We start from the raw sequence: 144,179 nt of genomic DNA on the forward strand, positions 1-144,179 counted from the left end.
CCATCAGGCACAGACGTGCTTGTTGTACCCAGCAGGAAATCTTCTCAACTTGCCTTTATAGTGGGAAGTGTCAGTAAAGCACAGGGACATCTAACGAGAGCGGCTTCCAGAGACCTGAAGTCAGAAACTTCATCTTGCCTCCTGTGTGGTCTCCCTGATGCCCCTCCCGGTCACGCAAACAATTTCCCATCTGCCATAAGGGTGGTGTCATCTGCATATCTGAGGTTATTGATATTTCTCCCAGCAATCCTGATTCCAGCTTGTACTTCATCCAGTCCAGGATTTGCCATGATGTACCCTGCATATAAGTTAAATAAGCAGGGTGACAATATACTCCTTTCCCTATTTGAAACCAGTCTGTTGTTCCATGTCTGGTTCTAACTATTGCTTCCTGACCTGTATACAGATTTCTCAAGAGGCAGATCAGGTGGTCTGGTATTCCCATCTCTTTCAGAATTTTCCACAGTTTGTTGTGATCCACACAATCAAAGGCTTTGGCATAGTCAATAAAACAGAAGTAAATGTTTTTCTGGAACTCGTTTGCTTTTTCAATGATCCAATGGATGTTGGCAATTTGATCTTTGGTTCCTCTTCCTTTTCTAAATCCAGCTGGAACATCTGAAAGTTCATGGTTCACATACTGTTGAAGCCTGGCTTGGAGAATTTTGAGCATTACTTTACTAGCATGTGAGATGAGTGCAATTGTGCGGTAGTTTGAGCATTCTTTGGCATTGCCTTTCTTTGGGATTGGAATGAAAACTGACCTTTTCCAGTCCTGTCTTCATGAATCCTTTAGCTAATTCTGAGTGCCTCTCTGTTGCCTCCATGCCAGTGCTCTCTCCCATTATTCTGAGATTTTCTTCATGGTATTTAAAGGACATTTGCTCCTTGGAAGAAAAGTTATGACCAACCTAGACAGTGTATTAAAAAGCAGACATCACTTTGCCAACAAAAGTCCATAGAGATGTGAGAACTTGACCATAAAGAAGGCTGAGCACCAAAGAATTGATGCTTTTGAACTGTGGTGTTGGAGGACTCTTGAGAGTCCCTTGGACTGCAAGGAGATCCAACCAGTCCATCCTAAAGGAAATCAGTCCTGAATATTCATTGGAAGGACTGATGCTGAAGCTGAAACTCCAATCCTTTGGCCACCTGATGAGAAGAACTGACTCATCTGGAAAGACCCTGATGCTGGGAAAGATTGAAGGTGGGAGGAGAAGGGGATGACAGAGGATGAGCTGGTTGGGTGGCATCACTGACTCAATGGACATGAGTTTGAGCAAGCTCTGGGAGTTGGTGATGGACAGGGAGGCCTGGCGTGCTGCAATTCATGGGGTCGCAAAGAGTCGGACACGACTGCATAACTGAATAACAAAATGTTTTTAGAGAGACGTCCCAGGTGATGCTAGTGGTAAAGAACCCGCCTACAATGCAGGAGATGTAAGAGATGTGGATTCTATCCCTGGGTTGGGAAGATCCCCTAGAGGAGGGCATGGCAACCCACTCCAGTATTCTTGCCTGGAGAATCCCATGGACAGAGGAACATGGTGGTCTACAGTCTATGGGGTCCGAAAAGAGTCAAACACAACTTAGCAACTAAACAGCAACAACAACAACAGCACTTGTTTATAGAACACCTTTCCCCACTAGAATACAAGCTTCAAGAGGAGATGGACTTGCTAACTTTGAGGTAAACCCAAGTGCCAGAATGATGCCTGACACACGGTGGGCAGTCAAGAAAACTGTTCACTAAGCACTGAACAGCTGAGCTTAATGCTAGTCCCTCCAGAGCTTGTTATGTTACATCCAAAGTGACCAATATAGTTACTTGCATTTATAATGAATTAGGTAAATAAAAACAGTTACCCCTTGAATAACACTGGGGTTAGGGACACTGATCCCCCGCACATTCGAAAAATCTGTGTATAACTTTTGACTCCCCCTCAGCTTAACTACTAGCAGCCTTGTTGACCAGAAGCATTGCTGATAAAATAATTGTCAGTTAATACATATATTGCATGTTGTATGTATACCTACATATATTTTATGCATTCATGGCATATCTAACTTTTTCTTAATTTTTAACATCTTTCTTGGCTGGCTACACAGTTTGTGAGTTTTTTCAAACTGTTGCAAATCTCCCTCAAATGTGTAATATATTTAATGAAAAAAACAATCTGTGTACACGTGGACTCCCACAGTTCAACTTTGTGCTGTTCAAGAGTCACCATACATTAAATCTGATATTAATTCAACAAGAATGAAGTATGTTATCTGTATCTAGTTCATTTACCAAATGCTGACTACGTATCACACATTGTTGGGTGTGGGTGAAAAAAATGACCGTTACTTAAGGAGCTTATAAGTGTGTGTGTGTGTTTGTGTAGGGTGTGGGTGGGAAAGAAAATACAGGCAAGCAAACGATGTTACCACACTGTATAGTAAGTGCAATTGTAGAGGTAAACACAGATGCTGGTGGCATAGAGGGAGGGCAGGTGAATACGAACAGGATTATAGTGGGTGTGAGGGAAAGCTTTCAAGAGGAGCTGAGAATGCAGCTGAGTTAGGAAGACCATGATAATCATCCAGATAAGTGGGGAAGCCTGTAAAGGGCACCACTTTACTAAAAGCAAGGAAGTGGTACTTTGGGGGAACTGTCTGGTTTAAGGCAGGGATGCACTGGGAGATTAAACTGGATACTTGGAAGAGCCGTTCACAGATGACTTTGGATTTCGTTGAATTTTGTCACTGTGTCTTCTCTGTTTCCCAGTGTATACCCACTGCTGGTACAGTGCCTGTCAGATGGTAGGACCTCGGTAAGTATTTTCTGAATGAGTGAATGGATTTGGAATGCTACTCCAGAGTATCCAGGAGCCAGTGAGAGTGTCAATAGGGAGGGGGACCTGATCGGAATGCCATTTGAGATAGACCACTCTGGAAGCGGAACAAGAAGACTCAAGTCAGTGAGGGGTGATCAGGAGTGAATTTAGGACCCTGGAGTGAGGTAGATCAGAAGGATGAGATGGATTTGAGAGTTATTTGCAACTGATTGGATGATGGGAAGTAAGAAGTAGGGTCAAGGCTAGAAGGGTTGCAAATTGCTGGCTTAAAAACTAGGTGTTTGTTTAGTGCCACACACAAGACACAGGACCCAAAGTGGAGTTACTGGATTCAGCTAGACTCTTGAATCTGAGTTGCTTTTGGAACATCCTAGTAGAGGTGTCAATAGTTAGCCAAAGTATGGGCCTGGAGCCCAAGAGAGAGATCTGGGCTAGAAGATCCCTCTGGACGCCAGCAGTGTGGAGGTAGTGCATAGAGCCTGAGAGTGAGGAGACAGCTCAGGGAGGGGGCCCTCCAGGTTGGGGACTGCAGAGGTCCTGGAGGCAGGTAAAAGGACGAAGCAGAGAGGTGCCCACGATGGGCTCAGAGATGTTGGTAGACGGAGAATTACAGTTTGAGGGAACCAGGAAAGAAAGAAAGTGAAGTTGCTCAGTCGTGTCTGACTCTTTGAGGCCCCATGGGCTGTAGCCCACCAGACTCCTCTATCCATGGAATTTTCCAGGCAAGAGTCCTGGGGTGGGTTGCCATTTCCTTCTCCAGGGGATCTGCCTGATCCAGGGATCAAACCCAGGTCTCCCGCAATGCAGGCAGACACTTTACCATCTGAGCCACCAGGGAAGCCAAAGTCCAAAGCAAAAGGATTTTGCCTGTGAACACAGTTGAAGCATACATGAATGACCAATAAGAATGAAAGCTGAAAGGATAAAATCCAGGCTGGAGTGTGGCCTGAAGGAATGGCCCAAGGCAAGCAGCCTGGCACAAGCAGGGACTGCTTTTTATATGATGCCTTGGGTGAGGTTAGGGCTTCCCTGGTGGCTCAGATGGTTAAGAATCTGCCTGCAATGCAGGAAATCCAGGTTTGATCCCTGGGTCAGGAAGATCCCCCAGAGAAGGCAATGGCAACCCACTCCAGTATTCTTGCCTGGGAAATCTCATGGACAGAGGAGTCTGTTAGGGCTACAGTCCATGGGGTTGCAAAGTGCTGGACACAACTGAGTGACTAACACTTTCATGCTGGGTGAGGTGCTAGGTGGGGTGGCTTCCAGGAACCACTGGGTTGGGGCAGTTTCTGTCTTCTTGTAACTTTGGATGCCATATCCCAGGAGAGTAGAGCTTCTCTAAGTGTGGTGTCCCTGGGATCATGGCCTTTACCCGTCCTTCTCCCCCGCCCAGCCTCTGCAGCAGAGCGCTTGAGCAATTCTGGGTGGTGCAGAAGGTCCAAGTGCACCGTCTGCACACAGGGGCAATTACACGTCTAGACTCATTACTCACATTCTCTGGCACAGAGTTCCACGTAAATCAGGTGTTTTTAGCCATTCCCAGTTCCTCTTCCTGGGTCCTCTGACCTCTTACCCTAGTTCTGGGGAAGTTTGGTTGTAGTTTCTTGGAGACTGAGAACTTAGGATGCTTGCTATTTGGGCCTCATTTTCCCCCCAGTTCTGGCTCTCCTCTGAGGGCTGCTCCACACTGCTGTGTCCGCTTTGGGAAAACGGTGTGACCATAATACCATAAAGGGTTCAGGAAATTCTTCCTTGGGATGCTGAGTGAAGGAGGCGTTCCTAAATTCAGAAAAAAACTGATGCCCAAAGATGTTCATCTTGGGATTGGTTTTAAGAAAGAAGCATGAAAATAGCACTGAAACATGTATATTACCATATGTGAAATAGATCGCCAGTCCAGGTTCGATGCATGACACAGGGCACTCAGGGCTGGTGCACTGGGATGACCCAGAGGGATGGGATGGGGAGGGAGATGGGAGGGGGGCTCAGGATGGGGAACACATGTACACCTGTGGCTGAGTCATGTCAATGTATGGCAAAATCCACTACAATATTGTAAAGTAACTAGCATTCAATTAAAATAAATTAATTAAATAAAAGAATGAAGCATGAAAAATGGTGAAGCAAAATGGCCAAAAGCAGGGGAATGATTAAGAGGACAACAGCATTTCTTTGGATGGAATATAACATGACCATGTAAAAAAATATGTATTTATTTGGCTCTGGAGGGTCTTAGTTGCAGCATGTGGGATCGAGTTCCCCGACCAGGGATCACACCCAGCCCCCCTGCATTGGGAGCGTGGAGTCTTAGCCACTGGCCATCGAGGAAGTCCTTAACACAACAGTTTTCACAAAGATAATTAAAGAACCTGAAAATGTTGCTGGTAAGATATTAAGGAAGGAAAGAGAATACAAAATGATGTGTGTAGTGTGATCAGAACTATGTAAATAAAAACGCACAAGTCTAGAAAGGAAACTCTAAAATGTCAACAGTGGTTGGGTTTGGATTGTGGGATTATGAGCATTTTTTACTATTTCCCAGTTTTTCTGCTGTTGCTGCTGCTAAGTCGCTTCAGTTGTGTCCAACTCTGTGCGACCCCATAGCCGGCAGCCCACCAGGCTCCTCTGACCCTGGGATTCTCCAGGCAAGAATACTGGAGTGGGTTGCCACTTCCTTCTCCAATGCATACATGCAGGCTTAGTCGCTTCAGTAGGGTCTGACTTTGTGCGACCCTATGGAGAGTAGCCCACCAGGTTCCTCTGTCCACGGGATTCTCTCAGCAAGAATACTGGAGTGGGTTGCCATTTTCTTCTCCAAGTTTATCTGCAATGACGTTATATTGATCTTGCAATGGAAAATACACATAATAAAAATAACTTGTAAAAACCCTGAAGTCTAATTGGAAAGCTATCTTCTCTTCTCAGGCTTTTCAAGAATGGAGCTGTCCCGGGCTTCCGTTGACCCCCTCTATCCTCTGTGGCCTGGGGTTTATCTATTGATCTGGGGAAGTTCACGGAAGTAGGCTAGAACCTTCTAGGCAGGACATCCCCTGGAAACTAGACCCCTCTCCTCGAGGTGGGGCAAGTAGGGCTCTGTCCTGGGGTGTTGGCATTCAAAATGTGCAAAAGCTATTAAACACAGGTTTTGAAGAGCATGCTGAACAGGGAAAACTACTGGAAAGGTCCTGAGGGCCATCCCCACATCCTGTCCCTGACGCTTGTCATGAAGTCCCCTGTACAGTCCTGGGGGTGGAGCGCTCAGCCTCCTGGGGCCAGTCTGGAGCCACTTAGCACCCCACCCTGGCTCGCCCATAGTGGACTCTCAGGCCATCCGTACAGAGCGAAGTCAGAAAGAGAAAGACAAACATCGTATATGAACACATATATGTGGAATCTAGAAAAATGATACAGAGATACCTATTTACGGGGCCGGAATAGACAAGCAGACATAGAGAATGAACTTGAGGACACAGTTGGGGGTGGGGACGGAAGGGTGGGATGAACTGGGAGATTAAGATTACACTAGCATGTGTGAGGCTGCTGTAGTGGGAAGCTACTGCATGAGACAGGGAGCTCAGCTTGGTGCTCTGTGATGTCCTAGAGGGGTGGGATGGCCTGGGGTGGGATGGGGGAGGGAGAGAGGGAGGGGATATAGATACACCTATAGCTGATCCACTTCATTGTACAGCAGAAACTAACGCAACGTTGTAAAGCAATTACCCTCCAATTAAAAAGGCAGGGGGATAGTATCACAGGAGACTCCGGAGTGGCAAGCCAGCAGACAGCTGGCCCAGGAAGGCACACCAGTGGCAGCAGGGTCCAAGGCCAGTTTCTGGTACCCAGAAGGGGTGCGGATGGCAGCAGAGGCAGGAAGGGGAGAGGGATCTGGCTGGAGCAGTAAAGCAGGGCTGGACTACAGGAACAGGACAGCCAGCCAGTGTTAGAGCTGACTCTCTGCGGGATGAATTACGGGGGACATGAAACACCAATGGAAATGGCAACCCACTCCAGGATTCTTGTCTGGAGAATCCCATGGACAGAGCAGATTGGCGGGCTACAGTCCATGTGGTCGCAAAGAATCTGACACGACTTCAGCGACTGAGCACACACTTACACACTCTGTGGGCTGAATTATTAGGGATGGGAAACATCCATGGTGTCGCTGTGTTGTTGTTTTGCACAGCTGTGGACCCAAGAAAGGAGAATGCCCCCCTTCTGTGCATGACACTAGGATGGAGAGGCTGCCATTTGTTCTAAGACTGAGCTGCCTTGGAATTCCCCCTAGAATATTCTTAATTTAGGCCCCCTGAAGGGACTCCTTAGCTTCCCTTGTGGCTCAGCTGGTAAAGAATCCGCCTGCAATCTGGGAAACCTGGGTTCGATCCCTGGGTTGGGAAGACCCCCTGGAGAAGGGAAAGGCAACCCACTCCAGTATTCTGGCCTGGGGAATTTCATGGACTGTATAGTCCACAGGGTCGCAAAGAGTTAGACATGACTAAGCATGTTATGGGACTCCTTAGGGGGAGGGGGCCTGGGGGCAGAAACGGCAGTAATCTGTGTCCCAAAGGGAACCCACAGCCTCAAGTTGGATACTCTTCTGCTTCCTCTAGTCTCCATTCCTGGGAGCTTCACTGAGCTAAAGGCTTGGGTACCTCCCATCCCGGGACTCACAGGTTGACACCACAGCCTTTTCCCTAGACAAAATTCGGAAATGTTACCTTGTCCTGCCAACAAGTAGTTCCTGAATGCCCTCTGTGTGTTGGATGTTCTACAGGAACCAGGACCAACAGCAGTTAGACTAAGCCCCTGCTCTGGGGAGCCTGCACCCTTCTGTCGTCCCAAAGGCACCGCAAACCTGTTATGTCCTGTAGGCTGATGCTTACGGAGCCAGGCACTGTCTCAGATGCTTTACACATATACACAGATTTCATCTTCACAACAGTACCTTCCTCATTTTCAGAGAAGGAACCCGAGAAAGGGGCTAAGGGGCTTGCCTGGGTGTACAGTTAGTGGCCACAGAACTGGATTGGAACCTGGGCAGCCTGATTCTGTACACTACCAAACTTTCTTTTTTTTTTTGCCTTAAATAGAAATTGTGATTTCCGTCTCACGTCATCTCCCTAAATAGCACCAGTATCCATCCAATGAGAGAATCAGAGCCCAGAAGTCCCTGTCGACACCTTCTTCTGCCTCACCCTCCAGGTCCACTCAATCAAGAAGCCTCGCTGATTTTACCTTTTAGGTTTTTCTTCAGGGGGCAGAAAGGTGTGTGGTTTTGGTCGCCATTGGGTCCAGCCCCCCAGCATGTATACGGACCACTCCGCGGTGAGTCCATCAATGAACTCCACACTAGTGCTTGGCCTGGGGTTTTGATACCTTGGATGCAGCCATTTGCTCTAGATGGAGAATGAACATCCCAGGGGACAAATCATGATGGAGATAGAGTCCTTCGTCAGGCTTGGTAGGTGGAAGCCAAACCAGAGAATCTGGTTTAGATTGATATGTAGGTAGATAGGTTAAGTAATGAATGCAATAATTCTAGTGCCTGTGATGGGGAGTAAATGCATGCAACATCCAACTGTCTTCTTTTTAACCAGAAATACATAGAAATACACGTCTGTCTTTTTAATCATAATACACAGCAAACAGCTATGAAACACTTCCTACATGGCAGGCAGGTTTCCCCACGCTTTCAACATGCTACCATTATAATCCTCACCATCATCCTTTGCCCTGGGTCTGATTGTGTCATAGATGGGGAAACTGAGACCCAGAAAATCCACCCACTTGACCAAGGCCACACAGTCATGAAGAGATGGGACCATGAGTTTGGATCCAGAAAGTCTAACTTTGGCTCCGTACCCTTTACCGGCAAGTTCTACTATCCCCAAACCGGCAAGTTCTACTATCCCCAAACCGCCGAGGACAACTCTTTCCTGAGGACCAAGTATTTGAACTTCATGGCTGCCCTCTCTTGGATTCAAGGTGGAGGTACCTCCCCAGGTGGATCTCAAGTGAGTTTCCTTCTTCAGACCAAAGATGATGGTCAGTGTCAGCAGTCACTTGAACTCAGCACGTGTGCCCTCAGGGAAGTCGGGTTATGGGACAGCCACCTTCCACAGTGGGAGTTGGGGCTGGGTGGGGAAGCAGAGAGACAAGATGGGGTGGGGGAGGGGAGACAGCATCAGATACTTCTAGAGCAGAGCAGATATATGTAGTCCCAGAGACACCAAGACTGTCACATCTAGTTCCTTAGGAGCCTCAGCTTCACGTTCTGTTTCTAGATTCTAGGATATACTCTGGAATCCTTTAGTAAATTCCTGGGTTTTGCTTCTTCGTTGTAATAATTATAAAATGATGGTCAATGAGACAGGCCAAAACATAAAAAGAATGTCAGCATTCAATTAACTCTCATCTTACAGATAAGAGATGAGCTGCAATCTGCTGTCTGTGTGTGGGTGTGAGTCTGCATATATTTATAGGGTATGTCTACTCATATCAGGGGACAAAAAGTTGAAGGAGGCTTCAATTAAAATAGTATAAAGGAGAAACTTGAAAGCCACCTGGAGAACACATGATATAGTGTTAATGAAAACAAAATTGTAGGTGAAAGGTGTAGGCAAGGAAATTCCTTTTGACCCAGCAGATAGATTCCAACTCTAATATCTCAACCCTAGTTTGCACAGAAGAATCATTCTAGAATTACCATGCTCCCACATCCACTACCAGTCTTCATGTCTCTACCAAGAACTTGAATCTGTAACTACTTCAAAGTCCTGAATTTTTCACAACTAGACTCAGTTGGCCTGAGATAGCAAATATCCTCTTCTTGGTTGTTGGGTAAAACGTGGAGATCAGAATAGAAAATGAACTAATCAAGACCAGAGTATTGCTGTATTTTATCCATTTTAGTATCTTGGAAATTGGAGTATATTCTACAGTCAATGACATCATATAATTACAAATGGTGTTATTTCTTCTTTCTTAATGATATTAAGAGATCCGGGATATTAAACTCCGGGAGTTGATGCTGGACAGGGAAGCCTGGCGTGCTGCAGTCCATGGGGTCACAAAGAGTTGGACATGACTGAGCGACTGAATTGAACTGAATGATATTAAAATAATGTTGCATCTTATAATTGAAGATATCTTGGATCCCATGAAATATTGTTGACCTTTGAACAACATGGATTCAAACTGTGCAGGTTCATTTATATGCAGATTTTTTTCAATAAATACATTGGAAGATTTCTTCTTGATATTTGCAACAATTTGAAAATTTTACATAATTTTTTTATAAATGGCATAGCCAAAACACACAAAAAGACAGACAGAAAGGAAGAGGTAAGTCATGAATGTACAAAATACACATAGATACTAGTCCATGTGATCATTTATTACCATAAAACATGCAGAAATCTATTATAAAGAGTTAAATTTTATCAAAGCATGTACACCAACACTTACAGACCACACATGGTACCATTTATTGCTAAGAGAAATGTAAACAAATGTAAAGATATAGTAACAAATCACAACTGCATAAAATGAACTGGAGTACGTACTGTGCTACTGTAACGGTTTCATAGCCACCTTCTGTTGTATGGCAGTGAGCTCAAGAGCTGTGATGTCTGGTTATACACCATGTGATGCTTACCATTTCCGAGTGAGCAGTTCCTCTCTCCAATATATTGTGTTTCCAAGTAAAAAGTGACCACGGTTCTGGCTCACTTTTCATTGGGTTTAGTGCAATACTGTAAACCTTGGATAACACACTGGGACCCATACAAAGTGCCACTGGTGATATTGAAAGTGCTCCCAAGAAGCAGAGGAAAGCCATGACATTATAAGAAAAAGTTGACTTGCTTGACATGTGCCATGGAGATGGCAGTGGCCCACCATTTCAAGATAAATGAATGCAATGTAAGGACTCTGGTTAAAAAAAAAAAAGAAAGCTACATCAGTACGTGTGAAAACCTTGAGGTTTATGAAGTATCTTTTTATCTGGTGTTGAAAATGCAGCTATTGTGGGGATGCAGGATTAGCATTCCTATGGACTCTAACATAGTTTGAGAAAAGGCATAGTCACTATATGACAACTTAAAGCAAAAGAAAAGGGAAAGATATAAAACAGGAGAATTTAATGCCAGCAAAGGATGGTTTGATAATTTTAGGAAGAGACTTTGCTCATAAAAGGTCAAGATAACAGGAGAAGCAACTTCTGCTGACCAAGGGGCAGATGACTTTCCAGACATCATTGAGGAGAAAGAAACCTGCCTGAAAAGATCTTAAATGCTGGTGAAAGTGCCCTATTTTGGGGGGGGGAAATGCCACAAAGAAACTTTATTAGTAAAGAAGAGAATTGAGCACCATGATTTAAGGTAGGAAGTGATAGATTAACCAACTCTAGTGTTTTGTGCAAATGCAGTTTGGTTTCTGATCAGGACTGCTGGTTATACAAAAAGACTTGAACAACAACCCTTTTTTCTGGAATTGGTTCCACCAATGTGTTATCCCTAAAGTTAGGAAGTTACCTTGCCAGTAAGGGACTGCCTTTTAAAATTCTTTTCTTATTGGACAATGCTCCTGGCCACCCAGAACCCCAAGGATTCACACTGAAGGTGCTGAATTGGTCTATTTGCCACCAAACAGTATTTCTAATTCAGCCTCTAGATCATAAGAACCTTGAAGGATCATTATATCCAGTACTCTATGGAAAGGATTGTCAATGGTATAGAAGAGATCCCCAATAGAAAGATCATCATAAACATCTGGAAGGATTACATCATTGAAGATGGCATCACTTTTGTAGCGAAAGCTGCGACAGCTGTCAAACCTGAAACAATGAATTCCTGCTGGAGAAAACTGTGTCCAGATGTTGTGCATGACTTCACAAGACTTATGGCAGAGCCAATCAAGGAAATCACGAAAGAGATTGTGGATATGGGAAAAAAAAGTTGGGATGAAGGGTTTCAAGATATGGGTCTTGGAGAAATTCAAATGCTGACAGGCACCACACCAGAGGAATGAACAGAAGATGACCTGATGGAGATGAGTGCCAGGCAATGAAGAGGAAGACAGAAGAGACAGTGCCAGAAAACCAGCTGACATCAGACAATCTGGTAGAAGAGTAGAAGAGCTCTGATTATTCATGACTGTTTTTGACTTCTTTTAAGATGTGTATCCTCTTATGATATGGACAAAACAAAAGCCAACAGTGGGAGAATGATCGGGACCAGGTAGAAGTACTTTTAGAGAAATGAAAAAGCAAAGAAGTCGGACAGAACTTAGGATGTGTTTCCAGAAAGTTACACTAAGTGTGTCTCCACTTCCTTGCTCCCTTCCCCACTTCTCCACTTCTTCTGCCTCTGCGACCTCTTCCTCCGCCTCTCCTTAGCCTCTTGAACATGAAGATGAGGAGGAAGACCTTTATGACCACCCACTTTCACTTAATGTACAGTAAACAATTGTCACTCCATACAGTTCATAAACATATCTTTTGTGTGTATGAAGCAGGGCAAAAGCTAATAGAGTTTTGCCAAGAGAATGCACTGGTCATAGCAAACATCCTCTTCCAACAACACAAGAGAAGACTCTACATGTGGACATCACCAGATGGTCAACACCAAAATCAGATTGATTATATTCTTGGAAAAGCTCTATACAGTTGGCAAAAACAAGACTGGGAGCTGACTGTGGCTCAGATCATGAACTCTTGATTGCTAAATTCAGACTTAAATTGAAGAAAGTAGGGAAAACCACTAGACCGTTCAGGTATGACCTAAATCAAATCCCTTATGACTATACAATGGAAGTGAGAAATAGATTTAAGGGACTAGATCTGATAGACAGAGCTCCTGATGAACTATGGATGGAGGTTCATGACATCGTACAGGAGACAGGTATCAAGACCATTTCCAAGAAAAAGAAATGCAAAAACGCAAAATGGCTATCTGAGGAGGCCTTACAAATAGCTGTGAAAAGAAGAGAAGTGAAAAGCAAAGGAGAAAAGGAAAGATATACTCATTTGAATGCAGAGTTCCAAAGAATAGCCAGGAGAGATAAGAAAGCCTTCCTCAGCGATCAATGCAAAGAAATGGAGGAAAACAACAGAATGGGAAAGACTAGAGATCTCTTCAAGAAAATTAGAGATACCAAGGGAACATTTCATGCAAAGATGGGCTCAATAAAGGACAGAAATGGTATGGACCTAACAGAAGCAGAAGATATTAAGAAGAGGTGGCAAAAAAACACAAAAGAACTATACAAAAAAGATCTTCACGACCCAGATAATCACAGTCGTGTGATCACTTACCTAGAGCCAGACATCCTGGCATGTGAAGTCAAGTGGGCCTTAGGAAGCATCACTACGAACAAAGCTAGTGGAGGTGATGGAATTCCAGTTGAGCTATTTCAAATCCTCAAAGGTGACGCTGTGAAAGTGCTGCACTCAATATGCCAGCAAATTTGGAAAACTCAGCAGTGGCCACAGGACTGGAAAAGGTCAGTTTTCATTCCAATCCCAAAGAAAGACAATGCCAAAGAATGCTCAAACTACCACACAATTGCACTCATCTCACACGCTAGTAGAGTAATGCTTAAAATTCTCCAAGCCAGGCTTCAACAGTACATGAACCAAGAACTTCCAGATGTTCAAGCTGAATTTAGAAAAGGAGGAACTAGAGAAACCAGAGATCAAATTGCCAACATCCACTGGATCATTGAAAAAGCAAGAGAGTTCCAGAAAAACATCTATTTCTGCTTTATTGACTATGCCAAAGCCTTTGACTGTGTGGATCACAATAAACTGTGGAAAATTCTGAAAGAGATGGGAATACCAGACCATCTGACCTGTCTCTTGAGAAATCTGTATGCATGTCAGGAATCAACAGTTAGAACTGGGCATGGAACAACAGACTGGTTCGAAATAGGAAAAGGAGTACATCGAGGCTGTATATTGTCACTCTGCTTATTTAACTTATATGCACAGTACATCATGAGAAACGCTGGGCTGGAAGAAGCACAAGCTGGAATCAAGATTGCCGGGAGAAATATCAATAACCTCAGATATGCAGATGACAGCACCCTTATGGCAGAAAGTGAAGATGAGCGAAAGAGCCTCTTGATGAAATTGAAAGAAGAGAGTGAAAAAGTTGGCTTAAAGCTCAATGTTCAGAAAACTAAGATCATGGCATCTAGTCCCATCACTTCATGGGAAATAGATGGGGAAACAGTGGAAACAGTGTCTGACTTTATTTTGGGGGGCTCCAAAATCACTGCTGATGGTGATTGCAGCCATGAAATTAAAAGACACTTACTCCTTGGAAGGAAAGCTATGACCAACCTAGACAGCATGTTAAAAAGCAGAGACATTGCTTTGTCAACAAAGGTCCATCTAGTCAAGGCTATGGTTTTTCCAGTGGTCATGTATGGATGTGAGAGTTGGACTGTGAAGAAAGCTGAGCGCTGAAGAATTGATGCTTTTGAACTGTGGTGTTGGAGAAGACTCTTGAGGTCCCTTGGACTGCAAGGAGGTCCAACCAGTCCATCCTAAAGGAGATCAGTCCTGGGTGTTCATTGGAAGGACTGCTATTGAAGCTGAACCTCCAATACTCCGGCCACCTGATGCGAAGAGCTGACTCATTTGAAAAGACTCTGATGCTGGGAAAGATTGAGGGCAGGAGGAGAAGGGGACAACAGAGGATGAGATGGTTGGATGGCATCCCTGACTCAATGGACATGAGTTTGGGTAAACTCTGGGCATTGGTGGTGGACAGGGAGGCCTGGCGTGCTGCAGTCCATGGGGTCACAAATGTTGGACACAACTGAGTGACTGAACTGAACTGAACTGAGTGTCTTTGTATGAAAATCTAATAACTGTGCATCAATAACTGTGTGAAACACTTTCATGCCATCATCATGGCCTAAGTATTCATCATGTACATGATGGACAAGACTAATATTGAAGTGGATAGCCTCTCCTTACATGGACATAGGGTGAGTGATAGTGAACATCAAATTAGTAATATGTTAGTTTTCTTGCTGTTTTACAACTTTACTTTCAAAGAATTACATTATCTTACAGTACACCCCTCTCCTTTGTAATTGGAGAAACTGTGTATCAACCTATCTTCACAGGTTAGCGTTTTCTAAAGAATGTAACGATGTTTCCAATACTGGATTATGACTGTGACTGTAATGCTGTATGACAGAAATATTTTAGAGCAATTCATTCATTTGTGTACGTGAAGGTCGTTCAGTCGTGTTCAACTTTTTGCGACTTCATGGACTATACAGTCCAAGGAATTCTCCAGGCCAGAATACTGGAGTGGGTAGTCTATCCCTTCCTCAGCGGATCTTCCCGACCCAGGAATCGAACCAGGGTCTCCTGCACTGCAAACGGATTGTTTACCAAGTGAGGTATCAGGGAAGCTGTTCATTTATGAATAGGCTAGGCTATCAGGGAAGGGGCTTCCTAAAGTACAATAGCTAAAAGATGATAGAAGTTTACTTCATGCTCCTGTAACAGTCAGGGGGTGTGTGGTTCAGAGCTGTGGACCAAGTAACTTTGCTATGTAAGGTCTCTAGGAAATTGGGTCCTTCTCTACTTTGGCACTGCCATGGCCTGAGGGGTTATCTTCGTCAACCTGGATAATGTTGGCACACCACCACATCTAAGGGAAGTGGGAAAGAAGTGAGTCCAGGGCAAGGATGTTAAAGGGGCACACATCACATCTGCCCATGTCTCATTGGTCATATGGTCATACTAGGTGCAAAACGCACCCTACTGTTGGGTGGACATGTGCCCAGCTGAAACCCAGGAGTTTTAGCTAAAGCAAGAAATGGGAGAATTAACAATAGAAAATGTTTGGCAGTCATCCACTGTGAGTCTTAAGAAACTTCACTCAGTAGGCTAAATTATTGAATTTCAGTAACTGCTTAAAGACTTAGGAAGATTTCACTTATCAGTTTTATACGTTTGCTGTGGCAGATGTTCGAAGTGTTTCAGAGAGACAGATATATTTTAATTTTAAATGCACTTAAAATGTTTCAGGAAATTAAATTATACGTTTATAAATAGGGTTGATTATTTAGGAGAACTTACTTAGTTAAATTTAAGAGTCAATTCAACATTAATCAGAGAAAAGTGGAAGCAATTAATGTTATTTTAATTAAGAAAAAATTCTGTGTTAAACATTTGTTGTCCAGTCACTCTGTCATGTCCGACTCTTTGCAACCCCATGAACGGCAGCATGCCAGGCTTCCCTGTCCATCACCACCTCCCAGAGTTTGCTCAAACTCATGTACATTGAGTTGGTGATGCCAACCAACTATTTCATTCTCTGTTGTCCCCTTCTCCTCCTGCCTTCCATCTTTCCCAGCATCAGGATCTTTTCCAATGAGTCGGCTCTTTGCATCAGGTGGCCAAGGTATTGGAGCTTCAGCCTCAGCCTCAGTCCTTTCAATGACTATTCAAGACTGATTTCTTTAGGATGGATTAAGCCTCTAATAAATGTTTGATCTCCTTACAGTCCAAGGGACTGTCGAGAGTCTTCTCCAAAACCACAGTTCAAAGGCATCAGTTTTTTGGTGCCAAGTGTTTTTTATTGTCCAGCTCTCACATCCGTACATGACTACTGGAAAAACCATAACTTTGACTATACAGACCTTTGTCAGCAGTGATGTATCTGCTTTTTAATACATGGTCTAGACTTGTCATAGCTTTTCTTCAAAGGAGCGCCTTTTAATTTCATGGCTACATTTACTGTCCACAGTGATTTTGGAGCCCAAGAAAATAAAATCTGTCACTGTTTCCACTGTTTCCCCATCTATTTGCCATGAAGTGATGGGACCGTATGGTATGATCTTCGTTGTTTGAATGTTGAGTTTTAAGCCAGCTTTTCACTCTCCTCTTTCACTTCAACAAGAGGCTCTTTAATTCCTCTTTGCTTTCTGCCCTAAGGGTGGTGTCATCTGCATATCTGATATTATTGATATTTTTCCCTTCAGTCATAAATGGTTACAAAACCCCTTAAACATAAATGGTTACAAAAATCCTACCTTTTGAAAATGTTACAACTTTTCAGATGGACATCTTAGACTTACTAATAGCATTTACATTTCCTCAATGTCTTTTCATGGCTTCACAATCCATTTATTTTTTATTGCTGAATAATATCCAATTGTTTGGATGTACCATAGTTTTGTCAACCTAAATAAACTTACGAGGCAATAATCAAACAAAAAGTGTTTATTTGGGATTGAAGAACTGCAATTCAAGACACAGAAGTTCAGGTAGCAATCCAAACAGAGTCCCACTGGGGAGTAAAAGTCAGGGGCTTTTAGGTAAAGAAGAGAAGTTTGCATTACAAAGAATTTTAATTGGAGTTGGAGGCAGAAGTAAGTCTTGGCTAGTCATGATTGATTGCTAGAGGGAAGAAAAAGTTCATTAATGTGATAAGTTGCAGGTGTTTTTGCAGAGTCCTTGGAATAATTGTGTTTTGGCCCAGTTCAAAAGTTCATGGCTCCACCTGGGGAGGATGAGTATGTATGATCTTAATGTTCTCTCAACTTCATTTAAAAACCCTTTTATAAAAGTGGCTCCATTTTACTTCACATTTCACAGTTTCTTCATTCATTCACTTGCTGTGGGATATCTTGGTTGCTCCAAGTTTTGGCAGTTATGAATAAAGCTGCTATAAACATTCATGTGCAGGTTTTTGTGTGGACGTAAGCTTTTAACTCCTTTGGGTGAACACCAAGAAGTAAGATTGCTGGATTGTATGTTAAAAATATGTTTAGTTTTATAAGAAATCACCATCCTGTCTTCCGTACTAGCTGTATGATCTGTATGATTTTGAATTCCTACATTTCCTATTGCTTCATATCCTCACCAACACCTGATGCTCTCAGTGTTCTGGATTTTGACCATTCTAGTCTGTGTGTTGTGATATTTTACTATCATTTTAATTTGCATCTAATTTGCATTTTCCTGTAACCGATGATGTTCATGCTTATTTGCCATGTGTGTATCTTCTTTGATAGGGTGTCTGTTAAGGTCTTTGGCCTATTTTACAAGTGAGTTGTTCTTTCTTTCATAGATTGCGTCTTTGGTATTGTGTTTAAAGAGGCTACACACTGTATTATTTCAATTAACGTGACATTCTGGAAAAGGTAAAATTATGAAGACAGTAAAAAAAAAATCAATGATTGCCAGGGGTTAGAAAGGAAGAATAGGCAGAGCACAGAGGGTTTTTAGAGAAGTGAAAATACTCTGTATGATACTGTAGCAGTGAGAACATGGCATTACACATTTGTCCAATCCCGTTGAATGTATAATACAGGAGTGAACTCTAATACAACTCTGGACTTTGGGTGATGATGTGTTAATGCAGGCTTATCCGTTGAAACAAATGTACTACTCTGGTGGGGGATGTTGACTGTGCTGGAGGCTATGTATGTGTGAGGGCAGGGAGTCTATGAGAAATCTCTGTACCTTCTGTTCAATTTTCCTATGAAATGAAAACAGCTCTAAAGAAGTAATCTTAATAAATATTACCTGTGAGGTCTTCTGGCCCTGAACTTACATTGTTGGGAATTTTTAAAATTACTGATTCAGTTTCATTACTGGTAATTAGTCTCCCTTCAAATTTTCTGTTTCTTCTTGGTTCAGTCCCAGGAGATTGTACGTTTCTAGGAATTCATCCATCTCTCCTAGGATGTCCATTTTATTGGCATATAATTGTAGTAATCTCTTATAATCCTCTGTATTTCTGAGGTTTCAGTTGTAACTTCTCTTTTTCCATTTCTGACTTTATTGATTTGACTCTTTTTTTCTTGAAGAGTCTAGCTAAAGGTTTACCAATTTTGTTTAACTTTTCAAAGAACTGGCTCTTTGATCTTTTCTATTGTTTTTTAACCTCTGTTTCATTTATTGCTGCTCTGATCTTTATGATTTCTTTCCTTCTAACTTTGTTTTTGGTTTGTAATTCCTTTTCTAGTTTCTTTAGGTGTAAGGTTGAATTATTATGAGATTTTTATTGTTTCTGAGGAGGCTTAAAGAGATGGGAATACCAGACCACCTGGCCTGCCTCCTGAGAAATCTGTATGCAGGTCAAGAAGCAACAGTTAGAACTGGACATGTAACAATAGACTGGTTCCAAATCGGGAAAGGAGTAAGTCAAGGCTGTATATTGTCACCCTGCTTATTTAACTTATATGCAGAGTACATCATGAGAAACGCTGGGCTGGAAGAAGCACAAGCTGGAATCAAGATTGCCGGGAGAAATATCAATAACCTCAGATATGCAGATGACAGCACCCTTATGGCAGAAAGCGAAGAAGAACTAAAGAGCCTCTTGATGAAAGTGAAAGAGGAGAGTGAAAAAGTTGGCTTAAAGCTCAACATTCAAAAAACTAAGATCATGGCATCTGGTCCCATCACTTCATGGCAAATATATGGGGAAACAGTGGAAACAGTGACCGATTATTCTGGGGGGCTCCACAATCTGCTGATGGTGACTGCAGCCATGAAATTAAGAGATGCTTGCTCCTTGAAAGGAAAGTTTTGACGAACCTAGACAGCATATTAAAAAACAGAGACATTATTTTGCAGACAAAGGTCCATCTAGTCAAAGCTATGGCTTTTCCAGCAATCATGTATGGATGTGAGAGTTGGACTACAAAGAAAGCTGAGTGCCATGAATAGATGAATGGATAAAGAAGATATGGGGTGTGTGTGTGTGTGTGTGTGTGTGTGTGTGTGTGTGTGTGTGTGTTTGTGTGTGGTGTGTGTGAAATATTCCTCAGCCATGAAAAATAATGAAATCTTGTCCTTTGTGACAACGTGGCTGGACCTACAGAGTATTATACTCAGTGAGATAAATCAGGCAGAGAAAGACAAATACTACACAATTTCACTTATAAGGAGAATCTGGAAAAAAAGCAAATGAACAGACAGAACAAAATGGAAACAGTGTTATAGAGAATAAACAGATGGTTGCCAGAGGGAAGAGAGTGAGGGAGGAAAGAAATAAGTGAGGGAAATTAAGAGGTACAAACTTCCATTTGTGAAATAAATGAGTCACAGATATAAAATGTACAATGTGGAGAATAATTATAATATCTTTGTAATTATGTAATATTTTATATGCTGACAGATCATAACTAGGCTTATGGTAATCTCTTTGAGATAGATAGAAATATCAACTCATTATGCTGTATAACAGGAAATAACACAGTTTTGTAGGTCAATTACACCTCAAAAACAAACAAACAAGCTCATAGATAAAAATATTAGATATGTGGCTACCAGGGGTGGTTGCTGGGGGGAGTTGAATTGTATGAAGGTAGCCAAAAGGCAGAAACTTCCAGTTATAAGATAAATAACTACTAAGCATGCTCATTTGCTAAGTCATGTCCAACTCTTTGAGATTCCGTGGACTGCAGTAAGCCAGGGTCCTCTGCCCATGGGACTTTCCAGGCAAGAATACTGGAGTGGGTTGCCATTTTCTTCTCCAATGTACAAGGAAACTAAGATAAATAAGTGCCAGGGATCTAAAAAAATCCAACTTTAACAACTTGAATATTAATTAAAACAAGTAGCTATAGGTGATTCTCTGCATATATTTATTTTTGGCTGTACTGGGGTCTTAGTTGCCATATGTGGGCTTTCCCCAGTTGCAGCGAGAGGGGAGGCTACTCTCTAGCTGTGATCTGTGGGCTTCTCATTGAGGTGGTTCCTCTTGTTGCAGAGCGCAGGCTGTGGGGTACTCAGGCTTCAGTAGCTGAGGCACATGGGCACAGTAATTGTGGCTCACGGGCCCTAGAACATAGGCTCAATAGTTGTGATGCACAGGGTTAGTTGTTCTGTGGCAGGTGGGAGCTTCCCAGATCAGGGCTTGAACCCATGTCTCCTGCGCTGGCAGGTAGATTCTTGACCACTGAGCCACCAGGGAAGCTTGATCCTGGACACGTAAAAGCCTTCATCAGATATTTAAACAATCTCAAGTGCCATGTTTATGGACCTTTTGATAGGTTCTGTTATGTACAACCAAGAATGTCTTGAGGGAGATTCCATTTCTTCCCTAACCCCATTACATCATGTTTTCGGTTTGTCTCAGTGTCATAGATCTCACAGTTATATTTCTAAATTACATTCTGCTTAGGATAACCCTCCATGCACACATGGGTGGACAAGATGCCTATCTGGATGCTTGTCTAACCTTCTCTTGGCTGTATACTGTTTCTCCCCACTCCAAATTCCCAGATCTACAGAGTTCAGAGGTATCTTAGCTGTCACAATGATACGATTTGGTCCACCTTGGTCCAAGGTGACCACTAACCTAAGCAAGGTTAATAAGAGTGCCAGTTGAAAGAGAGCCTCAGACTCTCTCTAGGTGGCTAGAAGGATCATATGTAGATGAAGGAACTGGAAAGAGCTCTCATCTACTCTTAGAGACTGGAGAGCAGAGGAAAAGGGTCCTTTTAGAGACAGAAGTATCACGCTAATGGCAGAGAAACTGAAAAAAAGATGGCGAGCATTTGGGTTCTAGTCTGTTCCTGAAGCCCAGTCAGCTGCACATAGCTTTGAGTCTTGGGAGACATCTGCTACACTAATAATAATTCATCTCTCCCTTCTGAACAAAACAGAGCCAGTTTCTATTACTTGTAACCAAAAAAGGCTATCTAATATGCCTAAAAAGATATTAAATTCTTAATACAAAGCAAATTTAAGGGTTTTATTTTAAAAAGTAATACCTACTTGGTTGTCTCAATGAGAGGAACTTTCTGGTGTGGATCTGACCTTTGGGTTATAAGTGCTGGTCCAAGGTGTGTCCCCTGAGAAGTCCACAAAATTGAATTTACCTAAAACTCATCTATTAAAGTAACTCTGGCCTGACAATCACTTGCACAATACCCAACACTCAGTATAAGAAAGTTACAGTCAATTAACCACTTGTGACTTGTGTCAGTTCAGTTTAGTTCAGTTGAGTTTAGTTTAGTTCACTGACTCTTTGCGACCCCATGGACTGCAGCATGCCAGGCCTCCCTGTCTGTCACCAACTCCCAGAGCTTGCTCAAACTCATATCCATCGAGTCGGTGATGCCATCCAACCATCTCATCCTCTGTAGTCTCCTCCTCCTGCCTTCAATCTTTCCTAGAATGAAGGTCTTTTCCAATGAGTCAGTTCTTCACTTGCAAAATGCCCAAAACTGTAAGAAAGTTACAGTCAGTTAACCACATGTGACTTGTATAGCATCTCATTATACTTAGTCTACTGGGAGATCCCCAAATTTCATTACATAGTCTGTGGTTAAAACTATTAGTTCACCATTCTCTCCCAGCAAAAACTACATTTCCCAGCCCCTCTTGAAGGCAAGGCAAGGCAAGGCCATAAGACTAAATTCTGACCCATAAAAAAGGAGTGGACATGACAGGTGTAACTTTCAGAACATCCCTTAAAGGAATGTCCTATTCTTCTTTTTCCCTTCCTTCTCCTGGAATTTGAACGTGGTTCTGGCAGCAGGTCCAGGCATACTGGAACACAAGATGAAAATCGTGTATTGTAAATAGAGATCAAAAATCTAGAAAGAGCTAGGGTCCCCAGGCCTACTTACCTTTAGACCTTTCCATGTGAGAGAAATAAACCATTTTCTTTAAGTCCCTGTTATTTTAACTTCTGTTTCAGTAGCTGAGTCAGTCCCTTAGCTATAACACAATCTTTACATGGTTTTCTACAAAAGGAAGTGCAGCCAAAAGTAAAATCCTAAATTCGTGAAACTCACTCATTCAACAAAGATTTACTGAGTCACAGAGGTCTGAATGTGAATGTGAAGTACCCTTGGAAAAAGTGTTCAGGCTAGTGAAGCAATCCAGCTCATACGAAATAAGGAGCACCCAAAAGAACATGGGCCATTTAGTCTAGGGAGGGAATAAGTTAGGATAGGTTGGAGAGCTGTCACAAGACTTAGGAAGAACTCACGTGGAAAAAATAGCTCCACCTGCTCCATATGGTCCCAGGTGGCTGAAGTGAGGCCAGTAAAGCATGTAGGGAAATGAAGCACTAAAATCCAAAGGGTTCCATGTCAGTTCCGGTTCTTGGCTTTAAGCAATAGAAACAGACTCTAACGTTTTAGGCAAAAACAAAACTTGCTAGAATGGTATTTGGGGGGGAAATCACAGAATTAACCATATACCAGAGTACTGGCTCCCAATAGCTCAGCAGGTAAAGAATCTGCCTGCAATGCAGGAGACATAGGAGATGAGGGTTCAATCCCTGGGCTGGGAAGATCCCCTGCAGAAGGAAATGGTAACCCATTCCAGTATTCTTGCTTGGGAACTCCCAAGGACAGAGGAGCCTACAGCCCAAAGGGTAGCAAAGAGCTGGACATGACTGAGCAACTAAGCACACAGGGTACTGGCCAGGAATCAATAGTGTTGGAGTGCTGGTTAGCAGGAAGAACAGCCACAGCCACGGAGCAGACCAAGGTCTGACCAGCATGATGAATGACTTCTAACTGGTCCTCACGTCCCTGAGTCATTCATTCCGGAGTCAGAATCATGGGAGAGTCTTATGGTTTCACCCAGATCATCTTCCATTCCCTGGCTGAAGGCAGGGTGGATTAGGGGAAAAATAAGGTCCCTGTTGAATCTCACGTGGAAGTCAGGCACCACCTCCAGGAAGAACCAAGATACTATCAGACAAATTTCCAGTGCCACCCCTAATGATTCTTGCAAAGCCTGTGAATCTGTGACCCGTGTCTTGGGATTGGGAAGAACTTGTCCATTCAGGGAAGTTATCTCTGTTCTATATTGCTCACATATGCTCGTATACTCTCTGCTGAATGATTCCAACCCTGAAAGATTTACTACCTCACAAGTTCTTCTTCACATTAAGATTAAATAAAGGCTGCCTGACACTCAAGACTTTTCAACTCTGGTTTTACTTTTGAACAGTTAAATCCTGTGATTCTTCTATAAAAGCCTTTCTTCCCATCCAATTTCTTCACTCAATGTCACCATCCTCTGACCCTATCAAAAAATCTCATGTTTATTCTCTTTATTTCTCTTGTCTATCTAAATGTTATCCATTCTTCACATTCCAGCTCAGATCCCACATCCTACATGAAACATTCCTGAACCATCTCAACCCAAAGTAACTCTTTGGAAATCGTTTGCCTGTATGCTTCACTAGGCATTTAATCATCCTCTTTTTAAATGTTTTCTATTTTTTAGAATTGATACTTACAGTTCATTAGATAATTTAACTTTAAACATACTTATATCTTCTCTCTCTATCTGGATTATAACTTCTTGAAGACATGAACTATTTCTTATCCAACTTTGTATCTCCTGTAGAACCTAACAAAATTCTTTCCACTTGGGCTTTTCCCTCCCTTAATTGATATGAATACCAGAGGTGAATATGGTCTTGACTCCTTATCCAGGAATTTGGGGAAGAGGAAGCAGAAGATGACGGAAGAGGTGAGTCAGGCAATGACTTACAACAACTTCTTAGGCTATAATAATGTTGTGAGTGATTTATGCTTTACAGCTTTTTTGAGTTATAATTGATATGCAAAACTGCACATATCTGTTAAGTTTGACGTATGTATACATCCATGAAACTATTGCCCTAATCAAGATAATAAACATATCCATTTCCTCCCCAAAGTTTCCTTATGCCCCTTCGTAGACTCTTTCATTCACTTCTCCTTCAAGCAACTGCTGATTTGTTTTCTGTCACTACGGTTTGAATTTCCTAGAATTTTATATAAACAGAATCATTCAGTATGTACATTTTTTTGTCTGGTCTCTTTCACTCCACATAATTACTTTGAGAGTCACTCATGTTGTTGAATAGATCAATAGCTCACTCTTCTTCTGGCTGAGTAGTATTCCATTGCATGAGCATACCACAATTTATTTGTCTGTTGATGGTCATTTGAGTTGTTAAGTTGTTTCCAGTTCTTGGCTATTACAAGTTAAGCTGCTGTGCACATTTATTCAAGTCTTTTATGTGGACACATGTTTTCATTTATCTTAGGTAAATACCCAACAGTAGAATGCCTGCGCCTTAGGCTAGGTCTGTGTGTAACATTTTAAGGAATTACCAAATGATTGCACCATTTTCATTCCCATCAGCAACGTAGGAGAATTGCGGTTGCTCCTTCTCCTCACTAATAGTTGCTTTAAAAAAAAACAACAAAACAGGCCAGGGTAGTGAGTGGTAGCTCACTGTGGTTTCAATTAGCATTTTCCTAATGACTAATGGTGAACATCTTTTCATGAGCTCGTTCGTCATCTTCTTTGACGAAGTGTTTGTTCATATCTTTTGTCCATTTTAAAAACAGTTGTTTTCTTACTGTTGTGTTTCAAGTTTCTCTGTAGATTCTGGACATACTTTTTTGTCATACACTTGACTTGTAAATATTTTCTCATGGTCCCTGGCTTGCTTTTTAACTATGTCTTTTCAAGTTGTAGGAGGTTTAAATATTGATAAAGTCCAGTTTATCAGTATTCTCTTTTATGAGTTGTGCTTTTGGTGTTGCAACTGAGAAATCTTTAACTCAGGGTCACAAAGATTTTCTTCTTCTGGACGTTTTATAGCTTTAAGTTTTACCTAAATAGGTTTATGATAAATTTTTTTCAGTTAATTTTTGCCTATGGTGTGAGGTACTGATTGAGGTTCATTTTTTTGAGTAAAGACATTAAGTTGCTCCAGAATCATCTGTTGAAAAGATAATCCTTTCTCCACTGGATTGCCTTTGCAACCTCATTGAAAATCAGTTAACCATACGTGTGTGGATCTGTTTATGGACTCTATTCTGCTCCAATGGTTGTTGTGTCTATCTTTACACCAATATGTCACTGCATGATTTATTTTCCTATAATGTTTTAGATAAAGTGCTTTCACCCACAGATATAATGTTGTGTTCATGATATGGACCCTGGAGCCAAATAACTTTTGGGCAAGTCCTGGCTCTAGCACTACTGGCTATATTGTGCATGCGTGCTAAGTTGCTTCAGTCATGTCCAACTCTTTGTGACCCTACAGACTGTAGCTCACCAGTCTCTTTGTCTATGGAATTCTCCAGGCAAGAATGCTGGAGTAAGTTGCCATGCCCTCCTCCAGGGGATCTTTCTTCTGGGATCAAACCCGTGTCTCCTGCGGCTCCTGGACTGTAGGCAGATTCTTCACTGCTGAGCCAACAGGCAAGCCCACTGGCTATGTTACTTTGAAAAGTGAAAATCACTCAGTCATGTCTGACTCTTTGCAACCCTATGGACTATACAGTCCATGGAATTCTCCAGGCCAGAATACTGGAGTGGGTAGCCTTTCCTTTCTCCAGATATTACTTTAGGCAAACTTTTAATATCTCTGTGCCTCAGTTTACTGCTGCTGCTGCTAAGTCGCTTCAGTTGTGTCTCTGTGCGACCCCATAGACAGCAGCCCACCAGGCTCTGCCGTCCCTGGGATTCTCCAGGCAAGAACACTGGAGTGGGTTGCCATTTCCTTCTCCATTGCAGGAAAGGGAAAAGTGAAAGTGAAGTCGCTCAATCGTGTCCGACTCTTTGCGACCCCATGGACTACAGCCCACCAGGCTCCTCCATCCGTGGGATTTTCCAGGCAAGAGTACCGGAGTGGGGTGCCATTGCCTTCTCCGGTGCCTCAGTTTACTCATCTATAAAATGGGGATGATGACAGCATCCACTCATCAGATTTCTGTGATCATTGTGTTGGTCCAAAAAAAGTATATAGAGCAACATTCAATAAAAGTTTTCTCTTATATAACTTCCTGAATAAAACAATCATAGGAGCTAGTTAGGTATTACTGTTCCTTTTAACAGATAAAGAACTTAAGATGAAAAGAGGTATTATCAGTATTGGCCATGCCACACAGAGAAAAACTACACTTAAGTCTTCTGATGCTAAACCCAGTCTCTTTTCCACTCCATCTCTGAGACTATAATGGAGGCCCCAGTCTTTCTATAACCTAACCTCTGAAGCCATCTTCTGTCACTTCTGCTGTACTCAGTATTCTAGAAGCTAGTCTTTAAATCTGGCTCGCACTCAAGGAGAGGGAATTATTTGAAGTATAACACCAGTAGGTGGGGAGCACAGGAGACTAGCTGAGAGGCCACTTATGACTGGCCCCTTCCCATTTCTAGGAGTCTCACAAGTCTGATAGGTGGGGTTACGGTCAGAGGTTTTTGAACTGTGGAATGAGAGATCAGAGCATTCCTGGGCCAATGACCTAAGAGGAGACTTTGCTTTCCCCTCCTGAATATAAAGAGAACCTTAGCTCCTTCGTTCACTGCTGCACACTGGCCACACCTTTTAATTAAGGAAGTACAGTCTCAGACTACACCCATGGAAATAAAAGAGGTATCAAGGTTGGGCCGAGCAGTTTTCTTCTGCCCTTCAGATGACACTAGGAAACATGTTCACGTAAGAGATTTCTTGGAGGAAATGCCTATAAAGGACAGACCTATGAAGGAGGGAACCAGAGAAGGTGGGAGAGCTTTCAGATTGCCTTACAGGACATCTGTGCAAGGAGGAGGTAAAGGAGGTGGGGACAGAGAGCTTTGTGCTGCAGTGCAATTCCAAGCGGAGAAGGCAATGGCAACCCACTCCAGTGCTCTTGCCTGGAGAATCCCAGGGATGGGGGAGCCTGGTGGGCTGCCGTCTATGGGGTTGCACTGAGTCGGACGCGACTGAAGTGACTTAGCAGCAGCAGCAGCAGCAGCAATTCCAAGAAAGGAAGTGCCAGCTCACTGAGAAGTACTTGAGCCCGAGACATCCATCAGAGGAGCCCTGGGGGTAATAGAAGTGAGCCTGGAATGGTACCCCTGCTGTGTTCAGTCCTTGGCTGGGAGCAGTCTGAGGGATGTGTGGGCTCAGCACTAGTGGAGCAGGGGGTCCCGGGGGCTAGCAGCTAGGGATTTGAGCCGCATCTTTTCACATGTGTCATGCACATGCCATAGGGTTGGATTCATGTGGCCATGAAGTGAGCACAGGTGCTAAAGGAACACAAAGGTGGTGCATCTAATCCAGATTTTCAGGGTGAGGGCAAAGCTTTCTGCAGTGCTTCCCTGGTGGCTCAGACAGCAAAGCATTTGCCTGCAATGCAGGAGGCCTGGGTTTGATCCCTGGGTCGGGAAGATCCCCTGGAGAAGGAAATGGCAACCTACTCCAGTACCCTTGCCTGGAAAATCCCATGGAAGGAGGAGCGTGGTAGGCTACAGACCATGGGGTAGCAAAGAGTCATACATGACTGAGCGACTTCACTTTCCTTTCCTTTTCTGCACTGCAGTGGTCAAAATTGACACAGGATCAGAGAAGAGTATTAGCGAATCCACACATGCTGCTAATGCAGATGCATACAGGTACCACAGCTTGGGAAAACCACTGGCGGTATGTAGGAAGCTGAAGTCTTTGCATGCCCTGGGAGGTAGCACTCCACTCCTGGGGACGGCAATTAGAGGAAATCTTTGCCCATGCACATGGATGCACTGGTCTGTGTGTACAAAAACGTGCCCAGCAGTATCTCTGGTACTCGGCACCCACAAAGGAAACAGTCCACGTCCATCAGCAGAACAGATGACTTGTGGTCCAAGGGAATAGTATCAGCAAGGAAAGGAAGTAAATTTACAGCTACACTCAATAACTTGGATCACGAACACAATGTTGAGGGGGGCGAAAAATCAAGTCACTAATGCAACATTTTAAAGGGAGGCAGAAATAAGATACTGCTTAGGGAATGTATGCATAGATGGTAAGATCATAAAGAAATACAAGGAAGGATTTCTCTAGTGGTCCAGTGATTAAGAATCTGTCTTGCAGTGCCGGGCACCAGGGTTTGATTCCTGGTCTGGTTACCAAGATCACACATGCCTCAAAGCAACTAAGCCTGAGCCCTGTAACTAAGATCTGCAGCAATAAAATAAATACATATCAAAAAAAGAAAAAAAAGAAAGAAAGAAAAGAAGAGCAGGGAAAGTGGGGCAAGTTGGGGCTATGTTTCTGGAGAGGCACAGAAGAGGATTCCATCCTAGGGGAATCCAGGATGCTTGTCTTGAATAATTTTTCTCTAAATTGTTCATATGTGCTTCATGCAATCTCTGTCTGTATAACCCTTAGTTTTTTCTTTTTCAAAAAGGAAGGAGCATAGGAGTAGGCTACGTGGAGGAAGTGGAGTGTGTTCCAAGCAGAGGGCAAAGGACAGGAGGGGAGGTGCATGCAGGGGTTAGGGACTTGCAAACCCAGGTGACGAGGTGAGGAGTGACAGGTGATGGAGGTAGACGGAGGCCCCTGCAGACAGAGGAGTTTGAACCAGAGGGCAATAGGGAGCCACTGAAGTATTTAAGCTGTGGAGAGATGGAATGAGATCTATTTCCAGAAAGATCCTTCGGCCCCGGCGTGAGGATGTGCCTCAGAGATCCAGGTGAGTGGGGATGAGCTGGGGAAAGGAGGAGGGTGCCTGGTCCTCGCTGTTGCCAGTGGCTGGTCTTCTTCACCATCAGGCCAACTGCTCTGCTCTGCTGCATCCAGGGACTTGTCATTTCTTAATCACAGAATCATTCGTAACCGGAGGAGAGTCCCTACCTGGCTGCTCTCCAACGTCAATCAGGAATATTACTGATGGAGGTGAACTGTAATTCTGGGTCCCAAGGGCCCTCTCATTTACATGCTGGACATTTTGGTGGAGAGGGGTAAAGAAAAACAAGCAAAAGGATTTGTAAGTAACTGATCATCCCAAAAGTTCACCCTTTGTAGGAATCATTTAATAACAGCGCTATATGTAATGATTGTTTATCACTCAAATGACTTGTTCCATCTGCAATAATATTATAGATGAGTGTTTGGTTAACACGGGGAAGTGTTTTTTAGCGATTCTGTGCTCGATTTTGAGGTCAGTTGTGGACTTCTTTATTCAAGTCAGGAACTGAATTCCCAAGATATTGGCCAATCCAAAAAGTTTGTTTGGGTTTTTTGGTAACATCTTATGGAAAAATCTGAATGAACTTGATAGCTAACCCTGAATTCCTGCATGTTCTCCTAAGACAGTAAACCTAGGCTGAAAGTTCAAGCTGATGTAACGTGGGAGGAACCACCTAATGGCTCCCAATTATACTGTAATCTTAATTGCATGTGAGGAAAATTATTTTCCTTCTGGCAGCATAAATAGCTGCTATTGTTGCCATTGTATTTATTTTAAAAAATATGGCCAATTTGATGAAATTAACAATATTTCTTTATTATAATCTACCTGCCCATGTCTATTTTCCTGTCTTAAAAATGTTTTCTTATCTTTGGTTTGTTCAAATCAGGATTCAGAGAAATTCCACAGGTTGTATTTTGTTGGCATGTTTATTATGTGTCTTTTTATCTGTAACAGCAGTCAGCAAACATCCTGTAAAAGGTTAGATACTTAATATTCTAGGCTTTGTGGCCTGTAAAATTGTTGAGAAACCACTAAACTCTGCAGTTATAGCATGAAAGCAGCCCCTTGAAAATATGTGAAAAAGTCACCTAGCTGTATTCTTGTAATAAAACCTTATTTACACAAACACAGATTTGGCCTACTGCTTAGGGTTTGCAAACCAACCCCTGGTTTACAGTTCTGTAAGGAAAGAGCTTGGGCTTCCCAGTGGTGCTAGTGGTAAAGAACCCACCTGCCAATGCAAGAGACATAAGAGACAGGAGAGTTTGATCCCTGAGTTGGGAAGATCCCCTGGAGGAGAACAAGGCAACCTACTCCAGTATTCTTGCCTGGAGAATCCCATGGACAGAGGAGCCTGATGGGCTATGGTCCATAGGGTCACAAAGAGTTGGACACGACTGAAAAGACTTATTGAGGTTTACCTGTAGAAGCTAATAATATGCTATGATTTTATAAGGCTCAGACGGTAAAGAATCTGCCTGCAATGCGGGAGACCTGGATTCGATCCCTGGGTTGGGAAGTTTCCCTGCAGGAGGGCATGGCAACCCACTCCAGTATTTGGTAGCTCAGCTGGTAAAGAATCTGCCTGCAATGCAGGAGACCCTGGTTCAATCCCTGGGTCAGGAAGTTCCCCTGGAGAAGGGACAGGCTACCCAGTCCAGTATTCTTGGGCTTTCCTGGTGGCTCAGGTGGTAAAGAATCTGCCTGCAATGCGGGAGACCTGGGTTCATCCCTGGGTTGGGAAGATCCCCTGGAGAAGGGAATGTCTACCTACTCCAGTATTCTGGCCTGGAGAAGCCCATGGACAGAGGAGCCTGGCAGGCTACAGTCCACGGGGTCCTAGAGTTGGACACAACTGAGCGGTTTTCACTTTCAAAGAAAATAACTTCTTCAAGCATTATAAAGTTAATGAGTTTCTTTTGGAGACTCTCAAAAAATATGGGCAATCTGAAAAAATAGATACTATCGAATAGGAAAACATTCTATCTAGATTTGATACATTCTAAAGTACAGAATCTTTCTCATAGCAGCTTTTGAGGAAGTTGGCTACTTACTAAATACCTTCTCCAGTAAAAATAATCATTTACCTTCTGAACATATTCTCTGCTGGAATCCCCTCTGCCTCCTACACCCTCTCAGCTAGCTGTCCTCTTTTGCCTTTGTAAAAGGATGGTCAACGAAGTTCAGATCAAGGGCATAGCTCTGTTTTGCCAAGGCAGACTTGACCCTGAGTCAGCAGGGGGCTGCATAGCTATACTTGTAATCTAGTGTCTATGGGCTTTGCTTCTTTTACTAAATCTCTCTTCACTCCTGTCTGATGATAATGGGGACATTCTCGTCAACGTCCATCAACAGAACCCAAGCAACACAGGGTGCGATGCTCCTCCCAGAGGGCTAGACTTTGAGATGGTGCATGTGTGTTGACTTTCTTACTGGGAAGTGTTGACCTGTGGTGTCACAACATCCACTTTTTGACATTCCTTGGGTGGCCAGGTCATTTTGAGGGTGCTTCTCGTGCAGGCTTCAGGACTATCATCTTCCTTCCTTTGGTTAAAGTCCTCTGAACAGAGAGACTATTCTGAGTAATAAAAGACATCATCTGGGCTCTACAGAAGATTATACACTTGCTATGATGATTTATGAAGATAAAACAACCAGAAGAAAAAATACCAACACGCTGAGTTGTAATATAAGTGTGATGAATTAGGAGCTGAGGAAGTATCACCCGGGGGTATGACCAGAACAAAGGAAAGTTCATCTAGAATGTTTTTGCTATTCTTGACCCTCGCCTTTCTAGCTGCCCCTCAAATATCCTATCAGTCTCCCCATCTGACAGGTTCCACCCGTCACACTCCTTCCTTCAACCTCCATCAGCCCCATGCAAGGTGACCTCTGAGTGTGTTCCTGCTCACACAGATGCACACTTGCACACCTGCTCCCTTTGAATCCATTGAGCCCCAACTACCTCCAGCTGAGAAACCCCTCCGTGCTGAGCAGGGCTCCCCTTGAATGACTGCCCCCCTAGTTTATTTTTCCGGGTGCTCTCACCTCACCCCAGAAGCCTGACCCCTCTAAGACCCCTGCAGATGCTGTCTGATCTGTCTGCAACCTTCTCAGCTCATGGCCTTCGTTCATTAATATACATCTAAAATGTTATCGTGCATGCATGCTCAGTCGCGTCCAACTCTTTGTGACCCCATGGACTGTAGCCCACCAGGCTCTTCAGTCCATGGAATTTTCCAGGCAAAAATTTGGGAGTGGGTTGCCATTTCCTCCTCTAGGGAATCTTCCCAGTCCAGGGATCAAACCTGAGTCTCTTGTGTCTACTGCATTGGCAGGCAGACTCTTTACCTGTTGAGCCACCTAAGAAGCCCCTAGTTTATTTTTCCGGCTCTCACCTCACCCTGGAAGCCTGGCCCCTGCAAGATCCCTGCAGATGCTGTCTGATCCATCAGCAACCTTCTGCAGCTCATGGCCTTTGTTCACTTTATTATTATAAATGTAAAATCCTCCCATGTGTGTTCTTTTGGACCTTGCACTTGTGGAGAAAGAACACAAAGCTGTTTAATACCTCCAACATTATTGATGTTTAACATTAAAAACACTTATAGGCCTCCAATAGGCAGTTGGGGATATTTCACGATCAAGTTGGAAGAAAAACTAACTGCTTCAGTAATTGGAGATACAGGAAGTATTGTCTCTTTATAGTCATAAAATTAAAAGATACATTAAGTATTTCTTTCCTTAAAAAAAAAAAAGGATATTGTGCTAAGGAGAATATCTCCCACAAACATCCCATAATTTATATGCTGGGGAGGGTAGGCAAAGGTGAAAATAAGAGAACATTCCATTTAGGCAAACTTTTGCTTTATCTTATTTTTCCTTGTAAGTGGAGCCCAGATTTGAGCTGCCCCTCTTCCAAAAAAAGCCCCTTATTTTTTCAAAATTCAAAAATAACTTGAAATTGGTGGATCAAAAGAGAGGAAAATGTTTAGGGAACTGCCTAATGCCTGACCTAATAACGTATGTTGCCCACAGGGTTTCATTCCACAAGGCACACAGCCAATAGCACATGCAAGTTGATGGGGTGAGAGAGGTAAAGCTTAGTCTGGATATTTCCGGGAGGCTTGCTGAGAAGACAGACAATTGCAGGCAAATCAACACGGCTAAAGGACTTCCCTGGTGGTTCAGATGGTAAAGCATCTGCCTACAATGCGGGAGGACCCAGGTTCGATCCCTGGGTTGGGAAGATCCTCTGGAGAGGGAAATGGCAACCCACTCCAGTACTCTTGCCTGGAGAATTCCATGGACAGAGGAGCACGGTAGGCTACAGTCCATGGGGTTGCAAAGAGTTGGACATGACTGAGAGACTTCACTCACTCACTCACTCACAACACTGCTAAAAGGATCTAAATGTGGGGACAACGGTGTGGGGAGTAGGGAACAGGAAAAAGTGGTTCACGGGGCTTCCCTGGTGGCTCAGACCGTAAAGAATCTGCTTGCACTGTAGGAGACCTGGGTTTGATCCCTAGGTCAGAAAGATCCCCCCTGGAGAAGGGAATGGCAACCCACTCCAGTATTCTTGCCCGGAGACTTCCATGAATAGAGGAGCCTGGTGGGCTATGGTCCACGGGTCACAAAGAGCCGGACACGACTGAGTGACTACTAACACTTTTTTTTTTCTTTTACTGGTTCACCGGTAAAACATTTAGGAACAAAATAAATTTGAAATGTTGTGACTTGGGTATGAGCCACTGGATGAGGAACAAAGAGGGTACTGAGCAGCCAGGCAGAGATACAGGATTTTACAGGGCCATGGTCTGGCTCCAAGCAATTGGCGATGAAACAGCCCCAGGTCTCAGTGAGGAGGGATTTGGGAGATGGAGCTCGCATTTGCCAGAAATGGTGGCTCCCTTTTTCACCATGGAGAAGCTGATAGGCTGATGACAGCAATGATTGACAGCTTTAAATATGACTTGGAGACACCATGGGATTTTTTTCTCCATTGATTGAAAACATTCACATTTCTTCACTTTCAAAGGGCTGTAGTTAGAAATTCAGGTCTATTTCTGAGATATCTTTGAGAATTAATGATCTTGTGTGAACTCAAGGTCAAGTCTCCTTACACAGGAATATAAAATAAGAAGGCAAAGGTGATTATATGGACCTAGGGCATACACTGAAGTTACCTTTTTGGAAAAGGATCCAATTTTGACATCTGGGCTTTTTTTTTTTTTGACTGCACCAGGTCTTAGTTCTGGCATGTGGGATCTCTAGTTGTGACATGTGGAACCTAGTTTCATGACCAGAGATCGAACCTGGGTCCCCTGCATTGAGAGCACAGAGTAGCCACTGACCACCAGGGAACTCCCTTGACTTCCCTTCTTATTTTTTTCTTTTCTAATAATGTAATATAGTGTGTGTGCTCAGTCGTATCTCGCTCTTTGCGACTCCGTGGACTGTAGCCCACCAGGCTCCTCTGTCCATGGGACTCTTCAAGCAAGAATACTGGAGTGGGTTGTCATTTCCTTCTCCAGGGGATCTTCCCAACCCAGGGATCGAACCGGAGTCTCTCACATCTCCCGCATTGGCAGGCAGATTCTTCCCTATCACAAAGACTTAGTTGAAAATGAATTACAATTTCTGGCTCATCAGATCTTTGACACATACCATATAAAATGTTTAGGAGACTCTAAATTACAGAAAATTTTTTTTTCTTATCAAGCTGAGACTTTGTATTCTTTGACTAGTACCTCCTGTTTCCTTGCTTCTTGCAGCTCCTGCCAATCACTTTCCATGTATGCTTCCATGTGTTTAACTATTTTAGATATTTCATGTAAGTGGTATCATATAGCATTTGTCTTCTGTGTCTGGATTAGTTCACTTACATAATATTCTCCAAGTTCATCCATGGAGATCTTTTTTGTACAGTTCTTCTGTGTATTCTTGCCACCTCTTCTTAATATCTTCTGCTTCTATTAGGTCCATATCATTTCTGTCCTTTACTGAGCCCATCTTTGCAAACAAACAGCAAAGTTTCTCTTTTTCAAGGCTGAATAATATCCCATTTACCACGTCTTCTTTATCTACTCTTGCACATTTTTAAAAAAAGATTGATTTACTTATTTTTTGGCTGTGCTGGGTCTTTGTTGCTGTGCACAGACTTTCTATAGTTGTGGTGAGCCAGGACTATTGTTTGTTGTGGTGTCTGGTCTTCTCACTGTGGTGTCTTTTCTTGCTGGGGAATATGGGTTCCAGGTATTTGGGCTTCTGTAGTTTCAGAGTGGGCTCAGTAGCTGTGGCACCCAGGGTTAGCTGGTCTGCAGCATCTTCCTGGAGCAGGTATTCAACCCATATCCTCTGTGATGGGAGGTGGGTTCTTAACCACTGGAACACCAGGGAAGCCCCTCTCTTGGACATTTTGATTTATTTCCTGTCTCTGCTGTTGTGAATCATGCTACAATAAACATGAGTGTGATATCTCTTTAACACCTTGATTTCAATTCTTTTAGATATATAATCAGAAGAAGGATTCCTGGGTCATATGGTAGTTCTATTTTTAATTTTTTTTGCAGAGCATCCATACTGTTTTCCATAGTGGTTGCATCAATTTACATTCTCACCAATAGTGTATAGGGTTCTCTTTTCTCCACACTCTTGCCATACCTGTGTTCTCTTGACTTTTTGTTAACAGTCATTTCAGCAGGTGTGAGGTGACATCTCGTTGCAGCTTTGATTTGCATTTCCCAGATGATGATCCCAAGGATCTTCCCAGACCAGAGATCAAACCCACATCCCCTGCATTGGCAGGTGGATTTTTAACCATGGGACCACCACGGAAGTCCCCAAGAAATCATTACCAAGGCCAATGTTAAGAAGCTTATTCCCATGTTTTTTTTCAGGAGCTTTATGGTTTCGAGTCTTATATATACATTTTTAATCTCTTTTGAGTTGATTTGTGTGGGTGATATGAGGCTTCCCCTAGTGGCTCAGTGGTAAAGAATCCGCCTGCAATGCAGGAACCACAGGAGATGTGCGTTTGATCCCTGGGTCAGGAAGATTCCCTGGAGGAGGGCATGGCAACCCACTCCAGGATTCTTGCCTGGAGAATCCCATAGACAGAGGGGCCTGGCAGGCTACAGTCCATGGGGTCACAAAGAGTCAGACATGACTGAAGCAACTTAGCAGGCAGCACACGTGTGGGTGGTATAAGACAATTCCAATTTTATTCTTTTGCAAGTGGACATGCAGTTTTTCCAGCACAATATACTAAAGAAACTATCCTTTTCCCATTGTGTATTCTTGGATCCCTGTTGAAAGTCATTGGTTGACCTTATACTTGTGGGTTTATTTCTGGTCACTCTATTCTGTTCCACTGGTGTATATGTCTGTTTTTATGCTAGTACTGTTTTGCTTGCGATAACTTTGTAATACAGTTTGAAATCAGGAAGTACAATGCCTCCGGCTTTGTTCTTCTTGCTCAAAATTGCTTTGGCTTTTCAGGTTTTTTTTTTTTAACTTCCATATGAATTTTACGATTGTTTTTTCAAAATTATCTAAAATATTGAGATTTTGATAAGAATCGCATTGAATCTGTAGATTGCTTTGGGTAGTACTGGCATTTTTACAATATTAATTGTTCCAAATCATGAACATGGATATCTTTCCATTTATTTGTGTCTGCTTTAATTTCTCTCATCAGTGTTCTGTAGTTTTCAGTACATCGATATTTCACCTTTTTGGTTAAGCTTATTTCTAAGTATCAGAGTAATTTTTAAAATTAATAAATGAATACTGCAGAAGTGAAGTCGCTCAGTCATGTCCGACTCTTTGCGACCCCATCCATGGACTGTAGCCTACCAGGAGGCTCTGCCCATGGAATTTCCCAGGCAAGAATAGTGGAGTGTGTTGCCATTTCCTTCTCCAGGGGATCTTCCTGACCCAGGGATCGAACCCGGGTCTCCCACATTGCAGGCAGACGCTTTACCCTCTGAGCCACCAGGGAAGCCAAATACTGCAGAGACACTTTATAATTCTAAATGACTCTGTGTGTGTGTGTATTAGTCACTCAGTTGTGTCTGATTCTTTGTGACCCCATGGACTGTAGCCCACCAGGTTCCTCTGTCCATGGGATTTCCCATGGCAAGAATACCGGAGTGGGTAGCCAACCCTTCTCCAGGACATCTTTCCAACTCAAGGATTGAACCTGGATCCCTTGCACTGCAGGCAGATTCTTTACCATCTGAGCTACCATGGGAAGCCCATTAAATGTCTATACATAGTACAAAATTCAAAAAAATCTTTTTTGGTGAATTAACACTTACAGTTATCATAGAAAGACACTAAATTTGCACCAGCATTCTCTATGATTTTATTATTATTTTTAAATGAACCCACCAGTATTCTGCTACTGTGCTTAAAATTTTTTTTGAAGGGTTGTAAAATTTATTAATGGGGACTTTCCCAGTGGCTCAGCAGTAAAAGAATACGCCTGCAACACAGGAGACACAGTAGTCTCAGGTTCGATCCCTGTGTGGGGAAGATCTCCTGGAGAAAGAAATGGCAACCCACTCCAGTATTCTTGCCTGGACAATCCCATGAACAGAGGAGCCTGGTGGGCTACAGTCTATGAGGTTGCAAAGAGTCAGACATGACGAAGCAACTGAGCACACAGCAGAAAATTTACTAACAACCAAAAAAGAAGGAACAGTAAACAGCTACTGAATATAGGATGCTTTCTTATTTACATGTTTCAACTGCAGTAAGCATATTTTAATCAACATTTCAAGTAATCAAAGGAGTACAACTCCTTTTTCTCCTTTTCAGAAGAAACGGATGAGCCCTCAGGCAGTCACCAGATTGGGAGAGTTGGGGGTGCTGACTGTTGAAATATTACGCAATCAGGCTGATTTCCTTATGCCACTTCTCAGGTTAGAGGGAGGAGGTGGGGAAGAAAGCAGTTCTCAAGCAACCCTGGGCATTAGGGGAAATTATGGCGACTCTAGAGGAGATGCTAAAAGTTGAAGTCAGCTCATGGTGTTGCCCTGGTCTTTGGCTTGGCATAGTCCTTTGGGGGTCCACGCTTTCTCATTTAAACTGGGACACGTGCTTGATAACAGGAGGGACAGCTGAGGTAGGTACCATCCTGGGAAACCTCTACCTAACTCACTTCTGAAGGTTCAAAAGTTTCTTACTTCCTTCTTTACTTATTTACACTATCCTTACTCTCTTTAACCAAAGGCAAAATTACACTAACTAGGTAATTTGTACTACTGCCTCCATGGTTTCTCTTTGAAAGGACAAGGTGATAGAGAGGTCAAAGAAAATGTCAAAATCCAGATATCACAGAAGTGGTTGTACTCAAACCATTTTTACCTTTGATGGTGGATGGGAGGTTGGGGATAAGAATCAGTAAGGTGTCTGGATAAGGTGGCAAACGGAGTCTCAGTTTTGGTTTACAGAGTGCATGGTAGACCTACTGCAAAACAGTATGAGCTCAGCCTCCATATAGTCTGGCTCCAAACTCGGTCCCTATTCTTATCAGACCTGGGACTAGTCTTGCGTGCCTGTTTCTAAATCCCTAAAGAGGGCTTACCCTAATAGTTCTTGCCTCACAAAGCAGTTGTGAGACTTTAAGACACATAACAAAACCGCATTGTGGTCCCTGGTACATAGTAAGTGCTCAATAAGCTCTACCTATTATTAAAGCACTGAAATGTAGGCAAACATCTTGCCTACAGATCCTTTTAATGGGGCAAGCATGGGCAGGGGCGACAGTTGCAGGGGACTCAGGAGTGTAGATTGAGAAAGATGCATTGAGTTAAACTCCTGCCTCAGTTGGTAAAGAATCCGCCTGCAATGCAGGAATCCGCCTGTGATGCAGGAGACCCACGGTTCCCTTCCTGGTTCTATTCCTGGGTCCGGCAGATCCCCCGGGGAAGGAAATGGCAACCCACTTCAGTATCCTTGCCTGGAAAATCCCATCGACAGAGAAGCCTGGCGGGCTACAGTCCATGCGGTCACAAGAGTCGGGCACGACTTAGCGACTAAACCACCACCACCACCACGTGCCAGGGCGAGCACAGCCAAGGCTGTTGGGCAGTGAGCTGTGTGCATGTTTGGGGGGTGGGGTGGCACTGCGTCCAGGGCACGCACTATCCCAGACGGTTACTAAATGGCCTTCCAAGCTTTCAACTTGGTTCTCTAAATGAACGCCCAGTAAACATTGAAAGAATATCGGTTTGAGCCGGAGTATTAGTCTGTCCTTAGCAACAACACGTGGGTCAGGCTAGGCGCACACAACAACAAATGCTAGTGTGTGCCAGGCATCGTTCTCAGCGGTTTATGAGCATCAAGTCACTCGCAGGTTATCACGGCCCCTAGGAAGGAGATGCCCTTCACATCCCCCTTTTATGCAGGAGCCGGCCCCAAGGTCAGGCAGCCCGCGAGGGATGGGGCGAATAGGGGGAGCACTCCCGCCCCACTGCCGGCGCCGGGCGCCCACTTTCCCCGGCGAAGGGGTCCCGGGAAGTCGCCCCTGGGAAGCCACCCTGGAAAAGGAGAGCTTGTGGGCAAGGGCGCTTAGGGCAGCCCACCCGGGTATCCCCCCCGCGGAGTGGGGGGTGGTGGTGGGGCCGCAAATCGAAGCCGCAGAACGTTCCGGAACCTGAGTGAGCGGCCGGGGGTGGGGTGGGGGTGCGGGGAGAGAGAACCCCGTGTCCCGCAGACATTCCCGCGCGGAGAAGCGTGGCCGCGGGGCAGGCCCCTCGCGCCCCGGAGTCGCGGAGTCGGGGCGCGCGCGCGCGCACGGACCGCACCGCACCGCACCGCAGCGCACGCGCACACGGGGGCGCAGGCTCGCCCGCCGCCCAGGACGAGATGGGAGGCCTGGAAAGTTCCAGCTGGTTCGAGAAGCGTACGTAGCCAGCGCGGAGGCAGCAGGGTCGGAGGGGGGCGATCGGCGGCTGCCGGCGGCTCCCGGCCGGAGAGACCCGCGGCGCGTCCCCGTTCCGTCGCGCCGGCCCGGCCCGGGGGCTGGGGGCTGGGGGCTGGGGGCTGGGGTGGGGCGGGGCGGGGCGGGGGAGGGGCGGGGGAGGGTTCCCGGTGGGGCCCGCGCGCCGCCGAGAGCCGGGCTTTTCGATGGGGGCGCGGCGCGGCCGCCTTAAGGAGGGGGCGTGGCCTGGCGCCCGTGTAGGGGGTGTGGCCCGCCGAGGGGGCGTGGCAGCCCCGTCTGCGCAGCTGCCAGCGCCTTTAAGCCCGGGCTCGCGCGGCCGGAGCGTGCTGTCGCCGTCCGGGAGCCTTCCGGCCGTGTCGGTAAAGCCCGTCAGCTTCTCCGCGCGGGTCAGCCCGCCCCCTCCGGAGTCCCGGGAGCCGGCTCGGTGCGGAAGCTGCGCGCCGTCCGTTCGGGCATGCCCCGCTACGAGCTGGCTTTGATACTGAAAGCCATGCAGCGGGTAAGTGACCTTCCCACCGGCCCCCCCCCCCGCCTCACCTCACCTCAGAGCCCGCCTTCCCCGCTAGGCCGCCGCCGCCGCCCCTTCCCTCAGTCCCCGCGCGGCCGGAGGTTGGGGGGCGGCGGGGGAACCGGGGTGGAGGGCGTTCTCGCTTGAGGGGGCGCTTGTGGAGGGGGGGAGGCCCCCGCCGGCCCGGCGAGGCCGCGTGCGCGCGGGAGGCGGGGGTGTGCCGGCGCGGGAGGGTGTGTGCCTCGCACGCGGCCTCGCCGGGCGGGCGGGCGGGCGACGGGAGGTGGGGGGACGGGCCGGCCCTCGGGATCCCGGTGAGAAGGTCCGCGGGGAGGACACGCGCCAGCGCGGGCCCGGAGCCCGGGGCCCCCCGCGCGCCCGCCGTCGCGAAGCTGCCTCGTCGCCGGCCCCGCTCCGCCGCCGCCCACTCGCCTCAGCCTGCCTCCGTCGCCCGCCCGCCCGCCTTCCAGTGTAGCGCCCGCCGGCCACCCCGGAACCGTCCGTGCTCAATAAAACCTCCAAAGCGTGTGTGTGTGTGTGTGTGTGTGTGCGCGCGCGTGCGCGCGCGCGGTTGGGTCTGGACCATGGTCGCGTAGAACCGGCTCTCACGTTAAAAAACAAAAAAAATTCTTTGACTTTCTCTTTTTCTGACTTCAGCGGCAGTCCTGCTCCGGTGCCCTTAGCCCAGTTTTCATTCATCCAAGTTGTGGCCTTATTTTTTTTTTTTTTTTTCTGCGCCTTCCGGAAGAAACTTGGCTCCCCCCGCCCCCCTCCGCCCCGCTTTTGATTGCTCTTGAGGGAGGGGATTTCAGATTTGGAGGGATGCTAAGCGATCCTGCAAGCCCGTTCCACTCCAGGGAATGGTGTGGCCGAGGACAGGGACCCCGCAGCCCGGAGCCGCTCTTCGTTCTCTGTTCTGGGTCAGGTGCTCCTCAAGCCGTCGCCGAAACCCCCATTCTTCTGTGAATTTGGTAACGTAGCTTGTGGTGTATGCTTTTTTTTTTTTCCCCCCTCCCCCCCCCCACTTCCCTTGCAGGTATAGATAACGACAACAACAACAAAATACTAATGGGACTAATGGACTTTGGGAACATAGCTAGTTTCTTAACAGCGCCAGAGACTTGGGCACATTGTCTGTTTCGGGTCAGTTTTGAAAACGAGCTGTTAGAAAGTTAGGTGGTACTTAAATTTGGGGCTATTGGAAAACTACCAATCCGAGAGCATTAGGAAATTTTTACGTTCTTTGCACACTATGAGCTGGGACGGCACCAGTGTCTCTGGATCAGGAGGTCTGGAGAGACTGATCAGGCATGCTGTTGTGGCCTCAAGCGTGTTCTTCCTGAATTTAGGAGGCGATAAGGTTGCATTGTTTAGCCTCTTGAGTATTACCGCTTTCTTGGCCCACTTCCCTCTAAAATGTAGTGCTTAAAGAGAATAGGAACAATGAAAAAAAAATCTTCCTTTTTTTTACCCGTTTTAGGAGGTATCAGAACCTGGGAAATGTATTGAAATTTCTTTTGTTTCACCTTGTTTTAGGGAGAAAGCAAGTATCATGAGTCAATGTGTATAGTGTTTGTTCATTCCATAAACCTTTGAAATGAAAATTCAGAACTCTTCATCTTTAGCGTAGCTGCCGAGTACTGTACATTTGTTCACAGAGCCTCTAGTATGTTAGTGAAATGTATTTATTATGTTATATACTTTTTTTTGTATCCTGTAACAACCACTATTCAATCACCTGTGGTGTGAAGCACACATATTTTTACTCCAGATAAGCTACATAGTGCAGTTTAAAATAATAATTCAATTAACCTTTCTTGAAATCCTGGCAAGTATGTGGGGGGTGTACTTTGCAGATAATCAAGGTGAACTCCTGCCTGGAGGCGTAGGCCTCCATGGCTACAGATAAGGACATTGTAACAATGATGATGAAGTTGTGTTGAAGAGATCCTTGACCTAAATAAAGTAAGATTAAACAATAAAAAAATCTCTCTTTTTTGTATTCATAAAACTTGTTTTTGAGTAGGTTGTCAATTTGAGTAACAAACACAAAACTTCCTGTCTTCCAAGTTCTGCTTGCTTTCAGTTTGGGAAAATTGAGTACTAAAATAATATCAATACTTTGGAGGGAATGAATGAAAAATGCCACCATGAGCTTTGACAGGGAAACCTGTCCTTAGGGAAACCTCCTTTCTAATATGCAGCAGTTTTGTGGTTCTGCTGTAGGTAGCGTATTGTATGTAACTCCCCAATTTTAAGTAGCATATCTTTTATATTTTTAGATTCTGAAATGTGTATGCCTCTTATGGTGTACCTTTTTGATGACTTAATTTCCACCTCCCTCAAGTCATTTATGTATTTTGGAATGGAGGGAATACTCTAGATAATTCTTAAAACAGATGTGGATGTTGAGACTAATTTTTGCAGTCTTTTCATAGATTCCCAGAGAGATTTTCCTGTTTTTTTGGGGGGGGGGATACTCTATAGGCCTGAGCGTTTGAGCCTGGTGGGCTGCAGTCCATGCGGTTGCAAAAGATCTTGAGGTGACTTAGTGACTAAACCACCACCATAGGCCTGAAGAGCATTCCTCCTCTCTTTAGGGTGTATTACTTTTCCTTTTCCAACTCTTGCAAATCCTTTGACTCCCTAGCTCAGAGTCCTTAAATTGAGCATAGAAGAGGTGTTAAATTCAAGATGCAGATACTGTGTTGAGGCTTTCATAGCATTTCTTGTGTTGGAGCCCCACTGCATTGTAGCAGTCTCTATATGAGTCCCCATTTTGAAGATCTCAGGGTGTGGTACATAGAATGAAGCCCTATTGAACTATATTCAATTGTGTTAGTCACTTAGACTTTTCAGTGCCTTTTCTCAGTTTGCAGTTGGGAGTCAGTGTGAGTCTCTGCTTTTTTTGCACTTGCAAGTCTGTGCACTTAGGAATGTAGATGCCAGACCTCCCAAGAAGAAACTTATTTGCAGGTACCATTTAGCTTGAGTTTTATTAAACATGTATATAAAGTTGTCTTATTTCCGTATTTCCCCCCCTTTTTTCCAAATCTGATGCGAAAAGTAGGTAACTTTAATTCTGAAAGTTGATGCAGTAAAGTCATGGATATTGTGAAACTAGACTTTTAAAGGTCATGATTAAAGCCATTTGAGAAGGTGGATGCTTAGACCAGACTTAGACCATTATGTAGAAGAGTCTTCAGAATAAATAGGTTTTGAGAAGCTTATCATAGATTAGCATTGTGAGAGTTACATTCACTTCTTGCAAACACAGTATTCAAGGCTGTAGCGTGGAAGGACATAGCTGCAGAGGAAAGGCCGCACACTGCAGGCAGTCTCAGTCCAGCCTATGGGAGACATTTTCCAACAACTGAAAAGTTAACAAATTACCTGTGAGATGGTGAGTTTTCTCTCCACGTCCCCGCTAACCTCTTGCTGTGGGAAGTTTAGGTAGATAGAGGAGAGGAGAGGTCATGACTTTGGTGGGTCAGATATGCCTCTGATTTCTGAGGTCCCTTCCCTTGAGAGTTTGAGAAATGGGTTATGTCTGTTGAGTTCACTTTGAAATTTGATATAAGCTAGGTAAAAGAATGAATTGACAGTTTTTTAACTTTAAAGCCATGTACTGTGTTGAAAAACTGAACTTGGTAGAAAAATTGGTACGTTTGGGATAGGCTCAGGAAGAGGAATTTTGAGGTTAAAAAGAGATCTGTGCAGAACATTTATATTTTTTGGTTACTTAGTTTAGGAACACTTAACGTGTTATCACGTTTGCCCAAAGGATGATAACCAGTTGGCATATTTAGAGTTGTAAAAGCCCTGGGAAAATATTTTTTCCTGAACTCTTCTCATTGGTACTCAGGAATTTTTCCATGAAGAATTAAAGGTTGATGGTTTAAATAATAATTAGTTTAGTTCTAATTCTTAGTTTAATTCTAAGTAAATATAGGTATATGCAATAAAATAGCATTTATATATTCTCTTGTATATTTTTTCAAATAGAAGTAAAAGCAGATGGCTACTTTGAAAATCTTGTTCATTAAAACAGATTTCACAAGTTATTTTATGTTCAATGTCTTTCATATTTAATTTCATTGAAAGTCAGATTATATTTTAAATTTTAAGGTAGCCCATTGAAATAGTTCTTTGCAGGTAAAGAGTTTTATGATGTGCTGAGTTTATGACTTGGGTTTTATACATTTAGAAATAGAAGTGTAGTTATATTCTAGTTTCTATGATTGTACAAAACAATAGGTTTTCTGATAATGCAGGGAAGAGTTTCTCATATTTTTCTTCAGTCAAGCATTTTTGATTAGAAGACCTGGCAAAAGTGTGTTCTAGAGTTGTATCCCAAGTGTAGCATCTTGGGAAAGTAGTTTCTGCAAACTGTTAGCATTTTAGATACTTTCTGGAGGCGTAGGGTCTAACCGGGAACTTAGTATGAGACTGGCCAACCTGAGGTCATTGTAGCTTGGCTTGCTTGGCAATATTTGATAACTAGGAACTAGTGGTATTTTTGCTGTCAGGTGGCGGCAGACAAGTTCAAATGGAAACATCCTTGTTCTACTTGTCAGATGACTGTTTGGTCTTTTTTTTTTTTTTCCTTCTCACGAGCCTGCGCTTAACAGCATAGCATAGCTTGTATCGTTATCTTCAGTAACCATGCTTTGTGTGTTGTCTCCTTGCAATCAGATCATTTAAAACAGTTACTCGGTAAGGAAAGAACTGAGCCTTGTGGGCAAGCAATGTCGTACTTTGACTTGGTACTAAAGTTTTCTTGGGTTCCAGCTTATTACCACGGCAAGCGACTGAAGAAGGAGTGCTGTCCCTGCCCCTGAGCTACAGCTAAGGTCCAAGGAGTGGCTGGGGGCTGAGGAAGCCTTCCTCACCAGACATGGTTTGTATGTGTGAAGACTGCTGGTCATAAGTTTGACTTTCTGCACTAAACTTTTTTTTTTTCTCCTTTGTGACTCACACATTCAATGCAGATGTTTATTGCCTTTCAAAATCTAGATGTTTTCACATGCAGACTACCATTGAAGCTTCTCAACCTTTAGATTATAAAATCACTCCAAGGAAAACTTAAGTTTGAAAGCAATGAAGAAATTCTAGAGTAATGCTTTTCATCTAGTACCTTCATTGTATTTGTAGTACAGGTAGGATTTATCTGTTCATCATGAGGAATGCATCTTTTTTAGTGGAAGGCAATTCTAAACCAACAGGGATTGTTGCCAACGCATGTAATCTTTCTCAGGGGAATCAAATTGAAGGAATTAGTCAGATTTAAAGAAGTCATTAACATTTAATGAATATCTGGTAAGTTACCAATATATCTGAAGGAAAAACTACCCTCAGAAGTTTGGAAAAAGACAGTTAATCCAGTCCTGTTATCCTTGTTGTGCTCCAAATAGCAGTTGGCTAACTGTATGGCTCACAGGCCAAATCAGACCTGTTGCCTGCATTTGTTTGGCCTGTGAGATTAAGGAAGGATTTTACATTTTTAAATAGTTGGGAAAAAATTAAAGGAAGATTTTATGAAAGTTATATGAAATTCAGATATCAGAGTCCATAAACATAGGTGTGTTGGAACATAACTCTATTGTTTGTTTATATTTATTATCTGGTCCTTTACAAAAAAAAAGTTTGCTGACCCCTAATTTAGAGGAAACAGACATAATTTCCTAGGTTCACTGTTTGTCTTAACTTCTTACGATGCTGTATCCTGAGATTTCTGCTTTGATCCCTTCCTTCCCCTTCTCTTTCTATACTGTACCTTTGCCTTCGTATGGTTTGACCTTCATATGGTTTGCCTTTCTTTGGTAACAAGCTAAGAACTCTGGCATTTTGTGCTTTTCTGTGCTGGTTATAGCCTCCTGGATGTTCCCATGGCACTGCTAACTCGATTTGGTTCAAACTTAATGAGTTGCCTACCCCCAAACTGCCTGAGTTGTTTCTGTTTGTGACTCCTGTTTTCTGTCACATGGGGCTAAACCAATCCAACTCTTTGTTCCCGCAGTCTCATTCCCATGTAGTCTCTTCTCTGCCTTAGCTGAGCTGCTTAGGTTTCTTGCTTGGGTTCTTGCAGTTTCCTAGTTGATCTCTCTAACGTACTGCATTTACAATGCCTGTAAATACGCTTTCTGGGGTGCAAAAATACAAGTTCTTAAAATACTTTGAAAGAGTTAAATGGGGATGCATTTTTAGGGAAATAATACAAACCATTGTTACAAAGCATTGTATAGTGATGCCTTTTTGATTACTTTATCACCTTCCCATATCAGTTGACTGGGTCAACACCATTGCCAAATTACAACACATTCAGAAGTGTGCTCTTTCTCAGAAATATTCGGAATGAAGTCTGGCATCCAAGGCCACCTGTGATACCACTCCAGTCTTTTTTTTTAACCTCATCTTTTAATTTCTTTCATTCTCCATTTTCGTACAGTACTGAGTAAAGAAAATTGCTGTATATCCCTATAAATATCATTCTCTTTTATTTCCTTTGGTGCCTGTGTCACACTGCTTTTCTTGGAATGCCTTCCTGTATTACCCCATCATCTCCAAGAAAACATGCCTCAAGTTCATTTTGACTCATTTGGTGTATGAAACAAATACTGAGGACCTGCACTGTTATGAACTGTAATCTTTCCTTTGAACTTGCATGGTGTGTTTCTGTGTCTTATCCCATGGACGGCTTTTAGTGTTACAGTTTATTGGTGAATGTTTCATATCCCCTTTGGTAGGTTACATGTGCTTGAGGGACAGGTCTGTTTCATGTCTGCTCTGCTTTACACACGAGGTTGATGCTTACTTAGCTGCCTTGGGGATTCCTGTTCTCATCAGTCTAAAGCAGCTCTTGACTGTGAGACAGCATGCTGACCTCTGGTGCTAGTAAGTTGCTTCAAATCAGTGCAGGTTGCACTGAGGGAGTTGTATGCTTACCAGAAGTTGTGTTGGTTTCCACGACTATTTCACGGCAGGTAATCTTGCTTTTATAATATAATAATTTAAATATGTAAATTGATGAAATGAGTGCAAACTTTTTTTTTTTCCTCTCCTGAAAACCAAGTTGGATTCTTTGGAAAAACATGCTGAAGGTGAGTCCCTAAAATAATGACTGTAGAGTCAGATATAGCTGTCATGAAGTTCTGGAGAGAAAATAACAATAGTCCAGGATGATTCTCTATGTAGACTGCGTTACAAGGACTCCTTAAAGCTTTGCACTTCGGTGAAACTGGAATGGAGATGGTAGATGATGGCTTTATAGATAACAGTTTAGATCAAGCAGAAGGAACTTCGGTCAGCAAGGAGCTCTACGTCATCAGTCCCATTCTCCCAAGTGCTTGACCCCATACTAAGATTGGGAAATACATTTATATATTAAACGTAGGTAAAATGTTTAAGGTATGTATGTTTTTTATTTCCTCTTGTAGCTTCAATCCCTTTTTTACTTAATATTTTTGTGTATGATTGTTTTGGGTACAGGCGCTTCCGCTTCAGTAAGTGCTCCAGTTTTTGTTCTCTCAATGAATAGAAGAGCAAAACATCCGAAATGAAGGTCCTGGTTGTGTTATGTTGGAATAAACAAAGAACTGACACTGGGGCAGCAGAAAGAGCTTTAGAGACAATGAACCTGGGTTTGGTTCCTGGCACCTGCCTACAAGGAATTGTAACCCTCTTGGATCCTCATTTCTATCTGTGAAATGGGAGTGATCCGTCAGTTGGAGGGTCTTTGAAGATAAGTTGGTAACATAACCTTGGAGGTAGTAGGTGTTCAGTATGTCATTAAGGTACCTTTGTGCTTTCAGGCAAGGTATTAAACTTCGTTGTGTAATTTTCCATTATTCCTGCTTTATTGATGAAGAGACTCCAAAAGGTAAATTTTGTTAATGTGTTAGCTACCAGAATCCAAGACTTGAGTCAAACCTGAAATATAGCACTTGCTCAAAAGTTTTTGAATTGAACATGAAAGTTTTTGAAGTGAACATGAGCCATACTTCCTAATAGCTTGCATGCTAATTAAGGTTGAGCTTTTGCATCCGTGAAACGTAGAATGTATGTGAGGGGTCCGGTGAATGAACTCCACCACTGGGAACGGCCTCTTTGTCAGACAGATGTGCAACGTTTATTCAGCAGCTGCCGGCCTTTACCAGGCTGGGTGCACTGGGATTCCTCATCAAGAACTAAACTATTTGAAGCTGGACTTTGTGTTCATCTCGGTCTCTCATCTGACCTTGTATACCTAGTACTTAGTTAGACTTATGTGTTTTTTAAGTGAGGAGAAGGTTGGAGAAAGTGAAGAAAATCTAAAGAAAGGAGTTATTTTAGATAGGCTTGTAAATGTTAAAGTGATTTGAGGCAGGTGAGGGGAAAGCTTAGTATTTTCAGGTAAATTTTGATTGCTGTTTGCCGAATTGCTGCTGAAACTTCAGGGATGACCCTGTTTCAGTAAAATCGACACATGAAGCTGGTGGATCATAACCTAATCGATTTCTGTTGCTATGTGATACCTTCAATTAGTATTTTTCTTTTCATTTATTTTTTTTGACTTTTAATTTTTGATGGAGCGATGTATTAATAAGACTACATCTTTCCATTTAATAGTTGATTTTTTAAGAGTTTTTTTCCCATTCCTATTGGTACAGATTTTATTTTTATAAAGGAATTAAAATAAAACAGTATTTTGCATGATAGCATACGTTGCTGGGATGTATATATAGCATTAACATGATTGAATTTTAAATAATTATCTTGTAAGCCAGAGGTACCTATGATCCAAATCTTCAAGACCATTTACAAGAGAATGCACATTTTATTTTGATGTATATTTAACTGCCAGCCTCTTAAGTCCAATTTTGTTTCAGACTTAATCTGTGACTTTTTTTTGTACCCTATTATTTTACTCTGAAGCTCCATAATGAAATATTGGATGATACAGAATATCGGGCACTTACGAAGCAGATTTGAGAAATGTGTGTGTGAGTGTATAATAGTGGATGAAGAAATAAGAATGTGACTAAGAAGATTGAATAGTAATGCTGGTAATTTAAAAATCATTTTCATTGTGTTTGGAGATGGCAGTGTGAAGTAAATATGTTCATGAGTTAATGAAAACTGTTTAACAAAGTTGTCTAAGGAATAGAAAGGTTATGTGTTGAATTCTTTTGACTTTGGTGTTTTAAAACTGGTAAGTATGAATTAGCCTTAGATTATTTTGTTGTAGTTTGTAATGTTGTAATTCAAAGACTGAAAGGGATTAGTGGGCCTGTGGCAGAATGGTGGAGCTGCCACAGGGGTGTGTGTGCACGCACTTGTGTGTGCACGCTCGCTCATGCCAGTGCCTACTACCGCAGTGTGTTATTGCCGTGGGGTGTGCGGGCCTGGTTTTGCCAGCTTGTCTTTATCTATCCTATTCTTAGCCAAAACTCCAGATATTACAGGAAGTTGATTTTTTGGGGGTTACTTTTTGTCTTTGTTACATTTTTAGATGTTTGCAACTAAAAATATTGAAGCACCACGGATCTAAGGAAATGTATCTGTTGGTCAGATTTGGCTAACATCTTGTAATTTCTGATTTAGATAATGGGTTTTAGATGTTCTTTAAAGACATCCTTAATTGCCTTTGGACCTCTTTCAGCATTTAGGTTACAGAAATTGCCACTCACATTGATAGAACCCATCTAGTTAATTGACCGTTGATTCACAATAGGACTAATAGGAAACGGCAAACACATCCAGGTCTTTAAAAGGAGTATCAGTTTTGGACTATTGGATTGTGTATCCCCATTTAGGCCAAGTGTACATACAGACTTCAGAGAGTCGCACAAAGACTGAGGTATGACTTAGTGTGAACTGTCAGAAATTGGTATTCATAGTCCACTTTGTCTTTAGATTGCTTATTTTAAGGATGCCTTAGTACAGTTTGGTTTACATCTGCTGTACTGAAGTCCTACAGGTTTGAAATAATGCTTCTTGAAAGAGTCTGCTTTATCTAGAACATGACATTTTTCCTCAGGGTATATCTATGAAGTACATGTTAGCTTATATGACACATGATCCTTGGAATATAGTATTACTATGAAAAAAAATTAGGTGTTCCTCTAGTCAGAGTGTAGATCAAGGGGATGATGTGGCGTTACAATTTTTGGCCAGGCTTCATGTTTCCATAGAACGGAAGCCAAGTCATTACCCTGACTGACTTTCCCTTTTTGTCTTTGTTACTTCCCCACTCCCACTCCATGTACTCAACAGCAGATTGCCAGTAAACTCAGGTCCAGTTTGTTCTTCCCTACCTTTCAAGTCCAGGGTACAGTTGACTTGTTCCCACTCATCTCCTTTATCATTTTCATTACGATTACAGTGCCCTAGTTAAGGGAATCCCTACCCACTTTGGGAACATCTCAGTAGAGATTGACATGGATGAGAGCTTAAAAATGGAATCGCAGGTGAAAGCAGAGGCTTCTTAAAACCTCCATCTGAAGCACTCAATGCTCATAAACTGGCATTTGCCTGTTTCTGCCCTAGCATCAAGAATTCCTGGTTTTGAATTCCCTGGCGGTCCAGTTGTTAGGACTCCGAGCTATCACTGCCGAGTGTGCGGGTTTGATGTCTGGCCAGGGAACGAAGATCCTACAAGCCCCGTGGTGCAGCCAAAAAAATAAAAAATTCCTGGTTTTGTCTTTGTTTAGACTTTGATGTTTATAGAGTGTCTCCTTGGCTATTAAAATGCTTTGATTTTGTCAGGTGTAGAAACCCAAGGGCAGCTATAACAGCCAGATGGCTGTGGAAGTAGTTTCGTATGAGAACACCTTGGCTGTGTGGTGGTCAGCTAAGTTTGGAGGTAGGATATTTGTCAGGCATATACTACAGGGAAGGTGTACTTAAGTGTCCTTTTAAAAAAGTTGGCTTCAACCGAGGTAAATATATGACCCAGTAGTAGGTGGTTTTGATTCTCATTCGTTTGTTCTGGTATACTGCTTGTTTTCTCTTTTGTTGACAGTGACATGAGAGTGCAGTTTTGTAGCGTTTACGATCTTCAAAACCTTAGAATGCTGAGTTTCCATCAGGGATGATCTTTAGTCCATGAGACTTGAGTAGCCTGATTGGTTTCAACCTGATTGGTTTCAGGAATGCCGTTCTTATGTATAGACTGAGGACCAGGAGTTTGTGCAAATCCAGTTTAAGAAGATTAAAGTGAAGAAATTCCTCCTAATACCCTTTCCTTTATTAAATATTTTACCTGATTTGGATGAAATAATTGGAAGCTACTTAAATTTCAAGATCTCCTGCCTTCTGACATCCAAGGAAAGCATTTCTGATCTTATTTCTCTGTATTTCACTTGTTCTATCTTTGAAATGTAAGAGAAAAATCAGCTGCATTTGTAATCTACAAAACTATGCCTCAGTTTTGTGTTCACTTCTTAGGTTCTGTTCATTCCTTCTAGAAACTGTTAGCCAGTTTATGGTCCTGTTACTTCTTGAGAATCCTGTATGCTCCAAACCTTTGAGAAGGTTGGAAGATTTTAAAGTTTTCTAACCAAAAGCATCTGCCTGAGGAATCATCCCAATTTTAGGATCTTCTGTTTTATGACTTGGCTTCCTGGGAGTTAGAATCTGATTTACCAGGAAGACTCTTGTGTTTACATTTTCTGGCCTCAGTCTCATGGAAAAATGAGAAACTTCTTGGACTCTCTTCTTCTAGGAACAGTTTTTCTAGGAACATAAAATTGGAACCAAGTAAGATAAGAATGGAAAACATGAAGGTAAACCACCACAAGTTGATGTGGTCGGATGTCCTACATCTATAAAACTTATGGCTTGTAATACCTAAATCCTCAGTGGCTGGTTTAAGCAAGGTGTGTGTATTATGTGTGTATGTGTATTCTCCATTTTACACATGAAAACACTGAAGCAGAAAGGTACCCGGGACCACACAGCTCAGTAAGGTGCCAAGTTAGGATCCTAAAGGCAGTCTCAAAGCTAGAAGCTAAACTTTTGATCACTGCATCCACTGTAATAGTATTAGAGCTAACAAGTCGCTTTAGACCGAAGGAAGTGTTTCACATCTATTTTGAATGCCTATCACTACCATGTGTTGTAAACTATAGGAGAAAGTTCCAGCTTTCCTGGGGCTTACATCCTAATGAGGGAGACAGACTAGCAGATTCTGTGAAGAGAAACGTCTGGATAAAGGGACAAAATGTGGCCTTATGTATTTTTGTTACAGTGCTCAGGCAAGGCTGAGACTTCAGCGACGGAGCAAGCCTTGGCCACTAGCTGTGGGCAGAAGAGCAGAGATGAGTGCCAGACGTGTTGGAGTGATTATATTAACATGCATTCAGTCTAGCAGGCTTTTATTTTATAGGTTGTCTCCAAGCCTTTCCCGAAAGAATTGACAGTATATGATGGTTGTTTAATGCTCACTTTTTTCCCACAGGACTTTAACCTAGTAATCTACCTTGATTAGTAATCTACCTTGATGATGTTGACTTGAATCTACTTGAATCTATCAACAAGTAATCTACTTGTTGATGTTTTTTTCAGTTTTGTAGAAATGCGAATTAAGACGGGGACTCGAACATACACAGAAGTAACTCGTTTAACGAATCTCTGTATTTTACCTATCACCCAGCTTCAACAGTTATCAATGTTTACCACTCTTGCTTTATCTCCACCTCCCCTTCCCTTTATTCGTTTATTTTTTGCTGGAGTACTTTATATTTTTTTATCTGAAAATATTTACACCTTTAGAAGAGTTATAAGAACCATTCAGTTAACACTTGTATGCTTTTCCCCTAGATCACTGGGGATTCAAATGTGCCCTCTTGGCTCTTTATCTGTTCCATTTGTTGCAGGTATTGTTGACATGCCTTTCTTAGGAATAAGGACTTTCCAACCATAGCATGACCATTACAATCAAGTTTGACAATACAATTGCAGAATGTTCAGTTTGTGTTCAAGTTTACCTTATTCCAGTGTTAGCCTTTAGTTCTTTAATTCAGTATTCAATCAAGGTTCATGCATTTGGTTAATTATTTAGTCTCCTTGATCTTGAACAAATCTTGAACCGTTCTTTGTCATTAAAGACAGTGTCACTTTGAAGAGTCCAGGCGAATTTGTCTAGTTGCTTTCTCATGATTAGAGATAGGTTAAACATTGTTGGCAGGAATATTACACAGGGATATCAATGTATTACACCAGGAGAGAGGTCAGTTTGTCCCACTGTTGGGGATGTCACACAGTCATTTGGTTAAGGTGATATCCACCAGATTGTTCCATTATTAATGTACTTTTTTTCCTTTAGAAATTAAGTGATTTATGGAGTGAAAAACTTGAGACTGAATATTCTTTTCTCCAGCAGTCTTCCATTGGATTTAGCATTTATTGATAATTCTGAATCAGTTGGGGTTACAAAGTGTTGGACACAACTGAGCAACTCACACACACAAGTGTGTTTGCATGCACATACTGAATCAGTTTTTGCTGGAGTCCTTTAAAGCAAATGCAGATACACAAATTCACCTGTAAATATTTAGTGTATATCTGAAAGGTAAGGGCTTGAAAAAAAACAAAAAACAGTGCCTTTATGCCACCTAACTATAATTCCTTAACATCTAATATCCATATTCAGATGTCCTAAATTGTCTTAGATGTGTCTCTACAGTTGACTTGATTGAGTATGAATCCAAGCAGAGTCGACAGGTTGTATTTACTTGATGTTTTTGCAAGAGTTCTGGGTATAATAGCATCATGTTAGGAGGCAGCTATTGTCAACTGCGTCCATCTATTCTGAGGTCCCCATCAAACGTTTTCACCTTTTAGCATCAACCATAATCATTGCCTCAGAACATTATTTCATTAGGGATTACAGAAGATGATTCTCAGATTGCATCATTTCCTCTAAATTGATCAGCAGATTGTTTTTTTCTGAGTTGTATTTATTTCTACTTTTTACATATATCTTCCTGGGGAGTGTTGTGAAAGGATACATTCTTCCTCTTTACTTCACAGATGGTTCTGGACTTCCTTAGTAATTCCTTTAATAATGTCTTCAAATTTTCTCATCTGTAAATTGGGAGCAGTTATCATGCCTACCTCGGGGGATTTTGTGAGGATTAAATGATCTGATGTATATAGTATAAAAATGGTGCCTGGCACTCGTGTCGGGAAGTGCTAGTTGTTAAAGTAAGTTTTTAATGAACTCTTCAAGTGTTAGTGGAGAGGCAGAGATGGGAAAGATTCTTCCTGCGTTGACGTCAGCAGGAGGCTGGGGCCTGTGTTGGAGAAGCTGAGGGAGGTGCTGCTTGCCCACACCAGCATGGAAACAGCTGTAACACATGAAGCACGTGTCACTGTTCACGGTGAAGTGGCCGTTGACGGTTGCAGAGGTGAGATCTGGGACACATTCTGAAGTGGAGTTAGCACAATGAAGGAACATAGGTAGGTAGATAAGATGAGATGGTGGCTCCAGACGGGTTTTTTACTGTGTCATGGCCCATTGAGGTTTTTATCTGAACAAAGGGCAGCATGCTTGCCTAGTCTGATTTACCTTGTTGTCATTCTGCACACTCTCAACCAGTGCTGTTTGAGATTGCAAATCACTTTGCTAGGGAAGGAAATGCTTACCTACTTCTTGGCCTTTTAATCTACCTTCTGTTACTGCTTTAAAATCCAATTGTTGATGACTGTATAGAGTGTTGGAAGTTTAACACTCTTGATCAGGTGCTTACTCATTAATACTGGATTCATTTAACAAACATTTGAGCCCTATAGTCTGTAAGACGATGTTCTAGACAGACCAACCACATCTGTGAACATGGGAGACTAGTCTCTGCCCTCGTGGAATTTACATTCTGATAGTGAGGTGACAGTAAACATAAGGAAGATTTATTAGAGTATGTTAGAAGGTGGTGTGTGCTGTGGGGAAAAAAATAAATCGGGATAAGGAGAGATGGAGATAGTTAGGGAAATGACCTTTGAGCAGAAGGTCAGGGTGCTAGCAGTTGTGATTATAAATGTTTTGATTGTTGGTGTATTTTTGAGATAAAGCCGGCAGATTTTGCTAATGGATTGATTGTGTGTGGGTTGAGGGAAAGTGAGCAAGCCTTCAAGTGAAAGTGGCTCAGTCATGTCCGACTCTTTGTGACCCCATGGTCTATACAGTCCATGGAATTCTCCAGGCCAGAATACTGGAGTGGGGAGCCTTTACCTTCTCCAGGGGATCTCCCCAACCCAGGGATCGAACCCAGATCACCTGCTTTGCAGGTGGATTCTTGACCGTCTGAGCCACAAGGGAAGCCCAAGCCTTCAAGGATGGCTGTTAATTTTTGACTGGAGCATAATAGTAAGGATGGAATTGACATTCTCTGAACAAGGAAGAATTGAGTGGAATCGTTTCAAGGGGGATGAGCCAAATTATGCATACTCCCAGGGAAAAGGATAGGTGGTTACAAACAGTTCATTCAGTAAGAAGAGTGGTCCGTAGATTTTACTATGAGAACTCATACCTATAGATCATAGAGCTGATTCTTTCAATCTAATGTCTTAAAGATGGAAGTTAACAGAGGAAGGAAGTTAGCAGACGAAAGAAGGATGGCTGCGACTCATATAGCCATGGTAACAAGGTCAGGTTGTAGAATAGACTTTGAGACTTAATGTTTTAATTCTAACACTGAAAAAGAGAATGGAGGCAAAAGCCTTCGTCTTGGATGAGAAACTGGTTAAACCTTGGTCTTCTAGCTGAATTTTCTGATCTGCATGTTTTTACTTACATAGGAAGGCTGTGCCTGAGACTTCTTTTTGTTTTAATCTCTTTATTTTCTTCATACATGTATCCATCGCATATGATCATACATAGATACTTCAGTTGGACTTTATCCTATGCACTTTGTGCAGTCTCTTCTGTTAACATTTGTTATTTATACATCTCAGGTGTTTTCTCTGCAAGCTCAAAAATTTTTAAACTTTTCGATGTTGATGTTGGGTGATCTTTTATTAATATTGTTTCTGTTAATAAATTGCCTTTTTCATGAAAGATAGTATTGTGTAGTGATTAAGGGAAGAAGCAGTTTAGACACAGATGGGAGTACAAATCCAGATGTAGACACAAGTAACTGTATCCTGGGGTCTTACACTGCCTCACTGGTTTCAGTTTTCTTGTGTGTAATATGATCATAATAATTGTACTTCTCCCACAATTATTGTGAGGATTAAAGTAATGCAGACAGCACTTTAAGCACAGTACCTACAAGGTGCCAGGACTTAGTGCCAAGTTTTTATTTTTTAATCTCCATTATGTATAACTTACATGATAATCAATCTTTTACAAGCAAACCACGCTGAGCCTCTTGCATTCTTCCCCATTCAAAGTTAACACCAATGTTTAGTCATTGGGATTACATGATACGGTACCATAGGTGCTACAGCTCTGTTATTTTACATTTTCATTTCTCTCAAAGAAATAGGTTATTGGAGTTTGCTCCATACACATGTTCTAGTATCATCCAATAAAGGCTGAAACCAGTGGTAGTTTCAAAGTGGCCCCCATACCCAAAAGGCCTTCTTCATTCACTGAGACTTCTTTAGGAGAACAGACAAAACCATACAGACCCATTGTGAGCCACATTCTACAGGGGCAGAAGCAAATTAAACTGCCTGCATCTCAGGGGATGTTTGTATATGGGCGAAGGGATAAGTCTGGTGGCTTATGAACTTTCCTAGGTGAAGAAGACTTTATCTGAAGAATTAGTTTACTTACCTGGTAAGCCATCCCTCCTAACCCCCCTCCCACCAGTACTTTCAGTACTTTGCTGAAAGTAGAGCTGTTGTGGTTGGTTGAGGGCTGGTGGGGCGGGGCTTTAATCCCTGCTCATTCCACCTCACCCCCCGCACCTGTGATGGGACACGGGGACCAGGAATCCTCAGAATATAAACCCTCAGAATAAGCCATTTGAGTTTAATTCAGGGCTTCAAACATTTCTTATATACTTCCAAAAGCTTGAATAGCGAGATTGTAGGTATAGTTGAAATACTTTGCCATAGAAATTTAAGGGCAGACTCCTTAAAAGTTTTAGGGACTGTTATATGACTACATATAGTGTCTCCAGCTCCACTTGTAATTTTGAATTGGCTGGAATTGATCTAAGTTGTATTAGAAGCACTCAACTTTCATTTTGGTGTCAATGATAAACTGCTCTCATAGCCAAGCTCTACATTTTTAAGGTAAGCAGGGGTTGGGCAACGGAAGGTCCTGTTACGAGTATTTACACACCAAGCATGAGTAAACTATTCCACTAGTGCAGTTGGCTTTATTGGACTTGAATCAAGATGATGAAAGTGAAAAATATGTCTGAAAAGTAGATTTGTATGTAAATTTACTGAGTGTTTTTTTTCCTTGAGTGAGTTTTATTTGAATGAAGTGATGTAGATAGGCATTAATAGTTGATGAGGTGGTTGGGAGTCAGTTTAAAATATTTGTGAGAGACCTGCACATTTAATACATTATATCATCTATTTCTTTTTATCAATAAATAACTTCTAAGAAGCTCCTATGGAGAAGGGAATGGCAACCCACTCCAGTATTCTTGCCTAGAATCCCATGGACAGAGGAGCCCGGCGGGCTACAGTCTCTGGGGTCGCAAGAGTCGGACATGACTGAGCAACTAAGCACACAGCAAGCACAGCACAAGAAGCTCCTGAAATGCCTGGGGTATCGTTGGCAGTTTAATTTGGAAGAGGCTGATAGCACCACTTCCAGTCTGTGCAAGTTGTAGATGGTGAAGTGACATTTACTGAACACCTGCCTGTTGCACTGGGCAAGATGACATACTTTCTAGGTGTTACTTATTACTCCTTGTCAAAACCATTGAGTCAGAAAATGCACAAGACTTGGCAAGCCTACTTCTGACAGTACTGGGTTCTGCCTGTTCAGATTGTCGTTGTTGAGCCCAAAGCTAAAAAGATTGTAGTTAGGTCACTTTGAGAGTCATTGTGTTCTATTCTTTGTCAGTCCATGTGCCTCATTGAGTTGATGATGACTTGGAGCCCTGATGGCTTTAGGGATTGTTTTACTTGTTCTTTGTTTGGTTTTTATGGCAGATGATTTTCTTTTTAGCGTGACCATACATCCTATTTTGGACAGAGTGTCCCAGAATAACTTCCTAGTTGGGAAGATAAATTGTATGGTCTCCCTAGTTAATAGAAGAGAGATGTTAGATTTGGTCATTATAACTATGTTTTGATTATATTATCTGAAGGAGTTTAGCTGATGTTAATTTGGTCTTTCCTATTTGACTCTTTCTAGTTCAAATAGCAAATATTTATGTACACTTCTCTATCTGGATTAATTCTTTGGTTGTAATTTAGTTCATCCAAGTACATGAAATAGTGCTTTCATGTACCAAGATTGTATTCTAATTTTGTGCAGAACTCCCAATAAAACACTGCTTTCTGAGAAGGAAGCCCCCTCCTGTTGGGAGGAGTCTCTCTGTTTCACGACACTCTTGTGTTTGATTGAAATTGGCTAAATTTATTACACTGGCCATTATAACTAGGGGACTATTTCTTTATACATTCTGTGACTATTACTTACATTATAATTGTTTTCTTAAAAACGCGCTATGAAAGAACGAGCCCACATACTTATCATTACTGTACCTACTTTATTCCTTATCCTGTATTTTTCACTTAAGGGATTTATCTCAGCTGTGAACCAGCTTAGTCCTAGAAATATGAAAACATAAATCAAAAGGCTTCTTTTTAGCGGCTGGAGAAAAAATTTCTCCATGTGTCTTCTTTCTAACAGTAAAGGAACTCTGGATAATGTTCATTATATTTTTGTTGTAGAAATGTTTACTTCTTAAAAAGTGAGAAAAAATATGCAAAACATACTGTATGTTTTATTTGAGACTTTTTTAGGATTTGCACAGTTCATCTTCTGGAAGGCTGAAGTTCAAGGCTGTGACAATCTCTAAATGACTAGATATGAATTTGGCTGCCTTGCATTGTAGTATTTTACATCTTTCTATAAACTGATTTGACCTATTTTTATTTTCCTTTTCCAGTCTTTACTAGGTGCTGGTTTCTGGATGTTTTTTGTTTAAATTGGAAAAATCTTAAATCTGTCCACAGACTGACACGATGTCCTGTGAGATGGGGGCTGCTGGCGGTGGCTTTTGAAGGATCTGAGGAGGCAGAAAGCGTTGAGAACTCAAGCCCTGAGCTAGCATTTGGCCTCTTCCTGCCACCCCTGCTGTAGGTAGAACATCTTTTCTGTAGCTGACCTGCTTGCCATTCTAGAGAAATTAGGGGTTAGACCAGCCTAAGCATTCATCAGGGAGCGGAGTATGGCTTAGATGTCTGACTTGCATCATGTTTGACAGTGGGAAACAGTGTGGTCGATTTGCAGTGCTTCCTAGTGATCCGAGAAGGAAGGGCTTATTTTGTGTCTGAGCACTTTTTTCTTTGAACGAATAAGCTGCTGTAGTGGCCACTACAGTGCGTACTCCACTCCACCTTCCCTCCAAACAAAAATAAACACGCTAGGTGTTGGTCCCTTCTTGAGGAGATACGCCAGCGACTGCCGTTGAGAAGAGAGACACTTGAAACGGCCCTCGTACCAGTGACTAGGCTTATCTGTGTGTAAGTTGGAGCAGAATGGCAGGGATATGGCTGGACGTTGGGTGGCAGTGGGAGCTCTGCTGACGGCAGGGAAGGATCTCATAACCGCCAGCCACAGTTTTCTTTGTAGTTGAGGACCCAGTTCTTATACTGAAACACTAAAGGTGCCCTTTTAAATAGTAATTGCTTATTAGTTATTTGACTAGATTTTGATTGAAATTTAGGTAATTCTTCCTAAATAATACCTGGTTTTTTTTTTTGAAGTAACTTGAATGTTTCAGGGTCAGAGAAAGTAGTCCTAGAAATACTACCAGTTTCAGGATTTGGCAAGAATAAAGTGAGTTTTAGGACGAAGGATTTTAGTCAGTTTTTTTTTAATATAATTGTTGTAGTGTGTTAAGCTTCAAAAAGGCATAGAGAAGGGTTGAAGACATTTTTCTGTGGCAGTATTATTAATTAGTCTTAATAACTAATACGGTAAAGCATTTATCTTTAAGCTTTTTTTCCAGCTCCTTAAGAGGTGTGCTGTTAAGTGACTAGTACTGTGGTCTGTTTTGAAAAGAGGTGGCTTTAGTATCATTTATAGGACTTGATAACTTTGCTACTGATTTTTAAAGGAAAATACCTAGGTTCATCAAAAAGCATCTGCTTTGTCAAGCATAGAAAAACATTTCACTCTGAGGTTACCTTATCTCAAAAGGAGAAATCACTTTAGGAGTTAACATGTGGAAGGCATTAGGTTGAATAACAAAATATTTTTCATATTGTTCCTCAGCTCCAATTACAATTACTTTGAAGGTTCAGAGTTTATCTCTTTTTCCAGGAGAAAACCTGTCATATTCATAAACTCAATTTTAGGTAAATTTAAATGACAGTTTTTCAGTGATTTTCTTAATCCAGGGCTGAAAAAATCTGATTAATATTGACAATAATTTGTTACCTAATGGCTTACAGATGTCTATTTTGTTTAGGTTTGTAAGATATAACAATGATGTTGTTTTTCAGTCTTCCAGAAAATTTTTCTCTTTTTCCCTCCTCTCCTTGCTTTGTATACCATTCAACAAGAAAGCATTAAAAGGAAAAATTATTCAGCAAAATCACACCTTGAGTCAGTGCCTTTATCCTCTCAGGATCGATCTCTTGGAAATAGTGCCTGTTGGAAGGGAAGGAGATTGCTTTCTTTTAACATTTAAAAAAAACCTTTTTTCAATGTCTTCCTTCTAGCTAGCAGAATAAAAATTCAGAGTTGTTTATAAATTGTGTGTTCCTAGTTTCTTTGTATGGAACATCTGGTTTCCCTTTAAGACAGGAGTCATGTCAGTTTCTAGGTTAATGTGTGATGACTAGCACAGATGTACATTTGTAGTAGGAATTTAGGGAAATTTTGTGACAGTAGTCTACCTAGATTAAGCAATACTTAGTACTGTGTTTGGGAGTGGATGATAATACCTAGTAAATACCTGTTCTATCCAGGACCCTAACTTAGCTACAAAATACATTACTCTTAGAACTCAACAGTATTTGAAGATTCATTTTGTTGTCGTTTAGTCATTAAGTCGTGTCCGACTCTGTGTGACCCCATGGATTGTAGCCCATCAGGCTCCTTTGTCCATGGGATTTCCCAGGCAAAAATACTGAAGTGGGTTGCCATTTCCTCCTCCAGAGGATCTTCCCTATGCAAGGATCAGACCTGTGTCTCCTGCATTGGCAGACGGATTATTTACCATTGAGCCACCTGGGAAGACTGAAGATTCACTTAGGCGACCTTATTTATTATGAATAATTAGAGTCCCCCTCCCCCAGGTTGCTTTACGACCTCGGTGCTTTTCCAGTCTGAGACTACCACAGTAAGAGAAGAAAGGGCAGTGTCATGGCGGGCAGTTGCCAGAGAAGTTAGACCACTTACTTAGGACAGTATATTTTTGTTTTCAGTTCAAAATGATAAATACTCTCCCTGACTTTTAAGTGATAGCATGGATCGCTCTTTCCTGTGAAACTAAAGTATATATATTTTTAAAGTTTTTTTTTTTTTTAATAATGTCTTGTTGCGCCGTTTTGTTAGACTGAAAGTTTCCTCATCGCTTGGTGAGCCCCTCCTCTAATTCAATCTTTGTCTTTTGTCTTTGCTGCCTTGCAGGGTTGGTACAGTAGGCTTCACTAGACTTAGCTGCAACTCAGAATGTCTCCTCCAGCCCCTGAGTAAATGCTGATGGTCTTGTGGAGAGTGGATTAAGAGGACGAGCTAAGTTCTCAATCCCAATTAAGAAGCGGAGGAAAATTTAAACTGTCTCCTTCAAAGTTTATCACAACCACCACCATCAAGACAGCAAACCAAAGGACAAAGACTTTGACCTGCTGTGTTGCTCTGTGTAGTCCAGTTCACGTATGGTTTCCAGACTTGGCTGGGGTTACTCATGAGTAAATAAAAAGTCGGACACTTCTGTCATTGGACGCTTTTATTCGCAAAGTTACCAAACATGAGGGCTGTACTGGAGACAGCAGACATTGCCATAGTGGCCCTGTATTTTATCCTGGTCATGTGCATTGGTTTTTTTGCCATGTGGAAATCTAATAGAAGCACCGTGAGTGGATACTTCTTGGCGGGGCGCTCTATGACCTGGGTAGCAATTGGTGCCTCTCTGTTTGTGAGCAATATTGGGAGTGAGCACTTCATTGGGCTGGCAGGATCTGGAGCGGCAAGTGGATTTGCAGTGGGCGCATGGGAGTTCAATGCCTTGCTGCTTTTGCAACTTCTGGGATGGGTTTTCATCCCGATTTACATCCGGTCGGGGGTATACACCATGCCTGAATACTTGTCCAAGCGATTTGGTGGCCATAGGATTCAGGTTTATTTCGCAGCATTGTCTCTGATTCTCTATATCTTCACCAAGCTCTCGGTGGATCTGTATTCGGGTGCCCTCTTTATCCAGGAGTCTTTGGGTTGGAACCTCTATGTGTCTGTCATCCTGCTCATTGGCATGACCGCTTTGCTGACCGTCACCGGAGGCCTTGTCGCAGTGATCTACACAGACACCTTGCAGGCTCTGCTCATGATCGTTGGGGCACTCACACTGATGGTGATTAGCATGATGGAGATTGGCGGGTTTGAGGAAGTTAAGAGAAGGTACATGTTGGCCTCACCCAATGTCACTTCCATCCTGCTGACGTACAATCTTTCCAACACAAATTCTTGTAATGTCCACCCCAAGAAAGACGCATTGAAAATGTTGCGGAACCCAACAGATGAAGACGTTCCTTGGCCTGGATTCATCCTCGGACAGACCCCGGCTTCGGTCTGGTACTGGTGTGCCGACCAGGTCATTGTGCAGAGGGTCCTAGCAGCCAAAAACATTGCTCATGCCAAAGGCTCCACCCTGATGGCCGGCTTCCTGAAGCTTCTGCCGATGTTTATCATAGTGGTCCCCGGAATGATTTCCCGGATACTGTTTGCCGATGACATAGCTTGCATCAACCCCGAGCACTGCATGCAGGTGTGTGGAAGCAGAGCTGGGTGCTCTAACATTGCCTACCCGCGCCTGGTGATGAAGCTGGTTCCTGTGGGCCTCCGGGGCCTGATGATGGCCGTGATGATCGCCGCTCTGATGAGTGACTTGGACTCCATCTTCAACAGCGCCAGCACCATATTCACCCTCGACGTGTACAAACTCATCCGCAAGAGCGCCAGCTCCCGGGAACTGATGATCGTGGGTAGAATATTTGTGGCCTTCATGGTGGTGATCAGCATCGCATGGGTGCCCATCATCGTGGAGATGCAAGGAGGCCAGATGTACCTTTACATCCAGGAGGTAGCCGACTACCTGACGCCCCCAGTTGCAGCCCTGTTTCTTCTGGCGATTTTCTGGAAGCGCTGCAATGAACAAGGGGCTTTCTATGGTGGGATGGCGGGCTTTATCCTCGGGGCAGTCCGCTTGACACTGGCCTTTGCCTACCGTGCTCCGGAATGTGACCAACCTGATAACAGACCAGGCTTCATCAAAGACGTTCATTACATGTATGTGGCCACAGCATTGTTTTGGATCACAGGACTCATTACTGTAATTGTTAGCCTCCTCACACCACCTCCTACGAAGGAACAGATTCGCACCACCACCTTTTGGTCTAAGAAGAGCCTGGTGGTCAAGGAGAGCTGCTCCCCAAAAGACGAACCGTACAAAATGCAAGAGAAGAGCATTCTGAGATGCAGCGAGAATAACGAGGCCATCAACCACGTCATCCCCAACGGGAAGTCTGAGGACAGCATCAAGGGCCTGCAGCCGGAAGATGTTAATCTGTTGGTGACCTGCAGAGAGGAGGGCAACCCAGTGGCTTCCTTAGGTCATTCGGAGGCAGAAACACCCGTGGATGCGTATTCCAACGGGCAGGCAGCTCTCATGGGTGAGAAGGAGAGAAAGAAAGAAGCAGAGGACGGAAGCCGGTACTGGAAGTTCATTGATTGGTTCTGTGGCTTTAAAAGTAAGAGCCTTAGCAAGAGGAGTCTCAGAGACCTGATGGAGGAGGAGGCTGTTTGTTTACAAATGTTGGAAGAACCTCCACAAGTTAAAGTAATACTCAATATTGGACTTTTTGCTGTGTGTTCACTTGGAATTTTCATGTTTGTTTATTTCTCCTTATGAACTTTCAAGGATATGATGAGACACTAACTTAAGAAAATACTGGTCTTTGGAAAACAACAACAACAACAACAACAACAAAACCCTGCAAACTTATGTAACTGTTGCATCTCTCAGGCATTGTTTACGCTGTAGGTTTTAGCCAAATTTTACTTAGCAGAAAAATCATCTATTTGCAAGACCTTTATTTTCCCAGAGATGGATGAAAGTAAATTTTCAACCTAAATGAAGTAAAACTTGTTTAAACAGACTGAATTGTGCAAATGTGGTTTAAAATTTTCCATACCAAAGTAAGGAGAGACCAATTATTCTCATAGAGCACTTAGAACAGAATTATATGCTAAGGTATCACGAGTAAGATATACTGTCCGCACTGCCAAATCTTGGTAGGCCTTCTTACCCTGAAATAGAAGACTTGCTCATTTTTAAGATTTTTCTCTGTCTCTGTAATCCCTACTCCCATTTTAAAGAACTGAATTTGTATATTGTATAATCCATTATGTACTGAAAATCTAACATGTGCTTGTGGAGTACTTGTTTCAGGGCAAGTTTGTTTGCCAGGTTTGTTTTGTTAGCATGAGCCTATGGATTCTGTATGCTGGAAGAAAGGAAGAGGAATGTTTTCTTGTAGCTGTTCCTGTACCACCAGTATATGGAATGTTGGAAAAAAGTTCCAGCTGTTTTTTGTTTTCTTTTTTCTTTGTTTTCCTCCTCTGAAGTTTAAGTGAACCATACTCAAATGACCACCAAGTAGTCTTGTCTTTATAAAGTTGTATGTCATGACTGTATTGTAAATGATTATGGGGGGGAGAAAATGAAGTTAACATTGCTGATGATCCCCAAATTTACTGACCAACTGAAGATAGTTTATATAGTTTGAAAATTAGCATCCCCTAAAGCAGTGTTTGATCAACTAAGCTGAACAGGTGATTCCTTGTACACCATTAATTCTCAAGCTTTTTTCTTGTCATTTGGTAACATTCTTTATTAACCAGTTAACCTTCCTGAGTGGATCCATTTGGAAAATATGTCCAGAAATTTGAAGAAAAATTAACTCGGCTTTTATGTTGGGTTGCCCCACTTGATTAGATTGTGATACATTGAAGTTGAGTTTTTAGAGTGAAAATATCATTCTGAGATCATAATGTATCCTTCATAAGTTTTGTTTTCCAATTTTTTTTTTAAAGACAACATATGTACACAGCCTCTGCATTTTTGTTTAAACAGTTACAGTGACTTGGAGCATGAGGATATTTCAATGCAGACAGGCCATCAGTAACAGAAAACTCAAAAGAGTGCATGCTTTGCCCCTGGTGGGTTGCCGTATAGTCTTTCTGTAGAATGGATAGCATATTCAAGAGAACTTCTACGGGTTTAGTAGTGTGTCCTGTGGAGATTACAGGACTTGTGTAACTGTAGGACCCTCTGTCTTGACGTGGCTCGGTATCCAGTTTCAGCGTTCCTGGAAGAGAATCCATTTTTCACAGGTGGATTCCCTTCATGAGGACAGGGTGCAAAAGACGTTTGAGAGAAGCTCTCCATGTGAGGTCGTTCCTTGTGCATGCTGTCCTTTTTCCTCCATGGCAGATGAAGGAAACTAATTTTGTATCTACTTTCTTTGACTTTTCTGTAATCTCTATATTTTTTAAATTGCATGATTTTATTAACCTTATATTCTTTATGGGAAAATTATTACTTTTTTAGATACTTTTGTAGATTTTGAATCAAAGCTCAGTCCTAATGACTTTAAATTTTTTTGTATTTGTAAACTAAGTTCATTATGATGGACTTGATTAGTTCAAAGTTGATTTTTAGAAATTATTAGGTAGCATAATGTCTTCCCATCTCCAGGAGGCTTTCTGATGGACTGAGTCTGTAGTTGAAAAAATAATTTGTGTTTGAATAGTATGATTTCTGCGAGCTTATTAGAGTGCCTTGTGGAATTTTTTTCTTAGTTTCATTCTTAAGGTTTATAAGCTGGGGGCCAAATGAAAGTAAGGACCGTCCTCGAGGGGAGGCCGAGGCTGTGACATATCCAAGGTTACAAAGTCGGTTGGGAAGAACAAAAAACCGGGCGTCCAAATCTGGACTCAGTGGTTTGTCTGTCCTCTTCTTTTCTCAAAGGCGCTGTTCTTATTTTGAGACAGCCTTTTGGTATTTGGGGAAATAATAGGATCTTAGATTTTTCAAATTGCCATTAAGTTGTAGAAATTAAAATTTTTCCTTGAACGCATTGCTGTGTAACTCAGCAGTGAGGTTTGACATATTGGGCAGCCTTCTTACCTCTTCTGTTAAAAGCATAAATGAATAGGTGGTGTCAGAGTGGATTTTCCCCCCTTTATTTAATGTTGACTCCTAATAGTTTGGGGTTTTAGCGTCCCCCTGCCTTCTGTCTGCTGTCGTCTTAGTATGATACATAAAATACATCATCTTGTGTCTTATTTGTGTGTATATAGCAGTAGGTCAAGTTTAGAGTACTAATGTTTGTAAATAAGGAATGGTTATTAGCATATCCATTAGGATTGTTTATTCTTGCCAGTGTAAACATCACTTTATTTAGACTGAAGTCCCTGAAGTTTGCCCTTCTTATTGCTTCCCAGTAATAGATAATGTGCTTGAATGAGTATGTGAATTCCTGATTGCCGCTTCATTTCAGGGGACCATTCTTCAGTCTTTATTTCATTAGAATGATCATGGAATAATACATAGTCTCTCATAAAGCTAGCAAAATAGTCATACTTTACACTAAATGGGTCCTAAATGATGACATTGATAAGTAGACGTTAACATGTATATATTTTCTTATTGGCTCAAGTTAAGGTTGAGAACTGGCTAAGAGTGATTGACTGAAATAGTTAGCTAAGAGTCAGAATGAAGTGAGGACACTGGTATTCAAAGGTGGAGAAAAATACTGTCTCATCTGGTAGCCCCAGTTCTTAGATTTTGTCTTCTCCGGAAGTCTTAGTCTCAAGATCCGATGAGAAGAGCTTGTTGCCCTGGCATGCAGAATGATTATGGGTTCCTATGTGGGACGTCTCATTTGCCTGTTGAAGAATATTTTGTCCTACCCTGAGATAGTAAGTGGCTTTTGAAACAGCAGAGCCAATCTTTTCCCCAGCCTTTCTTTCCGAGTGAAGTTATCACTCTTATCTTCTGGTTAGAGAAGCATCAAGCAGTAGCAGTGCTGCTGTGTCCTTTGGCCTCAGTCCAGCAGATCTGATCTCCCAAGGCTTCTTTTTCACTTGGCTCAAAGACTCCATTGTCTTTTTGCAGAAAGAGGCTGGCCTGGGTCACAAAGCCCTAACTCTCAGGGATGGCACATGAAGTAATTAACGGGCCTGTTGCTTGATGAAATTTCACATTTTAAGAATTGAGAAGGGTTGCTACTCAGTTCTCTAACCTGAGGCTGAGTAGGGGTTTGAAAGTCTTGTCCAGGGTGGTTAGAATCTTTAAGTCTCTACATTTCTCAGTCCATTGTTATTTTCTCTATATTGGGTTTTGTGGATCCTCTCTCTTTAGAGATCACGTATTACAGGTTACTTTCATTCTTCACCACCCTGTAGACCTGCTATATTATTAGCTATTAAAAAGTTAGACCCATTAATGTTCCCACTTGGCAGTACTTTGCTTACACTGTACTCCCCTGTGTCATTTTCGTCTGAAGTATGATGGCTGAAAATGACCACATGGGTATCTAGCAGTGACACCTCCACATTTCCAAGTTTGGGTTGAGAGATCTGTAAAGACTGTTGCTGTTAAATTATGTGACTACAGAGACCTGCCAGGACAAGATTTTCTTAAGTCGGAAAAACTACTAGATGAGATGCTGAGAAGTACCTGGGTGTAGCAGACCTAGGCTTCAGTGTTCATAAGATTTCTCATTAGCTGGGTGTTAAGTTGCTTGTCCTTTTAATGTTGACATTAACCTGAGCAGACTCAGAGATAGGACTTGCTCCTATTTGTGTGTCGGCCCACCTACCATTCAGAGAGACTGGTTTTCCCCTTGATTTGTCTTCCCTCACATTGCTTTAATTATTCACTTATACTTTGTTTGAACACTTAACATATTCCTATTTTGATCTTTTGTCAGCTTGATTCACTTTCAGGCTTATTGCCATGGTGTGCAAAAGTGGTGCTTTGCCCCAGATTTGAAGGCCTGGATGCAGAGAATGATTCACTAAATAGTAGTTGTGTTTAAATATACTGAAATACCTATTAGCTTAAACTGTTAATGCTCCAGAGTTTTATTTTCAGACTTTGTGTTCACTAATAACAAAAATCCTAATAATTCATCAGAATTTTATTCTCGAAGCTCATTTTTCAAAAATTAGGCAAAAATAGTTAAAATTCACACCAGTCCCTTGGAAATGATGGTATCTCAATGTAGAGAGGAATGGAGTTTGTTTTGATGCCAAAAAGCCTTGTTGCAGCAATTAAAGGTAAAAAGTTGGAACTAGTCAGTTGGCATATAGAGAAACTCTTTTGTACTAGTTAGGTGTGAAGCTGGATTATATAAGAAGTGATCTTTTGATCACTACACTTGGTTTTCTTGGTTGACTTAACTCAGGGCTGCAAACCCCCTTTTCCTCCATTAAGCTAACTTCTCCTAATTTGGTATGTTTTTTTTGGTCAAACTCGCACCTCTGATGGAAGAGTTAGATATTCAGTTACTTTGACTACAGAACAGAATTTAGCAAAGGTTCAAAATAATTGATAGGCTTTGCCAGCGCTGAGTCTCACACCATTATTCATGTTGTCATATAAATGTTTTTATTTAAACTTCTCTCTCCAGTGCTGGGAATAGGCTTTAAACTACTGATTCGCCTTTAAAGGAATGTTGTGTGAATTGATATAATTTATGTTTGTTTCCATCTCAAATCCTTTATAAAAGATAGGGTTTCACTTTTTGTTTCTCGGGTTAAGCACCCCATTTATGTGGTAACTAATAGCCTTAACCATTGGCATGTAGTCTTTTGTTCAGAAGTAAACACAAAGGTTTGATGTATCGGCATCATCTCTCATCTCATGCACTTTACTTTTTGGAGGGAGGACCATAATCTGAGACTTGACTGAAACCAGTAACCTTAATTTATGTAATGACTTTTGAAGTTCGATTTGGTTACTTGGATTTATAACGCGTTTGGGGAGAGGGATGCTAGAATGAAGAAGACAAAACGCAGTGGTCTCAGACCCTCGTTAGTGGAGGCACCGTGCCCTGCTCTCCTCAGAAAAGCCCTGGATTGTAATTGTTGCCCCGATGATGGAGCCACCCCCGTCCCCCCAGACAGTTTACAGAGAGTGAACTCTTATCAGTGAGGGAAGTACGTTTTTCAGTGATTTCAGCAACAGCACAGATTGAGAGTAGATAACCACGTCTTTATTGGAGACTTGTATTTTCCCTGGTAAATTCACCTTGTACCTAGTGCTGCTGGATAAAAGAGTGTTTACTTTTTTTATTGCCTCTGGACAAGCTTGTCTGGATAATTTTTCAGTATATCGATGTCGCCTATACCTCTGTAAGTAGAATGTTCACTAATAACTCACTTTTTTGTTTTAGCAGTTGGAAACTGAAATTAAGCTCATTGCTATCTCGAGTATTGAAATCCCAAATTGGCACAGGCCATTCTGTAGGATATTCCTTAATATAATAAGCTTCTGAAATTTATGTTTTGATTAGTGCCTTCTGGTTGCTGATATTTAATCTGCTAGTTCACACGTTTCCCTTTCTTGATACATAACTCTTACACAATTCCTCTTTTTAAATTTTGCTATGACTAGTGAAGAAAATACATTTATATTTACATATTTTACATGCAGCCTTTATTTAGGTTCAAAGAACCAGGTAGGTCTAGCTTGTGTTGCAGCTTAAATGTTATTTATTCATCTGTGTTTGTTTCCTTTATATCCTTAATTAAAGACTTAATGTTACTTATTCTGTGAGTGTGTTTTAACTTTTATCATTTTCCAGTGTAGGTTGGGTAGGCATGTCTGAGAACATACATGTGACAAGAGTTTCACATTCCATGATAAGAAAAAAGCTTCAAGTAAATTTTATAGAAAGCACAAAGCCATGTTCCCCTCATGTGTGTGACTCCACAGGTAGAAAGCACAAGGCTAGCAGTATTCTCAGCATCCCACAAGTCCAGGCATAAAAGGCCTGGACATGGGTCGTCTGTGGAGTTGTCAGGGTGAGCACCGCAGTGTTGCATGCCCTGGACAGTGAGAGGTACCTGAGGTGGGGGTCCTCAGTCATAAGAGAGTCAGTGTTCTAGTCTGAGGACCTGTGTACTGCTTTGGTGGAGGAGAGAATACTAGTGTCAAGACTGCTGCAATGGTACTGGGGGGTTACCAGCTAATCAGCCCTGTGGGCTCTTCCCACAATCGAACTGGAGAAACAGGAACAGACTTCTAGGTTTCTGGTGGGTGGAACATTTTGACAAACTTCTGCTTTAAGCTGTAGAACCTTTGGGTTATTTTTTTTAATCATAAATCTGCAGGAAATTTTACCTCCTGTCAATAGCACCCTGAGAGCATGGAGAAATCTCACATTTTAACAGGGCACATACTAATCTTTAATCTTCGTGTAAGTTTAATAAGCGTAATGAAGTTATTTTTTCATATGCGTGACTACCCTTCATTTTAATAGAGCAGAATTTGGTCCAGGTGTCACAAGCATCAAACAAAGTGAGACATCTGCCAAATGAACTACTTCTTGCTTTTCACATTGGTTGTAAGAGTCTAAAGGATTCTTTTGCCTGTTGCATTACAAGACTAGATTAGATGAAATCTATGAATATGCCTGCAAAAGAAGAAAAAATAATGTGTTTTCTTGCACTCAGCATTGCCCTTATTTTACTCCTCAGCTTTCTTCATCTGAATAGTCCCTGTTTATCGGCAATGAATAAATACATCTCTCTCGGATCTTGCCCATACGTCAAAAGATAGGAAAGCTCTCAGAATGGAGAGAAGTGACTACCTTTTCCCCACTCTCCTCTGTTTCATATATTTATCTTCTTAGGGATAGTCAACTTTAATAATATGGAGTGAAGATTCAAGCCGGTGTAGACTAATGGAACATGGTTTAGAAGAATTCACCTGAGCACTTTGAGGGAGAGAGTGTGGCCGACAGCAAAAAGCCAGCAGGTGTGTCCCTACAGCAGGTTTTAAGAAGGTAGCACCTCAGGCTTTGGTGGAGTTGAGGAGGGGAACGAGAAATACAGGGAAAAGGAGAGGTTTGAGGAACATCTTTGGCTTAGCCATGTGTGATAAGGCAAAGCAGTAATAACCTGTTAGTCCTATATACTATATAGAATGTGCTCTGTACCTTTAAATTTTGTTTTTAAATCTACAATTGTTTTAAAGAACTTAAGGATGCTTTTGAAGATTCCTTTGGCAGAATATCTTTCATCTCTAATTTCCATGAAAAATTGCTTTAATTAGTTTAGGTGAACGTGGTTGTAGCGGTGTAAATATGTACAATTAGAACTTCTAATTTCACTGTGAGATCTCTTTTGAGTGGCAAACAGCTCAACTAGTCTTTTTTGCTCATGGACTTTTCTGTGGGGTTGTTAAAATGCAAAAGCTTTATTGTTTTCTTTTCTTAAATAATGACATATTACATTTGTGTCAGATGATGGTATGGAATCTGTTGCCCTGCTTCCCCCCACCACTTGCTTCAGTTGATGGATTGCCAACAGAGTTCAGAAATGAAAGCGAGGATTTACCCTTTCTTTGCTTGAACGTCCCATTTTTGTTGCCTAGACCTGTGTTGGCAATCACATACGGACTGTGTTTTGTTTCTCAGTGCTGCTGCTGCTGCTTCTCCTTTTTTTTTGATAAGGTGGATATCAAAAATAGTTGCTGTGCAAAAGTTAGTAGTCTTCTTCAAGAAGAAAACCAATTCCTTTTCTAATATCCTGTGACATTGCTTCATTCATTCCTTTATTTTTAAGCCAAATGTCAGCAGAGTACTGCTGCCTTCTATCTAGTAATTTTGATATGTAAGTATTAACACGTTTTTAACAGATGTCTACATTGAAAAATGTTTTTCCCAGTGTCCTGCCTCTTAAAGCTTTGTTCACACGTTCTGTGCGAGACCAGTCTGTGCACTGGGTTGTGTGTCGTGTACATGGATTGTTTCGTCAGTTATGCATTGTAGACCAAATGTGATCTTAAATGAAGTTGTTGAGTTATTGGTGAGTTTTTTGAATTGTAAACTGATTTCCAGTGTACCCTTCATTGTCTGCAGCCTGTTTTGTTTTTTTTTAAAGGTTTGACTTATCAAGTCCATCTCATTGTACAATGCTTTAGTTGCGAACAGAAAGTAGAATTTGGTATAAACCAGGTAACTTCCATATTGAAAGGAATACAATTGAAATTGTAGATTTAGGATTGTTAACCATACATGACAATTCTAACTTGACTATTCTAACCTATTGTATACAACCTGATTTTTTAAATTGTAGACATGTATGATCTTGGTTTAATGTGTTTTTAAAAGTGTTATTGTTTTAAAAAAAATGAAAAAAAAAATGAAGCAAATCTGCTAAAGAGCTGTCAGTTTTCATTACTGACTCTGTAAAATACACTGTTCTTTGTGTACTGTGTGTTATTTTGCCAGCTGCTGCATTAGCCTTTAAAAGTATTTGGAAACTTAAGATGAACTACATTTCTTGCAAAGTATATTCCTTTCTGTGGTATTTTGTCCTGTAACTGAAGTATAGTAATTATTTTATGGCAACGTTAGCACTTCTGTACCGACTTTGAATAAAATGAAAAATTTACATTTCTGTGACTGAGTATTTTCAGTACGAACACACGTCCGTCCTCAAGAGGTTGTGTCTCAGTTCCTTTTCTCTTGGCTCAAAGAGTTCCAGTGCATTTCCCCTACCATTTATTGCTCTTCTTTACCTTGGTAAGCATGGACTGGCAAGTATTAACTGAGAATATAAAACATAGAGTAAATAAAAATATGCTCGTGTTTTCACTTCTAATTCTGAAATAATTGCAGATTGTAGGACAGTTGTAAGGATAGTGTGAAGAACCCAGGAATCATTTTCATCCAGATTTATAGTAGTTAACATTTGGCCACAGCTGCTTTATCATTTCTCTTATCAGACACTTTTGTGAACCATTTGAAAACATAAGTTGCAGACCTCATTCCCCTTTACCCTCTTAAAAGTACTCAGGGGTATAGTTCTTAAAACAAGGACAGTCACCCATATAAGTATCAAATAATTATCGAAATCTGAAAACAGTGGTACAATATTTTAATCTAAAGTCTTTATTCAAATGTTACTGTTAAATGTCCTTTTATAGCAACTTTTTTTATTTTTTAAGTTTGGAAACCAGTTCATTACATTTAGCTTTAATGTCTATCTCTTTTAGTCTGAAATAGTTTCTCAGCTGTTCTTTTTGCCTTTTGTAGTACTGATATTTTTGAAGTTTAGATGCCAGTCATTTTGTGAATTCCACTCCTGTTTAAGGTTGTTCTCCTCATGACTTGACTCACCATGCATTTTTGGTTACATTTTGACTACAACATAAGCAATAATAATAGGTCCAGGAGGCCTCACATTAGGAGGTGTGTAATGTGTCATCTCATTATTGTTGACGTTAACTTTGATACTTGATTCAAGTGGTACCTGCTACCTCTCTCCACTATCTAGTTAACATTTTCCCTTTTGGTAATAAGTAAGTTGTGGGGGAGATAATTGAGTTTATCTCCCTGATAAACTCTAATTTGGGCTTCCCTGATAGCTCAGTTGGTAAAGAATCACCTGCAATGCAGGAGACCCCAGTTCAATTCCTGGGTTGGAAAGATTTGCTGGAGAAGGAATAGGCTATCCACTCCAGTATTTTGGGGCTTCCCTTGTGGCTTAGCTGGTAAAGAATCCGCCTGCAATGTGGGAGACCTGGGTTCGATCCCTGGGTTGGAAAGATCCCCCGGAGAAGGGAAAGGCTACCCACTCCAATATTCTGGCCTGGAGAATCCCGTGCACTGTGTAGACCATGGGGTCACAAAGAGTTGGACATGACTGAGTGGCTTTCACGGAGTTCACATAAATAACTTAATATTCCTCATCGAACTTTAGCCCATAGTTTTAGCATCCATTGATAATTCTTGCCTGAGCAAGTTATTCCTGTGGTGGTATAAAACGGTGTTTTTGTTTTTTTTTTTTACTAAAATCAAGAATTTCCTCTTTTTCCCGTTTATCAGTTTGAACTCATGTATTTATTTAGTAGGCTATGATTCATTGATGTAATTGTTTTGCTCAGATGTTTCCAGATTGAGCTTGCAGGTGTCCCCTCAGGCTAGTTTGTGTTCTCTGGCACATTCCATTGTGTTTTGAGTACGTACTGGCACAGTGGTAAAATAATCCGCCTGACAATGCAGGAGACACAAGATGTGGGTTTGATACCTGGGTTGGGAAGATCCCTTAGAGGAGGAAATGGCAACCCACTCCAGTATTCTTGCCTGGAAAATCCCATGGACAGAGGCGCGTGGAGGGCTACAGTCCACGGGGTTGCACAGAGTCGGACACAACTGAGTATGCATGATATCGCCTTTTACAGCTGTGTCTTTGTCCTCCAGTCCATGTACTTCTCTGTTTTATCCACTCCAGAGAATCAGCCTCCAAACATCCATCTAGGGGTCCAACTACTCCATAAACTTTCAAGCAACTCTAGTTCCCGACTCACCCCCATTTTCAGAGGCGTACTCAGTGTTGCCAGTCCCCAGGTCTTTGGGGGGAACTCTCCAGTGTAAATATGGTTCACTCCTGGTTTTCCCCACCTGCTTTCTTTTTCCTAAAATCATATTGCTGTTTTCCCCTCCTCTCGTTCTGTTGTATGTTAACAACAACACTGTTTTACAGGAGTTCTCGTAGGTTTTCAAGAGGGGGGTGTAGTATGCTTCTGTTGAATCCTCCCAACTTGCTGGGGAATCCTGGTATTCACTCTTAGCTTTTGAAGCTCGAAATTTCGGGGCCTGTTGCCCATTTCTGCCTTATCCTAAAAGAACACGTTATCAACCAGAAGCACAGTGGGAGCTGAGAAAGTCTGCTTACCTTAGGAGTTAGACAACTTTTATATGTGACCTCCAAGTTTGAATGCAGTACTCCAGGGTAGATGCTGCTGATTTTAGACTGACAGGAAAAAGAACAGAATGAGGTCTGTCATTAACTTTGGATTTTATTCCTTCTAGCTCTCATTTGAGATTTTATTGTCATGCCCTATAGCAGATTCGCTGTCAAATACTATTGTCTCTACATGGGGCTTGCTGACTCATTAACAGAAGTTTTCATAGGTGTTTGGAGTTTTGTTGTAATATTCCCTGGTACACTCTAAGAGTCGAATGTCCACTGGTTTTTTTGCATCCCAAGAATCTTTAGAAGTTTGGAGACGTCTTTATGAGTCTCCCATTGTGTCTTTATTTCCACCCTCCACCTGTTTGTTCCTAGTTCCTTGACTGTACATCTCTGATTTTGACTAACAAGATATGCCTAACGTTCTTACGCATCTCTACTTTATATACATGCATTATATATATAATGTATAGTTGTATATATGTGTATGTGTGTGCTGTTTTCTTTTTTGCAAGGAAGATCTTATTTCTCCTTGAATTTTATTTTGTTTTTTAGTTTAAGCCATTTTTCCATTCTCGTTGAATTAAGTACAGTTAGTAACTTCCCATCTATCTTTCCACGTATTCTCTGATGTATGTCTTCATCAGGCATTTGTCGACTGCATCCTGTGTGCCAGGTTCTGCGGATCTCCAGCATCAGGTGAAGATGGAACAGGAAGCCACCTTGAAGGGGCTTGGTTGGGGAAGAGGGTGTCCTGAATGATGGCACTCGCAAGATGTATGTGGAGTGAGAGACCCACACACAGGATTGGGGAAGGAAAGGCACACTTTTCCTTGGAAGTAGCTGACTCTTGAAGGGTGCTTTGATTTCTTGAATTCCTCTGTGCTTTTAAGCCCTTCCTCTTTTCTTCTCTTTTTAGAGCAACATAGTCCTGTAAGAACCTTCCTCCCACCGCTTGAATTAAGCACCCCTGCAGGATAGTCACGGTTTGGGTCTGTTGTTCAGCAGGATACGCAAATCTGACTCTCTGACCAAAGCCCGCGTTTCTGCCTCCTTTCGAGGCATATTTTTAAAAAATTTCCCTTAAACCAGTTGGCTGATATTTTGCTAAACTCATACATACAGTGACACTTAGAAGATTCACAGAAGCTAAACTGACTCTGCTGATAACCCTTGTTCTCTGCTGTCAAAGTCCTTTGCTGATTCTTACCTCCCTGGTCTCCCTGTCATTCCAGTGCTGTGTCCCTCTCCTACTCCCTGAACGGGTTGAAATATAAGGCGAAGGCTGTGCGCTGAATTGTGCATGAAGGAGAGCAATCAATAAGACAGGTACCGCTCCATGCTGTCCACCTGATGCCTGCTCTCACTATCAGTTTCATGAGCTGTGGCATTTCATCTACTTGCTGCCATGGTAACCAGGACTCCTGCCAGTCTTCTTGATTCCCATCTTTTATTCATCTGTAAGTGCATCTGGAGGGGGAATGAGGAGGATAGAAATGGAAATCTCCCAGTTTTAAAAGGATTGTGGATTTTGGAATGTTGTCAGAATAGCAAACATGGATACCTCAATTTTGGCATTTTCCCACCTTTTCAGGTAGTATTAACCACAAGTAGTCACTTATTAAAATTGTCATTTCACATTCAGGGAAGGCTCCATTGTTCCTTTGAGAAGAGTGGAGCTTTTATGTTTCTTAAAGTTGGCGGAGAGCATTGCTGAAAATGCTCTGTTAACCATAGTTCAGCCAGGATCATTCATCTTTGGAGTGATGAGAAGCCAGCCAACTTCCTACTAGAATGTAATTCTCACCTTTGTTCACACCTGGGGTGCTCTGAAAAATCGTAATGCCCAAGGTTTTTGAACCCCCAGTCTAAGTGAATCAGCATATCTGAGGGTGAGACGGAGTCATCTCCCTTTAAAGGCTCCCCAGATGATTCTGATGAGATCTAGAGCAATGCCTTGGGGATTCCACCCTTTTCCTTTGACTTACCTGGATCACAAAGGGAATCGTTGGTTATGGGCAAACGAGCCCGCACTCTGGCCCTAAATGACCCCTGAATGACATTCTTTTTTGAGTTGAGACCTTGGACACAAGTGGGTTTATTAAGGAACAAAACTGCATTGCGGTTGAACTACTCACGTTTACTGATAAGTGAAAAGAAAAGTGTTAGTTGCTCAATCATGTCCAACTGTTTGCGACCCCATGGGCTGGGGCCCACCAGGCTTCTCTCTTTGGACACTCCAGGCAGGAATTCTGGAGTAGGTAGCTATTCTCTTCTCCAGGGGATCTTCTCAACCCAGGGGTTGAACTTGGGTCTCCTACATTGCAGGCAGATTTCTTTACCATCAGAGCCACCAGGGAAGCCCATGTTTACTGATAACCCAGGCACATAAATAGCCCACAACTAGTAATTTTTGTGTATTTTGCTCAGTCGTGTCCGACTCTTTGTGACCCCATGGACTATAGCCCACCAGGCTCCTCTGTCCATGGGATTCTCCAGGCAGGAATACTGGAGTGGGTAGCCATTCTCTGGCTCTCTTGTAATCACGGGTTCCTTCTTGCTCGTTCTTAAATTTATTCATTTATAACCTTTGACACCAATGCTGGTATTGATGTCTCTGCACGGACTAGCTGCAAGGGTCCTTTGGACACCTGCTGCATTTAAGGTAAGTGCAGTTTGTGATTTAAAGGCATGGTGCCGATCTTGCGGCTAACCCTTTTATACCTGCACGTTCGACTGTGCCACGGACCATGACCCAACTTTACTATTTGCACTCTGCTGTCAGCACAGCATTCATCTGTGCTGAACTTGGCATTTGTTGGACACCCACCCCTCTGATTTTTTTTTCTTCCATTCTTCCCTGAGTTCTTTCTATTTTCATCATATCGTCCAAAGAATACATTTTGGTGTTAGCTTTTCCAGATCCTCAAGAATCTCAGTCCTGGCTGCGTGGCCATAGAATGGGCAGCTCATCTTAACTGTTCTCATTCTCTTGCTTTCCTTGGCTGTTGTGTTTTTCAGAGCCACAGTTGGCCTTTCCCCGTCGCATCTCTTTGGTCTGCCCTGATTCTAGACTTAGAGATCTCAGGGATCCATTTTTCCCTCTCATTCCCCAAAGACGGAACAGCCAGTTGTAAGCGCTCGTGATGCTTGAAGTACAGTTTGCAAGGTTCTTTCAGTAAACCCCGAAAAGCTCTCTCTCTGAACCACCCTGATTGTTAAAATATTTAAAATGGATATGGAGTTGATGGAGTTCCCAGTGTTGAGGCATAGTTCCAAGGCTTTGACACAGAATTCACAAACTGTGGCATCTAAGAAGATAGCAGTTGGTGTAGGCTTAGCGGAAGCAATTCTTCTTAAAACTGAATTAATCCTTCACCCCCATCCTAAAAGTTTGTTTTTAAAACACCTTTTCATTTTCATTGTAAGAGAAATTAGGTAATATAATGAAGTGTAAAAAGAAGAGACTGGAATACTCTTATCTTACTACTTAAGGAAAGCTAATACAATTTAGGTGTATATTCATCCAGAAGCTATATATATTTTAGTACTTTTTTTCTTTTGGAAAAAGCTGTTTATTGACCCTACATGCTGATTTTTTCTTTATTTTACTAAAATACTTTTATGTCAGTATTTAAGGATATTAGGATCAACACTGTTTTTTAATGGCTGCATAGTACTTGTTCAATCAGTGAAAATAATTTATTGAACCAGACTTCTATTAATGGACAACTATGTTTCCATCTATTCACTATCCTAATAATTTTGTGGTATTTTGGTAGCTAAATTATTGTGCATGGGTATCGTAGTTTTCTTAGAGTAATTTCCTAGGAGTGACTGTAGGATTGAAGGTGTACACATTTTAAACTAATATATATTGCCAAATCGCCCTCCAGATATTGCCAAATGGCCTTCCAGAAATTTACGTTTTTACCAAAAGTGTGTTTGAAGAAAGTGAAGTCTTAAATGTTCTAGGCAAAAGAAGTCCTTGAGTGGAAAAAAGCAAGGCTTCCACCTGTACTGAGTAAAGTGCCCATGTGGATTCCGTCCCAAACACAAATTCCATCAGAAGCTGCTTCTTGTTGAACTGTTATCCCACACATGCTCCGAGAGGACCCTAGCTAACCCTCTGCCCACGTCTTGAAGAGGTGCTCAGCCATCAGAGTCTGGCTGAAGTCTGCCAGCGCTAACCTCGCCCTGCCCCCGCCCCCCCAGGAGTGTTTCCCTTCCCTTTTGTTAGTTACTTACGTGTGTCTGCACGTCTGCCTCACAGCCTTCTGAAGGGCAGGGACTCTGTCTCTTATCCTGTGGCATTTCTTTTGGAGGTGGATTACCCGGTGAGAGAATTGGAAATCCTTGTCCTGAGGGAGACACTTGGAGAGGAATGTGGGTGGATAAATACGAGGTTGAACCTTAGGAAATGGTCACTGTTTGGACTGCTTGATCCTCCCCAAATGGCAGTTTGACAAGGTTCAACCTATATTTCTGATACCCACAGAGTGTTTGTTGTATTTATGGGAGATCTATCTAATTTATTCGCACTCCATTTCCAGATGTGAATGTCTGCATCTTCTCTCTTACAGCTGATTTATGCCATTAAGGTTATTTTAAAGTTGTTCCCCAGTAGAGACTTCCGGATGCCCTCCCCCCCCCCCCGCAATAATTGTTTCCCACGGAAGGTGATTGTGTAAAACATCGAATCTCATAATCATGAAGCCTTTTTCACTTAGCACATACTTCAGCAGCTCTTACGGCGCTTTTGCTTTAATGGCTAAATGACCACTTGGAATGTCTGAGCTGTGAATGTATTTAACGATATTTTAAAATTTTGAGATATTTTTGGTTTTGTGAAGCACACAGCAGAGGCATAGAGAAAGAAGTGGTTTTCTCAGCGTTACAGTGTTTGTTACTTTCCTGCTGCACTGGGTGTGTATTGGTTCCCGCCTCTTCTCCCATCCTCTCCTCTGCCTTTTAAAGTCTGTTGAGTCTTCGTTCATAGTTATTTTACATTTTTTTTAATGGTCTATTAAATATGATTCATGGACAAAGTAGTAGAGCAATTAAGATCTCAAAAGTGTTTTCTCTCTTTGACCTTTAAAAGTTCTGTAAGAGTTACTTTTCTAGCCACTTAACCTACAAGTTATATACTGTATAATAGTCCATTATAGATAAACATAATCATGTTCCAGCATATATTTATATATCTTTACATTTAAAAAAATTTTTTAGTGTTCTACATTTGTCCTTACTGAATTTTATTCAGATTTTTAAAATAGCTTCTGTACTTAGCAGTTTTAATCCTTAATCACTGGGAGGACTGTAGCTCTCGATTCAATAAATTGTGGGACAAAGAGATTTTCTTGAGTCATAAAAAATATTTGATGAAACAGTTCCCAGAGTCGTACCCAGAGTCAGGCTCTGGGTGTTAGGCGCTTGAGGGAAGTGGTGTCCGTTCTCTTTTCTAACCCGGGACTGCCAGTGACAGAGCTTCCTTGGAACCTGGTTCTTCTGTTAGAAGGTGCTCACAGATTTTGTCTTTCCAACTGCTGTGAGAATCTCAGTGCAGAATTTCCAGGCACAAGTCTCTCTATTTGGAAATATAAATTTCAAGGAAATTATTTTAAGGAGACAAACCTTGGAATTAAGGTGCAGCAAAGATAGGGAAAGGCTTTTCCATGTACATTTTCACAGGTTTTGCCAGTTTTCTGACTTGGCTCTGCCTTCCCTAAATCCCCCTTGCTCCCAGGAATTGGGCTGCTCTCTGTAGATTGAGAAAGGTGAGATGTGGGTGGGTGCTGTATGCCAATAAATGTTGTGAACTCCCCAGGAACTTCTCCGGTGGTCCAGCGGCCAAGACTCCGCTCTCCTGGTGCAGGGGTTCCAGGTTCCATTCCTGATCAGGGAACTAGACCCCACATGCTGCCACTAAGACCTGGTGCAGCCAAGTAAATAAATGTTTGAAAAAAAATATTGTGTATTCTGTATGGTTTTCCGATTGGACGTGAGGGTGTTGTAGTGATAGCTGTGTGCACCACTGGTTCAAAACTGTGTTTGCCGGAGAGTCTAATTTACGAGAGAGTTTTGTTGACAGGCTTCTCTTTTGGGATGAAAATATGTTCAATTAAACACTGGTCATTGACTGATGGTACTGTTTATGGTACTCCCATGAATTCTTAGCTTAAATAACCCTACTGAATGGCAAGTGGAGATGCTCTTCCTTTGTTTTCCTCATCTCCTTGCTCTTTGTTTATTATAGCAACTTTGCCCATTAGAGTCCTTAGAACTGCAGGTTTCATATTGTGATCTGAGGAGCCTTGGGCTTCCCAGGGACCTTTTCAGGGGATCATTGCAAAGACAACAGTGGATAAAACAGCTATTGCCTTAGTTTAAATCTAGGCACCACCACCAGACTTTACTAGTAGTCAATGTATTCCTCACCACCATGCAATTGGAGTGTTTTTAAAAATGCCGTTTTACTTCCGTGTGTCCTTCAGAATGATAAGTGGTACCAGAGTAGTACTGGAATTTAATCTCAGCAGGGGCTTTAGGGGGCTTCCCAGGTGACAACAGTGCTAGAGAATCAGCCAGCCAATGCAGGAGACGCAAGTTCCATCCCTGGGTCAGGAAGATCCCCCGGAGGAGGAAATGACAACCCACTCCAGTATTCTTGCCTGGGACAGGTCTGACCTTCCACCTGTTCCAAGGAGTGATCTGATGGTCACCCCATGTCTTTGCATTTTGAGTGATGGGAAGGTTAGTGCTTCACAAGGCAGCCTGTTTCACTTTCATGTAGCTATAATTTTCAGAAATGTGTTCTTGTTTATACATCAAGGCTGTAATTTTCAGAAATGTGTTTTTGTTATACATCAAGGCTCTGTTTCTCTGTAATTTTTATCTTTTGATTCCAGTCTAAGTCTTAGGGTCCAATCAAAACATGTCTATCTTTTACATAGTAGCCCTATAAATATTTGAAGTTTCTCCCTAAGTCTTCTTCAGTAGCCTGAACACCAGTAGTTCCAGTAATTAATAATAGTTCAAAATTTTAACTTAATTAAGTTTTAATTTTGTCTAGAATGAACTTTCTTTTTTTTAAAAGTATTGTTTAATGTAAATTTTTTGGATAATACTATATCTTACCAGCAGATTATTAGAACAGTCCAAGTTTAACATTTATGATTACGTATGTTTGAACTTCCTGTTCCTGAAGTAAATGAGCTATTTAGTTTCACTTCTATTAAATGAATTCTGTGTTCTTTTAAACTATAGTATTGGTATTAGCAGCATTTTGGTGCTACATGAAACAAGTACAGAGAACATGGACACTGAAATGTTGCTTCAGTATTACAGTCGCTACCCTGATAGTGAGCTATGTTGTACGTGAAAAGTGGCTTCAAACTGTATTAGAGAAAAGAGGAAACTTCAGGTCCCTCCGGGTTAAAACTGGGAGTAGGTAAGCAAGAGGCCCCCTTGGGAGGAGGTATGGTAATTTATTTAACAGCCTATTTCTAGTGCCTGTTCTAGCGACATGGACTGTTGTAACAGTTGTGGACATGGACTGTTGTAACAGTTGTGTTACAAATGCGCGTGCTCTCCTGAGTCTTACATTGCCGTGTTGAATCAACGAATAGAGTGAGTGATAGTCGTTCAGTCGTGTCTGACTCTTTGCAACCTCATGGACTGTATGTAGCCTGCCAGGCTCCTCTGTCCATGGGATACTCCAGGCAAGAATGAGAATGACTTTAAAGAGTCTGGGGTTGGGATGGGCACCTCTGGGTGATAAGGATATCTGAAGGAGGAACACTGAGAGAAAAGACTTGGTAACAAAGAAAACCAAAAAAAAATTTTTTATGTGCCCCCAGGATATTTTGAGAATTGGTGGCATAAATATTGTTTGTGTGAAACTCAACAGAGACAGAAAATTGGTTGAGAGCCACTAACTTAGCACCTGAGGAAACTGAGGCACAGCTTTAAAATGGATAGATTTTAATAATTTATCCAGAGTTGCATAGCATTAGTGAAGGAACTGTGACTGGAATTCAGTTTTTCTAGTTCCCATTCACATTCATTCACTGTTTCTTTTCCATATATATATATTTTTTTTTTCTCAAGTGAAAGTTTTCGGCTTTCCAATCTGTGCCGTAACAGAATTGTGTTTCATTGACATATGGTGGGTTGGAGGAAAGTCTTGAGGAGCTGCTTTCAGATAGGGTGAGAGAAGCCCGCAAGAAGCACGTGCGCACAACCTCTCTTAGAATAGTTTGAATTAAAGGGTTCAGAAGCCTTGTAAATGAGAATTACGCCAGCAAGGTCCCCTGCTTCCTGTAGACTATATGTTTTTTTTTTTTTTTTTTACAAATTGAACATTGTGCTTTGTTGAACAGAACTTTTTGTTTTTTAAGAAGCCTAACATTTTTATTTTAACAGACTTCTGAGTTTCACCAAATGAGGAAAGTTGGATGCATGGGCTCATGGGTTGATTAGATAAGGAGCCAGTGGATGGAGAGTGGGGGATTTTGCAGAATCCTGTCTGCATCCCGGCGTGCTTTGTGCAGTGAGGCTGATGTCTCTCAGCACGTTGGTGCCTGGTGTGTCTAGCTGAGGACCCATCCCGGGGGGACCCGCGGTCTGGAGCTCAGCGGCCCAGGCTCACCATACCGGCTGCCATACATTTTAGGGAGAGGAGGTTGAGGCCTTGCCCACTTCCCCTCAACCCAGTACCACTGTGGAGCAGAGGTTGGCCAGATTAGTTTCCACTTTGCAGGTCATACCGTCTCGGCTGTAATTTCAAGTCTGCTTTTAGCATGGAAGCAACCATGGACACTGTGTAAAATGCCTGAGCTGGCTATGTGCCACTAAAACTTTATTTGCAATTCTAGCACGCTAAGATTTAGCCCTCAGGCCCTGGTTTGCTGACTGTTGACTTCGAGTTGATGAAGCAGGTATATAGGACAAGTTGAGCAACTCTCTTCACAAACAGGAAGACTTTTAACCCCTCCTTCATCTTTTTTTTTTTTAAACTTTTGGTAACGTGAATTACAGTGAAATGAACGTGGCCATTCAAGCAGTCTGCCATTTGATCTTGACGTGCCAAAGTTGGAGTGTGTTTTGATGTTTTCCCGAGCTACATTCTTGTTAGGTAGCCTTTCCCCTTTTTTGGACAGAAGAAAATCTTTGATTTTACAAGCTCTTACTTTGGAAGAGGTGCTCCATGTTTCATACTGTAAACTCTTCAGTCGGAGTTTAAACAAGGCAAGAGGCGTTGAGATATATTCCTTTCTAATCAGGCAAAACTGAATTAAAATTTGTGATTTGAGGAGCTAGTCAGAAGACTGTAGTTAGAGAGTGTGTGTATGTGTTTCCCTTACCCATTGTTAATTTGTATAGACTGTTCATCTGCCATATCATAAGTTAATTAATGTAATACCAAGTCAAGAAATAGCATTTTTAATGAAATGGAATATTACCCTCCTGTTAGATGTGAGGTTTCTGCAGAATATGGAAGTGTCTGTGAGCTAATGAAATGTGGGAAGAATTTAGGCTCCACTTGATTAGAGCTATATAAAAATGTCTATGAAGAAATTGCTGTAGATTTTTACCCAGTGTTAATACAAGGAGGTTTTGGCCCTTTTTTTCCCCCAGGAAATTTGTTTATTATAAGGTTGTTAAATATGTAAATACACATAACTTTCATTAGTATGAATTTAAAACAAAATCCCTAGTGGGCTGCAATACGAAATTCAAGTAGAAATTTTATTTCTAAACCTTGAACTATCAGTGCATTCACAGCATTTTAGCAGTATTTGTCAGAAAGAAATTACACAGGTACGTGGTGGGTTTTCTTCAGTTACTAGGATGTACACTTTAAACTTTTTCTGCAGTTTTCTTTTCATTTGATCCAAAACAAGCCACTGGAAGGTAGCCTTTTCTGAAGTTCACTGCTGCGTTTCAAGATTTCTCTGCTTGCATTCCTTCGCTCGTGTCTGACCGTCACGTTCCTCGTCCTCTGACTTTCTTCCCCCAACTCAGCTTTTTCAGTGTTCCTTTTCTTCGCATCAGGCTCTTCCAGTTGTTAACGGCCACATGGTCTCCAAGTCATGACATCTCTCAAAGACCCAATTGCCAAATCTGTAAACCTCCTTTGCTCCCTTTTTTTTGGTCTGATGAAGATTAAATATATGTAACAGTTGAACACTAGACCAGGTCATACAGCAGTTGCAGCACACCGTGTTGGCAGTGTGTAAAAACATCTGTCACGTTATGCTTTGGCTGGTTCATTCCCCTTTAGCTGCTGACTTGCTCGTTGTTTTCTCTCTCCTCAGACTGGTGCTTTCTCTTTCCATCACATCCCTACCTTGGCAGTCGAGCTTCTGGCGAGATTGCTGAGTGACCGTGTGGTCACCACACTGTGGCCTTTTCTTCTTCTCCATGCTGTTTCTCTGGCAGCTGCCTTTTCCCTTAATTTCTGTGACAAGGCTGGCCTGGTTTTCCTGTTGCTCTTTGCTTCTCTCACCCGGAATCCTCCTCTTAGCCCCCGAATGTCTGTGCTTCCCGAAGCTCTGTTGTTGGTCTCTCCTTCTCACTCCACACCCTCATGCCCTCCCGCCTCCGGGGTCTCAGGTAGCCCTGCTCTGCCAACAATGGTGAAACGTGTAATACTAGGCTGCCCTGTTGTTTTCAGCTGAATGCTCACATCTTGAGAGGTCAGCTATACCCTTAGCTGTTAACAGTAACCCCGTTCTCCCAGCTACCGTGTTTGGGGCCTCTCTTTGGCTACATCTCTCCCCCATTTTCCACCTTCCTTTATTTAGTTGTGTCTTCTTAAGTTTACCCTTGTGAAGTGTCTCTTCTTTCAAAAGCTTTCTATACATATGCATAGAAACCTGAAAAGAAATTCGCCACAGTGTTGAAAATCTTTTCTCTCTGGATGATGGGGTTTCATATCGTTTCAATTTTGGGTCTTGGGAACAGGTGTTAGTTGTTTCTATACTTGGACCGAACTGGCAGTCTTCACCTTTCAGTCCTCCCTTGTCCTGAATTTCATCCGATGGGACTCCTAGCTGTTTCCTGCTGTCTCTGCTCCTTTGCTCAGTGCCCGGTTGGTGTGTTCTTGCGTCTCCCGTGGTCATTTTTCAGGGCTCCCGTCAGGACCGCTTTCCTTCATGGAACCCTTCTTCCAGCTGAGTGTACTTTCTCTTTTCACAAGCTCTCTGGTCCGCATGTCACTTCCTGTGTCCTGCCCTCTGGACATCTTAACGTGGGTTTTTTGTGTTCATGCCTTCATTAGATTGTAAGTTCCATGTGGGCAGAGATTGGGTCTTACTCATCCTTTCCCCGTTTTGGTTTACAGTCTCTTACTTTTTCTTTGGGAGACAGCCCCTTTCCCCACTGGCTGTCTGTAGTTCTGGTGGGACAGCTGGTCCAAGCGTCCTGCCAAGAGGATGCCCTTTCCCTGGAGTTTGAATTTTGAGTCCTGGGCTGCAAGGACTGGCAGTGACTGGTGCTGACTCACCCTGGCCAAGGTGCTCTGAAGAAGCCACTGGTTAGTCCCTGCCTCCCAGACCCCTGGAGCTGCTGTGGTCCCTGAACTCTCCGAGGCCTGCCTCTCCAGATTTTCCTCTGTGAGCTATTCATATCCTTACAGTAAATGTGTCTTTCTCTCTCTCTCTTTTTTTTTAAACTTTAAGTTAGCCAAAAATAGTTTCTGTTGATTTTACCCAAAGATCCCTTCCAATAGAGCTGTTATGATCGGAACTGACCAGACTTTAATCATTCTGCTTCTTACACTGATTCTCATGTGTATGTGTTTTTTTTTTTTTCTCTTCTTCTTCTTTTTAAAAAACAAAACAAAACCCAGCCTGAGACCGCTGCGGCCTTGAAGCGGACACTGGAAGCCCTGATGGACAGAGGGGCAGTGGTGAGGAAGCTGGAGAACCTGGGCGAGCGCGCGCTTCCCTATAAGATGTCGGCCCACAGTCAGCGGCACACCAGGGGAGGGTAAGTCCTCCGCGGGTCAGCAGACCTGTCCCTCTGATGGGCTCCGTCAGGAGCGCTGTTTAGTTCATCTCAGAGGTCACCAGATGCTCACAGGCCCACGCCGTTGTGCCAGGTGGCGTGCAGGTTGTGTTCTGTTGCAAGTGGGATGCATGTATGTTCACCCACAGTGAACTAACCAGAGCCCCAGAAGAGGTCATACCGGTGAAAACACATTCATGACCTTCTGATTGTGGGAACCCTTTCTTGTCAGCGTAAGCACTGCCTTCTCCTGATAGTTCTCTAGCTTTTGCCTTTAAAACACCTCATTGAGCAGCATGCTGTCCACCTACTCAGTGCTTCCTTTGTAATTACGAAGATCGCAGATAACAAGCAAGATGCACTTCTTAATACCAGTGTGCATAACCAGAGCTTAAAATCCCCCAAAGAAGAGTAGTGTTAACCTACTCCAACCAATTGTAATCACAATATTTTGTAATGGGATTTTGTTTTTTTCATGTAGTATATAGCAAGTTCCTCAAACATGTCAAGGGTTCGATTTTATAGCAGTAACTATCTTGGAGAAATTCTCTGAGGTCAGTTTGTTTGTTGTGTTGGTTTGACGCATCTCTAAAGTTATGCCCCTGGTTTCTGGTTTGGAGGAAGAATCTTACATCGTTGCGTTTCCCAAAAGTAGGTTGATGGAGACACGGGAATCAGTTTTTAACTTCGCTGGGGAAGCCCAGGACTAGACTTGATTCTGGCTCTCCCAGCTGTGTGGCCTAGACCAGGTCACTTAGCTTCTCTGGACGGAAGTCAGGTGCTCATTCTCCCGTCCACATTGCCGCGGGGTCGAGTGAGATGACCTCGAAAGATACGCTCTGTGGACAGCGCTGCGTGTCGAGTGACACCACTCTCAGTCAGGCAGGGCGCGCGGCCTCGTGCAGGTGCAGTGCGTGTGACGGGCCTGGGTGAAGGCTCACCTCACGCCGGCTGTGCTTCCTTGCCTGTGAACCTTCTGCCGAGACGTGGCGTGGATGGCGCGTGCCATCTTTTGATTGCTCCCCCTTGTTCTGTGCCTGTGTTCAGCTTCTGGAGAACACCTCTGAAGAGCGTGCCTGAGGCGTTGCTAGGCAACAGGAAATGCACGCTGGCTTATTCCTCGCCACCATCATGACAGCAGTGAGCGATGGAAATTGTGTGTGTGAGTTTTTTTTTTAGCTTAACTGAAAAGGACTTTGGTCTTAATAGCCAAGCTATGAATCCTTTTGCCAACACCCCCCTTTTCTTTTTTTTTGTAAGAGACACTGATAAAACTTGGCCAAGACTCATTAGCGAGGTTCTGTGGTGAGAGGTACTGAACAGGGAGAGAAGCCAGTTTCCTCCTTATGTACTTGCCGGAATGTAAAGTAGGAATGCTTTCCTCCGACCCCTTTCCACGTAGAGCGTTCTGACCTTGTTGAGGAGAGCATGGCAACCTACTCCAGTATTCTTGCCTGGAGAGTCCCCATGGACAGAGGAGCCTGGCAGGCTAGAGTCCATGGGGTCACAAAGAGTCTGACAAGACTGAGCAGCTAAGCACAGCACAAAGCCCTTTCCACGTAGAGGATTCTGACCTTGTTGAGGGCTGGTGCAGCCAGCATCCTAGAATTTGCGTTTCTCAGGGTGCCATGGAGCACGCTCTGAGAACCACGGCACTGACTCACTGAGTTTCCTGGCCTCTGTGTGCAGGGCTGGGGTAGGGTGGTTCTCTGTCTTCTTCATGGGTAGAATAAATTCAGCTCTGGAAAGAGCTCACCTGAAATTAAGCCAGAGCTGCTGACAACACCGGCTCCACATCCTGGGTTCCTGTCAAGGTGCCTGTGCCCCACCGAGGACTCTGTGGAGTCACGTGGTTCATTTACAGTTAAGGACTTTATTTGGTGTGGGGATAGGGGTGTTTGTTTGTTTGTTTTTACTTTCAAACTCCTCAGGAAAGGAGAAGTAACATCCTTAACGTATATCAGACTGTGTCTGTTCTACATCACCACAGAAAGGTGTTGCCCAGCCCCAGTCAGGGGAGGGGGGCAGTTGGTGTTTTTTAAGCTGACTTTGCTGAGGATAAAGCAGTATGTGGGCTTTAATTGTTTGAGGTAATGTTTTCCAAAGTGTGATCTCTGAAACTCTAGTGATACAGATATGCTCCACCAAAAAACGGAGGCTGTGTGTAATCAGTCAGATGTGAGAAGCCTTAAAGAAAGGGGGTGGCGTAGGTGGGGACTTTCCTGCTGGTCCAGTGGTTAAGACTCTGTGCCTCTAGTGCAAGGGGCGAGGGTTTGATCCCTGGTCCGGGAACGAAGATTCCACATGCCGCTAGGTTGGTTGGTTTGTTTTGTTTGTTTGTTTAAAAAAAGATGGGAAACCTTGCATGATCTGATCCTTCTGGAGGTTGCCAACATACCTTAATGTGTAAATGGCGAGAATCCCCTTCGTAAGATGCTTCCGTTTGTTAGTTTTACTTGACCACGTTTCTTTTGTTTTTGTAACACTCACTGATACTCTTCACAGTGGCTCTTGGTAATGAGATGGGGGGCTCGTGTAGTCTGGAGTCCCCGGGTCGGAAATTTAGAATTGAGTGACGTGCCAGATGTCTGTGGTGGGAGCTTCATTTCGGTCTGGTGTGCTCTTCGCTGCAGCCAGCCCTACCATAGCCCTTGACCACAGCGACACTCGTAGTGGGCATGGTGTTCACTTGGAGAGCTCTTTCTGTGCACTGGCATAGCCAGAGGAGGCGTAACAGACATGTGCTTAGCAGATCATGTGCCAGGGTGTGTTAGGTATGGGCAAGGCTCGCTTTTATGAAGTGGTTGAGAAGAAACAGAGCAGACTTGTTCGTTACACGTTTAACAGCATTCAGAAGTTTTTGTCTCTTTTCAAAGAGCCCTGGAGGCCATGAAATGTATCTGTAATTTTCATGGGGCCCTGTGGCTCAGTGGTAAAGAATCTGCCTGCCAACGCAGGAGACACAGGTTTGGTCCCTGGGTTGGAAAGATCCCCTGGAGGAGGACATGGCAACCCACTTGAGCATTCTTGCTTGGGGAATCACATGGACAGAGGAGCCTGGCTGGCTACAGTCCAAGGGGTCGCAGAGAGTCAGACACGACTGAGCACGCACGCGCTGATTTGAATCCTGAAGTTGATGTATGAGAGCTGGGTTTTTGGCTGGTTGACTAGTGAGCCCTGATGCCCCCCAAGAATCCATGTTGTGTTGTGGTGCTGTGGGTCTTAGGCCTTTACATTTTGTGGGAAGAAGTGATACATCCTAGTGGTCTTCCTAGGTCTCAGGATGGTTCTTGTGATCGTCATGGTTCCTAATCTCAGGGAGTTTTCAGCTGAATTGAGGACTTGCTTGCCTGTTGACCTGGGCACCAGCCAAGGGTGCGTCAGGGCAGGCGCCCAGCGTGGAAGGATCCCCGCAGCCAGGCTGCCTGCCAGCCGTCCCTCTTCCAGTTACTTCCCTCAAGTTGAGCGATCGCCATCCTCGCGATCGCCTCCCATCCTCACCTCCTTCCCCCAGATCTGCACCCCTGCTGCACACATGCCAAGTAGGCCTGAAAGAAGAACGAGATCGTGCTTAGGTGGGAGAGGTAGGGCTTCTTCAGGTTATTGGGGGAGTTTTCCAAAAGGAGGAGGTGGTACCTGGTGTTTTATTATTATATCAAGTCTATTACCAGTTTATGCCCCCCCAAAATGTAATCATTGTATTCCAAATATTAACTTAGTCATGACTTTGGGAGCAGGCTACGTTCCAGGGATTTGTAAGTTGTTTATAGCTGGGGACCTATTTTCCCAACTAGAACAACTGGTTGGTTCAGTTCCCCAGGCTGATCCATAGGAACTTACTTTTAAACTCATCATCTCTGAGGGTCGGTAGAGTTGGATGCATCATTTTTGTCCCCCGGTGATGTGAAATTAGGAACAGGGAGGCGTTGACCAGACGCCCTCTCGCCATTTGGGCCCAGTTGGGAATGGTTGGGGAGCGTGGGTCTCCTGGACCAGCTCTCTAGGTGGCAGCTTCCAGCCTCAGTCACCAGCCCCCAGCCCCCCAGCCCTGTTTCACCAGTCGGTGTCTGGAAACCCCTGGAGGGAGTGTGGTTAGGAGTTGGGTGGAGTGGGTTTTGGGGGTGGGGAAGGTCTGAGAAGGCCTGGGATTTATTCCCAGCTCTGGCTTTGCCTCTGTCTCTCGGGGGGCGCCCCCAGATTCTCTTTCCTTTGTGCCTTCACATTCTCACCTTCATACCCGTGTCGACTTTCTGGGAAATGCAAGGTTGGTGTTGTGGAAAATTATTAACCATGTTCCTTGGTGTCTAAAAGGGTCCAGCGTGACATACTCAGAAGGGAGCCATGGGAGTAAGTGCTCATTTAGACCCTTGTTCAGAAGGGGCAGGCTCCGTACTGAGTCCTAGCATCCATCAGTCACCCTCCGCCTGCAGCATCACAGCGTCTTCCTCCCAGGCCGTACAGCCTGGCTTAAGGCTCTCTTTCCACTAGATGGGGCTGGACTGAGACGCAGAGCGGTTTCTCATGCAGGAGAGGGAACCTTAGAGGAAACCCTGGTCCATATGGCAGCATTGGGCCTGAGCTTGTGTAAAACAACCACCCCCACCCCCACCCCCCAACGCCCCGGTTGGCTTTGACTGTTTTCTACCACGTCTGATTTTCCTTCAGTGCCACTGGGCTGACTCCAGAATGTGTGGGTATATATATGCTTAAGTAGTGAAGGAGGTTTTTCTTGCCTGTTTTGTCCCTTCTTTCTCTGTTCTCATCTGCTGTAAAAGGTGAGTAGGTGCTTACAGCAGAGATCTGCTGGCCTACATATAAGATGCCCTTCTATTTACGGGTAAGCAGAACGATAAAAATAACTGGCTCTATGGTGAATCAGTGGAATTTTACTGACTCGCTCCCCAAATGTGTCTGCAGCTTCCTCCAGGAGCGCTGGCACCCTCTCTCTCTCTCGAGATTGATTCTCCTCTGTAGTTTTCCCGTTCGCTAACGTTTCCATGTTCTTCCGCTTTGCTGCCAGCATCAGGCCCAGGCCAGCATCCTGACCCCGTTCTTGCGTGTAGGTGCTTCACGACGGGGTTTCAAGGCAGGGCTGCTCTGGTCTCGCTTTCTTTTTCGGTGGCAGTGTCCCAAGATGTGTAAGAGTTCTGCAGCAGGTTTAGTGGTTTTTCAAATGTACGAGACCCCATAGATATCAAAAGAAACAGGGGCTTTTCCACGCAGAGGGTGGTTTGAAGGCGAACAATCCACTGCCTCAGGGAAGCCTGCATCCAGCAAGGTTTAACCCGCGCAGTCTGGGCACTGGCGTTCACTTGGATCTGTTTCTTCTCTTCAGAAAGGCTTGACAACGCTGCGCGGCTGCAGAGCCCTCGCCTCCCCCCGCCCCCTCGCCCACCCCACTGGCTGTGAGCGGCTGCGCGCTTCAGTGGAAATTTCCACCCGTCTGCCGGGGGAAGGGGAGGCTGTGAGCGCGTGTGTGGCTGTGTCTGAGAGAGACAGACAAAGAACATAACTCATATTCAAGCAGGCACTTTTTATGGAAAACTTGTAAATGCAGGGTGAAGACAAAAGTGAAATGAAAACCAAATACACCCTTTCCATACGGGAGCATGGCAGGAAAGCACGTTTCTTCCCTCCGCCCCTTGGGTGGGCTGGGGGCTGGCAGCCAGCTGAGCCTTGTGTCAGGAGGCGACTGAGTGGTCTCCGGGCTCGTGGCCTAGAGAGGAGGAGCCGAAAGGACGCTCAGGGCTGCTGGCTCCCTGGAGAAACCGGGCTGGGCTAGAGCGTCCTGTTGGCGCTGGGCTCAGCCCGTCCTGGGGAAGCCCATGTTGAGGGGGTCTTCTCCGGTCTCTGTGGGGCTTTGTAGTGGAGAGCTTTGTAGTGCGTGTCTTCAGAAATACACAGGAGGGTGAATTATCACCTTCAAGACCACGTGGGCAGTTCTGCCCACGAGATGGCTCCCCCGTTTCTCCAGCTTTGGAACATGGACTCTGATGGGAAATGCACTCATGTACTGGACGTTTTTTTGCCCTTTCTCTCCTTGAAAGGGAAAGTGTTAGTCACTCGGTCGTGTCTGACTCTTTGTGACCTCGTAGACTCTAGCCCACCAGGCTCCTCTGTCCATGGGATTCTCCAGGCCAGAATCCTGGAGTGGGTTGCCATTCCCTTCTCCAGAGGATCTTCCCGACCCAGGGATCGAACCCAGGTCTCCTGCATTTCAGACAGATTCCCTACTGTCTGAGCCACCAGGGAAGCCCCTTTCTCTCCCTGCCTGGGATCAGTCATCTCCTGGCTTCTACTTCTGCAGAGTTGGTGCCGCATAAAACCCTAGTGCTTTTCTGTAGAAAGGAGAGATGCTGGGATGAAGCTCGTGTCTGCCTTGCGGATAAAGTGATCCTATAATTAGAACCACACGTGGGAAAAACACACCTCGAAGTGCCAGGCACCACCGAGTTTTGTGTTGAAGGCAAGGGCAGTACTTACCCTGCCTACCTGGTGCGCAGAACCATTTCCCTGGTGCCGCTGAACGCATGGCTGAAGATACTGGGCATATGTACTATGATTAGACTTCAGATTACTACACTGAATTTTTCCAAAGTGATCCGTTCATTTTATTGATTTAATCACTGATTAGAGTAAATGGGGAGAAGGGAGAGCTAGCTATTTGGGGAACTTTATTTCTTTTTTCCCCCTTATTGGAATGTCAGCTTTGGGGCTCGTCTGGGCCGGGCAGTTACAGTCATAATTCTGAACTTCCTTGAGCGAGGAGCTTATCTTGAGGATGGAGGTGACAAAAAAGTCACCATGTGTTGTGACGTTGGGGGTCTGTATTCCGACTCTGCCTAGCTGGTTTAGGGGCAGGCCGCCAATGTGGATAATCTCACTGTGGGTAAAGGAGGGGCAAAGATTCCTCTGGAGACATGGAGCCCCTCTTTTGGCCCCTTCCTTAGAACAGCCCTGAAGCTGAAGCTCCAGTACTTTGGCCACCTGATGCGAACACCCCAAGTGATTGGAAAAGAATCTGATGCTGGGAAAGATTAGGGCGGAAGAGGATGACAGAGGATGAGATGGTTGGATGGCATCATCGACTTAATGGCCATGAGTTTGAGCAAACTCTGGGAGATGGTGAAGGACAGGGAAGCCTGGCGTGCTGCAGTCCATGGGGTTGCAAAGAAATGGACACGACTGAGTTACTGAACCACAGTTAGAACAGCCTCTCATCTGAGTTTCAGAATGGCCTCTCCGTGGCGGATTTCAGTGGGAGGTAGGGCATGCTGAGGTCATTTTGTCAGCCGCACTCCCCATCTCTACAGGTCTGTCCTGGACCTGTGCTGTCACGAGAGAAGGATCCTTGCAGGCATCAGAAGCTGCCCAAGCCTACATCCCCAAGTAGGCTGTTGCTGAGCCTCACTTCCTCATGGGTAAAAAGTCCCACGGCCATCCCTCAGGTCACCTGTGGTTGGAAAACCCCCCGCAGCCAGGAGCCGGTATCCATGGCCACCACATCCCTTCCACAGCCTCCAGCAGGACAGGAAGACATGCTCAGGGCATGGAAGACTGGGTCTCCGCCAGCACAGCGGTCCTGTGACTTCTGTCCACAGTTGGACTCATGTTGAGGCCATGTGTGCCTCATCTTTTTAGTCTCCTGAGCTTTGCCCATCGCTGACAGGTTAAGTTTGTCCGAGATAAATCAGCGAGAAAAAGAGTATGTCCTGGCAGCCACCAGGAACTGGTCAGGGCACCCCTGTGTGGGGAAGCCATGGTGAACTGTTGATTTATGAGCTTGGGCCGCTGAGGCAGACGGAGATTGTTCTGGACCCCGGCTTGGTTCCCAGGGGGTGGGGTGGGGAGAGATGTGGAGGTCAGAGGTTCAGCTCTGTCCCAGGAGTGTTGGCTGCAGCAAGCCCTGCCCATCTGTGAGCCACGCCTCCCCTTCCCTGTGGTGGTGTTTCGTTGTGGTGGAAATTTCCATGATGTAATAAGGAGCATGGGAGTGGAAGCTGTCTTTGCCCACAGGAGCCCCGGGCGTAGATCAGCAGGGTGATAAGCGTGAAATGAGTGTCACAGCTGTGGTTGTGGGCACAAGCCCATTTGCATCTTGGCCAACGCTTTTGTCTGAAGTTGATGGCTGGGCGAGTGTGACCGGGAGAGGGAAGGCAGAGGAGGTAAAAAGAAGGTGAAGGCTGGGGGGTTTGGAAGTCACAGAGCCTCCCCACGGCCCCCTCCCCAAAGCCAAGCTTAGGTTCTCCAGGCCTTTTTCTCGGGCTTTTCTTTATTCTTGAGAAAGCTCCAAAAGGCTGGCTGCTATAGTTTGGACCGAGTGGGAGCCATGGGGGTCTGGAGCCTGCCTCTCACCCTGTGACCCAGTGCAGCTCAGCTCTCCCGAAAGCAGCTGCAGGGGTTGCACTGCATCGTCTCCGTGGTCCCCTCCAGCCCTTCCGGTCTCTGATTCTGTAACCCTCGGGTTCCAGAGCTCTCGGTGGCTGTTAGAATTCTGGCAGTGGCCACTTAGTAAGCCGAATGACCTTGGACGAATGACTTAATTGGTGTGAAACTCAAAGGAGGGTACCGCGTAGGAAACCGTGTTGAAAGCGGGTGGAGGACCGGTTGTTGCTGGGGAGAGCGCTCGTGGGCCCCAGCCAGCACCAGCACGCTTCCGCTGCTCACACTCCCTGAGTTGCCACATGGAGTGGAGCGTCCACTTCCTCCCTCTTCTTCAGGAGCTGTTCAAAAGAAAGTTCTACTGGAGGCATTTTCCTTTCCGTTTCTGAAATGAGAGGTTTCTGATCCATCTGGCCTCTGGTTTCCATCATTGGGGATCCTCTTTCCCCTTATCACAAAGTGGTATCCAAAGGCTGGGGTTATTTCTCGGCATTATTTGGCGAGTGCCAGTGGCTGGAGAACCCTGCCCGGGATGCCTGCATGAGAAGTGACTGGTGGCGGTTAAGTTGGTCATTGGCTGTCTTAAACACGTTCTCTCTCAGAAACTGTTTAGACTCGGAGGCGAGCCCACAGAAATGCCTAGTAGAATGGAAAACGGAAGAAAACAATACTTCCGAACCCCAGATATGGTATTTGAATGACTTGACCATAAGGAAGGGTAGGCTTAACTCACTAGTGCGAGAGACCCCTGTGTACTCTTCTGGAGGGAGGGGACTTGGGACCCTTGGAAGCTGGTTGTGGTAACTGCTGGGGTTGCTGTTGCCCAGAGCCGGTCGGTCCCTTGCTCATAAGCATTTCCCTCCATAGATTACCCCATATAGTAGACGGCAGTTCACAGTGCACTACCTCAGGCTATCAGGGCTTTAAGTGGAGCAAAGCAAGAAGGGGACACTTCTAGGGGACCCTGAACAAAAGGGAGCTCAGAGAGGATGCATATGTCTTTAAAGTAAAACTCCCTGCTGTAGAATTCAGCATGGTGGGATATTGACAGGTGGAGGGTGAAGTCACAGCTCATCCATGGCATTCTGATGACTACTGGATGAAAGAACAAATGGATTACAAGGGAAGAGAGATGCTGAAGGCCACGCTGAGTGAGTGAGTTCCCAGCCCTGGCCACCAGGTGGCATAATTATTCGGAGGTTGGAGGAGTGGGTATTGTGCTGGGGGTGGACAAAGAGAAGGTAATTTAAGGTCGATTACACTTACTTTGGGCTTCCCTGGTGGCTCAGATGGTAAAGAATCCACCTGCAATGCAAGAGATCCAGGTTCGATCCCTGGATCAGGAAGATCCCCTGGAGAAGGAAATGGCAACCCACTCCAGTATTCTTGCCTGGGGAATCCCATGGACAGAGGAGCCTGGCGGGCTACAGTCCATGGGGTTGCAAAGAGTCGGACACCACTGAGCAACTAACTCTTCTTTCTGCACTTATTTTTTAGGCTCTAATTCAGAGCCTTACTCAAGATAAGTAATCAATAATTAGCCATTGAACAAATGAGCAGTTCTTAAGTTGGGTGATGGCAGTGCTAGTGCCTGCTCTGTGGAGTAGAAATAAACAAGCAGAGCTAAACCTTGGAAAGTGGGGCCAGGTTGGTGTGTAACGTTCAGAGGAAGCCCGAATGGTGGTCTCCTCATTGAGCAAATGTGCAACGCAGTGCTTCAAGAAGTTTGCCCAGGTAGTGGAGGAATTGGTGTTTTTATTTAATATTTCATTTCTTGAAAAACCGTTGGTGGTTTCATCAGCTGTAATTACTCCCACCACTCTGCATCAAGTCATTCACCAAGCCTTGCTCATTCAACTTCTGCATACCGTTTAGAAATTGACAGCTTTATAGAGACATAAGTGGCACACAGTAAACTGCACACAGGTAAAAACCCATGAAACCTCCACAAGCAAGATGTAGTTTCTTCTACTCTGCAAAATTATTATGAGAGTCATCACTGGTATTTATTAACAGTTTGTTCCTGTTTATTGCTGAGTAGTATGCCATTTTATGGATATACCACAGTTTGCTTATCAGTTTACATGTTAATGATTATTTGTGTTATTTCTAGTTTGGGGTTGTTAAAAGTTAAGCTGCTATAAACATCAATATACGAGTTGTTCTATGGGCGTATCTAGGAATGTAAATCTTAGAATGGAATGGCTTGATCATAATGGCAGGTATATGTTTTATTTTTTAAGAGAATGCCAAACTGTTTTCTGAAGTCGGTCATATCATTTTGCATTCCCTCTAGCAGTGTATGAAAGTGTCAATTCCTCTACATGCTCACCAATACTTGGTATGGTCATTTGAATAGGTAATTCTTTGTGGTTTGGCCATTGGGCCATTCTCATAGGTAACTCTTTGTAGTTTTAGTTCGCATTTCTCTGACGAGTAGTGGTGTTAAGCATCTTTTCGTACACTTCTTTGCCATTGTGTATCGTCAGCAAAATGCCTCTTCAACTTTTCGGTGCATTTTTAGAAATAGTTTTCTAAAATGAACTTGGAGAAGTTTTAATATTCTAGAAATAAGCCCTCTATCAAACATGAGATTTGCAAGTCCCAGTGTATGGCTTATCTTTCTATTATCTTAAAGAGTCTCTTTCAAAGAGCAGTTTTTAATTTTGACAAGGCCTAAAATATCAAATTTTTATTTTATGGAAATTGTGCTTTGGGGGTCTTGTCTAAAGGATCTTTGCTTAATCCAAGGTCACAAGGACTTTGTCTCAGGTTCTCTTCTAGTTTTATAACCTTATGTTTTATGTTTAGATCTGTGTTCTATTATGAGTTAATTTTTGTATATGGTACAAGTATGGATCAAAGAGTTCATTTTTTGGCCTGTGGATATCAAATTGTTCCCATACCTTTTGTTGAAAGGGACTCTCCTTTATTTTTTGAGTTGCGTTGGCACCTTTGTCATAAATCAGTATACTTACGTGTATGGATCTAATTCCGAACTCTTTTCTATTGATCTATTTGTCTTATCTTCATGCAGATACCTTACTGCCTTGATTACCATAGCTTCATAGTAAGTCTTGAAATCAGGTAATGTTAGTCCTTCAACTTTATTCTTTATCAAAGTTTTGTTGACTGTTCTTGGTCTTTCAAATTTCCATATGAACTTAAGAATCAGTTGTAACAGTTGTAAATTTCTAACAAAAAAGTCTTAGGATTTTGACTGGGATATTTTTGGCTCTTTAGATCAGTTTGGGAGAATAAATAAATAAATTGAATCTTCTACCTATGAGCAAAGTATACCTTCTCCATTTATGTAGATTTTCTTTAACTTCTTTCAGCGGTGTTTTGTAATTTTAGTGTAGAAGTCTTGTACATCTTTTGTCAGATTTATTGCTAAATATTTCATTTATAATTTCAAGGTCTGGTTATTTGTTGCTAGTATATAGAGATACAGTTGATTTTTGTTTATTGATCTTGTATCTTGTACCTTGCTAAACTAGAGTTTTGATATCTTTTTTATAAGCTTCAGATTTTTCTGTATACACAATTATGACATCTGCAAAAAGATAGTTTTACTTTTTCCTTATCAATCTAGATGCCTTTTACTCTTTTGCACTTCAGTAAAATGTTGGATGGAAGCAGTGAGAGTAGACATTCTTGTTTGTTCCCTTTCTTAGGGGGAAGGCACCTAGACTTTGACCAGTTAGTATGATGTTGGATATGGGTTTTTCCACAGATACTCTCTATAAGGTCGTAGAAGATTCCGTCTTCCGTAGTGTGCTGAGGGTTTTATCAGAAATTGATAGGGTTTTGCTAAATCCTTTTTGCATCTATTGGAGTGATCACATGGGTTTTTAGCTTGTTAATATGATTGATTTAATTCATGTTCAGATGTTTAAGCCAATCTTGCTTTCTTGGACTAAATCCTACTTGGTCAAGATATATTGTTCTTTTTATTTATTATAGTAGCCAATTTGCTAGAGGTTTATTTAGAATTTTTTCATTTATGTTTATGAGGGATACTGGTCTGTTTTTCTTTTCTTTTTAAAAAAGTGTCTTTGTCTGATCTTGGATCCAGGGTAATGCTAACTTCTTAGGACAAGTTCAAAAGTGTTTTCTTACTTCCCAGATCAGTTTGTGTCAGAATGATATTTTTTTCTTAAATATTTGGTGAAGGTCACCAGTGAAACCATTTGTGCCTATAGTTATCCTTATGGGAAGATTTTAAACTACAAATTTAATTTATTTGATAGATATAGGGCTGGTCAGGTCATCTGTTTCTTCTTGAGTGAGTTTTGATAGTACGTATTTTTTCAAGAAATTTCAGCTAGGTTATCAAGTTTATTATAAAATATTTTTTATGATATTCACTTATCATCCTTTCAGTATCTGTAAACTTTGTAGTCATTTCACCTTTCTTGTTCCCAAATATCAGTGATTTGTATCTTAACTCTTTACTAATCAATCTGATTGGAGTTGTATCAGTTTTATCGATCTTCTCAGTGCGCAGTATTCTTGCCTGGAAAATCCCATGGACGGAGGAGCCTGGTGGGTTACAGTCCATGGGGTCGCACAGAGGCGGACAGAACTGAGCGACTTCACTCGCTCACTCAGTGCGCTCGTGTTTGGTTTCACTCATGTTCTCTTTTGTGTTTCAGAGGTTTCTGCTCTGATTTTTATTATTTTCTTTTTTGGTCTTACTTTGTATTTAATTTGCTCTTTTTCCATTTTCTTAAGGTGGAAGCTGAAATCATTAATTTGAGATCTTTATTCTTTTCTTACCTAGATGTTTAGTGCTGTAAATTTATTGTAAGCACTACTTTAGTGGCATTCTCCAAATTTTCATGTGTTGTTTTATTTTCATTCAGTCAAAGTACTTTGTAATTTTCCTTTTGATTTCTTCTTTGACCCATAGGTTGTTTAGATGCATGTTTAGTTTCCAAGTATTTGGGGGATTTTTCTCAAGATCTTCTGTATGACTCAAGTCCCTTTAGATTTACTGAGACTCATTTTATGGCCCAGAATATGGTCATCCTTAGTAAATGTTTTATACGCCCTGAGAACAAGTATGTGGAATATCTTGCTGTTGTTGGGTGGAGGGTTTGATAAATATCAGATCCAGTTGGTTGAGGGTGGTGTTCGCTTTTTCTGTATCCTTGCTGGTTTTCTGTGTACTAGATCTGTCAATCACTGAGAGGCATGTAAGGCATTTTCAGCTCTAATTGTGGATTTGTCTCTTTTCTTCGTTTCTGTTAGTTTTTACTTACTGTATGTTGAAACTCTGTTATCTCTACGTACACATGTAGGATTGTTGTGTCTTCTTGGTGCACCCATCTTTCTGTATTGTCTCCTTTTTCCCCTGATAATTTTTTGTTGTTGTTCAGAGGTCTCCTTGGTCTGATATTACTGTAACCCCTTGAACTTTCTTTTCATTAGTGTTTTTGCGTGATACATGTTTTTCTGTCCTTTAACTTTTAATTATTTTTACTTGATTGACTTTCCCACTAGGCTTGTGAATGGTCACACGTTAGGTTAGGAAGTTTTCTTACAAGTTTTGAACGCTGAGTTTGTGTAGAATTACACAAAATGCCATAGTTTGTCTAATAACTTTCTTCGTTGCTGAATTTGTTCATTTTCAGTTTGGTCTTTCCTGCTTTCTGTGAGAATTCCACCCTTCCGGCTAACACATCACGGTGAGGTACTTGCTGTGGATCTGATGTGTGTTAGCCTGTGTTCAGGGTGCTGGGGGTGTGGTGACAAAGTCCTCCTTCCTAGGGCCATTCTGTTTTAGCGCAGTGAGGCCGACTGTAAACAGACGCACTGTGTCAGTGGTGACCAGGTGCGGGGTGGGGTAACAGAACCACAGCGTTGAGAGAGGGAGGGAAGAGCGACTGAGGCCGGGCGGGTGGGGCAGCAGGCCTCTCAACAAGGTGACTCTTGGGCCGAGATGCGAGGAAAGTGAGGGACGGACCCTGTGGACCTGGGCAAAGATCGTTTCCGGCAGAGGTACAGCGCCTGCAGAGACCTCGGGTAGGAATATTCCTGGGAGGAGAGTGTGGCTGGAACCAAGTAAGTGATGTCAGAGGTCATCTTAGCCAGCTGGAGCACTGAATAATTCTGAAATACCACCCTGAAAACTGTCCCTTTAACAACACTGTGGTCCAAACTATAAACAGCACAAGGGAGGCTTAAATGTTTAGAACTGAGGGGTGGGGTGGGCAGGGAATAGAGACGCTTCTTCCTTTGTATCGGCGTACAGACAACCACTGATAAAGTTACTCATCTTCTAGGACTAGTGAGCTGTAAGAGATGCTTATCTGTGTTAGTCTGGTCTGAGTAGACGAATGTTAAATTCTTTTCTCTCACCACAAGATTCAAGTTATTTTTTTTTTGTTTCTTGTCAGTTCTTGAAGGTACCGAATGGCCGTAGATGAGTCCTAGGCCTCTCTTAATCATTCTCCTTGTTTGTGAATATGGCTCATGGTTCCTACTGTATCTCATAGGTGCGTCAAGTCACTTGTAAAATTATTTGGAAAATTAGAAGACTCACAGATGTTTTCACAAAAAGTGTCAGGTTTGGAAAATTCAGTAGAGTGAGTGAATGGGAAAGGGAGGTCAGGCATACTGCTGCACTTGTGTTTAACTGGTCCTCTGGCAGTTTCTGTTGTGACAAAGATGTGTATTTGTGTTTGTGGGTAGTTGATGTCTTTATGTGGGGAGAAGTAAAATGAAAACATCGACCAAGATAGTGAAATCGCTGAATTTCAGAATGCAGCCCGTTCACACATTTTTATTTTATTGCAGGTACTTCTTGGTGGACTTTTATGCACCCACAACAACTGTTGAAAGCATAATGGAGCACTTGTCTCGAGACATTGATGTGATTAGACCAAATGTTGTAAAACACCCTCTGACCCAGGAAGTGAAAGAATGTGAAGGGATCGTCCCGGTGCCACTTGAAGAAAAGCTGTATTCCACCAAGAAGAGGAAGTGAGAATGCGCACCACACTTTAGACTTCTGTTTAATTCTCTCACTTTTGAGCGCCACGGATAGGTAATTTACAGGCTTGATCTTTATATCCGAGGGTGCTGTTGGCGCTGTTGGATTTTCCCGAGCTACTTTTAGCTCTTGGTCCACTTTGCTGTGAGAACTGGGGGCTGACTTCCTTAGGGCCACTTGGTAATCTTTGGCACCAGCACGTCCTCCTCGCTTTCACTTCATGAATATAATCTGTCAGTGAGGACTTCCTGCCCAACAGCAACCCTAACCCCAGTTTGAAGAGCAAAGCTTATAAAAACTGCTTTGGATTGCATGCTCATTATTCAGACTGTATACACTCATGCAAAATAAAATTTTAAGACCACCATATTATATGCGTCACTTTCGATCCAAGTGAAAGCGTGTGATTTTTTTAAAGACCCTTGGCCTCTTGGCCCTCCACGGCACCGTGCCCCAGCAGAGGCCTCACACACAGCTCCAGGCCCCCCAGACTGCTGGCAGTGTTGGGAGGAGCCCAGGTTCATGCCTGGGAGAAGCCGGGGTGAGGGCAGGTAGGGTGCGTCTGCTCCTTGACCCCCTGGGCAGTGCCTGCTCCTCTAGCTCGTCCTTGTGGCGGGCGCTGCTCTTGGTGGAGGGGCGCGTGCCGTGTGGCAGTGGGCGGTGGCACTGCTTCCTGTCATTTCTCTGCCACTAGCACTGCCCACTCTCCGCCCCTCAGCCCTGCAAACCTCTTTGGGGAAGTCGTCACCTCTGAATTCTGCACCCCATCGCTTTTCCCCGCCACCCTGATGACCTGGAGGCTGATTGCTGTTGAGTTGGAGACGCCTGAAGTGCTAGCTGGCGCCAGTGCCTGTGGCTGGTGGCACGCTGAGCTCTTAATTCCGGGGCACTTGTTAGAAGATGCATCTTTTTCGTTGTCATGTTTATTTGATACCCATAGACTTTTTTTTTTTAATGTCCTGGAAATAAAAACACAAGCTTGAAGAGTTTTCTTATGTTGGCAGGGGAGAAGTTGGGTTTTTGAAATGTTCTAGTTTGAGACTCAGAAGCAACCAGTCTTTGCTTGAAATTGATTGAATTGAATTAATTTACTTAGCAAATAAAAATGCAGGATGGCCAATTAAATATGAATTTCAGCTAAATGACAAGTCAGCTTTTACATTAAGTATGCCCCAAATATTACATGGTAATACACTTATACCAAAAAAAAAGAATGATGCATTGTCTATTTGTGTCTGTTTGACATTCAGACTTGCCTGGGTGTCCTGTATATTCTATGTGGTTAGCTTTAGTATAACTCACATAAAGGAATAACAATACCAAGCCAGAGACAGCAAAGCTGAGAAGTAAGTGAAGTCGGCGTCCAGCATTCTGACTTCTTGGCTGAAGACGTTGGCAGGGAGGCAAATGACAGACGAGAGCACAGCGGGCGTGCTCTAATTTGCCTCAAGCCCTTCTTCTCTCAACGCACCAGAAAACCGATCAGGAGACCAACTGAGATTTCATGTCTGGTCAGTCCCGGAGAATCTGTTCTGTGAGCCTGAATTTACACCCCAGTCTGAGAATTCTTCACCAAGTTGCCTGTATGTCCCCGGTGGCTCAGACAGCAAAAAATTCACCTGCAACGCAGGAGACCCGGGTTCAATCCCTGGGTTGAGAAGGATCCACTGGAGAAGGAAATGGCGACCCACTCCAGTGTTCTCGCCTGGAGAATCCCATGGACGGAGGGGACTGGCCGGCTAGAGTCCCTGAGGTCGCAAAGAGTGGAACACGACTGAGCGACTCACAGTTTGACTTTCATGGTCTCTGCCCCAGGCCTGGGGAGCTGAAGCCCCAGGTTCCCTGGCAGTGGGATACGTTCCGTGGCGGGTGAGGATGGGTGAAGATGGAAGAGTCTCTGTCTCTCCTCCTAGGAGCTGGTGCTTTGGAAGAAGTTGCCCAGCCTTTCCATCTTCCCAGAGCAGGTCCCTGCACAGGGTGTCTGCCCGCAACCCGAACAGCGAAGCTTCTGCACCTAGGTTGTTGGGAGAAGCGTCAGTTACCAAGTCAGATCTCCGGTTGTACTGATTATACAGTCAGATCCTGTTAGGGGTGGAGAGGGCGGAGACAGGGCCTTTGCCTCTTCTAACGTGGTGACGCTGAAGCACTGACAGATGAGCAAACAGGTGCCTGACTCGCCCAGCTGTGAACTCGCATGGGGCTGCCTCCCTCCAAGATGCTGCCCTGGACCACCGGATTCCTCACGTGGCTTTCTTTTAAAGAGCCCTGACAGCATCCAACTTCCACTTCCTCCAGAGGCATAAAAAGCTATCAAAAGTCTCTTTGAAGAGCAATAGTTCAGTAAAGAGGGTCATTAAGAACTGGACACTGGAAATAAAAGGGATAAAGTGGAGATTATCTGGGAAAATGGGCTACTTCCTGTTTCATTAGGAATTTCCTGAAAGCGCAGGTGCTCAGCCAGGGCTGGAGGGAGCACAGATTCTCTTCCAAACAGTCTGGGTCTCGATGCACTTTGACTCGGGTGCTAATAACCGAGGTACAAGCTTCCATTTTCCTAAAGTGTGTTTGTTACGGGTGTGCTCCCTGCTGCACACACATAGTCTGTATCTCATTTAGCCTCTTCAGCAGCTCGGTGAAGGAGGAGCAGTATCCTTGTTATCTGGATGAGGAAACAAGATTCCCAAGAGGTTTGACCCTGACCCCGCAACGTCCGAGTGACCGCTCAGATCTTGAGGTGGGGACCCTGACGCCGTGTCCAGTAGCGTGGAGGGAGGCTGGCCTCTCTGGTTATAAACAAGGCACCTGGGTGTCTGGGGTGAGTGCGTGCCATGTGCCACGCAGGTGGTAAGCAGCCACCCTCGGGGCCTGGTGGTGGTACTGCCACTTCCTTTTCCTGCACTTGCTGGTCCCCGGGAAGATGGATGGACGCTGTTGGGCATTCCAGGTCATCGGGTGTGCGGAATCTCGCGGCACAGTTTATAGAGTGTTAGGAAGAGGCTGCTAAGTAGGACAGCCGTGCCGTGTGCCAGTTCCCCTCCTCGGAAGTTCCAGAATGAAACCACTGTCCCTCCCCACCCCCTGCCCCAAGGCGCTGATTCATAGCTGGACCCTCAACGCTGAGGTCAACCCTTGCCCGTTTCAGCCTGTCGGGGGTGCTGGTGTTGGAGCAGGGCTTGTGTGCAGGTCGTCCCCTGGCTGGAGGGGGGTGGTCCTCTTGCCCATGTGGGTGGTGGGCGAGGCAGTATTTGAGTGGTCTGCCCCCTTCAGTGGATGGTGACTTGTGGTGTGCTGAGTACAGAGCGGTGAACAAGACAGTCCTGTGGGGCTGATAGTTGGAAAGGCAGAGAACTGAGGGGGCTCCTGCGAAGGGAAAGGGCAGAGGATGTGGGTGGGAGGGGGCAGGGGAGCTGAGACCCGGGATGCAGAGCCAGTCACGTGATGTGATGGTTCCGGCAGAGGGCGCAGCCCCTGTAGACGCCTGGACCCCTGAGCTGGAGATCAGAGGATGGAGGGGGCGTGACGTGTCAGGGGCCACATCTGGGAGGCTGATGGGACACCCTTGAGAATAAAGGCGAAGGGATAAGAGTCTGCCATCTGAAGTGAGCCGCAGAAACCAAAGAAGCCAGGCCTTGGGGTGAAGCAACAATTCGAGAGCGCTCCCTCTGGAAGCGCTTTCTCACACTTTTCACCCTGTTCGTGGTCAACTTTGAACAGGATTGAACTTCCAGGAGCACTTTTTTTTTTTTTCTTTGCATGAGGTGGGCTCAGGAAGGTGGAGAATGAGATGGAGGCTGTAGGCCAGAAAGCTAGTCCCAGTTGTGCCCTGGAAGCTGCTTCGTGGAGATACCGAGTCAGGGAAACATTTGGCAAGCATCTGAGTTCGAGACAGTTAAGTCCTGTACCCTGAAATGTCCACAAGGAAGGACCACTGAGCCCAAGCGAGCCTTTTGCCAAAAGACCAGGTTTGTGTTGATTAAGGTGAAATACTGATTAAAAGATAAGAGGAGTGTTGGAAGCATGAGCTACTCTAGAAGCCCAGTGACCCACCCTGACACACCTGAGGGACACAACACACAGCTTCAGCAAAAGCTCAGTGTGGGTATTATTCCTTTACCCTCCTCAACGCCCTGAGGTGCGTATTATATACCCATTTTGCAGATGGGGCACCCAAGTGCTAAGATAAGTGACTCCTCCGAGGCTACCCGATGGCTCCGCAGGTTAAAAATCTGCCTGCAATACAGGAGACGCAGGTTCATTACCTGGGTGGGAAGATCCCCTGGAGAAGAAAATAGCAACCCACTCCAGTATTCTTGCCTGAAAGATTCCATGGACAGAGGATCCTGGCGGGCTGCAGTCCCTGGGATCAGACAACTGAGCAGCTAAGCGCACACACACACACCGAGGTGATTACCAGAAGAGTTGGGACTGGTCATTTGAACGTCCATTTTGGGCACACCACACCCTTCCAGGGGTGGACACTGCCAGTTTCTGCAGCCCACACCATGCTCTGAATGACCTCTGCCCTGGGCCCTTCCCATCCCGCCACCAGACCAGGGCCCTCGGCTTCATCACCGTAGGAGGGGAGAGTGGAGCTGGGACTCCTGGGACCTGTTTTTAATCTCAGGTCTACAAAGGGAAGTCCTGAGAACATCGGAAGCAAAGTTAGTGTGTGCCCGGGAGACCAGGCCTCCTTTTGTGCTGTTTTTTCCAAACTGTTCTATCATTTCCCACAGAGCTTTTTTCCTCTCCACATTCCCCGAGGGGTGTGTGTGTAGGTGACAGGCATGGCAGGCGCTGCCCTGGGCAGGATACAAAGATGAGTGGGTCGTGACCCTAACCTCGAGGCTCTCACAGATCGGGGAAGGTGGAAATTATTCAGCCCTAATGAATCACTGAGATGCAAACCGAGTGCTATACGGACAAAGAACTGGATTCCTTATTGCTGGGGTGGGGGTGGGAAGTTTTCCAGCAAAGATGGCCTTTAAGCAGGTGCGGGATGACTTCGTGTGGAGCAGGGGTGGTGGAGACGGGAAGTGCCAAAAGTGTGTTTTGGAGACACCTGGGAATGGGCAGGTGTGGTGTGATGGCAAGAGAGGCATGGGGTGTGGGACACCCTGCAGATTCAGGGAGGGTCTGAGTTGCCATCTGCTGGTGGAGAGACCTTTCATGGCTGCCAAGGGTCTCTTGAACCGAAGGGACCATTTCCAAGAGCCAAGAATGAGTCCTGCGCATATTCTTACACAACGAGCCTCCCAATTGACCAGCCCCCATGGTGCCCACACATAGGTGAGAAAGAAATGATTCTACCAGCTCATCACGGAGAAGTACAAAGGGCTGAAGCAAGATTTCCCGGTGAAGAGTGGACCTGGGAACAGGCCGGTGTGGTGCTGATGGTGGGACGTGTCAAGGTCTATCTGCGAGATTGTTTATCACTTTGGAGAAAACGTAGTAGTGGGATGAGCATAGCACTTGGGCTTAGAGACCTCCATGGACTATGTGATCACGGACCGTTTCTTCTTTCAGCCTCCATTGCATGAGCTTGTTTCGAAGAGTCCTTCCAAGTCTGTCCGGCCCTGGACCAGGTCCCACTGCCCAGTCTGCTGGAGTTTGGGGTGTTCAGTCAGCGACTTGAGAACCTGGTGATTGGCGGGATACAGTGATGGAAAGAGTTGCTCAGAGGCTTTTTCTTTGCACACTCTTCGTCTTCGGGTAAGGATGACTATTGTTCCCGTAGCCTGCCAGGGGCTTCAGTGGGGCTGTCGCTCTAATTCTGGACAGAATAGGCGCTGTCCTTCACCACAGGGAAATAGCCAAGGGAGCCTCAGAGGCCAGCATGGTCATTGGCTGCACTTGAATTGCCAGCGTTCTTTTTTGCTCTGAGAACAAAGCTTTAAGGCATGTGACTTAGACCCAAACACAAATGCGAGGCATCCTGTTAGTCCATGGGAGAAAAATGGTGTGAAAAGGAAGTTCCTGGGTGGTGGCGAAGTCTGGTTTTGGGAGAGCTGCCCCATGACTGCCTAAATCAGCCCCTAAATTTATAGTTGTTGTTGTTCAGTTGCTAAGTCATGTCCGACTCTCTGTGACTCCATGGACGGCAGCCCACCAGGCTCCTCTTTCCTTCTCTATCTCCCGGAGTTTGCTCATATTCATGTCCACTGAGTCAGTGATACTATAGAACCATCTCGTCCTCTGCCACCCCTTGCCCTCAATCTTTCCCAGCATCAGAGTCTCTTCCAATGAGTCAGCTCTTTGTATCAGCTGGCCAAAGTATTGGAGCTTCAGCTTCAGCATCAGTCCTTCCAATGAATATTCAGGGTTAATTTCCTGTTTATAGTACCAGCAGCAATAGCTAGACAAATTTGTATGCTTCCAGCTCCTCTTGACCCAACAGGGAGATTACCAAATTCGAGCTCCTGAAGCCAGACCAAGTGTCCAGAGTACTCAAGACCTTTGGGGTGCTGCAAGGGGGCAGAGGTGTCATCTGTGTATTGCAATTGAACCCTTTTCTCCAGAACACTTGGGGCTAAGCTTGCCTCTCTGGGGAAGGAATTGTGATTTCACTTCATTTCCCAGAGATTTCACCCTGAGCTGTGATTGCATTGTGAGTGGAAAAGACAAGGATGCATTGTCCAGTGGATAATGCCAGAAGTGAGGATTGTATTGATACAAAACGGGTTATTGAGCTCTCCATGCCAAGTGGGAGACTTCACTGTGTCCATAAACTCATATTGATCTGACTTGGATGGAGCACTGTGTGTCCCTGTAGATCCCAAAGTGTATGCACTTCTTTGTGGAAGATGAGATTTTGCTTTTCAGATGGAGGGTAACTGCTATTATTAACTTTGCCGACCAAATGTCCATCTCGTCAAAGCTATGGTTTTCCCAGTAGTCATGTATGGATGTGAGAGTTGGACCATGAAGAAAGCTGAGCGCTGAAGAATTGATACTTTTTAAACTGTGGTGTTAGAGAAGACTCTTGAGAGTCACTTGGACTGCAAGGAGATCAAACCAGTCCATTCTAAAGGAAATCAGTCCTGAATATTCATTGGAAGGACTGATCCTGAAGCTGAAGCTCCAATACTTTGGCCATCTGATGCGAAGAACTGACTTATTGGAAAAGAACCTGTTACTGGGAAAGATTGAAGGCAGGAGGAGAAGGGAACAACAGAAGATGAGATGGTTAGATGGCATCACTGACTTGATGGACATGAGTTTGAGCAGGCTCTGGGAGTTGGTGATGGACAGGGAAGCCTGGCGTGCTGCAGTCCATGGGGTCACAAAGAGTCAGACACGACTGAGCAACTGAACTGAACCGAGGCCTCTCTCAGTGGGAGTTTGATGTATGATACAGGGAACCCAAAGGCGGTGCTCTGTGACAACCTGGAGGAATGGGGTTGGGGGGGGGATTCATTATTCAAAGATTCTGTTTTGATGAATTTGCCTACTCTGCAAAACTTGTCTGTAACCCCCAAATCAATATGGTGTCTTCGTGGTCATTCACAGATAGAGTGGCAAAATTTTGAGTCTCCAGTGTGTCTGTTCCCAGGCAAGGATGAACAGGTGACTTCTTGTTTCAGCTCTTATGCTGTGAATAAGTGTCTTTTCCTCAGTCAATTTAGTGTTGTGATTTTTGCATTTGCCTGCTTTTTGTTGGTGATTCTGCTGCTTAAAATGTCCCCTCCACCCACCATTAATGCAGAAATGCTGTCTAGTGTCCCTAAGCACAAAAAGGCTGGGATGTGCCTTATGGAAAAAATGTATGTGTTAGGTTGGCTTTGTTCAGGCCCAAGCTATGGTGCTGTTGGCTTTGTCCAATGTTTTTGTTTTTAACTTTTATTGGCATATAGTTGACTTACAATGTTGTGTTAGTTTCAGGTATACAACAAAGTGAGTCAGTTATATGTATCCGTATATCCGCTTTTTTGGGGGGGAATTATTTTCCTATATATGGATCAATAATATATATTAAATAAGATGCCATTAAGGGACTTCCCTATAGCTCAGACAGTAAAGAATCTGCCTGTGATTCAGGAGACCATGGTTTGATCCCTGGGTCAGGAAGGTCCTCTGGAGAAGGGCATAGCAACCCACTCCAGTATTCTTGCCTGGAGAACCCATGGACAGGGGGGCCTGGTGGGCTACAGTAAATGGGGTCGCAAAGAGTCTGACACGACTGAGTGACTAACACTACTCCTACAAAGATGCCATTAAAAAGAGACACATAGAGCAAGGTTATATATTGGTGGGTGACACAGCTACTGTGACCAAAAAAGGCTCACAGGAGCCTAGCCCTGCATTTGCCCTAGGAACAGAGGTTTCCAGTCTCTAAATCAGCATTTGCAGCAACTTTATATGACAGAAATCATGCACAATGAGAACTGACTGTATTTGATGCAGGTTTGTGCTTTTTCTGCTGAGTACCTCTTCGGTCTTCCAGTAACTCTCCAACTTTTATCTGCAATGAAGATTTTTCTTCCCATCCTTGTCCTTATTCTGCTTGTCTGGCTCGTCTTTCACTGTCCTGCCTTCCCTTCTCATCACACTTGCATTCTCCTTCACCAGCTCCCATCCGCTAGAGTGCCACACATCTACGTGTGCCAGGGACCCGCTCTTTGAAAGGAACACTTAGAAAAGAACCTTGGCAGAAGGGTTTGGCGATGTAGCCAGAAAGAGCCTGGACACTGTCCATTTGTCTCTCAGCCCTTAGAAGCAGGCAATTCGGTGGGTTTAGTTAAGGCCATGAAAAGGGATAATTAGATCGGCAGCGGAGCAGCCCCGGCCCCCTTCCTCAGGCTCTATGATATCTCAAGGGTTTTCGTCACACTCTCCAAATCAAATATGTTTTAATTACCTTTAAAACAACTGCAAAAAGTTGTTCACAAAGCAGGATCACAAGGAGTTTTAAAGGTGCTGATTTTATAAAGTAGGCAGTTATGGCCAGTGTTTTGAAAGCGTGTTCCTCTTCCATTTATTTCTTTAAAAACAAAAAAACATGATTTATTTATTTCTGGCTGCACTAGGTCTTCGTGGCTGTGTGCAGGCTTGCTCTCCTTGTGGCAGGCGGGGGTGCTTGCCTTATCCCTTACCCCTTACCCCTCATCCCTCATCCCTCCTAATCCCTCCTCTCTAGCTGTGGTGCACAGGCCTCTCATTGTGGTGGCTTCTCTTGTGGAGCACCGGCTCCAGGTTGTGCGGGCTTCAGTAGTTTTGGTGCCCGGGCTCTAGAGCACAGGTTCAACAGGTGTGGGCCACAGGCTTAGTTGCTCAGAGGCATGTGGAATCTTCCCGGACCAGGGATCAAACCTGTGCCTCCTGCATTGGCAGGTGGATTCTTAACCACTGGACCACCAGAGAAGTCCCTTCCATTTCTTTCTTTCCAGGTCTAAATATAATAATGTGGAACAAGTTACATAGTCTGGTGCGCAAAACAGTAAGGGCATCTCTGTTTATTTAACGCTCCCTTATCCCTCCTCATCCCATGATGGTTCTGGGTTGAATCTCCATTGTGGTGAAACGTGATGCTCTAATCATGATTGCCCTCACTTTACGGCACCATCCATCCTCTGCTCGCTTTCTTAAAACTTGCACATGGACTGATACGCTAGAAATATTCTACTTTAAAAAAATTCAAACATCCCTAAAAGAACAGAAGGTGCTATAACAGACTTGAGGTCCTTATCACTCAGATTGAACAGATGTATTTTTGCTGTGTTTCTTTCAGGTCTTTTATTTTTAAGAAATAAAATATTAGATATAGTTGAAGTCCTTTTTCTGTATCTCTTCTCATCTATTCCTTCCTTCCCAAGAGGTATCCATCATTCTCAAGTCAGTGTGTATCATTTATATCCATCTTTTATGTTTTACTACATATATATATGTATATATACTATATATATATGCACATAGTTGCTCAGTCGGGTCTGACTCCTTGTGACCCCATGGACTGTAGCCTGCCAGGACCCTCTGCCAGTGGGATTTTCCAGGCAAGAATAGTGGAGTGGGTAGCCATTCACTTCTCCAGGGTATTTTCCTGACCCAGGGATAGAACCCTGGTCTCCTTCATTGCAGGCGAAGTCTTTACCCTCTGAGCCACCAGGGAATCCCATATGTACATATATATTATCATAATTTCATAATACTGCTTTGTGGATTTTGAATGAACCAACTAGATTTTTAATGAACTGACTGGATATGGAGGCTTCAGCAACATGGTTTTTTTCCTTCAACAGTATCATCTTGTGCCCTGTCATTGAGATCTAGTTCATTGATCTCTTATGTTCTATCAGGTACCTTGTGGTGACTGCAGTTAACTGTGGCCACTTGCCTCTTAATGGGCATGTATAAATTTACAGTGTTTCAAGCAAAGCTGTAGTGAACTTGCTGGCAGGCAAGAATACTGGAGTGGATAGCCATTTCCTTCTCCAAGGGATCTTCCCGACCCAGGGATGAAACCCAGATCTCCTGCGCTGGCAGGCAGATGCTTTACTGTCTGATCCACCAGAGAAGCCCCATTATGTGCCAGTTCTAAGTATTTTATGAACATTAACTTACTTCATTCTTTTCAATCTCTTAACATCCTTACGCCATGGGTGTTAACACGCTCATTTTACAGTGGAGAAAACCCAGGTGCAGAGGATTAAGTGACTGTCTCAAGACCACATGTCTTGTGTGCACAATTGGAGTGTCCAGTCCTGATGGGGGCACAGCACCCCCTCTCCTTGAGGGCTTGGCCGAGCAGCACCTTCCCCGTGGGCTCTTTCCTGACCACCTTGCTTTGAAATGCAGCTCACACCCCTGCTTTCCCCACCTCCTTCCCCTGCTATATGTTTCACCACTGTGTTTACTTTGCCATCTGGTACACAGATGGGCTTCCCTGGTGGCTCAGATGGTAAAGAATCTGCTTGCCAATGTAGGAGACCCAGGTTCGATCCCTGGGTCAGGAAGATTCCCCAGGAGAAGAGAATGGCCACCCACTCCAGTATTCTTGCCTGGAGAATCCCATGGACAGAGGAGCCTGGCGGGCTATAGTCCATGGGGTCGCCAACAGTCCTAGCAACTGAGCACACACATACTGTCTTGTCTCCTCCCAGATGGAATGTAAGCTCTGTTGGGGTATGAATTTTATCTGGCTGGTTCATGGAGTGGTGCCTGGAACATTGCGGTTAGATGAACGAAGAGGAATTTTCCAAGAGAACATGGAGATCTAAAGTTAGTGTCCTAGACTTTGAAACCTCCCATCCAGAGAGCCAGCTTCAACGGCCCTGTCACCCATATGTCTCAGGGGAAGAATGGATTGGTCAAAACTGGATAAGGATGAGTCCAGCAAAATAGCTGTTAGATGTAAAATCATGACCTACCAAGAGTGATTTGGCAGTAGGTAACAAAAGCCACCAATAAATGCATGGCTTGTGGCCCAGCAATTCCACTTGTGAGCATTTACTTTGAATCATGCTTGGCATAGAGAGTCACCACATTGTTCTTTGATAAAATCAAAGTGTTGAAAATCACCTGAATGTTCTACAGTAGGATACTGCTAAATTGTGTATCAACTTATTTGTCATTTAGTTGCTAACTCTTGTCTGACTCTTTTTGCGACCCCATGGACTGTAGCCCACCAGGCTCTTCTGTCCATGAGATTCTCCAGGCAAGAATACTGGAGTGGGTTGCCGTTTCCTTCTCCAGGGGATCTTTTTGACCCAGGGATTGAACCCGCGTCTCCTGCATCAGTTCAGTTCAGTCGCTCAGTTGTGTCCGACTCTTTGCAACCCCATGGACTGCAGCACGCCTGGCTTCCCTATCCATCACCAACTCCCCAAGCTTACTCAAACTCATGTCCACCAAGTCGGTGATGCCATCCAACCATCTCATCCTCTGTCTCCTGCATGGGTTTCCTGTATTGCAGGCAGATTCTTTACCACTGAGCCACCAAGGAGGCCTTATCAACTTACTATGCCGCCATTAAAAAAAAAATCAACATATAACAGCATGAGAAAATATTAATAATATATCAATGAAAGTAAAATGAAATGGTATCTTAGATACAGAAACTTAAAATAGAATTGCACTAAAAATGAGAACCAGCTTTACAAAGATTGTAAAAAATATAAGGATGGGTCAATATAATATCAATGAGAGCTCATGGATATAATAGCAAATCAGTGTCTGGTATAATTTTGAGCACAGAAAGGGCATTAGATTGGCACCAATTTGGAAGAATGGCAACCAGCATGGGGGTCATCCACAAAGAAGGACCAGGTGGGCATTTGGCAAGCTTGTCTAGGACAGCAGTGATCCACCGGTGTTCATGTTGAGGCCCTTACATGGTGGCCTAGAAAGCCCACTGTGGGGGCCACAGTGCCCCAGAGACAGTCTCTGATGTAAACCTGGGTGGACTCAGAAGACAGAGCAAAGGAGAGTTTGGGGTTTGAATAAATATGTCAGCCCAGGTCTTCTTGAGTGTTTGCTGGTGTTTTCCCCCGCTTACTGGGCTGGCTTTTCTTCAGGTTAAATAAATCAATGTTGGTAGATTCATTTTATTTTGCCACCTAAGCCAATCTGAACTGCTGCTATGACTGATTCCGAGACTAAGAGCTGCTTTTGTTTTGATTCGGGTTGTAGCAATGATGACCCAACAGCCCTAAATGAGGGAGACAGCCCTGACCAGGGGGAGAGCGTGGGACCCTGGCTGTTACTGGATGAAAAAAGGCGCTTAAGAGCAGTCCAGTGCGGTCTGATCTCGTCTTAAGTAAAGAAATCAGGATAAAAGACATGACTATTCACCGGAAGGACTGATGCTGAAGCTGAAGCTCCAATATTTTGGTCACTGATGCGAAGAGCTGACTCATTGGAAAAGACTCTGAGGCTGGGGAAGATTGACGGCAAAAGGAGAAGGGGGCAGCAGAGGATGAGATGGTGAGATAGCGTCACTGACACAATGGATATGAATTTGAACAAACTCTGGGAGATGGTGGAGGATAGGGGAGCCTGGCGTGCTGCAGTCCATGGGGACAAGACAAGACAAGTGACTGAACAACAACAACAACAACAACAAAGACTGAAGCGCTAAGTACCAACCTACCAGCAGTTGTTGCCTCTGAGAAGTGCCATGATGGTATTTTTAATTTTCTTCTTTCTGCTAACTATAATTGCTAATTAAAAAAAAAACAACAACAGTGATTATGTGCTGAAGCACACAGTAGAAATAATTCCAATAACAACAAAGAGCAAGCAAAACAGCAGGAGAAACAACCCAAGGGGTCATCACAGCATCTTTTCCGTGTTTTCGGCAAACATGTGATTTAGAGAAAGCTTATATGTCACAGGGAATAGTAGACCTGGTTTGTGAAATCATGGTTCCTGGGAGCTTTATTAGGCTCTTCCAGGTCTCAGGGGAGACCCAAGATGGCTCAGCAAAGCACAGCTAATAACAGAATTAAGAAGATCGTAACAGTTTGGTTTATTTAGCATAAAAGAAATTGGGGCTTAAAAAGCTTAAGTGAGTGAAGAAGTTTTAGATGAAGACACTGATCAATTCTAAATCATTTTCACAGAGGGCAGAAGAAATGGCCTTAAATTGGTTGAGAGTTTGAAGAAGAGATCCTCACTAGGGAGGCTGTTGAGAACCTGGCCTGGGCTGACCTGACCGTGGGCGCGCTCAGTCCCGGGAGAACTAAATATAGGAAACACCATCCGTCCTCGAAAATCTGGGGGAGACTTTCCAGAAGGTTCCTTGAGGTTCCAATCCTATGATGTCTCGATGAAAGTATAAGCTTACCGAATCCATTCCTGAACAACCTATCCTGGAACTCGAAGTGTCTGTATTCTTGGCCAGGACTGGTCTTGGGAGAGCTGTGGCCATCTGTGTGATGCCAACGCTGCCAGCATGCCAGTTCCCCCTGCTGAGCCACGCTGTCAGAAATTCCACCAAGTGACAACCATTCTTTGGTCATCAAGAGCCCAATGGAGTGTGAGTGATGCACTTAGGATTTTTTTTTTTCTTTTCCTTTCTTACGTTCGAGAAGGAATAAATGTGGAGATTTTGAGATAACTAGTTCAGAATTTCTTTTAGAAATGGTCAAGAAAAATTACCCAACACTCAGAAATAAGGCAAGAGGGCGTGTCCTCCCTATGTCAACTAGGGGCATTGTTGGACAGGCTCACCCAGGGGTCACTTAATTCTTGAGGGAAATTTATCTGTGTCTTCTGTCACTATTTACTAGTTGAGAAACCCAGACACAGTAGTGTGACATGTTAACTTGTCAATTTCTGCCCCTTAGAAATGATAACCGCAAAGGTTATGGTTTTATTCTCGTTTAGGGCATTCACCAGTTTGGTAGAGTATCTATCAAATGATCCAGCCATCTTTCTGACATTCTGTTTTGTTTTTAAAGGTCAGGAAAGTCCACCAATGATCTTTGCACCATCTTTCCTATCCTACTGATTGGCTCATTTTCACAAGTTAAATAAATCTTGGACACGTGTTCCATTTATGTCTTTATGGGAATCACGGGCTTCACTTTTTGAAGATGAATGCTTTGAGGGGAAAGAGAAGAAGTAACGCTAGGAGAACAGCTTTAAGAGCATAATTCTGATTCTCTCTGTATAGAGGTTTCTCTGGTCATTCTTGGAAGGAGAGGATTTGTCAGTTCTTGTGTAATCGATGATGAGCCAATACTTGGTGAGCAAAAGGTGACTGGATTTTTTCCAGCCTTAACTGAGGCTAGCTGAGAGTGAGTCTGTAGGATTGGGTGTGAGTGAAGCTGGTGCTGCCGGAATCAAAAGGAGGGAATTCCGAGCAACAGGACAGTTAGGATCCTGGAATGAGAACCCTGGTGGATGCGGAGGCCAAACTGGAGAATAAGATTTCAGAGGCAGAGGGACTCAGGGGAGGTTAAGGTCCTGATGTGAATGTGGGAGAAGGTGGCTGAAGCTCACTGGGGTCGAGGGATTAAGGAAGAGGGTGGCCAGGAGCCAAAGAAGCTACTGTGATGGCGCCTCCCTGATGGTGACAGACCCTGGCAGTGGTGACAGGAACACGGGTCCTGGGATGCTTGAGGGGACCGGGCCACCTGGAGGAGGGCCAAGCCTCGGCCATGGCCAGAGAATGACTTCCGTGCGAGTGCCAAGGAGAGGCCCCTTTAAACAGAGTGCCAGGGGTGGGGGCAGGGTCGCAGCAGAGCTTTGTAGGGGAGCAATCGAGGGTCTAGGAGAGAACAGGTGAGCCAAGGAACCAACAACTCAGGCTGTGCCAACAGCTTCCAGGGTGACGGCAGGAGGGAAGGAGGTCAGCCCTGAGAGGCTTAAAGCATCGTGCAAATTATGCAGGTGACCCAAGGGGCAGGGTGTCCGAGGAAGGTCCCTGCCTGCCCTGCCCTGAGGCACAGACACAGGTAAACCTAGAGCCCACCTTGTATAGCATTGACATCTCCTTCTAGGCCTCTCAGGAAACAGCCAGCGGGCTTCCCTGGTGGCTCAGACAGTAAAGAATCTGTCTGCAATGCAGGAGACCTGGGTTCTATCCCTGGGTCGGGAGGATCCCCTGGAGAAGGGAATGGCAACCCACTCCAGTATTCGTGCCTGGAGGATTCCATGGACAGAGGAACCTGGCAGGCTATAGTCCATGAAGTCACAAAACAGTGGACGGGCCTGAGCGATTAACACGTTCATTTTCACTTTCTAGGCTTCTCTATTTTCTTGGGCTCCAAAATCACTGCAGATGGTGACTACAGCCATGAAATTAAAAGATGCTTGCTCCTTGGAAGAGAAGTTATGACCAACCTAGACAGCATGTTGTGTCTATATGTGTCCCTTATTGTGTCCCTTATGGCAGAAAGTGAAGAGGAACTAAAAAGCCTCTTGATGAAACTGAAAGAAGAGAGTGAAAGAGTTGGCTTAAAGCTCAACATTCAGAAAACTAAGATCATGGCATCCGGTCCCATCACTTCATGGCAAATAGATGGGGAAACAGTGGAAACAGTGTCAGACTTTATTTTTTTGGGCTCCAAAATCACTGCAGATGGTGATTGCAGCCATGAAATTAAAAGACGCTTACTCCTTGGAAGGAAAGTTATGACCAACCTAGACAGCATATTAAAAAGCAGAGACATTACTTTGCCAACAAAAGTCCGTCTAGTCAAGGCTATGGTTTTTCCAGTGGTCATGTGTAGATGTGAGAGTTGGACTGTGAAGAAAGCTGAGCGCTGAAGAATTGATGCTTTTGAACTGTGGTGCTGGAGAAGACTTGAGAGTCCCTTGGACTGCAAGGAGAGCCAACCAGTCCATCCTAAAGGAGATCAATCCTGGGTGTTCATTGGAAGGACTGATGTTGAAGCTGAAGCTCCAATACTTTGGCCACCTGATACGAAGAACTGACTCATTTGAAAAGACCCTGATGCTGGGAAAGATTGAAGGCGGGAGGAGAAGGGGACGACAGAGGATGAGATGGCTAGATGGCATCACCCACTCAATGGACATGAGCTTGAGTATGCTCCAGGAGTTGGAGATGGACAGGGAGGCCTGGTGTGCTGCAGTCCATGGGGTCGCAAAGAGTCGGACACGACTGAGCACTGAACTGAACTGAGGCCTCTCTCAGTGGGAGTTTGATGTATGATGCAGGGCATCCAAAGGCAGTGCTCTGTGACAACCTGGAGAAATGGGATGGGGAGAGAGGTGGGAGGGGGTGTTCAGGAGAGAGGACACGCATGTATGGCAAAAATCATCATGATGTTATAGAGTAATTATCCTCGAACTGAAATAAATAAATAAATTTAAAAGTAAACAAAGAAAATTATAAAAAGAAAGCAGCCTCCTCCATCTCTCAAGGAGACACTGACCCACCCTTTCAGGCCTTAGAAGGTAACACACAGCTCCTGAGGGCTTTGGGCCTACTGGGCTGGGTGTCACTCAGGATGGCAATGACCCCACCCCCTCCTCCTTCCGCCCTCCATGATGGGGCTGCTCACCTGACCCCTGTCCAAGGCTCAGATGGCACGTCACACAGCGGGTCCCAACTGTGGACTGTTTGGGGTCCGAGCCCCTCACAGTCATGTCCGAATAAAACAAAACGCCATGCTTCTGCACACCCATTGTGCAGGGGCTCTTTCACCCCCAGGGGCATCCCTCTGCACAGATGCAAATTCCAGTTTTATCTCTGTTTTTGAACCTGTTTGCTTTTGATTATGGTTTGGTTTTGACAGGGAGAGGCACAGGCTCTCCAGCCCCCTGTTTTCTTTCTTGGATGGAATAATACAGCTTTGTGATAGTGAAATGTCTTTCCATTGTGGCATCTGTAATTTTATTACTCTGCTACCTTGTGTTTTGAATTGCACAGGGAAAGAAACACATCAAAGAATGAATCCATTGTGTCTTTTTTTTTTTTCCCCTCCTGTAGTTGATTGCGGAAAAAAATTGTAGCATCTGATTAGTCATTCTGTACCATGATGGTTTTTTGCCTGTGACCAACGGAATTACATTTTACACTCAAAAGAATTCTCTGTATGAACCTTTTCAATTCAATGCAAGTGGAGATAAGGTTTAAAGTATGGCTGACCCTATGCATCACATACAAATTCCATTTCTTCTTTGGTTGATGATAGTCTCCAAGGATGCAGAGTGTTTAGAGCATGAAGGGTTTTTTGTTTGTTTGTTTTTTTGGCTAAGAGAAGTCTGGGCCTGCTATTCCTTTTACTTTTCTTTCCAGTGAAACCACTTGAAAACATTACTTAACTAGGCATTTTGCTACCACCCTTTGGTTATAGCCACCTTGGCTCTCCAGCTTATTTCCCTGGTGTTTGCTTTCTTAGTCCTAGAAAGGGAATAAGAAAAACCTCTATCCTTGGAACCAAGAAGCTTCCTTCATTGCTCAAGTTGACTTGCAGAAGATCTGATTGTGTGTCACGGGAAGCCTTGTTACATGTTCTTATCTTAGATTTGAACCCACATTTCTTACTGTTTTCTACCATGTGTTCTACTGTTTTCTTACCATATTTTCTGCTGTGTTGGACTAAATAGGTACTTTAATGAGCTGCTTCTGCCTCTGTCTTCATTTCTGGGAGAGAAAATGGAATCACAGAGGAGGGTGCTTGCCTTGCCTGGAATCTGCACAATTTAGGAGGAAGACTTTGATCGAACTTTACTGTTTCTGCTTCAATTTATACAAGTAAAAGGGAAGTAGATCCTTACCAACTTGATGCTCTCCAGGAAAGGGTTGGGGATGCTGAATATGCCATTTTTCTGTAGTTCAATTGTGCCTTGGTTACTTTAAAATGTTTCCTACTGACATGGAGAAATTGGAATCCTTGTACACTGCTGGTGGGAATTTAAGCTGCTGCAGCTGCTTTGGAAAATAGTCTGGCAATTCTTCAAAAATTAGCCATACAATATACATACATACATATAACTCAGCAACCCTATTTTTAGGAATCTACCCAAGAGAACTGAAAAATTTATGTCCACGAGAAACTTGTACACAAATGTTCATAGCAGCATTAGTCATAACAGCCAAAAAGCAGAAACAACCCAAATGTCCTTCAACTGATGAATGAATAAATATCATGTGATACATCCATACAATGGAATAAAATTTGGCAGTAAAAAAGAATTTTAACAAGCTATGTAAACCAAAAATAAATCATCAGGGGCAATTTTTACTTCAAGGAACCTATTTATATCTAAATAATAATGGTAGCATTCATTTGTTTATTATAGTTATTATTCTGCATGTCGCATTTGATTCTCATGCTAATCTTATCATTCCCACTTTCAAAGGAGGAAACTGAGGTTCAAAGAATACTTTCTGCAGCCCCCGGCTCTTCTGTCCCCAAAGCCCTGCCTCCTGAGAGTTTCCGAAATGTGAGATGCCGAGCACAGAAGTGGCAGGAATGGTGGCATCTTTAGATGCCATCTCCTGAAGGAGGCACTTGACCTCCAGCTAGCAGAGAAGGGCGAGGGGTAATGATGAAAAGAACCAGTTACAGTGTGGTTTCACCTTCTCCAGCAGCTGTGTCCTCGGGTGAAGAAGCAGGATACAGACACGTGCAGTTTCTGTAGCTCTGATGCATATCGTTGAAGCTGATAATGAGGTAAAACATTCAGGCACCAGGAAGCAGTCTTGCTCCTGCACCCCAATAATGAGTGCGAGGGCAGTTCTGATCTCATGGACGGGAGGAAACTTTGTCATATATTCATTTATTTATTCATTCCAGTTACTCATGGGTCATTCTTTTTCCATCCATGGCTTGGTCTGGGCCTGAGATAAGCTTCCTGGACCCATGGGTAGAGAGTTCTATTAATAGTTTGGTCTCTGGAGACAGATCACTCCTGGTAACTCGTGGCTTCATGCCGGTGGCTCCTCTGGCTCCCCACCTCGCCTGACCCTCCAGCGTGACCCCCAATCCCAGCCCAGATGTCTAGACCTGTGTTTGACTCTGTGAGGCCTTGGACTGCTTTCAGTATTTTAGCTACTGCTCACTGCTCTATGTCACCCCCCCTTTTTTTCTGGTCTCTCTCTGTTCAGTTTTGAGCTCAGCTATGTAACAAAATACTGTTGTTATATTTCCTTCCATTTGGAGCAGGTCATCCTTTCTTATCATCTCAGTCTTCCACACTGAACAGGATGTTTTTATCTATTTTTACCTTTTCCTCTGTGGCCTAGTTGTTATGGACTGAATGTCTGCATCCCCACAAAGTTCAAATGTTGAAGCCCTCATCTCCTGTGATGCTATTAATTGGCACGGGGGTGGGCTTTGGGAGGTATTAGGTCATGAGGATGGAGCCTTCATGAACAGCATTCGTGCCTTTATAAGAGACAAACAGCCTCCCTCTCTGTTCCTTCCCCCAATACAGGCCCTGGCCTCTTTCTCTCCCTCCTACAACGAGAAATCAGCTCTTACCAAGAGCCTAACCATCTGGCCCTCTGATCTTGGACTTCAGCCTCCAGACCAGTGAGAAATGGAGGCTTGTTGTTTAAGCTGCCCAGTCTGTCCTATTCTGTTACAGCAGCCTGAACTAATACACTCATCAGTCCATTTTTGTCAAATCATTTATAAGTGTTTGAAAAGAATTCTTCTAAATTTAATCTGAACTTTTCCACAGATGACATGCAGCTTATTGGTTACTCAGTGTCTCCATGTCTGCACTTTGACAACTTGATCTGGTGATTTCGAAGAGAGCCATTAAAATATCCTAGTAGGACTGTGGATTCATCCATTTTATTTTTTAAATTTTGGGACAGTTTTGCCCTATATATTTAGAAATAATGTCATAAAGAATATATAATGGCTTATAACATTCTGAGTTATACCTATGATCATTATAAAACATTGCTTTTTGTCCTACTTAAAGCTGTTGGTCTTAAATCCCACTTTATCTGAACTTCAGGTTGTCTCCATCTTTTGTTTAGTCTTGACTGGCATATTTTCCCATCTCTTTCTTTTCAAGTTTTCTTTGTAATTTTGTTTGGCTGTTTCTCATAAACAGCACATAACAAATAGTGCTTTAAAACTATTTCAGGGCTTCCCTGGTGGCTCAGTGGTGAAGAATATGCCTGCCAATGCAGGAGACACAGGTTCAATCCCTGATCTGGGAAGGCTCCACATGCTGCAGAGCAACTAAAAACCTGAGCACCACAGCTATTGGTCCTGTGCTCTAGAGCCTGGGAGCAGCAAGTAGAGAAAATCTCACACAGCAACAAAGCATCCGTAAGCCAAAAAATAATGATAAATAGATAAATAAAATTATTAAAAAAAAACTTTCAGAATATTTTTCATTTAGTGGAGGATTTAATCTAGTCACATTTATTAAGATGTCTGATACCTTTGGTCTTATTTTTCATCTTTTCTCTCTCTCTGTTTTTTTAAACCATGTATTAAAGCTTCTTGTGTATTTTTACTTTCCTTATCTTTCCTGGATGAGTCAAGTTTTTTTTTTGTTTGTTTTCTCTTTAGCTCTTCTACCCATTTTGCCCCCCTCCTCATTGGTAATTAGAAGCTCTTCTGTGCATCTTTTGATAATTTGATTTTTCCTAACCCTGAGTCCTCTTAATCTTTTCTTAAAAATGGGACATGGGTAGAAATTTGTTAAGTCCTTGCAAAGTGCCAAAGTCTCCTTTCTTGGCTTCCTGTATGTGTAATATTAGCCGGGCAAAGGGACCCTGAATCAGTCTTATCTCTCAAAAGCTGTAAGCCTGGCTCCACTGTCTGGGGGCTCCAACTGCTTCCAGGGGGATCCAGTACCATTCAAGTTCCCTTCCCTAAGTGTTTAGTCACTAAGTTGTGTCTGACTCTTTGGGACCCATGGGCTGCAGCATGCCAGGCATCCCTGTCCTTCACTATCTCCCAGAATTTGCTCAAACTCATGTCCATTGAGTTGGTGATGCCATCCAACTATCTCATCCCTTTTCCTCCTGTCCTCAATCTTTCCCAGCATCAGGGTCTTTTCCAGTGAGTCAGCTCTTCGCATCAGGTGTCCAAAGTATTGGAATTTCAGCTTCAGCATCATAACATCCCTTATGTTAATAATTTATTTTTGTTCTCTAGGAGTTGGAGTTTGGGAATTTACCAGATTTTGTCCAGGTGTGATTCTTTATTTAATTTTTTTGCTTCTCAAGTGATTTTTATTTATCTTTCTTAGTTGGTACTTAGAGTTAACTTACATTCTGGTCCAAAAGTTGGTCTTTATTTAGTTGTTTTCTTCTAATTGTTTTTCAAGTTTGCTTCTCCATATTATTTTTCTCTTTTTTTGGAATTCCCAATATTCAATTGCCAATATTCTCCCAGTACATAATATTCTTGAGGATGTACTTCCTAGCTCTCGTATTTTATTCATGATTTTCATTTTATTGAATTTGTGCTCTATGTTCTGGGGTCAGTCAGATTATTGATCATTCAGATCAACTTGTTTACTGGCACCACCATGAGAAAGTTCAAGGCTGGGGAGGGAAAGAAACTGTTAGCATTTTTTACAGTACTTGCTTGGGGATGGTTTGTACCTGGAAGGCAAGAGGATCTAAAACCCCTTGATGGGAGATTTATGTCAGCAAGGGGACAGTTCCAGATTCAGATGGCATTTTTCAGTCTGACCAAGCCCAGGATGGATCCAGTTTTTAGAGGAAGTATCGGTGTTGACAGTTCTGAAGTTGAGTTTATCCTTTGATTCTCTTGGCATTTCCTGGAATCATGTATTTTCTCCCTCTTTGCTCTGTTTATGGGCCCACAGGCTTGGTCATCACCCCACCCTATGTTCTGGGTATTGTGATCTTTTGTCCCAGGTCCAGCTTCTTCTTGATCCTGTAACCTCTGTTCACCTCCCACCTGTATTAGTCAGCTCGAGCAGATAAAATAAAGTACCACAAGTGAGTGAAGTCACTCAGTCGTGTCCGACTCTTTGCAACCCCATGGACTGTAGTCTACCAGGCTCCTCCGTCCATGGGATTTTCTAGGTAAGAGTACTGGAGTGAGTTGCCTTTTCCTTCTCCAAAAGTACCACAAACCAGGTGGCTTAAACAACAGAACTTTCTCACAGCTGGAGGCTGGAAATCCAAGATCAAGGTGTGGCAGGGCTGGTTTTAGGGGGGGCCTCTCTCCTTGGCTTGCAGATGGTATCTTCTTGCTGGGCCCTCACATGATCTTTCCTCCATGTGTGCATGTTCCTGGTGTCTCTGTGTCCAAATTTCCTCTTCTTTTAAGGAACCAATCAGATTGGATCAGGGCCCACCCTAATGACCTCATTTAACCTTATTTACCTCTTTAAAGGCCTTGTCTCCAGAGTCACATTCTGACATATTGAATATCAAGGCTGTAACAAAAGAGCTTGGGGCACACAGTTCAGTCCTTCACATACCCCTGGAGCTTAGTGCAGGCTTGGTGTGTAGTAGATGCTCAATAAAGCTTTGTTGAGTACCTAAAGGAAAGTTTCCCAATGTGTTCTCTTTCCCTATATTCATTTTCAAGCAGATTGTGATGCGAGAGACGGCAAATGCCTTCCTAAGGTAAATTAAATGAACTATTTCTTTATTTTTGTTGTTGTTGTTCAGTCGCTAAGTCATGTCTGACTCTTTGCGACCCCGTAACTGTAGCATACCAGGCTTCCCTGTCCTTCACTATTTCCTGGACTTTGCTCAAACTCATGTTCATTGAGTCACTGATGCCATCCAACCATCTCATCCTCTGTTGTCCACTTTCCTCCTGCCCTCAATCTTTCCCAGCATCAGGGTCTTTTCCAATGAGTTGGCTCTTCGCATCAGCTGGCCAAAGCATTGTAACTTCAACTTCAGCGTCAGTCCTTCTGTCGCAGGAAGGGGGACCTCTTCCAGGGCCCAAAAGTGGGCTCTTGTCTAACACTCAGAAATGAATTGTCTGAGGAGACATATGTGCTGACCAAGCAAGAGATTTTATTGGGAAGGGGTACCCCGGCAGAGAGCAGTAGGGTAAGGGAACCCAGGAGAACTGCTCTGCCACGTGGCTCGCAGCCTCAGGTTTTATGGTGATGGGATTAATTTCTGGGTTGTCTTTGGACAATTGTTCTGATTCAGAGCCCTTCATGGTGTCACACTCGTTGCTCAGCCAAGATGGACGCCAGCGAGAAGGATTCTGGGAGGTGGTTGGACACGTGGTGTCATCTTTTGACCTTTCCTGAACTCTTCCAGTTGGTGGTGGCTTATTAGTTCCATTTTCCTTACCAGGACCTCCTGTCGTAAAATAACTCACGCAAATGGTAATTATGGTGCCTGGTCAGGGTGGGCGGCTTCAGTCAGTGCTTTCCCTAACAACTCCCCCCAAGAGACTTCATGCTAAAGATACTTCTTGGGAATTGGGGCAGAGGTCTCTTTCTTCTGTAATTTCTTCCTGCTGTGCTTGGGCGTAGGCCTGCCTAGCAGAGCAGAAGTCTCTCTCTACCTGATCTAAGTTGAGGTATTCTGTGCCTGAAACCAGCGTTTACCCTTGTAAGAACAGCAGTTTAGCTTGAAACTGTTGGCCCCTGTCAGAGATGAAATGGACAGGGCCAAACAGGAGGCCTAAAAGGATGCTCATCACTGGGCCCCAGAAACAGAAGGAAACATTTGGGGTGAGGGCTGCAGGGTGTGTGACTTTCTTCTGATTGGTTGGTGGTGAGGCATGAGAGCAGTGCTCCAGGAATCTTGTGCTCAGCCTGAAGTTACCATCCTCCACTTGGGTGGGGGCCCTAGTTTTGCAGAAGAACTCAAAGATATTGTTGTGCATGTCTCTTGAGTAAGAACCAGGACCCTGCCTCAAGGTTGTACCACCATTTGATTGTTCCTCCTCTGTTTCTGTATCCCCCCTCCCTTCCCTGATTAGCGATTGTTTGAATCTGCTTTTTGGAACTCAGGGAAGGTCAAGGAGGCTGAATGAAACCTCTATCCTACAGACAAGAAATGGAAAACATGGAACAGATCTGTACTCCAGAGCCCCACAGAGTCCTGCACAATTTTAATTTAGGGAACTGGGCAACTATGACTGTGATAACTTCCTGTCAAAATGGGGCATGGGACTGGCTCAGCTTGGAGAATAGACTCTGAATTGGAAGTATTTCTGACTTCCAAGTCCTAGATCTAAATCTTGTATGATTAAAATATCAGTCTCTTGGTCTGCCATTTTGGTATAACAGACCCAATTAAAAATAGTTGGAGGAGTGACAACTGGAATTTTAATAGGCCAAAACCACCACAATATTGTAAAGTAATTAGCCTCCAATTAAAATAAAAAAAAATTTTTTTAATCTCATTTCTTTTCAGAAGAATAGTCTTGAAACTCAGTCTGGACCTGGCACTTCGGGGAGACTTGTAGCCACGTAGCCAGTTGCCTAGTTTCATAAAAAGTAAGGTTGCAGTTACTAGCTGCCAGCAGACATTGTTTTGAGAATGTCTGGTGGCATCCAAGCCTGACACGACTCAGAAAACTCAAGTGTTTAGCAATACAAGGTCTAGTCTGAAATTACACCCATAGTATCACCTAGTTATTTCCTTGGATGTCTGAACCATAGTTACTCTATTTTGACTTTTAATTGTAAAGTTCTCTTTAATAGCCAAAGCAGATGTCACCATTAACAATGTCAGCATTTAACTAGGTATGAGAAGATGCAAGAACTGGGACTCTTAAAATCTTCTTCTGAAAAGATCTAACTATCTGAAGGCCTGTTCTGCCAGTTTTTCCCAGAGCATAGAGTGCCTCATTCCTGATTTAAATCCAGAACTCCTTTCAAGGGTGTTGAAGGTCAGCAGCTGCAGTGGCCATGATTTAATCTTTGTAGACGTAGATGGCAAGTGTCACTTTTCAGTTGGCAGGGCCCCTTCTTGGTCATAAACTTGACCATGATTTTGAGGCAGGGGGTGGGGCGCATTTCATGACCATTTCATTCCACAGTGCTAAGAATGTTCATTCTCAGGTCGGGCAAAGATTTTGTTAATAGGCCACTCAATGTACTATTACTGGACTAGGCCATGAAACAGTACCCAGTACCCAAAATTCTCTGGACCACCTGTTTTATTAGCCTCTTGGTCCAGGAAAACATTCCCTCTTGTTGCCTCTTCCCTATCTGGAGTTACACTGCTGCCATCATTGATCTCATATGGAACTATATATTATTTTATCAGAGGCCTCAGTCACACATTTGGCAGTGTAAGAAATAGCAATTTTGTAAAACAGGCGAAATACAAATAACATAGCCAACAGTATTAGTAAAGTCATAAGTAAGACTTAAGAGCTTCCATTAGACATAGCCCAGTATATCCCAGGTCATCTGACTTAATCTATTCTGTACAAATCTTTATCTTCCAGGGAAATTATATATTGGCACTGTCTATAAGGCACATAGCCTAGTTTCCTAGTGTTATTAGACTGATTATCCTTAGTATGATTTAATTGTTTCCAACATAAAGGAGATTTTAAATTACCATAGCCTGGTGTTTATATAAATCCATCCCATAACTGTGGGAGATTTTTTCCTTTGCTGAAACTTTGCTTGTTGCTCTGATTAAGTTTGAGTACTAGAAGAAAACTCAAATTTATGACCAGGGCCAGAACAGGCATTATTAATTGTCCAGGTGAGGGGATCCCACCTAGTAATATCAATAGTGACTTGAATATGACTATAATTTTTCTTTTTAAGTACATTTTCTCAGGGCCAACCAGTTAGAGCCTTGGAGTAGAGAAATTCACCAAGGTAACCCAGAACTAGACACAGGTAATTGGCCACAAACCTAACAACTAGATTGATTTCTAAAACTAGCATAGGATCAGGCCTATGATAGAAAAGCATTTGATTTATATGCAAAGGTCTAAGAAGTCAAGAAAACATAAATGATCATACAAATCAGGTACAGCATCTTGGGCAAGCTGTCTACCTCTGATGTCAGATTCTTCTCATCCTGGTGTAGTTCAGTTTCTCTTCTGTTTGAGCGTCATTTTAAGGTGAGATCAGGTCAGCTGTCCTCTCTATAGATCAACCCAGTGTAGAGGGCCTTTGGAAGTTGGAATTAATCTACGAGTCAGTTTCCCTTCAATTTCACTGTGCATGAGCCAGTTAAGAGTACCTGATAAAAAGATCCTTCCATCCAGGTTGGAGACAGTTCCTTAAATTGTGTCTTTTTCCAGTCCTGGTAGCAGTTCATGAGGCATCTGATCTTTATCCAAAGAGAGATTACTGAGATAAGCTTCAGAAACAAACTTAAGGTGTTCGTTAAGAATTCAATTAAATTTTACATTAATATTGCATAACAGCAAAGAACTATCCAGGAAATGAGTCTTACTAGATACAGACCTCCATTAACAAACTGGGATTTAACATACATTGAAACATCTTTTTCTCCCTAAAATCACTGTCATTTTTACCAAATATAACCAAATTAAGACTTGTTTGTGATATAGGTCTGGTCTCAATAAACTTGGCTTGATGATTTATATAACCATAATTGATCATAGACCTTTTTGCTTTACTGAAGCTTTTATAGAGTCACAGACTGAACTTTTAAAATAAAACCTTCCAGGGCTAGGAAAGTCATGCCAAAGGCTTATCACAGATATTACCTAACAGAGTGAATTCCTCCCTTTTCAAGTTCTCAAAAATTCCTTGAGATTTCTGTACCTGTTAGTGAAATAACCTTCCTAACTCATCTGACAAAGTTACTGGAAACCTAAGAGTTTCCAATCTCTGAAGGAGTCAGATAGAAAATATAATTGTTTTAACTTGTTTATAATGTATATGTACCAAATTACTGTCATAATTAGTTTAATGGGAAGGTTTTCCCTACTCCTGGAAAACACAGATTCAAACCTGTAATGTTTTTCAGATAGAAACTATTAAAGTTATAAGCATATTCACTGGTTCATTCAGTCCTTTTGTTAACTTTTGTGAAGTCATCAGGTTTCCCATTAGAATACCAGGACATATCAGAATGTTAGGAATTCCATATAATTTCTAGGATGTCTATATTAGTAATATTTACCATACATTATAACCTGAGAGGATTTATCACTCATTTGATAATATTTCCCATGTAATCTAACCAACCAAATAAGCACAGTTAGCTTAATATCTCTCTTTGGGATGTTTCAGGGGCCCTCTGAAGTATCCCAAAGTTAGCTAGAGGTCAAAAGAACTTCAACAGAATTCGATTTAGGAAGTTTTGTCAATAAAACCAATCAAAAGGGTTTAGACCATTTAGTCAATTTAGTTAGATTTAGTCAATGCTGATGGGTGTATCATTTAGCTTGCTGTTATGTCACAATGAGTGTATATACTGAGGCTCAAGGTCTAGTGAAAGTCGACTCTACCAGCTTTGACCTAGTTGGCTCTAACCAGTTTTCCTATGGATGTGTCATTCCTAAGAAAATCTATTTATCCAACTAATTGTAATCCAATTTTAGAAAATCCTTATCATGCATAACTCTTTTCAGTATTTTTTCCATACCTTCTTCTACTGAAAACACATCTTAGTTTCTCTAAAGTATTTTCCACAATGAGGTACATTTCTTGTTGACAGATTTGTAACAGAATACAGTCTTATTTGACCTCTAGTAAACCTAGGTACAACAGAAGTATTATACTTATTGATGGTTCTAAAGACATGTCTATGTTACCAGGTTTAATTTAATACTGAATGTTTCCCAGTTCACATGAACCTGGAATTCATTGTTTAATTTAGAATTATTTGATTTGTAAGCACTTACTTTTCTTTAAGCCAATTAAATAGAGCTCATTTACAAATTAATCTCAAAAATATCATCCAGAGACAAAGACATACTGAGACATACACATATTCAGACAGACACAGTGCAAGATCTAGCTTCATTTTCTAAGCTTAGTCATGAATTAGATATTACAATGTAAAATTCACTAGTTTAGAAATAACAGTTGGAATACATAAAAATTTTTAAGCCTGCTTTCCGTTTTTCCTCAGTCTCAGGAGTTAGAGATGGTCTAGATAAGTGTTCCTGAGAGCCCTGGTCTCAAGGCACAGGGAAAGAAAATCAAGTTCTAACAAAATGGCAGCAGGTCTAAACCAAATGGTGGCCACACAAGCAAAATGGCCATCACAAATCACAACACAGAACACAGAGTATAAAACACACACGTAGACCTGGCAGTCCTAATCAGTTCAGTTCAGTTCAGTCGCTTAGTCGTGTCCGACTCTTTGCGACCCCATGAATCGCAGAACGCCAGGCCTCCCTGTCCATCACCAACTCCCGGAGTCTACCCAAACCCATGTCCATCGAGTCGGTGATGCCATCCAACCATCTCATCCTCTGTCGTCCCCTTCTCCTCCTGCCCCCAATCCCACCCAGCATCAGGGTCTTTTCCAATGAGTCAACACTTTGCATGAGGTGGCCAAAGTCCTAATCAGACCCTCCCTTAAATACAAGATTACAGTCTCTCAGAAAACCTAAGAGACACAGAACTTCAGATCCAAATACTAACAGAGTAAATGAAAATATCTCAGGTCTTCAAAGATTTCAAAGGGAGGAAAGGCAGCCAGGTTGAAAGAAGAAGGGAGAGGAGGCGGGAGAGGGGGGCGAAAGGCGTGTTACAGGCATCTCCTGCCAGCTGCAGAACCCAGGCATTATGGAACTTTACCCTATGCCTCCAGAGAAGGGAGGACTGGAAGTCGGTCCTAACAGGAACCAGAACAGAACCAGAATTTGAGTTCTCTGCCAAGAGGAGGTGATCAGCCTCCAATCCTCAGCTCAGGCTGAGGCCCTTCGACCAGATTCCTGTGTCCAGGACTGGGGGACTAGAAAAAATGGGTAGGATAGGAAGGGTTAAGGAGAGGAAAGAGAGAGAGGAGGGGAGAGAGGTCAATAAAATCTCTTGTTCCTTACCTGGTCGGGGCACTCTGGCCAGTTATCTGCATCAGGAGGAGACCAGGGACAAAAGGGTCCCAGTTGCAGTCGCTGGGTCTGGTCTATCAGCAGGCAAGCTGGCCCCTGAGTACCCCAAGTGGTCAGGGTATCAGTCATAGTGAAAAAGAGTCCCCACCAGAGTCGCCATTTGTTGCAGGAAGGGGGATCCCTTCCAGGGCCCAAAAGTGGGCTCTCATCTAACACTCAGAAATGCATTGTCTGAGGAGACACTGACCAAGCAAGAAATTTTATTGGAAAGGTGCACCCGGGTGGAGAGCAGTAGGGTAGGGGAACCCAGGAGAACTGCTTTGCCATGTGGCCTGCAGTCTTGGGTTTTACGGTGATGGGATTAGTTTCCAGGTTGTCTTTGGCCAAGCATTCTGATTCAGAGTCCTTCCTGGTGGCCCATGCATTGCTCAGCCAAGATGGACACCAGCGAGAAGGATTCTGGGAGGTGATTGGACACGTGGTGTCACCTTTTGACCTTTCCTGAACTCTTCCGGTTGGTGGTAGCTTATTAGTTCCATGTTCCTCACCAGGACCTCCTGTCATAAAACAACTCATGCAAATGGTAACTATGGTGCCTGGTCAGGGTGGGCAGTTTCAGTCAGTGTGTTTCCTCTAACACTCCCAATGAATATTCAGGGCTGATTTCTTTTAGGATTGACTGGTTTGATCTCCTTGCTGTCCAAGGGACACTCAAGTGTCTTCTCCAGCACCACAGTTTGAGGACATCGATTCTTTGGTGCTCAGCCTTCTTTATGATCCAGCTCTCACATCCATACGTGACTACTGGAAAAACCATAGCTTTGACTAGACAGACCTTTGTCGGCAAAGTGATGTCTCTGCTTTTTAATACGCTGTCTAGGTTTGACATAGCTTGTGTTAAGAAACAAACTCTCTAGTATGAATATAGGGTCCTTTCTCTGCCCTCCCCCCAATTATATCCTGCTGTTGCATGGTAGTAAAATGAACTCTAAGCCTGAGGTCAGATTCAGCCCAAGTCTCTGTGGCAAAATCACTGAATTTCTTATCACAGGCCTGTGTTATGTTTTTATTGAGGATTTGAATCCGTGTTATTGCATACTGGATTTACCTACCTTGGGAATTTAGTTCCTTTTTTATTTCTTAGCAGACTTCCTCTGTTTCATCATATTTATTTCCTTTCTCTGTCTTCAGCTCTGACAAATATGAATTTTTCAAAAAGCATAGAGAAATGTATTATACTGATTGTTATTTGTGGTTGTTTTTCTAGTTTATAGTAATGAAAAGATGGAATTTAAATTTTCTCCTTTGGCTATTTTGTCCTTTTGCATTCTTAATTTTTCTATTTTGCTTTCCCTCACCAAATTTTTGATCTCTGAAACAGTAATTTAAAATAGCTATCCAATGGTATACGTACCCACCACAGAGTTTGTTGCCAAGCATACAAAATGAATGGATTCCTTATTGAAATGTGAAATGCCTACACAGTAGAGTTTATGTATAGAGCTGCGATGGAGACTTAGAACTGGCCTGTCTCATGGATATCATCAGGATGACAGCTTCCAATGGACTTAGAGTTTCATTGAATTTAATAGTCTACCAATGCTGTTTAATGAAACAATGTGATTTTCTTCTGCTGTGGTCTCAAAAGCCAAGGGAAGTTCAGGTCCTGGCCATTTGAAACTACTCACTATGACCCACACTTTCCATGCTCTGATTCTTTTTTGGCTCATGAGTGTGACTTTCCATCTGCTGAGAATGCTGTTCCTTCTCTGCTCACTGGGAAGCTTTTCCTGGTCCCAAACTAGCCTAGGTGCTCTCCAAGGGCTCCCAAAGGTCCTGGCCACTCCTCTTGAGCATGCCCAATGCTGATTTGCAAGTCATTGTTGATATGTCTGTCCCTTTTGACTGAAAGTCCTTACTAAGCCAGGCACCTCTTTGGAAGATGAAGAGGCCTATGGATCTTAAGTTGTAAGTAAGTGCATGAGATAAAACACATTGGGCTCCAACTAGGGGGCATGATGGAGTGAAGCACATTCCACTCTGTCTGAAAAGCAAATGGTAGTTTAGAGACTGAAGACAGAATCTGAAATATCCCCAAACTCTTGATGAGTTACCATTTTTTCCCCTTTCAGAACACCCCCAGCCTAGATTCAGTACAGCTCTAAACCCAGAGATGGGCATTGGTGCTGATAGAGAGGGCTTCCCCAGTGACTCAGTGGTAAAGACCCTGCCTGCTATGCAAGAGATGGCAGGAGGCACGGGTTTGATCCCTAGATCAGGAAGATCCCCTGGAGGAGAAAATGGCCACCCACTCCAGTATTCTTGCCTGGGAAATGCCAGGGACAGAGGAGCCTGGGGGGCTACAGTCCATGGGGTCGCAAAAAGTCAGACACGACTGAAGTGACTGAGTGTGCACACATGCCTATAGAGAGAGTCCCACTCAGGTCCTGCCTTAGGGAGCAGGAAGCAGGTGTCCTAGTACTGAGAAGTGGTGGAGAAATCTGTTTTGTTTTTCTTTTCTCCATTCTCTTGTGCCCCAGACCCCCAGCCATCCTGTGGTGTCAGGGGCATGAGAGCTCAAAGGATCCTAAAACTGAGGGAGGAGGATCTTCCCTTCGATCAGAAGAGCGGTGGGCCCAAGAGTGTGGAGCAAACGCCTGATGCATTTTGTCCTTTCCATCCTCCCGTTGCTGTCCCTGGACACACATGCAGTTGTGGGAAATGCATAGAAGAGCAGGCTAAGTAAAGCCTCAGCTTTTTGGCCAGGGGACCAAAAAGTTGAAGCCCCTGGGAACTGAAAAGTACCAGAGAGAAGGAAGCGCTAGGGAAAGCAACCGTAAAGTTGTTTATGAACTTCTGGACTCACCCCCGAGATGCACAAGAATAGACCTGACCTCAAATAGCACACCATAAATTCTGAGAACTGAACTACAAAACAGACCATTGCCCAGGTTTCAGACTGGCTGTTGGGTGGTGTTCATAGGCTCATATCTGAAATCTTGGAAAACAGGACTTATTTTAGACCCATAACCCATGGAAGACTGGGTGGAACTCAATGTGGTAGACTCTGATTTAAAAAAAAATAAAATCAGCATTTTCCATAGGATTTAGACAAAATCTAAAGTCTTGTAATCATCCAAGTGTTCATGAAACAATTAAAAATTACTCAGCACATATGGAGAATTGGGAAAACCTCAATTTGTATGGGGAAAGACAGCCAACAGAAGCCAATACTTAGATAACACAGAATTTAAAGCAACTATTATAAAAGCACCCCAACACATAAGAGGAAATATTCTTTAAATGAATGAGGAGATTAAAAGTCCCAGCAAGGAAATAAAAGATGTAAAGAAGAACCAAAAGGAAACCTTAGAATGGAAAAAAAAAACTACAACCAATGTAAAAACTACATGGGATAGGACTCAATAGCAGAATGGAGATGAAAGAGGAAAGAGTCAGTGAACTTCAGTATAAATCAATAGGATTATTAACTCTGAACAATACAGAGAAAAAGATTAAAGGTAAAAAAGAACAGAATATCATCAGCTGGTGGGAAAATACCAAATAGTCTGACAATCTTATCATAGGAGTCTTAGAAAGGATACAGTGCATAGAAAATGCATGAAGAAGCAATGGCTGAAAACCTGCCAAATTTGTAAAAAGGCATACTCCTACAGACACAAGAAGTCTAAGAAACCCCAAACAAGATAAGCCCAAAGAATCCATGCCCAGACACATCATTATTAAACTGATGAAAACTAAAGAAGAAAAAGCAACATTTAAAGCAACCAGAGAAAAATAACACTTTACTTAGCGGAGAACATGATTCAAAGAGTCACAGATTTCTCCAGAAGGAAATGGAACATTTTTTAAAAACTGTCAACACACAATTCTATGTCCAGTAAAAAAACAGTCCTTCAGAAATGAAGATGAAATAAGAACATTCTTAGGTGAAAAACACACAAGAGACTTCACTGTCGCCGGTTCTGTTGTTTCAGGATGAGAAATGACACCAGAAGGAAAGCTGGAACATCAAAAATTAAGGAAAAGCAACAGAAAAGGCACATACCTGGGTAAACGTGAGAGACTATTCTTCCCCTCTTGAGTTCTTTAACTTTGTTTGATGGTGAAAAACAAAAGTTATAGCAGTATCTAGTACGATTTCAATGTATATTGATATAGCAAATACAACAATGGCAACATAAAGAAGGGAGGGTAATGGTACCTATATAGTGACAATATATCACTTGAATTGGTAAATAATGATTTTACATAGACTGTGAAGAGTTGAGTATGTATGTTTTAATCCCTACAGTAACAGCTTAAAAATTACACAATAAATTTATAAAATAAAATTAAAAGAAAGAAAAAAAAAATTACACAAAACAGTAAAAATGCAATAGATAAAATAGAAAACAAAAAAGTTTAAATAACCTAAAATAAAGGAAGAAAAGGGAAAATACAGAAACTAAAAATAAAAAGACAAAGAGAAAACAAATAATAAAATGGTAGAAGGTGAAGTGAAGTCGCTCAGTCGTGTCCGACTCTTTGTGACCCCATGGAGACCAGGCTCCTCCGTCCATGGGATTTTCTAGGCAAGAATACTGGAGTTGATTGCCATTTCCTTCTCCAGGGAATCTTCCTGACCCAGGGATTGAACCCAGGTCTCCCGCATTGTAGACAGTCGCTTTACCATCTGAGCCACCAGATATAAATGCTAAATACCAATAATTACATAAAATGTAAATGGACTGAACATAATGAAAAGACAGGTTGTCAGAACAGATTTTAAAAATGACTCAATTATATACTGTTACAAGAAACTCATTTCAAATATAATGACCTCAATAGCCTGAAAGTAAAAGATGGAAATATATATATATATATATATATATATATATATATATATATATATATATATATGTATCTCACTTTTCAGAAGAAAAGGACTTCCCAGGTAGCACTAGTGGTAAAGAACCTGCCTGCCAATTCAGGAGACATAAGAGATGAGGGTTTGATCCCTGGGTTGGGAAGATCCCCTGGAGGAGGGCGTGGCAACCCACTCCAGTGTTCTTGCCTGGAGAATCCCCATGGATAGAGGAGCCTCGTGGGCTACAGTCCATGGGGTCACAAAGAGTTGGACACAATGAAGCGATTTAGCACGCAGGCGCATTCAGAAGAAACCTGGAGTGGCTAGAGTAATATGGGACAAAGCGGATTTCACAGCAAAGACAACTACCAGAGATAAAAAGAGACAATATGTAGTGATAAGAGGGTCAGTTCACAAGAAGTCACACAACCCTAAATGGATATGTACCAAAGAAACAAGCTTGGAAGTGTATGAAGCAAAAACTAACTGATCTGACATAAGGAACAGACAAATGTACAGTCACAGTTGGAGACTTCAACACTCCTCCTGCAGTGATCAGGGGAACTGGCAGACAGAAGACAAGGAAGAGTATAGTATACAACACTGAACAATACTGTAAAAAACTGGTTCTGATTGACATTTATAGAACACTGTAGCCTGCCAGGCTCCCCTGTCCATTGGATTCTTCAGGCCAGAATACTGAAGTGGGTAGCCTTTCCCTTCTCCAGGGGATCTTTCCAACCCAGGGATTGAACTTGGGTCTCCTGCCTCGCAGGCAGATGCATTATGGTCTCAGTCACCAAGGAAGCCCATTTATACAACACTCCACTCCAAAAGAACAGGATATACATTCTTCTCAAGTGCACATGGAACCTTTGCCAAAATAAACCAGATCCTGTGTTGTAAGATAGTTTTCAAAAAAAAATTTAAAGAGCTGAAATCATACAAGTATGTTCGCTGAACTATAATGAGTGAATGAACTATGAAATGATTTAAACATGAACCAATGTGTTGAGAGACTCTAAAGACTTTAAGAAAAATGGACACATTTTGTTTAACTCAATATGTGCTCACTGTTGATAATTATGAACTGGACTCTCTAATGACTCTCTTAACTGTCTTGTGTTGTAGTTCCTGCCTTATTTTTGAGCATCTCCTGTTTGCATCCTATAACATGTTTGTTGCTCAGTTGTGTCCAACTCTTTGCGACCCCACAGACTGTAGCCCACCAGGCTCCTCTGTCCATGGGTTGGCATTTCCTACTCCACGAATCTTCCCAACCCAGGGATCGAACACCTGTCTCCTGCATTGCGGGCAGATTCTTTACCATCTAAGCTGCCAGGAAAGCCCATCCTGTAAAGGGAACAGTATATTTAATTGTGATCCTGTAGAGGGAAAGATTGACGGCAAAAGAAGAGGGTGGCAGAGGATGAGATGGCTGGATGGTATCTCTGATTCAATGGACATGAACTTGAACAAACTCAGGGAGATAGTGAGAAACAGGTAGGCCGAGCGTGCTGCAGTCCATGGGGTTACAAAGAGTCAGACACAACTTAGCGACTGAGCAACAACAATAACAGAGGGAACACAATTAAATATGCCAATCATGCACAGAATTATTGTTATCAAAGGTGGTAGATTACTATCCAAAAAAAGTGCATGTGAGAATTAGTGTTTGAGATTTCTTGTGCCCTGTAGGACAGGACTTGGTAGGTGCAGTGCTGAGACAGTAAGATTTTGCAATGGGAATCATTCATGCTTAACAGGGAGTCTGGGGTGAGGGTTGAACTGAGGATGCACACATGATACTCTGCATGAGGGGCACCAACGGAAAATTTATGGAGCCCTGAAAACTAAAGTTGGAAATGGAACTGCGGAGCCCTGCTTGTGCTCAGCTAGTAGCAGGGGTGGTGGAGAACTCAATCACCAGAAGTTTCTGGAAAAGTTGCACAGACTGGACCAGCTGCTACACTTCACTGACCTTATCACTTACCAACAGTCTCCTCCTTGGTCCATAGACCTGAATAAAAGAATGAGAAAAGCTAATAAGTCATTTCATTAAGTCAAGTCTAAGATGCCCTTTTTTGTAAGATCTACCATTATTTTATGCACCAATAAGAAGGGAAAAACACTTTCAGTAGATTGTGACAGGTGCCTTTAACAGCAGTCCTGAGAGCCATATGAATCAATCCCACCAGATTTCTTTGAAATCAATCTTCATCTCTTCTGAGGGATTTACAATGAAACAAATATTTTGGTAATAGAAAGTAGCAGAGCTTGCCTGACTTCATGGGTATCTCCCTTCCTGCTGTCTCTAAGGCACTTGGTTGTTCCTTTACAAGAAAATGTGGACTCATGATCATTTCTCTGTGACAATGACTCTTCAGTAATAACACATTGACATCCTACCGCTTGGCCTCTGTGCCTTTCTGAGTACAAACTAGCTTGTCATTTCAGTGCTGAATCACAGTGAAAAATTTTTGGAGGATGTTCTGAATGGGAGTTAAGCACACAGGGTTAAACTAACAGATACCTAAGCTGAAGTGAAGGCAGTATAAACAGCTATGACCAAGTGGATGGACATGCAAAGGCCATGGCTGCCATGTCGTGACTGCCACCGGGCTGATGGCTTTTGAAAGACACCATTGGTTAAGATGCACCTGGATTCCAGAAACGTTAAATTTTGCAAAACTGTGGGGACCTCTCTGGTGGTCCAGTGGCTATGACTCTGTGTTCCCCAATGCAGGGGGCCTGGGTTCCATCCCCGGTCAGGGAGCTAGATTCATACGCTGCAACTAAGAAATTCGCATGCTGCAACTGAAGACCCTGAGTGCCCCAACTAAGACCCAGCACAGCCAAATAAATATTTTAAAAATATATGTTTTGCAAAACTGTGTATCTTAGGATCAGTAAAATACAGCAATTCTGTTCAGTTCAGTTCAGTCGCTCAGTCATGTCCGACTCTTTGCGAGCCCATGAACTGCAGTATGCCAGGCCTCCCTGTCCATCACCAACTCCCAGAGTTTATCCAAACTCATGTCCATAGAGTCGGTGATTCCATCCAACCATCTCATCCTCTGTTGTCCCCTTCTCCTCCTGCCTTCAATCTTTCCCAGCATCAGAGTCTTTTCAAATGAGTCAGCTCTTCGCATCAGGTGGCCAAAATATTGGAGTTTCAGCTTCAACATCAGTCCTTCCAATGAACACCCAGGACTGATTCCCTTTAGGATAGACTGGTTGGCTCTCCTTTCAGTCCAAGGGACTCTCAAGAGTCTTCTCCAACACCACAGTTAGATTCCATGATTTGGGAGAGAGTTCAGCCCCTGTTTTTCTCGAATGTCCTCCTTTTGCCTCTGTTCTAGAGTTACTGGCTAGATGACTGTCTTGACCACATGGAGCTCATGTTGAGTATGAAGAAGAGACAATAAATGAGTAAACAGAAAAATCATCACGTTTTTTAAGTGCGACAAAATGGGAGTGTGGTTAGATGGAGACTCACGGAAGGGCCAGGGTACAGCATATTATGCATTTGTGCTGAGCTCTCGCAGATCTTGCTGAGTTCTAACTAAGCCAACATTTGAATTTGGGTCTCTGAGAATCACTGATGGCCTGCAGAGGGACGAACCATTTCAAAGTTTGCCTGGAACTGAGGCGTCTCCTGGGGTGTGGGAATTTCAGTCCTAAAGGGAGCACTTCCAGGCAAACTGGCAAATTTGGTCACCTGATAGGGCTTCTGTTTCCTTTTAGTTTAATATTTGCATTACTATTTCCATGTCTAATTAAGTCTGATAATAAACCTACAAGTGTGACTTTTTTTCTTTTACTTTCATCTCTCCTGATTTCATAGAAAGAGGTTAATTTGAGAAACATGACTTAAATGTTATAGTTACTAAATCCATTCCATCCAATCACTCAACAACACTGTTTCAGTTCCTAGTTAAGTCCTGTGGGGGCTACAATGATGGGTCAAGGTGGCTGCCATGGGTAAGAAGACTTGTCCAAAAAAGCTGGAGGAGATAAGGTGGTAGCTTAGGAGTGGGTTCACCGAAGTCCCCAGGGGCTCAGAGAAGGTGGGTGAAAGCAGAGGTGAGGCGGGCAGGGGAAGCTGCTTTTGTTTTGTGATTCTGTGATTTTATTTCACTTTAGGTAAACAATACAAGGGCTTCCCAGGTAGCTCAGTGGTAAAGAATCCGCCTGCAATGCAGGAAACTCGGGTTCAATGGGGTCAGGAAGATCCCCTGGAGAAGGAAATGGCAGCCCACTCCAGTATTCTTGCCTGGAGAGTCCCATGGGCAGAGGAGCCTGGTGGGATACAGTCCAAGGAGTTACAAAGAGCTGGACACGACTGAGCAACTAAGCATGCACGCACACAAACAACAGAAACCAACATCTCTGAAGAAGAGTAATTTTCTTTGCCTTTGAAACGAGTTACAGGCAAAAACAACTCCATTCTTTCATGGGAGGAATCATTTTGGTGTGCCTTTCTGTTTTTCAACTAAAAGACTAACTGAACTCTGGACTACAAATGCTTTCATGATTCTTGGAAATATATATATATATTTATATATATATTAATATTTTTCTCTTTAAAACAACAAAACACATTTCTTGGCTTTTTCTTCTGGCAAGGGGCCCACCACATGGTGAAGTCATTTTCGTGTCTGTATACAAATGGGGTAATTAGGTTGTCAGTGATACTACAATCCTTTATTTATTTTCACAAGCCCTCAGTGAACTTTAAGTTTGATCTCTGCCTTCAGTTCAGGGTTGATGTGTAAATACACACCTGCTGGAATATTACAAAACTATCATATGAGTTCTTCCTTCTGCACTTACCCCTCTGCATCTCATTTTCCCATTATAGCTCATAAAAGTAGTCTTTAACGACCAATTGTATAGAATACTATGACCAGACTCAGAGACGTTGTAATCTGAATGAAGAAATCAAACTCTCCGCTCCATCACTCCTGTATATTGTTATTTTTTTAAAGATGAAAGTTGTCAGATGGAAGTGGGGGTGTTCACTCCTTAACCTGTTCTGAAACTTTCTTTGCTCATATATGCCAAGAAAAGACAAGTGTGAGAGAGGGTGTGTGCTTGAAGCCAAGATTAGAGGAAACCCAAAAGCCTTAAAGTTAAGTAAAATTTGGAATCAACATTTAAATTAGGTATGCTTTACAGACTGATGTTATTTGAAATCTGAATAGCTGATGTCAAAAATAGATTTTCCTTTCTTTCCAGAGTGTGGCAAAAAATAACCACATGCCTTTCCTGGACTCCTGACTCTCACCCCAAAGGGTTTTCTTGTATAGGAACCAACAATTCCTTGGATGGAAACACTGGATAGGCTAGTCATTATTTTGAGATTTAGAAGACTGCAGATTCTTGGCAGCCCTCGGTTGTTTTTCTAGTAGTAGGCAAGTGGTTGGACAAAAAAGCAAGAAGCAGATCCATGTTGCTGGCTTTGGGTTCTTTGAACAAATGAGACAGGTGAGCAGCTGCCCTGCTCATCCCCCTTCTTTGTTTGGTGAGCAGCGAGGAAAAAGTGGTAGCGTCTGCGATGCTGCTGTGGGATCCTGGTTTCCTGGAAACAACCCGTCCCTTCCCCTTTGCCTTTGGGGGTCGCCGGCCACTTGAGGAAGACCTAAGCGATGCCTGCCTGTTGCCAGCACAGCTAATGGAGGGGTCAGAAATAGTAGGATTGCTTGTGTAGGGAGAACAATCACTTCATTGTCAGACTTTTTTTTCACTCTTCATCCAAAGGCTGGGTTGCTTTGTAGCACAGTTGGAGACACTGTGTTGAGAAGCCTTTGCTCATGGCAACGTTTCCTCTGTCGTTTTCTGCTGCTTCTTGCATTGGAAAATTCCATCCTTTAGCACTGGGATTATATGTCACCATGGCTGAAATCATAGACACAGTCCACTTAATTGGCTGCAAGCATGAGAGATAGCCAGAGAGAATGGGAGACGGAGAGCATTCCCTTGCATAAAGAGAGGATTGAACGAGGTCAGTGAACCAGAGAACCAGCAGGTCACAAACCCTCAGGGGGTCATGAAAATCTTCCTGGGTTTCCTGTCTTTAGAAGCAAAAATGATGCTTGTTAAAAATTTTTTTTAAGAAGAAAGAAAAGATATTTAAGATTGGCCATAATTGAGCTTGGTGAGGTATCTGAGGGCCCCATTATTCTAGTACTTTGTGTATTTTTGAAAATTTTAATAATAGGAAGTTTTCAGAAAGTATTTAAATACTTCTTATTTTTCATCTCAGAATGATCGCAGAGCCCCCCGGGTGGGTATCATGTACACATGCTTGGCAGGGAGAGCAGTTCAACTGAGCATGCTCAGGCTGATTTCACTGTGAGCTGAACCCCCCACCCCCACCCCTTGCTTCTAATTGATGTACAGTTTCAAATGGCCTTTATTCTTCGCCATATGTGCTTTGGTCTATATCCTGAATGGATCATTTGTTAAGAGACTAGAGG

General features: G+C 43.3%; 2 protein-coding genes and 1 long non-coding RNA gene across 3 annotated transcripts; 2 read left to right on the forward strand and 1 right to left on the reverse strand.

The window, feature by feature from the left end:
- The first annotated feature begins 8,647 nt into the window (after positions 1-8,647).
- Positions 8,648-103,854, forward strand: MRPS6 (mitochondrial ribosomal protein S6). The gene is made up of 6 exons (XM_081573670.1): positions 8,648-8,854; positions 38,118-38,221; positions 40,018-40,302; positions 40,486-40,744; positions 87,946-88,085; positions 103,290-103,854. The coding sequence occupies exons 1-6, from the start codon at positions 8,648-8,650 to the stop codon at positions 103,477-103,479; spliced, it is 1,185 nt and encodes a 394-aa protein (XP_081429796.1). The 3' UTR covers positions 103,480-103,854.
- Positions 40,571-66,042, forward strand: SLC5A3 (solute carrier family 5 member 3). The gene is made up of 2 exons (XM_081572961.1): positions 40,571-40,744; positions 62,511-66,042. Exon 2 carries the CDS (start codon positions 62,851-62,853, stop codon positions 65,005-65,007), a length of 2,157 nt encoding a protein of 718 aa, XP_081429087.1. The 5' UTR covers positions 40,571-40,744; positions 62,511-62,850; the 3' UTR covers positions 65,008-66,042.
- Positions 103,855-108,703: 4,849 nt separating the features above from the next.
- LOC145539248 (uncharacterized) lies at positions 108,704-117,376 on the reverse strand. Its single transcript, XR_014077667.1, has 3 exons — positions 117,263-117,376; positions 116,567-116,636; positions 108,704-109,417 (listed from the first exon to the last, which is right to left on the reverse strand). It is a non-coding gene; the product is annotated as an uncharacterized LOC145539248 (long non-coding RNA).
- Positions 117,377-144,179: the final 26,803 nt, after the last annotated feature.

Source organism: Giraffa tippelskirchi, chromosome 2, assembly GCF_054371585.1.
Source record: "Giraffa tippelskirchi isolate mGirTip1 chromosome 2, T2T-mGirTip1v1.2.pri, whole genome shotgun sequence".
Lineage (NCBI taxonomy): Eukaryota > Metazoa > Chordata > Mammalia > Artiodactyla > Giraffidae > Giraffa > Giraffa tippelskirchi.

Coding starts and splice junctions, on each gene's coding strand:
- SLC5A3 (XM_081572961.1), top strand. CDS start 62,851: ATGAGGGCTGTACTGGAGACAGCAGACATTGCCATAGTGGCCCTGTAT.
- MRPS6 (XM_081573670.1), top strand. CDS start 8,648: ATGAAGAGATGGGACCATGAGTTTGGATCCAGAAAGTCTAACTTTGGC. Junction 40,303..40,485: donor CCGCGGCGCGTCCCCGTTCC/GTCGCGCCGGCC, acceptor GCGCCCGTGTAG/GGGGTGTGGCCCGCCGAGGG. Junction 88,086..103,289: donor CAGCGGCACACCAGGGGAGG/GTAAGTCCTCCG, acceptor ATTTTATTGCAG/GTACTTCTTGGTGGACTTTT.